The 129,454-nt window shown below is 41.9% G+C and overlaps 2 protein-coding genes across 5 annotated transcripts; one reads left to right on the top strand and one right to left on the bottom strand.

Moving 5' to 3' along the window:
- Window positions 1-7,953: 7,953 nt before the first annotated feature.
- Window positions 7,954-11,775, top strand: GDF7 (growth differentiation factor 7). The gene is made up of 2 exons (XM_051614762.1): window positions 7,954-8,284; window positions 10,853-11,775. Exons 1-2 carry the CDS (start codon window positions 7,954-7,956, stop codon window positions 11,773-11,775), a joined length of 1,254 nt encoding a protein of 417 aa, XP_051470722.1.
- A 12,363-nt stretch (window positions 11,776-24,138) lies between these two features.
- Window positions 24,139-127,543, bottom strand: LDAH (lipid droplet associated hydrolase). Of its 4 annotated transcripts, none has more exons than XM_051614492.1 (7): window positions 127,519-127,543; window positions 118,504-118,656; window positions 101,391-101,525; window positions 85,112-85,281; window positions 62,271-62,511; window positions 38,491-38,573; window positions 24,139-27,390 (listed from the first exon to the last, which is right to left on the bottom strand). In XM_051614492.1, exons 1-7 carry the CDS (start codon window positions 127,526-127,528, stop codon window positions 27,199-27,201), a joined length of 984 nt encoding a protein of 327 aa, XP_051470452.1. In that variant the 5' UTR covers window positions 127,529-127,543; the 3' UTR covers window positions 24,139-27,198. The 4 variants fall into 4 exon arrangements, with proteins under 4 accessions (XP_051470452.1, XP_051470453.1, XP_051470455.1 ...); XM_051614493.1 differs by lacking the exon at window positions 127,519-127,543 and adding an exon at window positions 119,307-119,459; XM_051614494.1 differs by lacking the exon at window positions 24,139-27,390 and adding an exon at window positions 32,127-32,421.
- Window positions 127,544-129,454: the final 1,911 nt, after the last annotated feature.

The raw sequence follows: 129,454 nt of genomic DNA, 5'->3' as shown, positions 1-129,454 counted from the left end.
ATTAGTGGTTGCAATCACAAAGGTGTCCTAAAGCAGTAACAGTTTGCTTATCCAGAGACATGCAGTGAGATTATATTTGCTTAAAAATAGATTTTGACCTGCTCAGTATCTTCCTCTGTGCTGATCTAGTAGACTGGCTTTGTGATCAATGGAGAAGAGGGTGTTTCTGGCACACATTTCTGGGAGCACTGGGATCTATTTCAGGTGCTCACTTCAAGATATGATTATTTGTGCCCTAAAAGTGACTGCTTTCTCCAGTGGCTACAGGGAGAATGTAGCAGCTAGCTTGGGTGTTCAGGTCTCAATTCAGCTGTTCAGCCATGGTTTAGTGACATTGAAGAGACCTTGGTGAATCCCACATGGCCTCCAACTGCTGCCCTAGAGGGTTGTGTTGGTCTTGTTCTATGTCTACATCTCCATGGACCTCTGTTACATCTCAATTTACAGTGTTTTATGTGTAGGCAATGGAATGAAACCTCAGTGGTTGAAGTTTATGACCTTAGAAGCAGGTGTCACCAAGTTAGTGCTCTCAAGTGCATGAAATATATTTGTACTTATTACAGTAATTGAAAATCAAGTCAGTGTGGTCTCTGGAGCTAAGAGGGTGGTACAGCTGATGTGTGTCTAGCAAATCTCACATTTACCTTGTGATCAAGTGAAATGAAATAGTTCAGAATGCTTCCTTAGCACTCTCTTCCAAAACAGTAACTACTAAAATGATACTGTATCAGTACTGGAGATTTTACAGACATGGATAATTGTCCTTCAGAAATACAGAGGAAGATACAGCTCTCGAAATAGGTGGGGTCACTTGTGGTACAATGGCACAGCACATGCTCTGGATGTTTTTCTCCTGAGTCAAGTTTTCAGCTTTCTGTAATGCAAGAAGAAACCTCCATCTGGTGAGAGAATCATCAGGTGGAGGGCAAGGGAAATAAAGTCTCCTTGAGAAACCACATTGTTCTAGCTGGTCCTACAGCCAGCTGTATCCATTCCTTCTTCAGATGACTGGAGCCTCTGCTGAAATCCATCACTCAGGTGTCCAAAGTGACATGTGCAAAGCCAGAATGATGAAGGCTACCCAAGCATTACAGCATTGGGTGAATTGGTCTGGGATGGGCCAAGCCCGAATTTTCCACCCCCCTCCCTTGTATACGGTACATACTTGTACAGGGCTGCTTGACGTATGTTTCACAGCCCAAAGGGAGAGAAACCAGAGTCAGCATCTTCCACACTGCTAGTGCCTCCCACATTTCATCTGAGCATCGGAAAACACCTTGCTGCTGTAAGTCTGTTCACCGGGAGATGGTGCTCCTGCCCTGGGAGTGATCCTCCTGCAAACCCCTGGCACTCCCCGGTATTCCGCTTTCTGCAGATGCTTTGTCCCTCTGCAGCCGGCCAGCCCACTGCTGAGCTGGGTCTGGATGGCCCTGTGGGTCGGTTTCTTCTCCTCTGAGCTTCTTATGCTACTCAACGGCTGAAGGAGAAAGAGGCTCAGGACATGCAATGTCTACAAAAATAGTTGGAAAAGACAAGATGGAAAAGGAAGGCAGAAATTGTGAGGTTAAGATGCAAAACTGGACAGGAAGCCAGAAGATACGGTGGTGGTAAAAAACAGTTCATGAGCTGCTCAGTTTGCCCTGTGGTCTATGCTGGTCCCTGTGGGACCTTACAGGTGAGAGACATCTCTCCTAACTGCCAGGTGCATGGCCTAAATCCCCCATGTCCCCCCCGCTTGGCACAAAGGTCAGAGAGACACAGTCCTTGAAAGAAGTGATCCAGAAGTGCTGCAAAATTGCAATCAAACAGGACTTTGGACCACATCCTTTTCTCCACTCAGATGTCCATCTTCTTCCTCATCTCCTCCTCCTTGAAGCCCAGCACAGGAGCAGGCACAGAGGAGTGAAGGGAGGAGATCTGGCTGGAGCAGAGGGGGTGGCAGGTCTGCTCTGGCCTTCTGCATTCCTCAGCTCACCCCCATGGCTGGTTGGTGTCCCCAGAGTGGCTGCCAAGGAAATAAATGCTGATGCCTCCAACTGGGTGCCTTGCATTGTTATCTGTGCTTAGGTAGGATGCATCCACCTGTTGATTCCTGCTCAAGGTGATGTTCCCAGAAGGGAGGGAAATCAGTTCTTGGGGAAAGAGCTTTTTTTTTTTGCTAGACCCTGTTGTTGCTGTGGAGAACTATTGGGCTGACCTTAAGGACTTCAGAGTTTAGCTCCATTGGGCTGGTCTACAACAAGGGGGGGAAAAACCAAAACAGGAAAAAGGGCATGGAATTTAGAGCATTGAAGTGAATGAGAGAGCAAAAGCAACTGTCTGTCAAGGAATAAACACTATCAAAAGATGCAGAGATATCCTAAAGGGGGAAAATAACCCCCACCTTCCTCCTGTGTTCATAGTGGTGAACATCTGCATCTAGAAAGTTAGGAGTGAGGTAGAACTGAGGTTATTGGTCAGGCTTTGCATTAGGGTAGAGAGCAAAGGGCTTGGTTTTGGTAAGGAGAAATTATCTGTCTTATGTGGCAGAGAAGTGAGAAAGACACAAGAGCCACAAGCAGAAGTGGCTGGGGAGGGATGGGGAGAGGGCAGAGGAGGGGAGGTACAGCTCTCCCTCCAGTGACTGTCAGTGGAAGGAAGGTGATGAGTTAGACTGAGAAAGAAGCCAAAAAGAAGCCAAGTGAATCCCACCCCTCCCAACCACATGCCAGTCCAGACTACCACCATAAGGACACTTGGGGTGGGTCATCCCCCCAATTTGGAATCTGTGGCTTGGGGCACTGGCAAATTACCTGCTGACTCTGCACTTTTCAAAAAGCAATTGGGCTTGTTTGTTTGTTTTTCAATTGACTGAGCACTCAACTGTGTTTTGACTTGCTATCTTCAGGTGGCTTATGCCAAGCCCTGTGGACCCGATGCTGCATAGGACAGTTTACCCTGGGGGGAATGGAAAGTCTAATCCAAGAAGCTTTTATGATTCCGTAAGGACTGAACTCTCAGCAAAGCACTTCTGGAAGTTTCCAATCCCCTAGTTAAGAGTATAGTGTTCAAATAGAAAGTGAAGTGAGACAAGCATAGTTTTAAACATCCAGATTGTGGTGATGTAAGGTCTCTGGGCCTGAAGGAGAGCAGCCCTGTGAGGTCTTTGAATCCATCTGATGTTTCATGCATGGACTTTGTACCTTGGTTTGTCTTATCTTCCTTGGCTTTCCTCTTGCAGACAATCAGGAAGAATTCAGCTTTGCTTGAGTCTAAGTAAGTTTTGGAAGGAGCTGCTGGAAGATTTGGGAAGAAAATTATGCTGTTGCTTGGTTACTTGCTGAGCTGGCCTTGCTGTCACTTGTAGCCATCTCACTAGAAGGCATTTGTTAAGTGAAGCCACAAGAGGCTTCTTGTATGGTCACTACATGAGAAGATGTTCTTCCAAATAATGACCAGCATCAATATTCTCACTGCTCTGAACTTGCCCAAGACTTGCAAATTGCTTAGCTAAGGGGAACAGCCACAAGCACCTCCAGTTTTGAAGCATGGAGTGGTTTTGTCACTGCAGTTTAGTTTTATTCCATCAGAAAGTGCTGATGACAGGAAAGGTGGGATGACACCAGGTACATGGTTATTGCTTGAGAATTTCCTTTCTGCCTCAGTTTCCTCCTTTGAGAAGTGGTCTTCCACAGCTGGTGGGGTTCTGGTTAAATCAAATACCTGTTTCTTTCCTTTGGTGAAGAGCATTTGTAGGGCAGTCCCTCGCTGGCAGGCCAGAGTCCCAGGGTAGGACCTTGCCTACAGTTCCCAAAGAGGATGCAGCTGCAGGAGAGTCCACCTCTCAGCTCCATGTGTGGAAGTTTATCAGTGCTCCATATGCAAAGGTCCCAAATCAGCACAATGTAGGAGGACAAGCAGGGCAGTGCTGGGGACCAAGAGAGGGAGGTGAGGGAAGGAGTCTACAACTGAGGGGACAAGCCCAAGTGTCAGCCAGGCAGGAACTGTTCCTTCCTGATTCTGAAGGAATCAGCACCCCAAAAATGTTTCCAGTAAAAAACCCCAAGAAACAGGCTTAGTGAGCTGACTGCCCCCTTCTTTCCAAAAACCCTCCCAGAAGGACCTATTGGTGAAGGAAAAGAGAGACTGTGGTGGGACACAGTGTGAGCTGTTAAGGTATGGGAGTCAGGACCCCTCCTGGGCACACAGGCATTGGCTTCATGTTATTCAGGACAGGTTCTTAGGGAAAAATTAGGGGCAAATGTGGTCCTTTATCTTCATCTGAGGTTTTGTCAGACTTCTGGTTCATTTAATAGTCAGTGAATACTGTGACTGATGAGACACGCTCAGAACTGTGTTTTTCAGTCCACGCTGGAGGTACCCAGAAGATTTTTAAGTGGAAGAGCAAAGAGAGATGGAGCAAGTGAGCAGGGTCAGACGCAGCATCACCATGGTACTTGGGGACCACCATGGGCAGGAGCACATTATTGTACCCACAGCAGTGGGGGGTTCCCTCAAGAGGAACAAGCCTGTTTGCTGGTGAAGCCGAATGGATGTAGGGTCTCCCTTGGTTCTGTGGGTGTTTTTTTCTGTATAAACTTGCTAATTGAGTTGTAAAATAAAACTGCAGCCTTTCCTCTCCAATTTCTGCTGCTGCAGCAGCGTGCTAATTTGGTTTTGGAAGGGGGCTGGTAGAAGGTGGCCCTTTGCCAGCGTGAAATTATGCTCCAGAGGTTTGTACTGGGAGAAAAGGGAGCCTGTCCTTGGAGCAGGGAAGGGTCTGGGGCAGGAGCTCCTGCGGGGCTGGGGCAGCTTGGGAAGGGCCTGCAGCTGGGCTGGGCTGGGCTGATGGAAATTCAAGAAAGCCCAGAAGGGTTTAGGTGAAGCTGCGATGGAGAACAGATGGGAAAGGCCGCGCTCGTCCACCTCGATAGACCCTGTGCTGTTGGGAGGATGGGCTGTGGGATTTCACATCACCCTTCCCAGCCCCCAGCACAGCCAGGCAGGTTTTGCTTCTTGGGTCTGTGTAGCCTCTGTGTGTGTGTGTCAGTTGGTGCAGGTGTGTGTGTCTGGTGTGTGCAGAAGTGTATGTGTGGGTATGTGTGTTTGTGCCTGTGTTTGGGTCTCCAGGCAGACGAGGAGGACAGGGAGCTGGCTCTCATCACCCAGCAGCACATGGCTCTGCCATGGGGATTGTGGATGGTGGGGTGCAAACTGCTGAGGAGGAACTTAATGCTCAGCTCTGCTGCCTTGCACCAAGCAGGGATTTGGCCCTGCTGCCCACACCGGGGGCTGAGAAGCGATCCCCGGGCAAAAAAGTTGGGGAGGAAAAAAAGAGGACATAGCCTGGCTGTTGTACCAATGTAATTTTAATTTTTAAAAGATATACAGAAAGAACGTAGTGACAGTTCCAGTCCCTGGGAATATGGTGAAGACTGGGGTTCTTCCCACGTGGCAGCTACACACACCCAACACATGGGAGGATGTACAGACCCAGGTGTCCCTGAGCACAGCCCCCAGTCACCAGTTGTATACCTTTCACTCCTCCCCTTGAAACTGGCTGCATGGAAGGATTCCAGGCAGGAGCTCTCCAGAAACCATTGCAGGAAGCCCAGAGGTTTATGGATAGGCTTGTCTGTCCATTTTCTAAAGCTCAGCCATCCTTCCCATCACAACATCCTTCCACCCTTCCGCTGACTGATCCTTTTGGTCCCTTCCCTGGGCAGCAGCAGGACGGGAGTGCTGCTGCAGCCTGTGGTGGGGGTGTCAGGAGCACAGACAGTGGGCCTGGGGCTGCTGGTGGGGGTGGGCTTGGGTGGTGCAGGACAGGACAGGACAAGCCTTTTCAGCCTTTCCATCTTCAGGGACAGCTGCCCTGAGCTCTCAGCCCCGATGGGCACCCAGCTCCCTTCTACAGGGAGTGAGGCATCAATGGAAGATCTATCTTCTCAGGTGCTTTTTTAAAAGTTACCTTTAGCATCTGGTCAGGCTGCATTTAATAAAGAAAAAACAGGTATGGAAGCTTCCCTCTGACGGTCCTTCCTCTGCCTCCTGCCCCAGCCAGGTGAGGGCTGCTGCTGGTCAAAGGGGGGGGGGGGTGCCAATGGGCACCGTGCGAGGCGCCGTGCAAGGGCTGTGCAAGCCGTGCAAAGGCTGTGCAAGCCGTGCAGAGGCTGTGCAAGCCGTGCAGAGGCTGTGCAAGCCCCGTGCGAACCGTATTAGCGCCGCCCAGGAGCTGCTGTGCGGGGCGTGCAAATGGCTTGGGGGCCAGGCCATCCCGCACCGGGTGGGACAGGGAATTCTCGGGACGTTGTCACGGGAGTTGCCTCCGTCGCCCGGCGCTATGTGTCCGTACCGAGCGAATCCGCCGGTTGGCATTCGAAACCCGCCGGCGGTGTTTGTGACACAGCACCTGTAAAATGACAGCAAGAAAGAGACCCGAGAGGCTGCAGTGACAGATGCTCGTGAGAAGCGATTGTTGGGGGGGGTGGGTGGGAAGGGGAGAGAGGGGAAAAAAATTAAATAATAAAAAGAGCCGTGTTTGTTTTGGCGAAGCACCTCCATTCCTACAAATAAATCATCGCAGCACTTGTTTTTGTATTTGCGGAGAAATCGCAACAGACATAACCAGGGACTTAAAGAGACTTGAAATAACATCCTAGTAAATACCCCACGTTGTTATTTTAATCGAGACCCGAGGAAACATCTGACTTTTACCAAGGAAACCCTCCGTGCACGGGAAAACATTAGCCCGCAGCCCGGCCGGGGCTTTGTTTTTGCTTCGGTGTCGATCTCCCGAGGCGGAATTACCGGGGCCGCGGGGCAGCGCGGAGCAGCGCGGAGCAGCGCGGGGGGCTCCCCCGGCAGTTCCCGGCCCCGCCGCCCGGGACCCAACCCCGCGGGCACAGCGGGGGGCTGCGACAGTGGGGCTGGGGTCCGCCCGCCCCCTCCTAAGCGTCTGTGAGGTGTCCCCCTTCCGATAACGGGGCGGGGGTTCCCGTCCCAAACGGAGAATCGCGGTTCTTCCCTCCAAAGCGGAGCCGGGGGCTGCCCCGTCTCCCGGATGGGATCGGGGTCCTCCTGCCCAAATACGGGGTGGACCCCTCCCCCCTGATGCGGGGTGGTGGTGGTGACCCCCCAATATAGGGTGAAGGTGTGGATGGGATCCGAAATACGCCCCACTGCAAACAGAAGCGAAGGTGTCCTCCCTTCCAGGTCGGGACCGAGGGTCGCCTTCCAAAATAAAGGGTGGATCCCGCCCACCCCCCGAAAAATAATAATAAAACAATGTAAGGACGAGGTGACCCCCGCAGCGCGGGGGCTGTGGATGCTCCAAATCAGGGGGGGGGCGAGTGCCCCTTGCAAACCGGGGGACAAGCAGGGGGCGAGTCCCGGGGGGGTGTCACCTGCGGGCGGAGGACGAGCGGGGGGCGGAGGAGGGGTCGGGGTTGGGGTGTGGGGGTGTGGGGGTTAGGGGGGTGTCTCACCTGCAAGGCGGAGGCCGGGGACAAACGGGAGGCGGAGGGGGCTGTCCCGGGGGTGTCTGTCTCACCTGCAGGCGGAGGAAGGGGTCAAGCGGGGGGCGGAGGGGGGTGTCTCGGGGGGAGGGGGTGTCACCTGCAGGTGGAGGCGGGGGGCGGGTCACAAACGGGGGGTCCCGGAGGGGGGAGTCTCACCTGCAGGCGGAGGCGGGGCAGGATGACAAACGGGGGGTGCCTGGGGGGGGTGTCTCACCTGCAGGCGGGGCGGGGCGCGGGGCCGGGGCGCGGGCGGTGCTTGCGGGAGGGGTGTGGGGGGGTGTGCCGGGCGGCCGGCAGGGGGCGCCCCGGCGGTGCGGGCGGCGGCGGCGGCGGGCGAAGACGATGTTCAAAAGCGGGCGGGGAGCGGCGGCGGCGGCAGCACCGCGCCGAGCACCGGGCCCCGCACCGCGCCCCGCACCGCCAGCGCCGCGCCCCGCAGCCCCGGCTCTCCGCCATGCGCCTCCGCGCCGCCGCCGCCGCCCTCTGCCTCTGCCTGCTGGGCGCCTGCCGCCTCCGCCGCGGGCTGGAGGCCGCTGCCGTGCGGGGCCCGTCGGCGGCCGCTCCCCAGCGACCCTCGGCAGCCGCGCCTTCCTCCGCCTCCTCCTCTTCCTCCTCCTCCGCCTCCCCCTTCTCCTCCCCGCCGCCGCGGAGGGACGGGGCTCTCCGCAACGGCACCGTGGTCCCGCACCACTACATGGTGGCCCTGTACCAGCGTCTGGCCGCCCGCCGCGCACCCGCCCGCCGCGCCGACACGGTGACGGGCTTCGCGGAGCGGGCGCGCAGCGGTGAGTGCGGGACGCGCATCCCTCCCCCCCCCCGCGCAGCGGCAGCTGGAGCGGGGCAGGGGGAGCCGGGATGGGGTGTCCCGCCGGGACCTCGCCGTCGGGTGGGAGGGATGGGAATGGGGTTTTGGGGCTTGAGGATTGGGGTTGGGAATTGGGTTTCGGGGTGGAAGTGGGGCTTCTGCGTGATTTCGGAGGTAGGGATGGGGCTTCTGTGTGGCTTACGGGTTTGCGCGCGGCTCTGAGCGCGTCGGGATGTGGTTGCACGCGGGAATGGAGCTTACAGGTTGGTGTGAGCACGGGGTTGTGCCCGGGATGGGGTGGTGCGGTGGGGAGCGCGGTGGTGGCGGGAGGTGGGATAACGCGCGGGGGTGCAGCTGGAGCTTGAAGGTGCAGGGGCTGAACGGGAACGGAGCCGCGCGTGAGTCTGAGCGTGGGAATGGGGGTGAGGACAGAGGTGGCGGTGGGGCTTGTGCGTGGGATTGCGGTGGGGATAGCAAAGGGATTGTGCCTGGAGCTGGGGAAAAGCGTTGGAGAGAAGTATGGGGCAGGGAGAGAGCACGGGGGCGAGGATGGCGATGAGGTTGCACAGGGAGTCCGGGCGGAGGATGGATCTCCGGGGCTGGGGGTGCTGTCGGGAATGGGTTGTGAGGTGCAAACCCATCCGGGACAGGGCGGGCAGGGGTGTGGGCAGCTCTGGGGACCCCCTGCCACCTGCCGCAGGGTTTGGAGGTAGCTTCTCTGGGCAGTATCCCCGGGACCGGGAGGGAGGAACCCCGCCAGAGCATTTGCAGCCCGAAAATCTCCGTGGGGCGCCGCGAAGAGCCGGGACGGGGAGGCGACGATCCCACCCCATCCCGTCCCGTCCCGTCCCGTCGCGGTGCCCCGCCGCTCCGGAGCCCGAGGAGCTCGGCATCACGGTCCTCTTCTCCCTCTTCCCACTCTTTCGCCCCCTTCATACCCGCGGATCTAATGATAAATCAGGAAATAAACACATAATGGCACTTAACGATATATATTTGAGGTGAATGTGCAGATACAGATATAGAGATATACGCATATATATATATATATATATATATATATATACACACACATCGCGCCCTGCCGGCAAAGTTCGCTCGGCTGGGATAAAAGGAGAGAAAAAAACAGGAAGAAAAAAAATAATAAAAGAACCCCTTTATCGAGTAAAATGAAAAGACAAACCGAAAAGCAGCCCCCGCCTGCCTCCCGTGCCTGTTGCCGGCTGCCCCGGGGTGGGACAGCGGCGGCTGCCGATGAAGAGTCCCCCGGAGCCCCCCCAAATCCGTCCCGAAACCCATCAGGGGCCGTGTCCTGCCGGCAGCCTGTGCAGGGAGATGTTTGCTGAAGCTGGAGGGTGCTGCGATGGGAGGCTGGGCAGTGCCCGGCTTGGGAGAGCCGAGGGAAAAGCTCTCCCAGGTCCTGGGAAGTTTCAGCGCAAAACGAAACCAGATGAACTCCGGTTCAAAGGGTTTTCTCCTTATCTGCTCCTTGCCGAAATGTTAGATCTGCTTTTCAGATAAGAAGAGTAACAGTAGTGATAGTAACGGTACAGGTAATGATGATGGTGTCAGTAATACCCAAGGACGGGGAGGAGATGCTTTCCCACCCAGCAGGCTGCATCCCGGCTGTGATGCCCGCGGGCAGGGGCTGCGTGCTGGGGGTGTCAGGCAGGGGGCTCTGCCGGCAGTGGGTCTGGGGGCTTGGGCGCAACAGCCACGCTTGCAGCGTGCCCGGCTCAGGTTTCTTGTTAGAGAGTGGAAAAAGAAAAAAACAACCTCCCCCACCAGCCCCCCCCCCCCAACTCCCGAGCTCGTTAATCTCTTTTTCCCCATCTCCGCTTCCCTTTTTTGGGTTTTTGTTTGTTTGATTCACATCGAGTATATTTAATGGGGGCCAGAAACTGTGCAAGGCTGTGTTTGGGGTTTGGATCCACCCAAAATAAGTGACAAATGCAGGCTGGGCTGGCTCTCAGCTTCTGGGAGTGTCTGTGTCAGACACCCCCAGGCACAGCATCTGCATCCCCGACGTCTGTTGCCTGTGCCTGCCTGCCAGGGAAAGTGAGGATTTTCGTAGCATTTTCATAGCGTTTTGTGTGGCATATCTGGGGCTTTCTGTGTGTGTGTGTGTGTGTGACACTTTGGATGGAAGAAATCAGTGACAACCTGCTGACCAGGGGTGGGACTGTGCCGTGCAGGTTCAGGTGGGGATTCTGTGCCAAAACAGGGTAGTGATGCAGCTGGGGGGTACTGAAACCTCTGGGAGGAGGCAGAGAAGCCACCTGGGGCTGTGGGCAGGAGAGCTGATGGGAAGCCACTTGGCTGAATGGATTCCTCCCCATTTTCTCTCGGTGTCCCCAGCCTGGGTGACACAGGCTGTGCCTCCCACTGGGATGCTCAGGGTGCTTTGCTGCCCAGCGACGATCTGCCCCGTTAGCCCCGTCTCCCTCATGGCACTTGGCTTCAGCTTCCTGTGATTTCATTTTTCTTCATTTTCCCTTCTTTTTTTTTGTGTGTGTTTTTTTGTTTTGTTTTGTTTTATCTCTTCCAGATGCCTCCCCGTCCGCCCCCGAGCAGCGATACCTCTTTGACATCTCCAGCCTGCCCGAGGCTGAGGAGGTGACGGGCGCGGAGCTGCGGGTCCTGCGCTCCCTCCCGGAAAACCGCAGCTTGGCCCTGTCCCCTGAAGGCACCTTCCACCACCTCCTCCTCTCCACCTGCCCCAGCCTGGATGGTGAGGAGCCCCAGCTGCTGGACTCCAGAGCCGCAGACCTTCTAGACTCGGGCTCTTCCAGATGGGAGGTGTTTGATGTCTGGGAAGCCCTGCGGGATCGGAAGGAGAGGTCTGTCTCGGGCAAGCTGCTGTGCTTCCTGCTGAGGATCGTCTCGGATCAGTCCGGGAGGCTGCTGCCCCCAAGGCAGCTGGGGTTCAGCAAACCCCGACCCCAGCCCCACGAGAGAGCCTTGCTCGTGGCCTTCTCCCGCACCCAGAGGAAGGAGAACCTCTTCAAGGAGATCCGGGATAAGATCAAGGCCCTGGGTAGCCCTCCCTTCCTGGAACCCCCCGATCCTGGCCAGGAGGGCTACACCAAGAGGAGGAAGAGAAGGACCACCACGGCTGCCCGGTCTGGGGGCAGAGGCCACGGGAAGAAGGCCAAGACCCGCTGCAGCAGGAAGCCCCTGCACGTGAACTTCAAGGAGCTGGGCTGGGACGACTGGATAATCGCCCCCCTGGATTACGAGGCGTATCACTGCGAGGGGGTGTGTGACTTCCCCCTCCGCTCCCACCTGGAGCCCACCAACCACGCCATCATCCAGACCCTGATGAACTCCATGGACCCGGAGTCCACCCCCCCCAGCTGCTGCGTGCCCTCCAAGCTCAGCCCCATCAGCATCCTCTACATAGACTCCGGGAACAATGTGGTTTACAAACAGTACGAGGACATGGTCGTGGAGACCTGTGGCTGCAGGTAGCAATTTCTGCAGCTCTCCCCACCTCCCCACCCTGCCCCATTTTATATATATAATTATAAATATATATATATATATATATATAAAATATATATATATACACACGTACACATTTGGGTGTGTGCCTTTCCAAAAGCCAAGCTCAGAGCAGGTGTCCCCTGCCTTCCTGGGCCCACCCTGGCCGTGAGCCCAGGAGGGTTGAGGGGGATGGCCTCCTCAGCAGCAGGGATGTAGATTCCCCCTCCCAGGCCCTCTCAAAGCAAGAGCACCTCGCACCACCCACGCTGGGTCTCCTGGGCCTCAGCTGGGGGAGATGCACTGTGGTGAGAGGCTGAGCTCCCTCCTCAGAGCTGCCACCATCTCTGTGCCTTGGCTGCTCCCTCCCCCCCGGGGAGGGGGTCACACAGCCCAGCAGAGCCCCCAGGGGATGCCTGCTCAGCCTCTAAGCTCTGCCTGATCCACTTGGTTCTCCCAAAGTTGAGCTGACGCCTTCTTTCCCAAAGGTTTTGGAAAATGTCTGGCCAAAATTGTCTCTGTGGGGAGGGACAGCCTTGAGGGGTGGATGGAGCAGGGGCTGTGGCAGAGGGGTCCAGCCAGCATCACCCTCTGGCTGTGGCAGTGGGGTGGAGGGGAGGTGGGAATGCTCTTTTCTTGAAGTTAAAGGGGTTTTTCTGGCTGCCTTCAAATCCCCTGGGTCTGCTGGAGGCCAAGAGATCTCCAGGGGGATGCAGGGGTGGAGAACCTGTGGCTGTGGGATGTTGAAATCATTTGGTCCGGGCCTGTTCGCAGTGGGAAAAGATGGTCAAGTCTGCTGTTGGGGACAGAAAAGATGGTCCCCATCAGCTGAGGCTAAAGCAAGAGTCAGATCTGAAGGAGAGCTCGTGCTCTTAACAGAGATGGGAGCAGTCCTGGAAGGTGTTAGCTGGGGATGCTGTGGCTCTGCATGCTCCAAAGCACTGGTCTTGTTGCTGGTGTCCTGCAGGAGGTACCAGCTAGTGGGGTCCCCTCCTTTTCCTGCACAAACCCCCACTTTCACACCAGGCACCCGGCATCGGGCCCGCGACTCAGCGTCTGGAGAGAAGCAAAGGTCCCGAGTTCCCGAGGGAAGACCCAATTTGCCTGGGCTCTTCTTTTTCCAAACAACCTCTAGGAAAGCCCGAAGCCCCACCCTGCCTTCCTTTGGCACATGATTTCCCCCTGAGCTCCAGCCCTCCCCAGGGCACTGGCCTCTCCCCGCTCCATGAAGGGAGCCGGATCTGCCAGGAATGGACATTTCCCAGGAGAAGGGGTGGACGCTGCCCTTGGAGACTGCTAGAAGAAACGAGGTGCTTTGGCCCATCCCAAAAGGGCTACAGGGTTTTAGTAACTCAGGAGCTGAGGATAAGTCATGCCTTTAAATTAGAGAAGCCTTGTACCTGCTCCAAGGCATATTTGGATGCTGGGGAGCGTCTTCGCTGCACCTTGGTGGCACTTAGGACTGAACTTTGGCTTCGTGGCTGGGTTGGCTTAGACCAGAGATGTATTTGCACAGATTTTGCTTCTGATAGTTTGTTTTTTACTGTCGGTCAAGGTGTTGTTGGCATGTAAACATCAGTGCTCGTTAGTGATGGCAGTTTGCTTCTGGGGAAGGTAAATTCCTGCTGGAAAACGTGGGGGGTTTTTTTCTATATCATGCCTGTCATCTTCCATCACTGGGGTGTTCTAGGGAGGGCTGAGGCAAGCCAGGGCAGAGAGGGGCTCACCTCAGAGGCTCTACTGACATCCAGATGGTTTCAGAGATCAGGGAAGCCTCAGTAAGGGTCCAACAGCCACCCTCAGGCCCCTCCAAGAAATACATCAGGATGTGGATGTATCACCCTGCGCGTCAGTAACTGTGGTACATCCGCTGGGCTGAACCCCACAGCCTCCCTCCATCCTTGCCCTGCTGAGGTCACCTCAGGCTGAGGCTGGTGGCAGCTCAGGGTGAACTTGGTACCCCTAGGTCTCGTGTGACCCCCTTGAGCTTCTCTGGCTTTACATCTGCATACCCAAGAGGAAAATCCAGCTCCCTGCCTCAGCATGGGTGGGAATATGTACCCAGGGGTATGTTCTGAGGTGGAGGTTCATGGGGGAGAGGAAGGATCAGGTCCATCATGGTGGGTTTTCTCACTGGCAGCACCTGGGGGGAGTAAGGTGCAAGTAGCAGGTGAGGAGAGGTGAGTGGGAGGGCTGATGGCTTTTCTCTGACCTTCAGCCTCACTGCAGGTGGTTGGGGAAGGAGGCTGGCATGAGCCTTGCTCTGGAAGCACCACATCATTTATGAAGTTACCAGGCTTTCAAAGTACCTAATTCTTCAATCACTGTTGGTTGCTTGGTAGTTTTCCTCACTGCTGAGACATTTCTTTTTAAATATTTTCATTTCTTTTACCCCCTGCCCTTCCTCCAAATACTTGCAGTGGAGATTTGTGGGCAGCTCAAATCCAGGCAAGGCAGACACAGTTCCTGGCAGCACCCCTGGCTGATGGCTCTTGTGAGCATCAGCTGAGCAGGTGGCCTGAGACCTGCTCCTGCAGGACCATGTCTGAGGGGGTGCCAACTCCACTCACCACTGGTTCTGGTGGCCCTGGTTCAGCCACAGCTGCCAGGAACAGACAGACAGATGTCACCTCAGGTCTGGAGGTGGCTGGTGGAGGGTGGCAGCTTGGGTCTCCTTATGCTTTACCCTGACCCTGCTGCTGGGGTGCTGTCTGCTGCTGGGGCTCTATCCTGAACCCCATGATGGCTTCACTGAATCTGGTGAGAAAAGCTGTGGCTCAGCTGGTGCAGTTTCATAGCCTGCATTGCTACCATGAACAAAGTGGGGGAGAATTTGGGAAGAGCATGGAAACTGCTGCTGGCAGTGATGCCATCTGTGGTTTTGCCCATGAAAGAGCCAGTCCTGGCTCTCCCAGCTGCAGATCCCTCTCCCTCAGCAGGCATGTTGGGTGGGAGAACAAACTTCAGCCCCCCACGGGGTGAGCTCAGCATTCACACCCATGGTGACACCACCCTGCCAAGCCACCCTTTGAGGAGAGCATCCCTTCCTTTCCTGGGCAAACAACTACTGAAGGACAACAGGAAGGTGAAGGGTGGCATTGGAACCTTTTTCTGCTCACCTAAGGGGCCGGGGGCGGGGGGGGCAGCCTCCTGCCTGGGGCTGCTCTGGGGGTGTGAGTATGAGCAGGGCAAGGCTGGAGGGGAGCAAGGCTGGGGGCTGTCAGTGGGTGACTGTGCCACTGCCTCCCCAGGCAAGTGTTTTGGGCACAGCACTTGACAGTCATGTTGCTCCCTGCTCCCAGAGGAGTATTTCCAGAGCAAAAGCCACCAGTCATCCCTTATGAGGGTGGGCTGGTGTCCCCACATGCTGGCTGCAAGGGCTGCCTCGCCATCCCCATGCAGATTCAGAGGTTGCACCTGAACATCAGGATTAGGCTGAGGATGCAGACACCAGAACCCCTGCAAACAGAGGTGCTGAGCCCCTGCAGGGCTGCAAAAGCCTTTCCTGGGCAGGGAGGCTCCCATGGCTGAGATCCCAGCCACACTGGGGAGCAACGTGGGGATGCGTCTGCAAAGGGCATGGAGGAGGAGATCAAGGTGCAGAACAGTGGTAGCCCAGCCCAGCCCCAGAGCTAGTCCAGAGCATCACTCCTAACACCACAGAAACACTCTGGGGAAATTTTATGATCAGTTGCCTCTTGCCTGAGCTGATTTTTGGGCACATGTAGGCATTCTGAATAGGCCACTAGAGGCTGAACGTGGACAGACGTGAGTTCAGTAGACAAAGAGTGTTTTTAATGGGTAATTACAGGTTCTCAATTGACAATATTTATACAACCTTTCCAGTTTAAAAAAACCCACAGTTTCCATGCAGAGTATATTCCCCTGGAGGATTTGTTTGACCTTCCACACCATTTTTATCTGCAGGATATAATTACAGTGAAGCTAGAAATATTAAGCATTTGAAAAGGACTATGTATCTACCCTGAACTGGCTCCCTCCTCACTGCATGGGAACAGGAGTGTGCAGGAGCAGGGGAGCTCCCAGAGCTTGGAAGCACTGGGGCTGCAATTCAGGGAAGGACACCCAGTGGGGACAGTCCTGGGGTGTGGGCCTTGCCTTGGGGCTCCTCCAGCTCTGTCAAACTCAAAGCTGTGCTTAAGCCACTGCCTTCACTGTGTCCTGCAGCCCCTGTGTGCTGGGCTCCCATGGCAGGGATGGTCAGAAGCAGAATGGTTTTATGCCCAGTTTGACTGTCTGATGACCAGAGTGCTTCTGGCCCAGAAATAATTCAGAAAACACAAAATTTAGCCTTTTAATTTATTCTCTTAATATAAGGGATTTGTCTTACATCCCCTCCCCCTTCCCCACCTCTTTATTTTTCCCTCTTATGTTTCAAATCCACTGACAGAAGGGAAATGAGCGTCCTCTGGCAGGGAGGAGGATGTTCATAAGGAACAGGGCTCACTTCAGGCTCACAGCAGCTTGGCCCTGGCATAGCTGGGTTGATCCCAGCAGCCTTGTTTCTGGGCAGCACTGGCAGGTAGAGCCCTGTCCTCTCTGGCTGGTTGCTGGTGCTTGGTGTACCTGTTAGGAGAAGGCTGGAAAGGCACCACTTCTAATTAAAAGGCAACCTTGAGCCTTCTGCTCAAGCCTGAGCGCCAGCCACCTGTGTGTCTGTTTGCCCCGCAGGGAGTTTAACTCATGTCTTGATTGCACAGCTCTTGCTACTGGAGAAAACTGGGTAGGTCTGCAGTGATTTGTCAGTCACACTCCTGTTGCAAAACAAGCAGATCTTTTTACTGTTGGCAGTTTAAGGTCCTCATCCCACCAACCCCGCAGAGTGCGTTCAGGGAGAGCCACCTGTGCTGGCCCCCAGGCACCAGCAGACACATGGAGCCTCTGTTGGCAGCACTGTCCCTTGGAGGGAAGAGATGAGAGGCTGTGGCTTCACTTAGGACACCTGGGGAATGGGGGTCCCATGGGGCTACAGCTGGGCAGAAGAAGCAGAGCACCTTGGGGTGCTGATGGGACACCTTGGGACTTCACAGGAGCTTTGCTGTGAGCATCAGCTTGATGTGCTTGTCTGCCATAGCAGCATCTACACTTCTTCACATCAATGAACACAACATATGTTGATGGGACAGGTGCATCATAAATACCAACTTACCCACCAGCTCATGCAGGTTTATGTTGGAGTAGACATGGTGGGAAATGTCACAATTCCCTGCCGAGCATGAGGCAATTCCTGAAATACCAGTGTCTTCTCTTTTGTCTGCTTTGGAGCAGCATAACCTTGTGTCAGGGAGAAAAAAACACCCAAACCTGTGTGGAGCAATGGCAATGAGAGTTTGAGTGTTGCTCAGGGGCTGCCACCTGAAGTGGGGCTGTGCTGCTGGTTTGAAAGGTGGTCGGGCTGAAGGGCTGACACCTGCACCTTGGTTGGGCAGTTCCACCAAATCACTTGCTGTCTCCCACCCCATCCTGGGTGAAACCAGAGTTGTGGTGTGAATTTGTCAGTCTTCATGTCATCCTCTGGGGAGGTGAGTGGGCAGGAAAACCTGTGTGTGCAAAACCAAGCTCTGGTCTGTGAGAGCAGCGTGGTTCTTCTTTTAATTCACCACGACCAGCAGATGGAGAGACCAGGCACATCCTGCTGGCATCAGAGCAGCTTCCCTGGCATCAGGGATCCCTTTACAGCCGTGGGGGTCTGAATGGGGGTGCTGGGTTTCAGGAGCAGAGAGCAGTGGTGTGCTCAGCACTGGGGCTGTCTTTGAATCAATAGCTGGTCAAAGAGCAAGATGTTCCACCAGGCTGGTCTTTGTGACTCTGAGTTTTGTGATAAGCTGGTTTATGCCTTCCATGGCAAAACCAGCAGCATTCAGGCTCTTCGTTCCTACTGAAGCATGTTGTGAGGTATATAGAGGTGCAAAGATGTTTCTGAAGGTCAGTTATGCCCTATCAGCACGTGTTTTGGACCTTTGAACAACCACCAAAATTTGGAACTCCTTCTAGAGTAACCCACTGACCAAGGACCCCACCCTGCATCTTGAAGGTTGTTTTGCAGCATTACACCTCACGACACGTGTAGCCCATGCAGCCACTTTTTTTCCTTTTACTGGCACTGATATTTGGGCAGCCCCCTGAATTTACCATGTTGGAGAGGAGCTTGATTTCCGTGGTGGTGGGAAGGAGCTCATGGGCAGGCTGGCCAAGAGTTTAACTTTTGGCTGAGCAGAGTAGGGCAGGATGCTTGGGCAGCAAACCATCTTCACGTGATTTGGTATTGAAGAACCTTGAACTGGAGCTTGATCCATTCCCAGAAATGGCTGAAAATGAAACCCAACCATTTTTCAGTGGTTTTTCAGCAGGTTTTGCTCTTCATTTTTCTGTCATCGCCACTTAGGAGTCCATGTGTACGTTTTGTGAGCTCATATTTCTGCTCTGAGACTTTATGGTCATACTTTGGATTTTCAGGGTTGGGGGAGGGGAGTGTGGAGACTTGCTGTGGTGTTGGGTGGGTGGGAGCAGAGCGAGGAAGGAAAGGCTGAGCCAGCAGCAGGAGGCCTGAGTGCAGACTGTGCCCTCAAGCAAGGGACAATGAGGGGACTGGTCTGGCTGGGTTGAAGCTGGTGGGAGGAGAGGACCTGTTTGTGATTGGTCACACGCTCAAGTGCTTTTCTGATGGAAGGTGGGAGTGTTTGGTTCTCCCTTTCCCTTCACTTTGTCAAGGTGTCAACCTATGCTGGTGCCACCTGGGTCTCAGCCAGCAGAATAATGAGAGTGAGCTTCCTGGGAGCTGTGGCTCTGGCTTTGGTCCTGGTCTTTGGGGAGATGGTGGCCTTCATTCCCTTCCTCCACCCTGCCTTGACAAAGAGAGAGGATGGGAGAAGGGGGGGAAAAATCAAGAGGCAAAGTTTAGGGCTCCCAAGGTGGTGATCCAGGTTGCTGTGAGCCACACAGACATTGCCAAGCAATGTGGGGGTCCCAGGAGCTCAGCCACCAGCAGCAGAGCCTGAAGTGACCCCCCACAGGCCAGGAAGAGGGATGGTTGCACATGGAGGGACCAGACTTTGGTCCTTGAAGAGAAGACCAAGTCAAGTGGTCATGTAGGCAGTGATCAGCTGGGGATGGGGCACTTCGTGGGGGCAGCTCATCCCTTTCTTGGCTGGGGAGGGGGGTGACCTGTGAGTGATTAACCCTTGGGTCTAAGGGTCAAGAAGGGCCTGAGTTTCTGAAGTGCTGAGCAGCCAGAGCTCCCACACGTTGCAGTGGAAGCCCCGTTTGTGCGGGGCCTTTGCACGTCAAGCCCTTAGAACCTGAGCAAAGGGGCAGGGCTTTAGCTCCAGCCTTGCCCACCTGCAGCCCCTGCCTCTCCCCTGCACTGTGGCTCTTTGCTGGAGAAGCTGGTGGAGGTGCTGCTGGTGAGGGCTGGAGAGGTGTCTGTGCAGGAGAGCCCTGCTCTGCTCTTGGTGCTCCCTGCTCCAGCTGCAGGAGGGGCAGCAACAGCCCTGCTCCCTCAGCCCCTTTGCTAAATCACTACGTGTCCCCATCACCACCTGCTCTTTTTTTTTTTTTTGAAGTCAGAGTCGACGTTTTCTGGAGCCCCTTTGACAAAAATGAGCCTCTCTGCTGGTCAGTCGTGGTTTTATTTATATGTTCCTTTCTTTGATTAGAAAGGAAAAGATCAAAAAATGGAAGAGGACTCAGGTTTCCAGTAGCCTCATCTCTAGCAGTGATCATATTTGAAGCAATACTCGTATCCCTGTGTGTGCCTCGAAACTATCCATGTATTTGTTCAGCTTTTTCAGGTCTGAGTGTGTGAAATATCTCTAAAGAAGACAGCTCTGGAAGTGATGGTGTAAATGCCTTGTTTGTATGTATTCTAAAGTTTAAATGGATTGTACATATGGGATTGTAAATGAACTGTAAACAGCAATCTATATTTTCTTGAATATATTATATAGCAGTATATATTTGTTAAATAAGTATTCTTGTATACTCTTCAATAACCTTTTTAATATTTTGTACAGATAAGTTTATTACATATTTTATTGATAAATAGATCTCTGCAAGAGTTCTTTTTTTCTTTTCTGTCCCAGAACCAGATGGCTCATTTCACAGCAACCTCCCTAAGTCACCTGTGATCCCTGGGCTACCTAGGATGTCAAAACCAAAAATGAAAAAGCTGTTATTTTTACCCTGCCTGCCCTGGCAACCTCAGGTGTTTTCCAAGAAAAAATAGGAGTGTCAGTGATGGTGTTATCAGTGTACAGCCCTTTTCTTCCCTTTTCTTTCCCTTTTCTGATACAGTTCACCTGCCTTGCCCAGAAGCTACCCAGCCCCAACTAAAGAGGTTTCTCTCCGCTGACTTGAACAGAAAGTTCTAGAGGCTCAGAAACATGGTTGAGGGGCTAAATATGAAAGCTGGGAGAACATCCCCTGTTCACATCATGCTTGTGATCTCACAGAGCTGGCCTGGAGAGTCTGACTTGAGCAGGGGACTCTGTCCTGCAGGTCCTCTCTGCAGAGGGACCCCAAAGTAACAACAGCGTTCGGAGGGGCGAGGGATGAACCCGCTTTGCTTAGGGCTCCTGAAAGGATCCCCTTTGGAAATGAGGAAGAAATCAGGATTTTTAATATTTGGTGTATGAAAAAATACCTGGAAACACAGAGCAGAGATTTGTTTTCCCCCAAATCAGGTCTGGCAGTTCCATTCCTGTTAGGTACCACTGGGATCTGTGCTCCATCGCCTACTAGTTGAGAGATGAGGTTATTATTGCCTCAGCAAAACTTTTGCCAAAGGTTGTTTTTAACTGAGTATTGGTTTTTATTCTTCCATTCCTTCCTCCTTCAAGATTTTGGGTTGTTTTTTTAATAGCTCAATAAAGCACCCTGGGAAATGAAATCCTCTTGTATTGCTAGAGGGTGAACTTTAAAAGTTAAGAGGCATCCAGAAAGCAAGGAATCTGTAAGATTAGCTTAATCCATCACTTGCATGTGATGCACACTCTGGGAGGGGCATTCAATGAGCTATAGCTTCTTTTCATCTGCTCTCAGTAGGACATTACAGTTGCAAAATCAGAATTTTCAGGGAGAGTGAGTTGCTTTAGCATGTGCTCCTGCAATGGACATCACCCAAGTGCCTTGGGGACAGTGAGTGAAGGTAATAGGGTCACAGCTGGCTCTGCTCTATCCTGACTGCATACCATGGATTAGTGGGCATGGTGGTGTTGGGTTGATGGCTGGACTTGATGATCTTAGAGGTCTTTTCCAACCTCAGTGATTCTATGAATCCTGTGTACATGCAGGGATAGAGCAGGGCACATCTGGAAGCACAGAAGTCTTCAAGGTGCCATGTTTGTATTTCAGTCACAGCAGAACAACCTCAGATTTTGAGACACAGGAGAAACCCATGGAGAACTGATGAGACATTTGCCTGAAGACCTTAAAAAATAATTCTTACAACACTGGTACTTTCTAGGCTGTCCCTTTGTCTTGAGCTCACCCACACCAACACGAGGCTCAGCTGGACAGAGGCATTGTGATTTCTTTTCCTGGTGGCCACACATGGCATGGCCATGCACATACCATACCAAGCACAAGCCACCTTTGGGGGAGTGTTCTACATCCTCACATGTGCATTTACAGTCACACTGGCTGAGGGGGTCTTTTGGCATGAGTTCTCCAGTTAGGCACGTGGAGGGAGACAGGCAGGCATTTGCCACCAGGCCCCTACCCACCTTCTGTGCAGTCTGGCAGGAAAGTATTCTCTTAACAAGTTATTTTCAAGAAAACATTGAAGGCTGAGAGCAAATGGTTACTCACAGGAATTCTGTCATGTCCTCACTGAAATCAGCACCAGTGGTGGGTTTGTGTTCAGCGGAGACAGGTTTTTAGCCTGTGGTACCAACACAGCACTTCAGACTCCTCGTGTGATTTACATCAGCTGGTGAATCCTCGTATCCACTCAGAAATCCAAGCATTGTCTTGGCCAGTTTTTATCTGAGAGAAGTCAGAGGCACAGCAAGGAGAGGCGAGATGCCCAAGGTGAAGACAAGGCAGAGCATCACTGTGACAGGACACGGTCTGACTTGGACACCTAGTGACTTAACCCCAAAGCAAATGCCCAGGTCCCTTATGCAGCAAAAAAATTGGTGCCTGCCAGGACCTCCAGAGGGAGATCTGGTACCCCTACATTTAGGTATCTAAGTTAGACCAGACAGGGAATTTTAAACATCTGTTTAGAGAGCACTGCTTCATGAACTGGGGGCAAGTTAGGTGGGACAGCTTGACTTCACCTAATCCATGTCCAGTGAAGTTTGTTCTAGTGTACATGTTACCTTCAGTAGGTTTTGGACCAGCATCTGCTCAAGACTTCCCTGAAGCCTCTCATCTACCATCCCATGTACTTTTCTGCAATGCAGACTGGTTCAGGAGGTGCCTGGGGAGATCCCTGGGACATGTGTTTGCTGTCAGGCTCAACTGCACTCCCAAAATATTTAATATGAGATGTTCATCTTATTTTCAGTAACTGATACTAGACAGGCATGTTTTCACTACTGCAAAATCTTCCACCCTCATTATCACAAAGTGCTAATTCCACAGGAATCCAGCTATGTTGGACTGTCCTATTTTGAAGCAAACCAGTAGGGATATCAGGATAAAAGGAAACTCCTGTGTTGCACATATTTTCATGCTGAAGTTCTTTGCTCACCCTGTATCACCTCTGCTGCTCCAGTCCCAGTCAACTGATTACTTGAGCCTCCCTAAGCCTGTGTTGTAAGGGACCCACTGACTTTATCTGAGGCTCAACTGAGGCTGTAATTTGAGCTAAACAGTCCAGTTCAATCTGGATGCTTAAAATCCTGGGCATTTTTTTCTCTTTTTTTTGTGGGTGAAAAAGTTCCTAATGAACAGCGATGAGCTGCTTTACTCCTTGTCTGGTGAGAGCAAATGATGTTCACACTTCAAAATATTTATACTCTGTAAATGGTGTCCCTGTTTCTACCAAGTTCAATTGGATCAGCTGGACCCTTATCAGATTTTAAGGGTGCCTCTTATGGAAGAGCTGAGTCCTGACACTGGGAAAGCCATTTTTTTCCCCCATCTCCGTACACAAGGATTTCTCTTAATAAACAAAGCACAGCCCATCTTAGAGCTTGGGGGCCTTAAGGTGAGTTTGTTGAAGATGTTCATAAACTGGGAGGGGGGGGGGGGCACCCCCTGTTGCCTTTTCCCTCGTGAATTGCTTCACCAAGGATAGCCAACAAACCCCCCTGGAGTGTCTGGCTGCCAAACACTGCAGTCAGACAGTCAGATGTTTTAAACAACCATCAGCATTCCCTGACCCCCTGCAAACTACGTTCCACACCACAACTGCTTTCCTGCAAGCACGTTGCTGCAGTAGGTGGCAAACCTGAGGCCATTCACTATCAGCTTAAGCACTTGAAAAAGCAGTTTTTAATTAAATCTCCCCATGCCTGAGCATGCGTGCTGGCCTGTTTCATAACTTCTGCATGATGCTACCGAGAGCAGCCATGGCTTCTGGCAGCTGGCTCATGCTGTCAGTGCTGATCTGCTGCTTGTACTCAAACCCCATCAGCTGTTCCAGAAAAATATACTGTTTCAATAGTTCCTGGTCACTCACAAACGCTCTCTGGATTCTGATTTTGTAAATGTGCCAGGCAAGAGAACGTCTGCCTGCAAGTGAAGAGCCTCAGAAACTTGCTGCAGTTGGGAGTCTGAGTATGACCTGTGACACAGAGTAGAACAAGTCTCTTGGGTCTAGTAAGTTTATCCAAACCCAGTAACAGTTTGAGCAACTTTATTAATGATAACATTGAACATCTTGTTTAAAGTCTCTGCTGGCAATTAGCTAGACCAAGGAAAGGGGTGGGGAGTGGATGCACACGTGAGCCCATTTGCTGTAAAATAAATACATAAATGACCTCAACTGCAGAGAAGAGATTATCTGTTGTGGCTCATGTATGCAATCTGTCTCCTGTGAGTCAAGAAACTGGTGTTTAGCTTGGAGTCCAGCTCCAAATTCTTCACCATAAACACTGGGCAAGCACTCGTCAAGCTTCCTGAAGGGACAAACCTCAGTAATCCACACACTCCATAGAAAGCAGCAAACACGGAGCTGGAGGGAGCAAGGGGAAACTGATTGATTCTTTTGGTGTGGCTGTGGATAAAAATGCTTGAGTCAGGTGCCTACCACCCACTTAGCAGATGTCTCCATTGCATGTGAAATTTGGGGTTTGGCAAGATTATTTGTAGATTTTGTATGCATGAAGTAATGAAGAAGGTGAACTAAGACTAAACACGTTATCAAAATAAAGAATCAAATTACATTTTACCATAAATGTCTTTATTTTTGTTATCAGAGCTGTGTACTTTTTCATAAAAGGTATCAATCTAGCAAAGCACTTGAACATGAGTCAAAGTCATTGAAGCTAGCAGGGTTACTTGCCTGGTGAGAACTAAGCACAATGTGAAGGACAGAGGTTAGGTGCTGCTGCATACAGGCAATCCTTTTGCCACAGGTTTCACAAGAATTCTAAAACAGTCGAAAACAGGCAAGACCACACTGTGTTTTCATGGTAACTTGGCACATTTGGACCATAAACACTTCTGACACTCTTTGCTTGGGGTCGTGGTGAACACCACGGGCTTCAGAGGAGCTGGATGCTCACTGTGTGAAGATCTGCTCCTCTTAGGAAATACAGCTTTGGAAACTCGCCCCGTGCTCTTTTGCAATGATGAGAGGAGCTGATTTTCAGACCTTAGCCTTACGGTAACAGCTTCTAGGAGGATGGGAGCACTTGAATCAGGATGGTTTTGATAGCCTTAGAGAAAATTCATTTAAGAAAATCGTAAGGCATTCTCCTGCAGTAGATCTGGTCATCACTGACCAGCTCTAATCTCAGCTTAGGTCTTAATGCAGCCAGTAGGATTTATTATAACGGGTTAACATCTGTATAAAAGGCATACACAAGTCAAGTACAAGTATTGCTAAATTAATTCCTCATACAAAGTATACGAATAATGCACTGTAAACAACTGCTTCTCACAGGTGCTTCAGTTTCCAGGCTTTAATAGTTGCTTGTCATCTTTGGTTAATGCAAGATTTTTCCTGTCCTCAGGAGATCCACTGCGACAGCTGAACTTTTACAAACTGTGTCCTTGCTCAATTACCTGATCCCATATACTTTGAAGAAACAGTATTTTGTTCAACCAGATCAATGTGTAAATCAAAACAACCAAGTGAACTGTATTTTTTGTTGCCAACATACATACATGCATATGTGTGTATAGATAAGTGTGTGTGTACATATATATATATATGTATATATATGTCCACATATGTGAACACACAGCCCCTCACTACCTCAGGGAGCACCTAGGCCAACAGATGCACTTCACATCTGCCACAAGGCCACCCAACAGGGATGCATCCCAACGTCTGGGGGTGTTAAAAACCACACAGACACACACAGCTGTGGGCTTCCAGAGTGAGCACAATAATTGTTTTGATCACGTAGAAAGAAGGAAAGTCCCACGACTCTCCAACAAACAGAATCAGTTGCATGGGCACAGACCCTTCACTTTGCATGCATCTGGCTCCCCCCTCGTGCTGCTGCAACTGTGGTCTCAACGTTCCTGCCTCAAGCACCAGCCTCTGTTGCAGGACGTGGCAGTGTCACCTGAAAATCCACTGGCTGGTCTCAAAAGCTAAACCAGGTTCTGATGCGAAGAAGGTCACTTAAATCCACTCTCCATCTGCAGGTTTGAAAACTAGTCCAAAAATACCCAGAAACTGAATTCTATTACAAATTGCTCTAAATCTTAGTGAAAGGTTCAAGGAGGATTTGGAGAGAAGTGGAAGGTGTGTGTGTAATTGTGTAAGACAAGTAAGGAATGAATCACTTTTTCTGTACCACAGTGAGTGTTCCTAGGACTACATTGAAACTGTCAATAAATCATGTAAGTTAGATACCAAAGGCATCAGCTAAATGAATCTGTTTGCAAGGGCAGGACCTCCCCTGGCTATATTCTGTAGTGTTTTGTTTATTTATAAATGTCTCTATGAACTCCACAGGGAGACTATTTCACAGGTTCATGGCTAGAAAGCTTTTCCTGATTACACTTGGCTCTGTTCCCCTTGCATTATTTTCATTTCTAGCTATTGTCTGTAACTCCTTCTGTTATCACAACTGGTGGGATGTTTGATTCCAGCTCTTCTGCTGTCTGAAAGGGAGAGGGATGAACAAACCTGAGGAGCAGTGCATTTCTCAGCAACGGTTCTCAACATGTGGTGCCATTCATGGGTGCAACCATGGCAGAGCAACAGCCATTTGCTCATGGTGGACTTTGTGGCTTGGCAGAAAATCCCGTCCTTCAGTCCTCAGAGGAAAAGAACTACAACTCAGGCATGCACCAGAACTGGTTTAATTCTTTAAAGTTGCTCGGCAAGCACTGTTCTTGTGGACTTCATGAGGAGAGCTAGCCCACCTCTAACTATTTACACATGGATTCTGTGATCCATTTTCACCTTTTAATACTGGCACTTTTGACCTTTCCCTTCTCTACAGTCAATCAAAAAATGAAACACTTGGCCTTGTGCCAGACAAGAGCTCCATAAGGATTCCCTTGCTGAGCAGCCACAGTTGCCTTATGGGCTTTCTAACATCCTGTGGAGTCCTGGCAGTGCCCTCACCCCCTTCTGAATCTTGGGAGAAACTGCACATCTCATCTACACACCTCCCCTGTACTCCTCCTGAACTCAGCCTGACCTCTGATCGACCACCAACCCTATCTTACCTGCAGAAGACAACGTTAGGGTTGTCCTGGGGCCTTGGGCTGTTCATGTTGTCATTCCTCAGGGTTACATGGATGGATGAGACGTGTAGAAGGCCAGGTCTTCACAGCACACCAGGATCCATTGCCAGGATCCATCCACAATGGGATTTTTATTCTAATGGAGAAGCCTGGTATTTCTCTCTAAAGCAAACCAGCTGGACTGCCCCAAACCCACCCCTGGCCATTCTCCAGCAGGTAAGTGAGGTGGCACTAACTCATTTACACTTGTGGCCAGTGAATCTAATGTCAGTGTTGTCTAGACTGCGACCAGACAATAACTATTCCACCCTTTGCCAAGTCCTGCAGAGTCCTGAAGGCAGAGGATGAAGGTCCACCACCACCATATCAATAAAACTATACTTTGGACCAGCCAGTCTCTCTTCAACATTCTCTAAAACATCTCAATAGAAAACAAACCATAATCTATATTAAACAGAAGAAAAAAATAAGGCAGACTCTGTAACAACAACAACAAAAAAATAAAAAAAAAATTTACGTGTTCACAAAGTAATGACATTTTTTTCTTCTTAATCACTGAACCTGTGTTTATAATTTGGTCAAATCATCCTGTAACCAGTCTGTGATCATGGCAGCCATCTCCTTGCTGGCATCCAGCACGAAGGCGTGGCGAAGCCCCTTCTCACAGAGCCGGATGTCCCCCTCTGGAAAATCCATCTTGATCTCATCGTAGTAGTGCTGAGGACACCAGCTGTCTCCAGTGCCATAGTAAAAAATCAGCTAGAAATCAAAAAAACAACATTTCAACTCATGAACTGGAACAGTTACTGATGAAGCCAGCAAGACACAAACAAAGAAGCTGTGCTGTGAGGAACAGCAAGTGGGTAGTTCCTGGTTGTTTTCAAGACTGCAGGTAGGATGAAGCCAATTATAAAGCTCTGTGACTCAGTTTCCTCATCTGTAAAACAAAACACAAGCTAATGCTGAAAACTGAGAGCTGCTGATGAAAGGCTGGCTATCTTAAGAGGTTTTTTAGTATGGATCAAAACATCTAGCTGTCCATAGACTCCACCTAGACAAGTTGCTGTGTTTTCCCAAGCTATTAGCTGTTTTCTATGTTAGCTCTGTAGCTATTTAATCAAATAGCAAAACTGGTTGCTATGCCCTAGCTGAAAGGGCCAACCATGATGGCTTTCTTCTGGATATAAACTAAGAGAAAGAAGGAGGTTACTCCACATTTGTGAGGAGCTCAGTCTTACTGGTGTCTGTCAGGTGTGATCTCAAACCACCCACCCAGTTGGGGCCTTAGGTGGAGGAGCACCTATTTGTCTCAATCCTAGTGTTAGATATAAAATAGAGGTGAGTCCCTCAGCCGCGTTAGAGTAACAGCAACTACAGCCATTCTCAGGAGCAAAACTTGTTTTTGCTTGGAGAATTTGATAATCTTAGAATCATAGAATGGTTTGGGCTGGAAAGGATCTTTGAAGGCCATCTAGTCCAACTCCCTTGCAATGAGCAGGGACATTTTCCACTAGATCAGGCTGCTCAAAGCCCCATCCAACCTGGCCTTGAATGTTTCCAGGGATGGGGCTTCTACCACCTCTCTGGGCAACCTGGGCCAGTGTCTCACCACCCTCAACATAAACCAATGCTTCCTTTTATCTAGTCCGAATCTACCCTTTCTCAGTTTAAAACCATTACCCCACATTCTATTGCAAAAGGCCCTACTAAAAAAATTGTCCCCGTCTCCCTTACAGGCCCCCTCTAAGTACTGAAAGGCTGCAATAAGGTCTCCCTGGAGCTTTCTCTTCTCCAGGCTGAACCAACCCCAACTCTCTATCTTATCTTTGTGAAGTGGCAGAGCACAAGCACGGCCCAAACTCCATGAGCAATTTTCTTTTGGGTTCTAATGTGGAACTAAAACTCTACCAAAGCACATTTTGTTTTGATGTTGCCCTAATAACCTCCTTCAATGAGAAACACGAAGCAGGTGCTACCTGGACTCCCTAAACACAAAAGTAATAAATTCCAGGCAAATATCATATCCAAGGAAGTGTCTTTTCTTTCAGTCAGAAACACCGAATGTCACTGTTTCCCAAGTCATCATTTCCCCTCGTTTTCACCTCAGCATTGCATGCTGCAGCTGTGGTCTTCAATTTCTGTGAAGTATCTGAAGGGAGAATGGTTCCCTGGGAGAGAGACAAAGCCTATGGTCTTAAAACTATACAGGAAAAAGATTAATGACAAGGACTCTTTGCACTAAAATGTCTGAACACAGGTACCAGAAAGATGCTGATTGCTCAACATCTCACACACACAGCTTGGCCCACTTCCACTACTCTCATTTGTTTCATATTTCATTTCTGTACTTCAGTGAATAATTGAGCAATGCTAACATAAATTAGGGGACGAGATGTTTGCCTTTCATCACAAAAATCCTCAATTCAATTATTTTTGTAGCCTTGTGGAATACAAATACATGTACCCACTGGGGCAGGGATGGGCTAAGAGCCCAGACTGTGTTTCACAAAATGTTACAGGACTTTGTCTAACTTGCTTTTCTCTTGTTGAAGCCTACCCAAATTCTGGACATTACTCACTATTGGCTGTATCCAAAATATAGTATCTCAGTTGCATGGACACCAACCCAAATTATACTTCCACATATAAATAAAATATAGAACACAAACCATCCCACGCTAAAGAACGTTACTGGTTTCCTTTGTCACTCACTAATTGCTGGAAACAAGGGATGTCACTTGTTTTAGCAGAAAATTTCTTTTGATCTTGCCCTTGATTCATAAATCACAGGATGTCACAGGAGCAACAATTCTTCAAAAAAAACCAATGTAAAATGGCCAGCTGCAGCCAAGCCCTCTGAAAGCCAAACATCTGACCAAATGAGGTTTAACCAACAGGCATGAAAATACAGATTATGAAACTGAGAAAATCAGAAATGGAGCCACTCCAGTTTAATGGAGTAGTCCTTGAAATTATTAGGCATTTCTATAGGCCAGTCCTACAGTCTCACCACGTGATCATTGAGAAAAGGATGACAAGTCACCTCCACTTAGAAAGGTGGATACAAATCTTGGCTTAGTCTGCACGAACTGCGAAACGGGCTGTTCTCCAGGTAGGGTTGGGAACTTGAGAACTCACAGATTTGGAAATGCCTAGACAAAGGATTTATGTGCATTCTTAGATTGCCTCTGGTACATTTGCATGACAGTTTAATCTTTCATTGCATGATCCAAAGGATCCTTGATTCATCCCATCCACTGACGGGATGACGTTCAGCTGATGAGCTGCTATTTGACAGTAATTTTCGTTTTAAATTCTGCGTGTGGTCTGAGGATTTATTTACTGCATATTCCATGGTTTACAGACAGAATTTATTTTCCCATATGCATTCCTCTGGCACGCAGCACTGCAGGACTTACGTGCTCAAGTTTATTAATTTAGTTTTGCAACACCTTACTGGCCATTTTCATCTCCATTTTGCAGAGGAGAAGCACAGAAATTAGTATCAAACTGCATATATGAATTTGAAAGTATATAGTGTAGTCTGAAACACCAAGAGCTGGTTAACAGCTGGGATAAACCATCTATGAAAAATATTAATGACTTCACCAACAGCCCAGTCTTGCCAGTTTAGGTGCCTTTACCACGAAGCTGTCCATTTTTACTTCATATAGCTCCTTTCAGCAGGCATTTTACTGCTGCTGCCACAAACGAGGCAGGAGTTCAGCATCCTGCTGTCTCCTTCACTGCACGTTGGTTATTAAATGAGAAGAAAGGAAAAGCAATGTTTTTATTCAAGATGGCCCCTTCATGCACACATTAAAGGTTTCTGATTTAAGATTGGTGCTCTCAAGCTTTGCAATGCTTGGCAGAGCTTATGTAGAGAGTCTGGTAGAGTCTGTGCTCTTTCCCTATGCCACACACAGCCACAAAATACAGATGTTAGGATGTTAACTTATTTTCCTAATATATTAAGACAGATTCATTTCAGACATATTGAAGCCAACATTTCCAGAGTCCAAATGCTCTCATCTTCATGTGAACACTAGGAGCTTTGCTATTGCAGCACATGGGCAGGCTTCATTAATGAACCACGGGCACACGGGATCTTCATGCATGGAAGGAAACACTGGAATGCTACAGGATTTGCATGGATCTGTTCAGGATATGCTTTCCTGTGGCCTGTGCATGGCTGTAAAGATGTCCTGAGTCAGCACAACCACTGCACCAGCTGTGGAAAACTGCTGTCAAGCTAAGCATTCAAAAATGGCGAGTCAGGCCCACCCTCCCCCAATGAGATTAGCTTAAAAATAAGCATCTTTTCAAAACAATAAATAGAAGATACTTCCTCTTTTTGTTCTGGGCTTCAACTTTTCATTATTTGCATTTTTTAACTGTTCTGCCACAAGGGTGAGAAGATGATTTTTTGATTCTTTTGGAATACTGAATGCTGAAACTTCCAGCTATTTATGACTCAGAAGGGAAATGGCATCTACCCCAGGACATGAGAAAGACTTTACATTACTCCTGATGCCATGCCCTGCTTCCTATGAGTGGCTAAATCATGTCCTCTCTCAGGATCTAAAGATGAGGGTAGAGTAAAGGGGGATGTGGGTTATCTTTGCTGGCCATTTCAATACCACATTTGAATTAGTTGTGCAATGTCTAAGTTTCAAACAGTTTTAAGGTAACAGCTGTTTTACCATTAAATTGCTCCAAAGCATTTTCAGCCTTTGCTTCTGTAAAATAAAACACAAATCAGAACAGGGCTCTGTCAGCCCAGCACCCTGTATGTGTACTCAGACACTGCACAATGATGGCAGCTGCTAAGTAAACATCAGAGGAATCTGAGATTTGTATCAACAGGATGTTTACATTTTAAAGAGTTTGTAAGAAAATAATAAAGATTTCCTGCAGTTGACTCCACTGGCACTTGTTTTGGTATCTTTGACAGTTCACAAAAGTGTAAATTGCAGAGAAAACTCTTCTATGCCCCTTCTGTAGCTGTCATAGGTCAACACTGGAAAACAAATCCAGAAAAGTTAAATATTAATTGAGTTTCCTCTATCTCTCTGGAATTTGGTCCATGTTCTAACAACTTCAGGATCTTATTACACGAGCAGGCACCACTCCAGCTGATGGCAAGGAGTGAAGGACTGATCTCTGTGGATATAAACGAGCAGCACACGTGCAATGGCAAGGGAGACTGAACCAGTGTCCTTGCTGAAATCCTTGCCTCTGATACATCAGCTTTTATCAGGATTACTCCCCCGTGCATTCACAGGTTGAGACAGCAGCTTCTCTCTGGATGACATCTCTCAACAGTAACCAGTGATTAGTTTCATTTGCTCTTGGATGGAAACCAGTTTAAAAGGCATTAGCCCCAGAATTAATTTTAGTTTCAGTCAAGGTTTATAGAAAATGACTTAGCTTCTCTGGAATTATGAAAGCGTCTCCACCTTATCCTGCCAAATAACAGTACAAATGACATGGGAACAGGCTGGTTTGGGACATGCTTTTTTTTATTTTTGGACTTGCTTCAGTTGTATTTTGGCTTAACTAATCAGTTTCTGTGAAGAATTCAAAGAGCTGGCATTGCCCTAGGAAGCTCCAAATGCTTTGGGATCTGGTTTTCTGAGACACCATCTCTCTCCTCTCGTGATCCTGCTGTGGTTGAGATCAGCCAGTTCGATGACAAGATCATTGGAACTTGCTTCTCAGCTTGTTTTACCAGAACTGGGACTTCTCAACTTTCCAAGGGCAGTGAGAAGCCAAACTTTTTCTGCTGGACTGTATTGAGAAGAGTTGTTGACAATCAGGGGTACACAATCCTATTTTTAAATACTAACCTGCAGGGCTTGTAGTGAAGGTGTGATGGGTAGTTCAAATATTTGTGGTGATTCCACTTAACGTAAGGAACATGGCCAGTCCTGTTAAACTAACATAAATACTAAACAAAGGCAGCTTCCCTGTCTGGAAAGGGAGTGGAGAAACATTTCACATTCATAGAAATTAAGATGCAAACCCTGAGGCACAACCAGTGGGGCTGCTTTGCAGATGTGTTACTGCTACAGTGTTCCACCAAACAGGCTGGGTGCAGGCTCCCTGTTTTCATGCCTTTCTTAGTGTTAACTGGAAATTTGGTAAATCAGGGAAGGGGAAAGGGCTTCTCTTTAACTTTGCTGCAGTTTGTTAGCAATGCTACCAGATGCTCTGCACCTAGACCCAAGAGACCAGGCGAGGCCACTTGTATTTCCACTTTGTCAGAGACAATGAAGGCTCAAGCTCCATGCAAAGCAGTTTTGCTTTTGTAAAGGATGCACAGGATTTATCAACAAACCAGGGTGATTAACTTATTTACACTCTGTTACTTTTAAAGGCTTTAAAGTGCTTCAAGGGTATATATTTAGATGTGTCAGGAAGATGAGTATTTCAGAAGCCAAGTCTGTGTGAATACCAAAATAAAACCAAACAGACCTGAAACCACTATTGAAGCAACACCATGACCAGGCCAGATTCTTCCAACCATATTTACAGCAAACACTATTTCTCTCTTTACTATCAGCCTGACACTGCCTACATTCAGTGGGACTTAGCTAAGGTGAACCAGATCTCTCTGCCCACAGCAGGATCAGCATCTGGCAGTAAATGTTCTCTGCCCTGCAATGAGCAATCTGGCAGAGGGAGGGAAGGTAAGTGAGTAAGGGGTAGTAAAGGTTTGACAGTAACTTCTTAAGTATTCTTCAGAGGCTGAGGAAATATTGCTGTCTTTGCTCACTGTGTGTAGCACACACCTTCTGCCCACCCCAAAAATCCTGGCAATTCATGTAATTGCTTCTTGATTAGAATAGCACACAGATTGAACAGCGTTAACAGGAGCTCAGTTACAGAACAAGTTAAATATCCCAGGTAAGTATGTTGCACATTGAACTTCAGTGCTCATGGGAGTCCTTTTCCACCAAGGAGAGAAACTGTGGGTCCTTGGATTAGGCACTCTGTGTGCTTCAAAGAAAGGTTGTTCTTGTGGTTAAATGACACAGGCACCACAATCCCCAAGCACATGTGCAACTTCCCTAACTTCAGCTCTGCACCTCCAGGGAGCACAGGCCAAAAAAGATGTGAGACCAGCCAAAAAAGAGGTGTTTTTGGCTTGAGAGAACACTTTGCACCTATTCAGAAGGAGTGTTTGGAAGGTTTTGCACAAACGTAGGCAAGCAAATCACTCAGGCTGTGGGCAGGCACAGTATTTGTAGGATTCTTTGTACCACTTATTTTCAGATCATGGTCCTCTCACTGGGAATAATCACTAACCCCCTGTGGATGTCTACAGAGACTCGAACAAAAACACTGGGCAACATCAAAACAGCTGTTTCAGGGGTCAAAATAGCTCTTGGTTGCTCAGTTTTAAAAAAATTTCCTCTAGCAAAAACACTTTTTTCAAAAGAAAAACCTAGCACTTTTTCTGGGAAAAGGAAATACTTAATTTTGGCAAGTTTCACTCCAAATCTCTGCATATCCCTGTTTAGTTGATGTACTCTTGAAGAACACGTTTTCTATGGTATTATTGGTGTGATAGAAACTTGTATTATCTTAAATTCTAAATACCCCACTGAAATAAACAGGAAGTGATAAACACTCCATGAATCTAATTTTTTTCAGAACTGAATTTTTTCCCCACCTAACCATCTAAATAGGGATGGTTATAAGCCACCCACAATGCAGACTTCCTCAGTCTGAGTAAAAATAGGTTCATGTGTCCATAAACTTCCAGTTCATACTTTTCTCCATTTGATTAAAAATTATACTTCTCAGACAACAGAAGGTTGGGCTTTTTTTTTCATCTTTGTATCTCTACTTCAGATGTTTCCTATCTTTCTCCTTACACAATCCATGTATCTGCTACACCAGACCACTGCCAAAATGAAAGTCCAGGATCACATAAACCTTTTTTTGGTTTAAAGATTCTAACCAAAAGAACTGTGATTTCCAGTTGCTGGAGGAGATGATTTATGGTCTTTAGAAATTAAGAACCACTACAAAAAGTTCACTGCCAAACTGATTCAAAACTTCTTGAAGTCTGTGGGAGCTCTTCTATTGATTTAGGTGGGCTTTGGAGCAGATCATACACTTAAAAATAGGACTACTCTGTATTACACATGGAGCAGTGAACAAAACATACCTAAATAAATATAAAATCGGAGGGTGATTTTTTTTTAAACAAACCCCTAGTTTTACCCTTTAATGCACTATCCTCTTGATCACAACAGGTTTATAAAGCTACTTGGGAGAAACAGAATCAGTAAGACCAAATCTCAAAATAAAGCAATGCATGTGGCATGATGCAGACTTCAAAAGTTAAGTGCTGTCAAGAGCCTCGATATGGAAGTACCACTGTCCATCCCAGAGGAGTGAATGCCCAACATAACCATCTTCCCTTTCCTTTTTCAACTTTTATTCTACCTGTAAAAGCTCAGTGATACTCAATGCTGATCCATCTTTTAAGAACACAGAATGACACCCACTTCCTTTTGTGCAAGAATGACAATAAACTTCCTCTAGTGCGGCAGTATCTTTGCCTCCAGTTTCTGTTAGGAAAGGGAGTTGGTGTTATCACAGTGAAAGAAGGTAGCTCAGCTGGCTTAGACACAATCAGCTAATGATAATCAACTGCCAAAGCTGAGCAAATCTTACACCTCCTACCTTATATGTCTGGATTTTGTGATTCATCACAACTCCCTCTGCCGCTGCAATAAGAAGCCTACATTCATGTACTGCTCAATCCAGATGGACAACTTCACAGCCAGTATTTTAAAGGCCTTATCATACATTACTTTGTTAGAAGACAAGTCTCCATCCACCTCACAGAGTTCCACTGCTGTTTAATGTGCACAACATCTGTCTTTAGAAGATTATAAGTGAAATACCTCACTTAATTATCCAAACAATATTCCAGCTCCCATTCTTTCAACATCGACCTGAGCAATTAGCATTGTCATACTAAGAATCTGGGGGCTGCAGATAAAATCTCCCTTTGTTCCTAACTAATTATAGTTAGACCTGGGCATGGAAACAGTGGAACAATTTAGTGTCTCTTCTTTCTTCTTCAGATCACAGAATGTAACTAAGATCCAGAAATAATTTTCTATTCCACAGCAGCTGGCTAAGTCAGGTGTTAAGACTGGCTTTTAGCATATGATCACAGTGACTACTAAAGAGTATAAATTTTTTGAAGTGACATCTTGCCAGTTCTATAGCAACTTGGACTATTTTTTGTGTTTTTATAAACTTCCAACCTTTATAAGCTAAGCCCATTTCTGTTGTCAATACCATTCAGATTTCACATAATGCCAAATTAAATTTTTTTCTTTAATTCTTGCATTCCCAGAAATTACTACAAGAGGAGAAAAGAGAAGCACTTAGGTTCATTTTTAGACTTGCTTTGTCTTCAGTTTGCCAACTGCTTATAAGTTTGCTTCAGCTTTTTGTTTTCTTGAGCATGTTTGCCACTTCAGATGTATGAGGACACAGAAGACTCAATAAAAGAAAGTTAACACGGGTTTAAAAAAGCTCTTGCTTGCCAAGGCCATGTTTAGATTGACAGAGTCAACAAAAGCACAGATGAAGCAGACTGGGACACCTGCAAACTCTTACTGTTGGCTATGGGCCTTCATTCAGTATATATAAAAAAAAGCATTTATTCTAACGTGAAGGATCTGAGTAGATCACCTGAAGTCACTGGAGCTGCAGCAGCTTGTCATCACTATTGTCCTCATCCAACAAAACTTTCATGCTCGTTTGCTTATGATCACAATTTCCAAAAGCACCTGAAGCCCTGCTCCTGCAAACTCCTCACTTTCGTGCCCTCACATGGTTCCCTGCAGCCTGACTCTCCATTTCAGGGCACGAAGAGGCCTCAGCAGCCTCACTGGGGACATTGACCCATGCTGCCTGCCCACGGGTCCAGTGTCTCCACCTCTGTCCTTCACCTGCAGCCTCTGCCTCTCAAATTACCTGGTAGGAGTCTGTGTCTCCAGCCCTATCTCTGGCCCTGTGTCCCAGGCTGACATCAGACCTACACAGCCTGTCACCTGGCTGGATCCCACCTTGCAGCTTGCCTTCTGTCACGACCTTGGCTGTGCCTCCTGGATGGACTTCGGATCCACGTTGTACTCGTGTCTCTCGGTCTTACTCTGGCCCTGTCTCCTTTTGCTCCTGGCTGTATTCCCTGGAGGGATGCTGGACCTGGTTCATTGCTTTGCCTTGTCTGGGACAGTCCACGGACTGATACCTTGCCCTGCTTGGGTGCTGTGGGACTGACCCCTGCCTGTGCTGGGGTCACCCTTGGATCCCAGCTCCCTCTCCCACAGGGAACAAGCAGATCCTGCAGCTCCCTGACACTCAGAGGCGTGATTCAGTCAGTTTTCCTTCAATTAATTTGGCTTTAGATCAACCCATTGAAAATTTTGTTTAAGACAATGAGACTCTTTGCAGTCTGCAAGATTAGCCCTTCAGTCTCTTCACTGAGATTCAACCCCCAACGTGCAGGAGAACTGCAAATGCTCTACAATAAAATTGTGAAAAACCAGACATGTCAGGTGCAGTGTTCCTTGTCCTTATGTGTTATTTGTCCTTTAAAAAAGCTAGAACTGAAACATCTGAACATACCTTTCCAAGTGCAGAGAAGGCAAACAGGGTAAGTAAAAAATAAATCCATTTTCAGGCAAAAAAAAAAAAGAAAGACTGATTTATGAAGTGAACTTTGTACCATATCTATTTATGAGGCATATAAAAATCTTACAGAGATCTAGGACCTCTGTCCTAGAAATTCCATTCTCCAAGGAAAATCTATGCCAGTGCAAAGTGCTGGAATCATACTTCCAGCAAAAAGACAGAAACAATACAAAAAACTGGAGGGAAGGAAGGGGACACAGTAGAATAATATTTTGTACTGATTATTTACTCACACAGAAGCCACACCAATAGTAATTTATTAAATGTGACTGCTTGCTGGCTCATAAGCCATCTGGAATTGTCCAATCATGGCCACACTGTTAAACTCTCTCAGCCTCCAAAACAGGGTGACCACATCAAAACTCGAATTAGGAAAAGTTCCTGGCCTGTGTCAACCCCTGAACTGTGCCTGGGAATTGACTGGGAGAATACTATCAGTCCAGACCAAAACTGTTCCAGGATCTCTCTCAACAATTAATCCGTACAGAAAGTTCAGTGCAGGAGAAAGGTCTCTAAAATGACTTCATTCACTTGTGCAGCAGTTGCTCCAGTCTCAGAGGAATGCATCTTTCTGTATCCTATGTTTCTCTCACACTACAGTCAAATAGCTGAAACTGGGGAGCTATAATAATTTTGCTGACTCCTCTCTCTTATGTTTTGATGGCATGGAAAAATCAAGCTTGCAGAATCCCATGATATTCATTGACAAGGCACAACACAGATGGTGCATGCTCTGCTTGACCTGTCCAGCAGTGAAGTCAGAGGACTTGGTCAATCAGCCTGCACTCATGTCCTGGCTGGCCATCTGCCTGTCTGATCAGAACCCAGGAACTACTGGCTTCATGGAAACCACATCTCAGGCTTAGCCAGAACACAGACTGTTTCTCTTCCACCAAGAAAAACCTGCCAGATGGGACAGCACATCTGGTAGTGGTGAGTGTGACACCTGCAAAGGTGTGGATCAATGACATTTGAATGATCAGTAACCCCTTTAATGGCTTCTCCAAAGTCAATGGAATGACACTAACACAAAAGCAGAATCAAGCCTGCTGAAATTCTGGTTGTGCACAAATATAACTGGATGTAATACTTCAATGCACATGAAAAATCTGGGCATTAAACAGTTACCTTCTTTAAATTTTGCTTTATGGTTGTACTGTCTCTCTCCACAACCTTAATCATTTCTTGGCTTGCCATGTACAAGATGTTGGCTGCAGAAAAAGAAACATGCAATCATGTAAGTACACAGAAAATCTTTTAGGAAAAACAATACAGGCCCAACCCTGCAGAAAGGTAAGGCAACTAGAGTAGTCACCATCTTGACAATCCCACTGAAAAGGATCCCACTGACAGAAAAGGCAGAATTTATTTCACATAACCAAACCATTAAAAAGGCATATAGACTAAATAAAGTAATCTAAATTAATCAATTCCACAATCAATGGAGAGAGAAAGACACCTCTGGAATGTAACTCTATCCATCTATCTTACAGACTTCTGAGTCAGCCCATGGTGATGACCCTCTCTCTACTGACCAGAGGAGGAACTTTGATGAGTAGCTTTCACTACATACTTCTAGAAAGACAGAGATAAGCATGATAAGCCACCCATTAAGTGTCTGCATGAGTGGGCTTTTAAATACAAAGCATGTGGTAAAAGGCATTACTAATCAACAGATGATTAAATTGACATTTCAATATACAAGTCATTCCAATACCCAACATCACAAATAATAAAAATAATTGAAAATATAAGCAGCATTGAAAACTGCAGTCCTGCACAATACTGATGGCACTTACCCAGACATGACTGGGCTGGACACCAAATGTCTCAGCCTTACCTTTCTGGAATGTGAAGTATTAAAAATGGCTCTGTGCAACTTATTGTCAAGTGGTCTATAAGATACTGTCTCAGAGACATAAATGATTGGGTCTAACATTTGGACACCTAATTAAAAGCAGTCTAATTTTATGAAGTGTTGAGTTCTGGCAGGTCCCACACATATTAGACAGCAGTGGAAACTAAGCACTTCCAAAAAGTGGGTTAGTTTGACACAGAAGGATCACACAGTGTCCACCTAGCCTGGCTTGTCTTATAACAGAACCTACAGAAGCTCAGGAGGAAAGCCCAGTGCACGGCCCAAAACCTCGCTTTGAACAAGCACAAACATCTTAGACTGGTTTTGCTACTAGAATAAACCTCATGTACTCAACTGCAGAACTGAGTGTTGCTACATGACCATCACTGCTGAACGAGGTCTGCACGTAGCGAGCTGTCCCCCAAAGGGTGTTCAGACTTACCCAGTTTTAACAGGGGTAACACCAGTGACATCTGACATCAGTGCTGCACTGAAGAAACATGCAGATACCACAGTCCAAAGAATGAGCACTTCTTTTACCCTTGCTTTCTGCCCACTCAGCTTGCTGTGCTAATAAGATGGCCAAGACTCTCCCGTCCTCACAATCTGAAGCCTTAAGCTTGTTGGATCAGAGACTTTCATAACCTGTACATGGGAATGAAGGGCAGTATTCTTCTCCTTTCTCATCAGTTTGCAAAACTAATGGAAGACCCTAAATGGCTAAATTTCCATAAAGCATTTCAATATTCAGGCCCTAGCATGACTGAAATTATTCTAAAATACTAAATCCTCCCCTGAAAAACAAGAAAAAATGGAAAGATTCTGAAATTTTTTAAAATATGAACCAATGAAGTTTTGTGCACATAGTTAATGAGAGTGTTGGGTCTGATACTGCTCTGAGACAGGAGTAATACTTTCTCACAATGTGTGATAGGGAAGGAAATGGCAATCACATAGGTCTTTGGTGGTGACCAAAACATGGAGTTGGCTGAATTCCAGCAGTGCTCTAAGGAAACAGTATGCCACTGGAGAGATGAGTGATGGCTTCAGAGATCAAATGTTAAAAGGCAAAGACAGTGCTCTCAAGTGACAAAATATAATCCTAGAAAGTAGTTTCTAACTCTTAGCCAGCCAAAGAAGACCCATCTCAGTTATATGCCTGCAGAGCTCTGTCTTTTTCAATTAAATGCTGAACACAGCTAGTAAAAGTTCCTCCTGTCCTAGACAAGATGAAAGGGCTGCAGACATGAATGACATCATATAGACAATCCAGCAAATTTGCTGGTCCCATCCTATTCTATTGGGCAAAGGGGCCTCTGTGCAGCTTTGTGTCTAGCAACCTGGCCATCTCATCCTGTGGAGCACCTGGCAAAAGTCTGTCCATTCAGAGCATTGTTAAGTTCATGCCCTGATGTTTGTCTTCTGTTCTCAGTTCAGCTCCTAACACTGACACATTAGACACCGTTGTTTGAGAAGGACACACATCTTAGAATGCACCTTCAAAAATCACCTAGGAAAACCTTAAATGAGAGGTATGAAAGACAATGAGGTTTTCCATAGGTATTTAACTAATTTCAGATAGATTTCTGCTTCTAATGTGAAAAATATGACTTTAATGCACAGAACTCCTACCTATAAATGAAGCTACTATCTGTCTGTCAAAAGCAGTGCTCTGTGTTAGAAGGAAAAGCAGAAACTGGAGAACAGCCCTTGCCACCTGAGGTTCTGGTCTGTCAGCTGGTGGATGTGGCTTGCTATAGATGTACAGGATTTCACAAAGCAATAAAAGCAAGAGCCTGCATTTGTCAGGGAATCTGTGGCAATAGCAATTGTACCCAGTCCATAATGGTTTTAAGCTGGAAGAGGAGAGATTTAGGTGAGATATTAGGAAGAAATTCTTTAGGGTGAGGGTGGTGAGACACTGGCCCAGGTTGCCCAGGGAAGCTGTGGCTGCCCCATCCCTGGCAGTGTTGAAGGGCAGGTTGGATGGGGCTTGGAGCAACCTGGTCCATGGGAGGTGTCCCTGCTCATGCAGGGGGGTTGGAACTAGATGATCTTGAAGGTCCCTTTCAACCCAAACCATTCTATGATACGACCTATGATATGACTTCATATGCCAGGCCTTCTGTTTTCCAGTCCAGAATAAGGTTCTTGTTAGTAGGACACAGTGGCCAGCCTATCTGCAGTCAGTGCTTTTGCACTTGTAGGATCAGCAGTGGATGGTAGGCAGGGATGAAAATCCTGGTGGCCACCAGGGCAGAACCTGACACATTCAATGTTGCTGGGATTCTGCAGGCAGCTCTCCACTGCCAGTCATACAGCAGAAGTGGGAACAGTAAGGACTTCCCTGCTCCCCTTCTCCCATCTTACTAGTTTCTCTGTCCTACCTCTTGTTCTTGGTGGGTTCTGCTCATATTTCTGAGTTGCTCATGTGGGGTTTTGTTGCAGTAAAAAAATGAAGTGGAATTCACACACTTAGTAAACTCAGCTAAGTCTCAACACCCTAAAAGCAAAACTGTAAGACAGCAAAGGCAAAAATGACAGTACTTCAAAAGGAACTGTCTCAGAAGGCTTGTGCACTGTGCAAGAAAGGGAACCAGGAAGGCAGGATTAAGCTAAACCGGATGAATGGCAAGGTTCAAGAATCTACTTCAACCAAACAGGAATCCTTCAAATTTTGGAAACATGATCCTAGGGGAGCCAATAAACAGGAACTTAAGCTTCAGCAGGCGTTAAGTAAGAGGAAATTGCAAAGAGCAAAAGTAGGTTTCCAAGAACAAACATGAAAAGATTTTAAAAATAAACAATAAAATATTCCTTAGGTATATCAGAAACAAGAGGCTGACAACAGAATTTGTAAAAGTTAACTGAGTAGCTAAAGAAGATAATTACATTGTTTGGAAGCTAAATAACTGTCCTTTTTTTGCATCCCAATTTCTTGTTCAATACACTCAGAAGGTGTCTGCTCTTTTCTGGACATTCTAACAATTTCTCTTTGAGCAGTGAGGTATTAAGAAGTAGCAACAGAGGAGAACAGACAATGTATCAGGGCTAGAAAGTACATTTAAGAGTTTCTAAGAACCTTAAATACAGCATTGCTGAGATACTACTAATTCTGCTACATAAGAGTCACCTTGTCCTGTGGCATGGAGAGTGGGAAAGACTGTCTAATCACTACTGATTGTACAAAGCATTTTACCCATCTGCAATTTCTTGAACATTTCAATAAACAAAACCAGATGACAAAAATTACTGGTCTTCTCAAAAGCTCTCTATTACATTTCACACAAATGAACTTGAGTTCAAACTAAACAGCTGTAAAATGAAAGGTTGTAAAGTGTTAAGAAATAACCTGGGAGCAAACAAAAAAGGATTAGGATTAGATTGGCTGGTTTTCTTCACAGCAAGGAATAAGGTCTAGATGCATCACAAAAGTTGTGATTATTACTAAAATGTCAAAATAATAATTGAACACACCAGGTGATTTGATAATTTCTGGGGTGGGTTAAATCACCTCTCAAGATGACTCTTTTCAGTGAAAAGGATTTTAGACTTTCACCTAAATTAAATGCCTAAACTGAGGTGGGTTGAATCCTTGTCTAAGATTCTAGTCTGGCTTTATACCAAAATCACAGCTAACTTATTTCCTAATGATCTGGTCAATGGATAAGTAGTTTATTGATACAGGATACAATGCTGGTCAGTTTGTTAGGACCAGGCAGTGAGAAATGTGAGAGAGACCTAAAGAAGAGAGGCAAAAAATGAAAGCACCAGGAAATGAAATGCAAATTGAAGAAATGGTAAGCAACACAGGTGGAAAAAAACTCCAAATGTTCTTTTCCCTTGCAAGCTTCTAAATTAATGCAAAGAACGGATTCAGAAACAAAAGACCCCTAAGCTGATTGTTGTTCACTGTGCCCATTTAAATTCCAATCAACTCATGTTATTTTTTATACCCTCTTCCTGGAGGTGTTCAAGGGCAGGTTGGATGAGGCTTGTGCAGCCTGGTCTGGTGGGAGGTGTCCCTGCTCATGGCAGGGAGGTTGGAACCTGATGATCTTTAAGGTCCCTTCCAACCTTCACCAGTCTGTGAATCTTTGATTCTATGTTTCATAAGTAGCAGGAGGATGATGATACAGAATTCTGTAGCATCACAAAAGAAATCACATAACATCACCAAACCTGAAGAACTGTGCCTGCTGACAGTCTCAACCTCTGAGGGACACTGCAAAACTGAGAATGGTGGTGAAAACAGTCAAAGAAGTACAATGAAAGATGTGCTGCTGCCATGATGTTCATGATACTTCAAGATACACTTTTTCCCTCTCTTTGAGCACAATACATTGAAAGGCAGAACAATAAAAGGAAGTACTTTTAAAATGTCATGTGCAATTAACTATGAACCTTAGTGCCACAGAAAACTGGTAAGCATATGGATTGTCTGCATTCACACCTAAGCATGCTGTCCTGAGCTCCTCTAACTGTATATCAATTAATACAATTAGTCTTTGGGTAAACATCTGCTTGGCCAGATAATTAGTACTTCCAACAATCTCTCCTTTCAGGTACTGTTCTCTAGGTCCACTATAATTCTTGCTCTGCTTCCTCTGGATTCATCCACTCAATCACCTCTCTCTTGGATTTTGGTGACATGACATTTCAGCTTCTGCTAGGGAGGGTCCCTCTCTTCACCCATAGAGATGTAGCTCTTTCAGCCCAGGTACCTCTTTGTGTGTACCAAAATCACACCTGTCACTCTATGACACATTAACCTACATCAGGTTGCAACCCACGATATCCCCAGAATTTTTTTCCTGCAGAACTGTCCCTTAACCAGTGATTTACTATCCTTGTACTTAATTTACATTGAGAACAACCTGGCCTTTTAAGGAATGGGAGCCTTCTCCTCTCCATGCTGCCCGACCACTTCTTCTAGCTTGTGAAGTTCATTTTGATCCTCTCCCTCTCCAGCATATTATTTTAGCATGGCACTATCTCCAAACTCAGTCAACACACACTGTCTTCTGGCAATCACATCCATAACACAACTACTGACAAGTATAGAAATGAAAGTAAGACTGTTACAGAAACTTGCTAGCTACATCTCTCCAGTTCCAAAAATTCTCCTGAATCCCATTTTCCAAACAGTCATGTATCTCCCTAGTAGCTGCTTCAGGTATGGCATATTTCCCATACTTTCTTATAAGAACATAACAGGAGACACTGTAAAAACCTTTACTAAGGTCAAAATATCCTGAACCTACTGCTTCCCTGTAATCCACATGACACTGTAAGGTGTTTAATGGCCACAGGAAGCTATGTTGAAGGAGACAGACACCACTGAAGTGCAGGAACAGCAACCTTCTCTCTTGCTGCTGTGCAGTGTCAAACTGGGTTTCTTCAGAAAAGCTATTTTTCTCAAAAGCTAATCACAAGTTCAGGGAGAAATCTTTCTGCTATTTCCTAATGCTATACTCTGCTAACCTTGGCACTGTTTGAATATTTATTTCTTTTTTTTTTTTTTTACCAAAATAAATAAATAAATAAGAATTAAAAAAAATACTCCATGAAAACTGAGCTGCTTCTTCAAAGCAAAGAACTCAGAAGAATTCACTAGCTTTTTGTGTGTAATTAGAAAGCCATCTCAAAAGGCTCTCAGAGACTGTTACTATGAGCATTTCAGCAGCTCTGAAAATCAGGCTTTTAACTGGGCACAAGCAGAAGCTGCAACAAACAAAATCAATGGCCTCTGAAATCCTCCTTCAGGCTACAGAGAGGAAGGTCATCTCGTGAGATCACCTTCTCAGTTCTTGCTACCTGGTGTTACAGTCTCTGGAATGACTTCCAACTTGTGCTAATGCTTCATTACCTGAAAATCTCTAAAGATTCCCAGACTCATTACCAAGATTCTTGGAAAAACGTTGATTGGTTTTGATTGTCACAATTTCAAGTACAACATAAAATGCAACCTAGAACTCAGGTGCTGAATTTCCTCAGCGATAAAGCTGACCCACCAAAATCTGGAGAATGAGTCACTGATCAAAATAAAGCTCATCCAGGAGTCTGCAGGACTCTGGCTCAAAATGCAAACATAGTGAATTCCCATAATGGACTTTCTGGAAGTTCTATCAGAGGTATAACCTTGGTGTCCATGCTGAAGTTATGGTGAACATGTAGCTCCAATCTGTTTGGCATTCAAAGCTGTATCTCACTACTTATTGAGAAATATCTGGGGTTTAGAAAAGACAATATAAGATTGAAAAGAGTATTTTAAAATATCATTACACATGCAAGACTAAATTTGGGATGAAAGGTCAGGAGGTCTGGAATTTTTCTGAACTATCACTGAAGTCCTCTGAGACTGCAAATTACAAAATCTGTGTGTCTGTTTCCTCATTTTAAAAACATGCTTTGGGCTACTATGACAATGAAGTGGTTTTTGTAGACTGTCTTAAAAATACTTGAAGTGAAAAGCATTGTGTAAACATCATTAATGTGAATTAGTTGTTCAGAAAAATACATTTAACCATAGTGAAATTTACAGAGCCAAATTGAGCATGTTTCTTTAGAACTGCCCACTTGTACCCTGAAAGTTGCATTTTACAGTGAATAAATGAAACAAATATTCAAAGCTATCCGATGCAGAATGCATCAAAAACAGAGCTGTGGGCTAGACTGTAAGTACCCCAAGTCAAGATGTGAGAAAACAGTATTTGTTGAACTTCAGATCATCCTCTAAACTGGCTTAGTGAAGCCAGCACAGAACGTCTGGAGGACACAATACAGCTTGTGCCCACACTTCTGTGTATGATCTGCTGCCTCTTGGCTTTTAATAGGAACATTTAAAGTGACAGTGTTAGATATTTGAAGGATCAGAACCATCCTGTAGGTTGAACCAGGCATGTCTTCTACTAATAACTGATACTTGGTTCAACTGAAATAAGTTGTCATAAAATGAAGGTGCATGCAGTGGCTGCGTGATCTCTCTGAGAAGTTGTGCAGTTCTACTGCAGGCAAGTCAGTTCTGCCTCCTTTCTGAAGGAGGAACGTAACCAGTGATAAATCCTGAGAACATTCAGCATCTGAAGAGCCCCACTGCAGCACAGCTATGAGAAGATGTATAAAGGAGATGAACACCAGACACATTGGTTCCTCTGGTAACTTGGATATTCTGAGAATGAGAAGGGAGTTCTCCTGGAAATGAATGTGACCACTTCAGAACTGAGCTCAGAGACCCACACAATGACTTGAGAGCACTTCACTTGGCACAGATGGCTTGTGGTATCAAGGCTGGAGTTTCTTGACTCAAGAAACCATCTCCACCTACTGATGATACAGATATTAGAGTCTTCTCCTGAAAAGACTTCATAAGAAAGGAACAAAGTTTAAGCTTTTCCCATCCTTTGCCTGCATGGCAGAAGCCCAGCACCTCTGTGCTCTCAATTCCTATCTCAGAAACAGGCTGCTAAAGAAAGGAACATACAGAAGCTCTTTAGCTTTTTCTGCCAATGTAATCTTGCTTATTCAATCTGTTTATCTGGTTTAACAGTCTAAAGCCAATTTCACAGAGGTTTTTTTTCTTATTTTTTTGTAGTCAAATCCCATTGCTTCCAATCTGTACTTAAGTATATGCTGGACTGAGACATTATGAGTTACTCTGGGTCAGTGGGATCATCCACAGCACAGAAAGTGAAGCATATAACACGAATCTTCACTGTATCATGACCTCTGTAAATATTCCCTCGTGTGTTTTTCACATAGCAACTAGAAAAGTGCTTCTCTAATAAATAAAAAAAAGAAAAAAAAGAAAGAAAAAGAAAGTGTGGTTGCAAACCTACAGAAACTGGCCAACATACCTGGTGACAGCTGTAGAACTCCCAAGCATTTTAATTACATTCTATTCCATCTCAAGTTGCTTACATCCCTTGGAAATCATAACCAGGTCATCACAGTTTAATAATGAAAAACATCCATTGTTGTTTATATTAATAAACAATAAGGCCTTAGAGCTTACAAGTGAAATAAAAGTTTTAACAGACAAATATCATGCTTTTAACACATACAACACCTTCTTAGAACATTCTAAATTTTTATATGCAGATCTTTTATATACACAGATTAGCCTGAAAATGGAAGCCTGTAATTTATTCCCAGGTCAGGCTTATGAAATTTACTGCCAACTTACTTTCTCCCTGTGATCCTGCCAGTGACCTCTTTCCTGCCCTGGTAGGATCATTCCCTCTCCATGGATTAGAGGTGATTAAGGATCAGTGTCAGTTTAGTCTCATACACTTGCTAAGCAGAGACAACAAACTGTGCCAAAATGTGTTTGATTTATTTATGGTGGTTTTGTGATAGAGGAACTCTGATTGGGCTCCAACCAAGGATCCAGAAAAGAAAAGAGTGCTTTATATCATTGGTAGCTCTTTAACCCGAAGTGTCACAGCAAGGACTTAATATCCTTCAGCTAAATTATTAGTTTTCTCAAACAATAATGACTGAAATCAATCAAGCTTTTCAGTGCTTAGGGCTATTTAATCACCAATTCAATCAGCCAGTTGGATGAATACCTGTATCTATTGAGCTGAACTTCAAACACACTGATGTATCCACAATGCAGTCAAGCAAATAACAAACAAAATAGAAGACTTCCTGATTTTGAAGAAACATATGCCCAGCAGTGTTATTATTACTTTCTAAAGATTTTAGAGCTATATTCTAAACCCATATGATGCCACTTGACTCTGTGGATACCAACAGATCTATGCTGGAACTTTGAGACCTGTGCTAACTTCAGGGAAGAAACATGCTTCTAAATTGGGACAGATAAGCTTTCTCTTTATACTTGATTCTTGAAGCAAAACAGAGATTTCTTGTACTTGGACTGAGATATGTATTTCTCCTCAAGTCTTTACATTTCTTGCTTGATTACTGAATATCCAAAGATCACTTGCTTACTTTTTTGCAAGAAAAATATTAGATTAGGGCCAGATTTATCATAAATTCAAACTAGAAACTGAGGGGTCACATTATGTTCTCTGTGGAAATTCAAGATGAGATGGAATTATGTCTGTATGGAATGAAATCTTTAAAAAATTACTTACACATGGTGCACATATCTGTAAAGCATAAAAGAGTGTTAAGTATTTCTGACTTAACCCTGATAAACTTTGAGAGATGTACCGGCCCCTGGTTAATTTAAAGATCAACTCTGTGTTGTGATGCCATGACTAGATCTTGTTCTGTGTGATTTTGCTCTGTATTCAGTACCTGAATTATGTAAAACCAATCTTGTATTCTTTGCTGGGCTAAGGAGATGAATTTACTGCAACATAAAGAACAGACAGAAAGAGATGCCATACTAACCAAACAACAGGGACAATAACAAAGAAAAAAAAACACCCAACAACACAACCTTCCCAACTTCATTGGCTAATGAATTTCAGGAAATAATCACAACAGTTTCTTTTCCAAGAAAAATGAGTGGTTGTGAAGATAGCCCCAATCTGAACACTTTAATGGATGCACACACACACTCTTTAATAGCTTGTTCATCAGACTGAAACAAACAGAAGACTACAAAGGGTTACCTGAGCTCACTTCATTTCCCTACTGCTGTTGGCTTCACATTATGTTGAGTCTATCAACAAGATTGTGGCTGCAGGTGTAAATACATTAAGTCCCACACATCAAAATATTGCTCTATTTTGTAAGTTAGTAGGAGCTATGCTCTGGAATGGGTACAGGAAGAAACACGAAGCCAAATTTTTACTTCATGATCCAGACAGCACAATTTCAACCTTGGAAGGACACACTAGATCATTTTCCAGAGTGGACAAAGTCAGAGGAAAAGGAGACTGCAGCCCCACCCTCATCATGCTTCCCAAATGCAACTCTGATGCCACGACCAACTGCCCCCCTGAGCAGATGAATACAGAGCATGGAGAGACTTCTTATGCTGTCTTACTAAGGCCACCATACATGAAGGTACTGTCTTTTTTCACCAAAAAGGAATAAAGGCAAGTTTTTGTCAACCCTCCTGGCCTCCCTCACCTGTCCACTACTTCTGGCTGCCTTGATTCTGTTCCCCAGCCACACAGACCTTATGCTTTAGATTATTTTTTTGAATTCATATGTATTCTATTAGCTTAATTTTTCAGGTTGAATGTCATTTAGTTAATTCATGTATTTTTCAGTCAAATAACACTTTCCAGCTGGTCCCCTTGTGTTTGAGGCATTTAATAAAAGACAGCTCACTATGATTAAAAACCACAAATCTGAAGTACAACCAGACCCAGAAGAGATCCCTTTAGTTCTTCAAAAATCTTCTGCAACTCATCTGCAATACAAAGGCATATCAAGAGGTAGAAACATCAAAACTTGTAAAAGGAAATCCATTTTACAGCACATATAACACAGCACGTAGGACACAGCCAATTACAGTAAGAACCATAGAGGGCCAAGAAATTAGCAGTGACAACAAAGGTGCTGGAGGTCCACAAATCTACAGAACTCTCTCAACAAACTACAACCAAAATTTAGAGCTACACACTACTACAATAGCCTCAGGTTTTTCATCCTCTACCTCTAAGAACACTGCTTTTATTAACTGGCAGGCTAAAACCATATCAGAAAATTAATGAAGAACTAAACAGTGTGATGATCATACCCCAGTGCTATCATGAGCCTTGCTCTCATCTAGCTTTCCTGCCTTTGGTAGGTCCTAATAAAACATTTCTGCATCATGCATTCAAGCTGCAGAATGCAGATTCATTCAGACATTCAATCAGACATTTGCTGAACTTTCAGATCTGCTTTGAACTAATGCATGACATTTTTTTTGGCTGTATTGTGGTTTCCTCAAACATTGTGTTCATCTGCTGTGCTTGGTTCTTAATAGAGTTAATTGTTCCTCATTAGTGTTCTGAGATTCTGGATGCTGCTCTTGCATCTTTATTTATTGTGTATGAAACTGTAGGGCTGGAAGGGATCTCTACAGGTCTTTTTGTCTTAAGGAGAATCAATGATACTGCATCATTTTCAGCAGATACTTATCCACCGGTCCTTAGCAAGCACAGATGTTGAAAGTTTCATTATCTACCTAGGAAGTCCAGTCTGGAATTCCATTCTTATCATTAATTAAAATCTAATTGGAATCAACTATGTTGCAATCTACTCCATTACACACTACCTTGTCTACCATGGACATGTGGATTACATTATTCTCTTTTACTTGAAATGAAAACTCTTACCATGTCCTTCAGTTGTCCCTTGTTTTGTCTAAATAACTCTAATTATTTATTTTTTTTTCCCCCTTGAAGTTCATTATTTCTTTATATCTGTTCTGGGATTCACCTGATTAAATATGGATCTCTGAAGTTTAATTTTTCTCCCTTTGCAGTCAGTGGAAAGAACAAAATTCACCTCATCCTACAGCAATCACCTAGATAGGTAGACAAGTGTTACCTGTACCTCTCCACTGACAAGGACAGGATTTTAAGGTGATTAGTGGAAGAAGAGAGTTCTCTGTTGTACACTTGTTAAGTATTTCTGTCCTAGCACATTCACTTTGTGAATATATTCAGCCAATCTGCCTCTCCTCTTCAAATTCTCTGTATCAAACCATATATTCTCTGTGAATTGCTTTCTCCAATTTATATGTGTGTGTATATATATATATATACACATATATATATACATACGTGTGTGTGATATATATATATATACATATAAAAGGCAATGCATTATGAGAACTGGCTGAACAGTCTATACGTTGCCAGATTCCCTCCTGTACAGACATGAAACTCACTACATGCTGGATTTTGGAAGGTTTGGAATTTTCTCAGAAAACAGTCTCTTGAATCCATCTGTCGTGGTTTGGTGGACATAATATTCAACAGGTTTCCCTGTCTTTAACACCTGGATATCAGAACAAGTCCATCCATCCTCCTCCTTTCTCTCTGCCTTTCTCTACCAAGCACATTATCTCCCTTCATATTGATATTCTAGTTCTGTAAATTATCTCACCTGTGTTGTCAAATTAACTAATAGTTTAGGTAATGTATAAAGGCTTGCAATGTCATTTTATTCTCCATGTTTTTGGAGTTTACATTACATTACCTGCACATCATCTAGCTCATCTGCCCTCTTTTTGCCAGTATTCCTTTGATCTCTTATGAATTTCTCTGTCTACCATAATTTTAGATCCTCCACGAGTACACCTTTGCTCATAATGACACAGCAGGTTTTTTAATCTTTCCCCTTAAAACTCATCCTCAAGCCTCCTTTACTAAATCTGTCAATGTTAACCACCTTTTCATGGCTAAGGAAACCAAAGGCCCCATGATTCTGGTCTGACCGACTGTGCTCCAACCTCTGCACACCTGTGCATAGGTCCAGTCTTCTTTTGAGGAAGTACACTGGTTTTAATAACCATGCTGTATGCCCTGTGAAACACAAGCAAACTCATTACACTGTCATTAACCTCTCACTCTCTATACTCTGTTTCCATACATCTTTCATTCCTACCTCGATGCTGCAGTTTCCCAGGACATTTCTGATGCTCTGCCTTGCAAAACTATCCTTTACTGTCAATTCTTTCGCAGAACACATCTGCTATTTTACCATTTGCCATTTAACTGCTATTATATATAGTACTTTAGGCTGTTGTTTGTGTTGGCAAAGGACAACAGCAGAGACTGGGGACACATTTTGTCAGGTACTGGCAGTGCTGCACAGAGAAAAGCCTGAAATGATGCTTTCTTCTGTCACAGAAGGGACTCCCCAAGAGAACCTCCACGAATTCTGAAGTCTCCTTCTCCCAGAAGACTTCACTGACACCTCCCTTATTACATCTGCCTGGCAGAAGGATCATTTCACAATAATCTGGTATTACAAAATGCTTTAGAAATATTTTAAAATACGCAAAACACCGGTGAGTTTAATTCCCATTCCTGGCCTCTGCGAAGGTAAATTGGACAACATACAAGTCCATTGATAACTTGATGGTAACTGTAGCAAAAAGAAAGAGACCTAACTGATTGCCTGATTGGACCTTTTTTGTAACTAAGATCTAGTCAGAGAGTGCTACAGGTCCCACTCAGGGGTTGGGGCTTTAGTGTGTCAGAGGCTATTCAAACTATCAGGAAAACCTTCCATTTCTCCACAGATTTTAAACTATTTCTAAACCCATGACTGTTAAACATGGAATTTATGCATGCAGAGATTTGCTTGTCCTCTGAGAGACTGCAAGCAGAGGGTAGAATAAATTAATGTTGCTTCAATGGGACAATTCTTGCCAACCATAGAGCTCATCTGCACCTTGACATGCTGTAACACGACTCTTTCAAAAGTTCTCTAAACTCTAAATTTAAACTCAAATTGCAAAGTGATGAATCAGGTCCAAGTTCAATTCCTCTGCTAAAATGAAATGCCCTTCAAAAAGTAGATGGCACTTTTGAAAATAAGTTTTCCTCAGGAAATGTACTACTACCTGGTCACATTTTTTTGCCTGGTATGTTGCCCATCTAATTGTAAGGCTCTTCAGAGGAGTGTAATTCTAGTTTCCTTTCCAGTTTGTCCTTTGCTTTTGAGAAAGCAATCTCTGTCATTCCTCAGAAAGAGTCAGAAAACAGTGCTCAGAACTAATAATACCAAACAGCTCTGTAATTTCCTATGGGGAAAACATATTTTCCCCTGGTAACTATTGCCAACAGAAATCTTGGAGATATCGTTTAACTTATTGTTTAAAACATTAAACAGAAGGAACTGCTTAGTATCAAAGATGACTAAGGCAGGAACATGTGCTTCCACACATGCACACACACATTAGATAAAATGTTGATGTTTAGAGGTTTTCAAGATGTAAACATTGACTTTGGGTTCTGCTTAAATTTACACTTGAATTCAGAATGAAAACCTACCAGTTAATATGTAACAATGATCAACACAAATAGGCAGGAGCACCAACTGTTACGATGACTTCTCCAACCTGCTTGGCCTTACAGATGCAGAAGAACAGAACTATACAAGAAAATCAGTCAGCTGTGCTTGAGAAAGCAGAATGGAGACTGAAGGTAAAAATAAGAAGTTATTCAACAGTTATACCGAGGTGCTTTACAAAAAATAGATGGCTTTGTTGAGGACTGCGGAAAACACTCATTTACTTCGTGTGACGAAGCATGTGCAGGTCAAGTGGGGCATGGGATGGAAACTGAAATGTCTATGGACTTAATCCTGCACAAAGTTACTTTGGAACAACTGCCATCATCTTCAAATGACAGAACTACCCCTTAGCTGGAGAAATTAATCTCCAGTCGAAGCTGTCACGTTCCCTGGCTGATGGGATTTCTGCTGCAGTCCGATTTTTGGTCATGTGAAGTGTCTGCTCTCTTACCCTGCAAGAGGGACACAGAAGGATCCGATGTAGGTTGTGCTCAGTCCCACAGGGAATGGCCCAGATGGACAGTGTCTACAGCAAATTAGCATCTTCACACTGTGGTTCCCGCCTGAGCTCTACTGGGGATGAATACGCTCTGAGACAAGGGTTTATGGATGTGAGCAGCTATATGGAGGTCAGCTTAAGTGCTCTTCTGGAGTGGGACCTGACTCTGACTCTTTCTTGAGGAACCCTGACGAAATTCAGCAACTGGAACACCTGTCCTTTGAATGAGGTGAACTTCCTCTCAGTTGGAGTGGTTTTGATTGGTATGAAAGGTGGACTTTACAGCACCCTCCATTAAACATAAACCACTGTGTGTAAAGCTCATTTTAAATACACTTGACCACTGCATTATGCACTTGAGCACTGCACCAGCCAGTAAGCAACCTCCTGAAGCACTGGGGTTGCTCAAGATAAGCCAGCATTTCCTCCACAGATAGATGAATAAGGCATGGCACACAGTGGGTGCTGGTGGACATCTTCATGGCAAGAAGCAGCAGCAAAGCAGACTGTATCACTGTTTTAGATGACTGTAGGAATTACATCCAGACCAGTGTCTCCTTTAGGTGCACAGAATGACAGGTTGGTTAGCAGCTTTGTCAATGTCATTTTCAGAAAAAAAAAAAAAAAATCTTATTCCATGACACAAATGCCTGTAGTTTAGCCATGGGTGTGGATTTAGTGTGTGTTTAAGTGGCCAATGGCATCCTGGTCTGCATCAGGAAGTGTGACCAGCAGGACCAGGGAGGTGATCCTGCCCCTCTACTCGGCCTTGGTGAGGCTGCACCTGGAGCACTGGGGGCAGCCTTGGGCACTGCAGGATAGGAAGGACATGGAGGTGCTGGAGAGGGTGCAGAGAAGGGCAACTAGGCTGAATTGGGGTCTGGAGAACAGGTCTTGTGAGGAGAGGCTGAGGGAGCTGGGGCTGTTCTGCCCGGAGAAGAGGAGGCTGAGGGGAGACCTCATTGCTCTGTACAGCTGCCTGAAAGGAGGTTGTAGGGAGGTGGATATTGGCCTCTTTTCCCTAGGACAAGAGGAAACGGGATCAAGTTGCACCAGGGGAGGTTCAGATTGGATATAAGAAAAAAATTTCTTCACAGAACGAGTGGTGAGGCCTTGGAACAGGCTGCCCAGGGAGGTGATGGAGGCACTGTCCCTGAAGGTGTTAAAAAATGGGTGGATGTGGTGCTTCAGGACATGGTTTAGTGGTCACGGGGGTGTTGGGCTGATGGTTGGACTTGATGATCTTGAAGGTCTTTTCCAACCTTGATGATTCTATGATTCTGTGATTTACTAGAACTGCATGATGGAGTTCAGTGAATCAAGCTAAATTCCCAAGCAGCAAACACAAGTGATGACAGAGCCAGGAGCTCTACTTCAGATATTCCTTGGGGGAGTTCAGACACACACCTCTTGAGACAAAAGGCATCCATCTACTGCTGAAGGGAATCCTTTCCCTGTATTCAAGGGGCTCTGTACTGGGCCTAGGGAAAATAAAGTGCCAGTGTGCAGATGAGTATCTAGCACTGGCTACCACAAGGCAACCATAGCTGCTACCACTTAACTGGCATACACCTATTTTCAACATCCTTTCTGCTTTGTTGATGTTACCCCTTCCTTTTTCATGCCATTCGCAACACATCATTACTAGCTGCAAATTTGTGGGAGTAAATTGTATCCCTGGGGATGAAACCCCACCAGGGGTGAGTAAACAATCTCCCCTTCCTCAACCAAATCCCAACTGTGCCTCACATTTCATGGAAATGACCAGCAGTTCCACTATCAAAACATTCACGCCTTATGAGTAATATTTACGATGGGAGTTTTTTATGTTGGGTTTTCCCCCTAAGAAGAAAAAGAGGAATAATTAACAGAAATAAACCCAATGAGAAATTTCCACATTATTACTATTATTTTCACAAGGCTTTCACAGGAAAGTAAAAGCTTTTGCAAGCAATAAAAGTCCTTTTAAACATCTTTCTTTCTTTCTTTTGGAAATGGAGTAAATTATGAAGCAGATTGACTTTAAAAATAAATAGAACTATAAATACACAAAAGTCATTGCCTTCCTCCAGTAATTTAATATGAGCATCTTACTCTGAAGTAAGGAAAAGTTTAGTTCACTCACAGAAAGAATAAAGCAGATGTGAGGTTTTTCCGTCAGCTTAAGTGCTGCCTTGGTAAGGTGAGTTGTCCGACTACATTAAACAAACATTTTAGTCAGGCATCACACAGGAAAATAAACAGTAGCAGAGGAAACATGAAAATATTAAGGACTGTTATTCTTTGGCCCCTTTTCCTGCGAAGCAGGTGATAAAATATTACTGTGTTTCCACAGGTAAGGAAACACGCTCTTAAACACTTTGCAGAAACACACATTACGATCATCACTTAAAATGTCAGCAGTGGACAGGACTCAGCTGTGACAGCACACAGGAGCCTGCTGAGAAACTCTGCAGAAGCAAAGGATTGAACATGCCTGGTCAGACTGCTGGGCTACCTAAAACAGCCTTCTGACCCTTGGCAATATTTGCCAGGAGCAAATTCTGATACAGACAAAAACCATCTTGTAAGAGATGTCTGTAGAGTGAACTGATTTCAGGAAAGTCAGATTTGCGTGAGAGGGAGGGAGATTATCTGCTGGATCATTTTGACTTCTTTCTGCCCCACTGGATATCAAAGAATGCACACAGGGAGAAGAGAGGAGACCTGCTAAGCTTCATCTTTTTTTGCCCACACGTGCTATGTGACACTACACTGTCCAGATTTACCATTATTTTAGTTTCTGTAGATGTAATTTAAGTACCATGTCAGTAAATTCTGTTCTCTGTGAAATTTATACATCATGTCTGAAAGTCTGTACATATTTAATTATAAAACTAGAAAAATATCCTTGAGATGATTTCTGCATTATAGCCAGAAGTTATTCAAAACTCACATCCATCAGAAGAAACACTGCAATCACTTTTTACTGCCAGGGCTTTGATTTCAGTCAGTTTGGAAAAGCAACTTGAAAGCTTTCGGATCTTTGGTCAAAGATCTGCATAGTTGCCCAGTGGCAGGGTGGGCAGGGAAAGCTTTTATTCTTCTGCTCACCATGAAAAATGTAGTTGTGAGATTGTGAGGTGCTACTTGAAATCCTTTGTGGTAGCAGTTTCTGTCTCTATTAAAAATGTGCTGCATTTTTACAGTCAGCCTGTCTAGCCAGTGTGGTTTGTGGAAGCCACTCATGACTAATATATGCATATATATATATGGTTAAACTAATGGTGTAGCTCAGGTTCAGTAGATAAACTGTTGCCCTGGGATTCAGGACTATGTACAGTTCTGCAGCTGATCAGCTGTGTGATGCTGGGCAATACCTCACTGCTTGTCTTGAATGTCAGGTCCTTTTTAAATGTGCTAGTACAGTGTTTGAAATAATAAAACCTAGATAAGAACATAATGAGCAACTTCTCCTTGGCCGTACTGTCTTAGTTCCATACAAGAAAATCAAAAGAGCTTTAGTTCTGTACAACAAAATCAAGAGCTCTGCTTTCCATCCTGAATTTAGAGGTGCTCATCATAGCTTCTGCTACTTTTAGAAGTTAAATTTTAATTTCAATGCAAGAAAACAACACCATTTTAATTTAAAAACAAAGAAACAAAAGTAAACAGAATTTTTCCTATGTGGTAAAATACTCTTTGGGGGGGGCAAAGCCCCCTTATTTCACCATTTGAGGTGAATTCATTCATCAATTCATTCATCACTTCAAATACTGTTTTTTAACTCTGAAAAAAAGATGGAGGAGCAATTGAGTGCCATAAATACAACACTACACACTTTTCTGACCCAAGTTACAGGGATATTTCTACAGCATCTTAGTCCCCAAGAAGAGCTCTGAAAAGAATTTCCCATCTTACTTGTCAGGAAATGGAGGTGGAGATGTAAAATTAATTTTCAAAGAAGGCAGGAAACGAACAACAGGACTCTCACTAGAAACCAGCAGCTGCAAATTTTAAAACAGCCAAAGAATGGGATATCTGAATGTCCTGGCAGCAAGGGTACAGGCTTCATGGACAATTCAGATCACACTGTCTCCTAATGTCTGAGACAAAATGGTCAGCCAGTAGGTAGAGTGGAAATTATCTCCTCTAATTTTAGGTATCTAGTAGAGGGTCCCTTTGAGGTCAGTAGAAAGAAAGAGTAATCTGTAAAGCATGAGTCACCTGACCTGCTTTGGATGCTAACTATTTGGACAGCACAATGATTATAGTGGTCAGATGAAGACCATCCACAAACCCATATTTGAAATCTCTCTGATTTAGAAGAGACAGTTGGAATAGAAGCAGATCTAAAGATGTGACAACTCCCAAGGCTGGAATAACGCAAATCCAGGATGACATTTTCCAGTTGGCTCCCTGGAGATAAAATTTTAAAATAAAGTTTATGTTCCATTTTCAGAGCAACTGCTTTTGATACAAATTTATCTCACAGATGCTATTTGACAGTTCTGCAAAGTTTGTCCTATGTGAAAGCCTTTTACTTTATGGCAGGCACTTCAGGGATGTAATGTGGCCATCCTGTACAGCCAACAGGGAGAAGCAGCTACTGCTGGGAGACAAGCCCCAATACCTCAGTTGGAACTCTCACTTCCTATACAGTCCTGTGGGTGTAAGTGTGGAGTGCCTGAAGCTGCCTTAGAATCATACAATCAGAATCACAGGATGGTTTGGGTTGAAGGGATCATCTAGTTCCCACCCCCTGCATGGGCAGGGACACCTCCCACCAGCCCAGGTTGCTCCAAGCCCCATCCAACCTGCCCTTCAACACTGCCAGGGAAGGGGGTTCCACAACTTCCCTGGGCAGCCTGTGCCAGTGTCTCACCACACTCTCAGTAAAGAATTTCTTCCTAATATCTAATCTAAATCTACCCTCCTTCAATTAAGACTTTTTTCTCTGTAAAATGAGGGAAAAGTTACACTTCACAGGAAACATGAAAGTCTCCACAGGTGGAACAAGATAAAATTTGAATCCAATTTAATCTTAGTTCCTTGCCTTCTTACACCACTTCCTGGATGCTTAAAGTAAATGAGAAATCTCCTGTCCCCAGGATGCACTCGTGTGACAGCCTAAACCCATCTGAAACCCTTGTTTCAGGTTTCGGAGCCCCCCCCTTCCCAACCTGCCTGCATCGCACAAAGCAAACCTCCCCCTGCCCCACGCTGCCGTGCTCCCCTGCTCCCTAAATAGGTTAAACAAACAGGGAGAGACTCCAGGGAAGTCACAGGTTCAAGATCACAAAGGACGTGCCGTGTTTGGGCCAATTGGAGGCTTTTCTTGCTATTGTGCTTATCTGGATCTTCCCTGTCATCCAGACTTTAACCTCTGACCCGCGCGCCCACCTCTCGCTGAAGGCTTCGCGGTGTTTACCCATTATGTCATGTCTGTGCTTTTGTGGAAACTTCACAGAAACAAACGGAGGAAGTTTGCCAGTCAAACGGCTGGGCCATAAATCCTGTCCCGTGTAGATAGAAGGGTTTACTGTCACTGGAAGTCTGCTACTGGCATCTGTCACCAAAGAAATGTTTACAAATTTCAACACGCTGGAGCGCCGAAGGATTCCAGCACTGCAGGACTGAACATGAGTTGTGGAATAGCCACCAGTGTGCTAGATAGGGGTGTCCTTGTTTTGCTAACCTGAATAAACAGAGTGACGATGTTTTCGATAACTCAAGGTCATTAATGGCCAGTTTTTCTGTCAATCCATCTCATAGGCTCATGAGTACAAGTACCCAAATGCTCATTTGCTCATTGTAAAGCTTCTTCTGTCCTAAGGTATCTTTGCTAGGAGTTTAATCCAGGAAGGCAAACTGCTTTTGGGCTCCTTTGCTCATTTCTAATAAGTCCTTTTTTATTTACACACTTCCCATCCTTCCTTACAATCAATTTTCTTTACAGTCCCTGCTGTCTCTCCTCTTTCTGCACTACTTTGGGACAAGACATGGTATGATGTTGCCTTTCTGCCCAGTGTCAGGGCAATTAATGCCTTCTGCTGTGTGAATGAACGATAAAAGTAAGGCAACAGAAAGATGAGTTTGGATAAGAAGCAGCAGCAAACAATTTAAAACAGTGGGACAGATAGGTAATGTAACTCTTTCTTTACTGACTCTTTCAACCAAGGGCCTGATTCTGCTGCCACTGAATGCAGCTTTTCACTCTCAATGTCAACAGGAGCAGGACTCAGTCCTAGAGTTCCACTTTAATTAAGTTTTCAAATCTCATTTCCTTTCAGAGGAGAGAAAACATTATTGTGACTAAGCTTTGGATGTGGTAACAAACCCCTGGCAGGTTGGTTGATTTTAACGGACGTATTAGTTTTAAGGAAACTTTTACCATCTTTTCTGCCTTTAATCACAGCTTTTATTACAATTACAGTAATGCAACAGATGTACATGCCAAAGGCAACATGTGTATTTTTAATGAGTTGAAATGCAACCTTCCTGGAGAGGAGAAAAAACTTCATTTGCTGAGTGTTTCTGAACCATATTATTAAGGGACAAGGGAACAATCAGAAGAACATTTACCACAAATTCAGAGTCTTCAGTAACTCACAGAGGAACGGTCCCATAAACCAGACTCGGTTGCTCTGCTAGGTTTAGCAAATTCTTGCTGAATGTAGGATCTTCTCTTGTCCACAAACAATACATGGGAAGGTGAACAGGCCACATCCAGAAAGCCCTAAGATTATTAGTCCACCCACGTGGTCTTGAGTCATTTGGGCTGTAAAACCCCCTCAGTTTCCAAAGATGAAACCAACGAGGCATTCTGCTCGAGAGAGATGTTATCACAAGCCCAAAGGAACTAGTTGCATCAACAAGGCCTATTTATGTGAGTTTTACAAGACATCGGCACACAGGGTTTTAATTCTGGTATAATTAATTCAGTCAATGATCTGAACATAGGCAGAGACCACATCTCACAAGAGCCTTCAGCCTGGTTTCTTGCCTCAATCTACCTTAACAGCTTGGACACCGATCAGACACTGGTGCACCCAGAAAATTACAACAGGCTGAGACACGTACACCAACAGGGGTCATTCACCTGGGAACTAAGGAGCTTGGAGAGTCAGACTCCAACAGCAGCACACAAATTCTGTTCTGTTAAAATTATCCCTGCCACTGCTGTGATCTGGGCCAAACAGCACTCACAAACAATGGCTGGCCACATTTTTTTTTGGAGGTTAATGCAGGCCAAGGACCATTTCCAATACAACCCTGGATGTGGATAACCTGTTTTGAGAGGTAAAAGTTTATCTGTGGGGACCAGAGAAGGATTCCTGGCTTGTGGAGATGTGACCCCACAGACCTTCACATACCTTTCTCAGAGATTAAATTATCAAAGGAAGAAGCCTGAAAGCCTAGTGTACATATGACTGCATACTTGCTTTCTCCTCAGTCATCATGAAACTGCCATCAATTAACAGGAATTGAAGCCACAGACCATATGAATCCTATCAGAATTTTATATCAACAACTGGCAGCCTGATGTTGTCAGGCACAGGGGACTGCAGTGGGGTGGCTCTCGTGATGCCAGGTTTGCAGATCACATGCAGGGCTGTTGAGGTTGGGCAGCAAGAATCCTCCCTGCTCATCCTGCTTCCAGCCTCTGCACTGTCCCACTGCCAGCCTCCCGTACAGACCAGTACATCCACTGACATCCATGACAGGTCCAGGACCTCGCTGCAACCAGAGTGGCTGTGGCCCATCTGTCTGGATGATTAGTAGGTAGAATTCAACTGATAGAAGGCAGAGCACAACTGGAAATGTAGGAATGTGTTTTTACTACTATTAATGCAGTCAAAACTTCCTTCTTGCTGTTATTACTGCGTTAGCACGTCTATTCTATTCCAAATTGTTTTCAACTGCTAGCTTACCAAAATACCTGGAGTATAGCACAGTCCATGTTCTGGTTTTTATTTTAAACTTAACATAATTGATCTGAAATTATTCCCTTTCTTAAGGTTGTTCCTCTTGCTAGAGTGTGCAAAATATGTGTACAATATGCACTGGAGGAACATTAATCTTCTGCCTTTCTCTGTGTACACAAAAAGTGCTGAAATTCTTCTGTGCATAAAGTAACCTTTATATGTCTTTGTAGGCTGAAGGCCCTTTTCTGATTTTACCAATATTTCAGTTCAGATGACAACATTTACAGAGCTAGTTAAGTCACAGCTTTCAAAAACAGATGCAAATAACCCTTTGTGAGGCTGATTACTGATTTATTTGCACCATCCAATATGAATGAGATGCAAAAAATAAGCAGACATAAGTAAACAGTGTTTTAATTACGTGAGATTCCGTTAATAGTAGAGGGCAGTTTTATTAAGAAATACATCTTCTTTGGGGAAATACTTTATTTGCCCTTTTCCCCTCAAGAATTTTTGTTCAAAATCAACTCATTTGAGATTTTCCTGTACCCATGGTCTTAATTTGAGAAAAGATCAGACCTGTTTGTGCTTTGCTAGGAAACATTCGCCCACAAAACCACATCAACATTTACCAAATGAGAACCACACAGAAGTTGGTGCAGCAAAAAGAAGAAGCAAAAAAAACCAAAGCCAGGCTCACCAATGCAGTCCACACTGAAGAGGTTGATGGAGGTTGTTATGGAAGATTCATCACAGGTCTTCATCCCTCGCAGAGCGAAGCGCACCAGGGAGGCTTTGACTCCCTCTGGTAGGAAGGACAGCAGGTAGACAGGCATGTACAGGATGTAACGAAGTTTGCACAGCAAAGGAGTCATCAGCTTCCCTTGAGGGGACTGAGCCATCCGTTCTATGGTTGGAAACAGCAGCACAGAGCGAAGAACCTGTCAGACCATGAGAAAAACCACTGTCAGCCAAGTCCTGCAGCACGGCCAGACATCCCAGCCTAGGAGGCTGGATTTTTAAATGAGTCTCCACTTGAAATGAAGCTGGGTTTCCAGGTGTGTTGTACCTCAGACCTGTAGGCAGGCTTTGTCATGTGCCCAGCTTAGGTTTTTTAAAAGATGAAGCAAGTAAGAACGTGGTTATGAAATGCTCAATTCCATCAGTTTTGAGACAAGTGTCCCAGAGTGGGAGCTGAGCCCCAAGAGGCAAGTGACCCCACCAAGGACAGCAGGCAGGAACCATCATTGCAGTCCAGGCAGGTTTTTTATGTCAGCAGAAACACACTGCTTTTTATTTCACCTGGTAAATTGTTTTCTCTAAGTACCCCAACCAACCTAATTACACTTTGTCAGTCACTGTGATAGCAACTTTACAGTTTGACAACACATGGGGTTTTCAGTTTGCAGTTCAACATAGGTAAACTTGGTCAGAATAAGAATCTAAGCACACAGTCCCTTCACTAAGACCTGTTACAGTGGTACATAATATTGCTTTTTATATGTTATAATGAAGTAGACATATTCTAAAGCTGGTAGTTATTTAGTGTCATGATAATAGAATACACTGTAGCCTTACAATAGAATGAAGTTAATCATAGAATCATAGAATCATAGAATCCTAGGGGTTGGAAGGGACCTCGAAAGACCATCTAGTCCAACCCCCCTGCCAGAGCAGGGTCACCTAGAGTACAATTTTTAAAACTAACCCAGACTAAGCAAGAGTGAATTACTAGACGTACTCTCAATTATATTTCAATGTTAAGAACACACAAATATTCTAAAAGGGTTATTACCACTTTTTCCTGAAAGTAAAAATGCATTACAGTTCATATATGAAAAACCCTCCAAGCCACTCAATCACCTCACAGAAGTGTCAAAAATAAAGAGAGATTCTGGATATGACATTTGCAGATAATAAGGTATAAATTGCTGTGCTTTGCTGGTGTCTCAACCTAGATAAAATAGATGTAGTAATATTTGTGTCTGCTTACTGCACATATTTTACATATTGCACAAATTAAATTACTAATTTTGTAAAAAGTATTTTAAAATAATTCTCTTCAGTGTCACATGAGGCTCAGCTAGGTGTGCCACTGCATCTGTGTGCAGCACCACTAGTCTCTGCAGCTCTGCAGGGGAAGGCAGGACATGCCACCATGAGATGCTCAGAGAATCTGGGCACTGTAACACAGCAAACAGAAGTAATTCAGGAAATATCAGTAACTTGCAATACTGTATTTTCCACGATATTTCAAAAGCAGACTTTGAAAGTGCTATTTATAACACAGAGCTATTTTAAGAAATCCTTCTACTTTCCAGCTGATACTACTTTGGTCTTAGACAAAGAAAAAGCCATTCTCAGGGAAATCAATCCTGGGCCTCTTTTTATTAAAGGCAATCAGCAGCTGAAGTACAGGAATGCAAGACTTGTACTAAATTATATGGTAGTTTTGTGATACTTCAGCTAGGAGCTGAACTCAAACTGTTGTGATCTAAAGCAGATTTGACCTGCGTTCCCAGGCACACATTAATCCTTTGACATTACAGTTTATAGATACAGGATTAGTTGCTTGGAGTGATGTACTAACCACTGGGGGAAGTTGCTAAACCTTGGAGGAATAAGGACAAACCACGAAAGCTGTTATAATGTCCCATGCATTCCTGCATTTTTTAATGGCACAGCAGTTTTAAAAGATGTTGTTTAAGATAGAGAATAATTTTATTTAATTTCTTTCTTTCTCTTTCTTTCTTTCTTTCTTTCTTTCTTTCTTTCTTTCTTTCTTTCTTTCTTTCTTTCTTTCTTTCTTTCTTTCTTTCTTTCTTTCTTTCTTTCTTTCTTTCTTTCTTTCTTTCCTCTTTTGCAGGCAATAGAGAAATCTAGAATTCATATTTTTCACACACTTATCAACTATTTATTATTTTGCTGCTAGTTTCCCAAGCCAGGATTTTGAAATGCGCATTTGACTGCTAAATTGTTTAAAGATGTAGTTCAACTTCTTTCCAATGTAACTGCAGATACAGCAGGTTAAACATATTTTACTACAGTGAACCACATTTTCATAAAAAAGTATGTCATATCTGTGTCTTGAGATAGGTGAAGGAGTAGAAAGATACAGGTAAAATGAAGGAAATAAATAAGATTCAAATGCTTAATTTATATTTTTTTACTTTTCAAATGCCAGGATCTTATCTATATGCAATTTACACTAGTTGAAATAAAGCAGATGGCACAGAATTATATGCAAGTTACCACTTTCAGAATTATTATAAGACCAGTCATTCTGAAGATGGAGGACATTGCCTCTCATAACTACCAGGTATTGTCCCATCTATAAATGCCACTGTATATACCATCAAGTAATGGGTAAAAGTTAAAGACCCCTTTATTTATGGAAACCATTTGCATACTTAACCATACAAGTTTCTTGTGATAACAATCAGCCAAAGTATAAAAATATTAAACATAACTAGAGAGAGAGGAATCCAGATTCACCTGGTTTAAATTACCCCCAATTCAAAGTCCAGTGATTTTTATCGGTTAAGCACATGGGATCAGAGAGAGCTGGGGAAGCAGAGACATTGTTCTCAGAGACTTAGTGGATCTGGGGATTTCTGCAAGTTGGCCAGTGAATCTAGGGAAGGCAAACACAGCCTGTGCCCACGGGTTGCTGAGAGCTGTGGGTCGAATCACTTGCCCTTGGTCTTCTTCAGTCAACCAGATAAAACCGGCGGATATATTCTTACACTGCACTGGAATTCTCACTGTTGATTACTGTGACAATAAACAGTATTTGTAAAACTGCCATTCAACCTATTTAACTGTTATTTATTGAACATGCTATTAAATTGCAAGATTTCAACACTCCAGCTGACGCAGACATCAGGGTTCAATGTGGAAGGCGCAGTTGCTCTCTGGGTTAGTCACCAGGCAGCTGCTTCTACTTTCAGCATTAATTTTTAACTCTGTAATAGGGCTCAAGACCTGAATGGTTCAAGGGAATACAGTATGTGCAGTGTCTGAGAAGTTGTACATCTCGTTAACAACAACAAGCTAACACTACCTGCAAGCCCTTCACATTATTCCATGTAGGTGCCAAGGCAGCTCCGAGTCCCTAGTTGAGTGGAATCACTGAAAAAAATGATCAGGGCATGGTCTGAGAATGTGTTCAGAGAACAGATCAGCCTAAAACCACAATGTGTTCTGCCCTTGATTCCCTCAGCACACCCCACAGTAAGAAGGTGTGAGGAGTTTTTGATTTTTACTTTTGTCACTGCTTATATAGTCTGGAGCCTTGGGCTGTCAGTCCATCAACTCCAGGTATGTATGACCTGCAGAGTAAATTTTACAAGACAGAAGGAAGAGAAGCTACTTACTTCATAGGAAAACTGAGCTCTCAAGGTATAGAATACTGCATGTCCATTCCCTGAAAGCAGGACACTGACCAAGAGCTTTGTTTAGGCAGATTTCTTAAATAATTATGATTTACTTCATGTGATCACTGCTTAATATAAATGTAAAGAATACAACAGTCTTCCTCCAAACCACCTACAGAAATGATATACACATTCCTGTACATCTGGGCTCTCTATCCAGCTTTTCATCTACCTAAAAGAAGATGAGAAGGTGACAACTGAGTACCTTCAAGTCTTCCCTGGATAATGGTTACGTCAAGATGTTTTAGGAACTACAAGAACAGCTGGAATTTATTATTATTATTTTTTTTTTAATTAAAATGAGAACAGAGTACAAAAGACAAATTAACAACAAATTGTTGCTTATCACTGCACATTTTAATAGTACCAACCACCTCAGCAAAGGATTTCACCAAAATGTTTAAATGGAGAGGGCTGACACCGTGCACTTGCTCTTAATCTAGAGTGACGTTTTGCTCAGAGGAACAAAAAAGGAGAGGAAAGCAGGCAGGAGGTGAAAAGGCAGACACTGACCAACAGAAATGAACAGGAGCCTTTTCAAAAGATTTGTTTCAGCAGAGACCCCAGGTAGGTGAATTCTTTCATTCCAGCCAGACTTTATCAGCCCCGTACCCTGGCTCTCAAGGGATAGACTGTCCCTGGCCATAACACCTCTAAGGCATGGTCAGGTCTCTCTAATGAAGTTGTAAAACTACAAGACTCTGACCCACTGAAGAAAATATCCCTTCCACAATCCCAGAAAGTGAAACTTCCTCAGAAATAACCTGCTAGTTCACTCTGCTTTAATGGCAGAAGCAGCAGTTGCTGAAGGCTCACACTGACTTTTGAGCAGGGAAGGTTTGGGGAAGTATCTGCTCCTATTTAATAATCTGTTCTTCATCACCGGGGGAGTAGGAATGGTAAATGTAATGACCACCACCAAAGAGAACATCAGGCTCAGATCCTGTGCTGTTACGGAACATGGAGCCTGTGGGGAAGTGGCAGAGATGAACCCAGCAGCAGAAGCAAGGAAGCAACCAGCTCAGGTTGTAAAACCGACCAACGCTCAGCGCAGCAGCTCCCAAGCACAGCCCTGCGGGCCCTGCAGCCACACACCCCACTCCAGCACCAGCACCAGATCACTGGGCTGGAGAGAAAACCACCAAGGAAGCAAGGAAGTTTTATGGAGAATTCCTCCAAAACCCAAAAAGCAACAGCTCTTTCTTTGTCACAAATAACAATTCTTCTGATAGATTTTAGTTCATCCCATATATCAGTTTATTATTCCTCTGTTGTGTTGGCAGAGAAAAAGCTATTATCTGTCAGGTGAAACCTAGTAAACTTTTCAAGATATCATAATGATGCAGTTAATGGTAATCTATAGTCTACCCTTGACATGGAGTGCCACATTAATCACCATTTCTTTTACTCAGTATGCAGAAACCTGCAGGAAAAACAATGAGGGTCAGGGAAGTATTCCCTCCTTTATTACCACACCTGTGCTGAGCAGATTTCCAAGAAAACACACAGGACAAACCAGACAGCATTGGCCTGGGCTTTCTGCTCACCAGGGTGGGACTTTCTGGACTTGCCAGATCACTTTGCTCATTCATGAATTATGTATCTAGTATAGTATAATATAATACATATTATATAGTTATATTTTAAAATCTTGAACAATTTCTTCTGCATTTGGTTTATCATTAAGCTGCCTGTCACAGCTCAGTATCAACAAACCTGCATGATTTCATGACAGTAAAAAAACCTAAAGAACGAACAAAAAATTATTTCACTCCTGGTATGAAGCAAGAACTTCCTGTGTGTGCTTTCTTTTGTCTTATGGATCTGCTGCGATCTCAAATGAATGTTTGGGTGTATTAAATAGGCAACAGAACAGGTATCTCAAACATGGTTAATAGAGAATCTCACCACTGAAGATTTCCAAGTGCTTTATAAGAATGAAGTCCCAATAAGAGAAGACCAAGCATGACTTTCATGGACAAATAAGCTGAGTTAGATGACTTCACCTGAAATATACATTGTGAAAGGAGGAAGATTTAAAGCAACTGTATGGTAAAAGTTGCAATCCTCTGCTCTAACTAAAGTTTACTTTTTTTTGGGTAACTAAACTGTTTCTGTAGAACAATGAAGTAAACAAAAAGAAAAAAAAGGGAATAACCAACATTATGTAGAAAAGTTTGTATTTTTTTACCACAAATGTGGTCATGGTGGCCTAGTTTGTTAGTGGCTTCAAGAGAGTCTCTGTTATCATCTTCTAATGCCCCCTCTCAACATACTGCTGCGAGACAGGGGCATGTGCACTTCATTTCATGCTTTTACCTTAAATTTTCCACATTTCCTATTTATTAGAGCCCAAATTTTCACTTCAGCATTGGATTAATGGAATTCTTTTCTATTCTTTCACTCCAGACTTTACATTGTGCTACAAAACAATCTGTGACAGGAAGTGAGAGAAAGGAGGACTTTACATTTTTTGTGAAATTTATTTGTATACGAGGAGCATAATCTGCTTCCTGCAGAGCTTCATGTGTTTTCCAAAGAAATGCACAGTAGTGTCTGCAACTCTGTGAAGGTGTTGTTGCAATACCAACACAGTTAAATTTTCTCTGATGGGCTAAAGGAATTCTTGCTCCCTAGGAAAAACAAACTTTTTGAGTGCCACTGGCAGCGCCATGGCAGTATCTAGCAGCTGAACCTGACAAGGGTTATTTGAGTTTTCATAGCTTGAGAACAGATGTGATCAAGACTCTTGATCACAGGAACTTCTGGTAGAGTTTTCACAGGCATACTGAGGAGCCAGCTAAGGACTGAGCTCTTCAAGGGAACTGCCACGTGCAGGGCTGTGCAGGCACAGGGAGGAGGTGCACATGTTCAGAGGGAGAATTTCTCTCACAGTATCTGAAGAAATTACAGTTCAGTGGAGAACCACACTTAATGCCACCTTTAAAGCACACAATGACCCAGCCAGCCTTTTCATGTAGGTAAGAGCATGCTAGCATAAATGCAACAAGATAGAGCAATGTGTTCAAAGATGAACATAATTCCAGAGTCAGGATTTTATTTGTTTTCTTTTGCTTTTAGATTGATATGGACCCAAACAGGGGTGACGTAGAAACAGAACATTAGTAAATATCAAATGTTCATTTAAGAACTAAGCAAAGAAGTGTGCAAGCAGTCAATAAGATCCATTTACCAAGTAAACTTTGGATTGGATTTTGCCTGACAGCTTCTATGTGGTTGCCTCTAAGGTGCTGGGTCTAGGTACTGCCTTGGGCACAAGCCAAGGCCAACACATGTACACACACTGCCCAGGTACATGCTTCTGATTCTTTGCTGAATAAATATAGCAATGCCTAGAGATCCCCATCCAGCACACTGGTGACATCAATATTAATGCTGGTTTACACTAAAAGAGAAATTCATTAACACAGAAAAGTAGGTTCATCTGCAGAGCTGAGCTATGGCCAGAACACGAGTATGACAAACAGTTTACCTCATGGTATCAGTACAGAAATAACCTCCACTTAACATATCAGAAGCACTGATTATTGACTACCCTATGTGATTTCTTCCCCTTTATGCCTTCTGTAAATAGAAAGAGGTGGAACTAGTAGGAAAAAAATTATCACCTAAGATACCCTGGAGTTATTCAAGAGAAGTGTACATGTGGCACTTCAGGGCATGCTCTGGTGGGCATGGTGGGTTTTTTTGTGGGTTGTGTGGTGGTGTGGGTTTTGTGGGGTATGTGGTTGTGGTTTTGTCGGCTTTGTTTCTTTGTTTGTTGGGTTTTTGGGGGTTTTTTGTTGGTTTGTTTGTTTTCCTTCTCCTGGTGGATGGTTGGACTCTGTGATCTTAGAGGTCTTTTCCAACCATGACAATTCTATGGTTCTGTGATGGTGGCTTCCACTTTGCATCACAGTCTCAATACTGGTCAACTAAACTGGACTAGGACTTACGGCTCCAGAAACAAAACCTTTTTCAGTATTTTCTCTGGCATGATTTTGGTCAAAGCAAGCTAGAATGTTCCCTGTTATAAAATAGTTATAAAATAGTGCAGAGCAGGAAGGGCTCTTCATACATGTGTGTGAAGAAATCATGTTTGGGGCTAGGGGGAAAGGAGGAAGCTCCACTCTTTGAACATAAGCTCTATTTTGCCACCTACTGCCTAAAGCCACAGGACAGGCTCTGGTTTGTTTTACAAAGAAAAATAATTTAAACACTAGTTTTAGCATATGTACCTCATTCAGGTACTGGAAAGCTGCTATAAGGTCACTTTGGAGCCTTCTCTTCTCCAGGCTGAACACCCCAACTCTCTCAGCCTGTCTCCAGAGCAGAGCTGCTCCAGCCCTTGGAGCATCTTTGTCGCCCTTCTCTGGACTCACTCAAGGAGCTCTATATCCTCTTACATCTTATTGCAAAGTCTTTACCTCTACTCCAAAAAATCAGAATGAAACATGAAGTTTAGAACACTAGTATTTCTCTCTAATTTAAAGAATGAAACTTATAACACTCCAGAACAAGGCTGATCATTAAATCAAGTCCATGACCATTCTGCATTTCCTTCCCATCAAGCCCTAAGAAATCCTCCAGCACCCAACGATATATTTTCTTATGCTTTGGAAATAGATCCAAACCCCCCAAACCAATGATCCAGAATGAGAAGATGGCAGACATAACAGACATAACTCATAATACTAAAAAAATCTCAGGAAAGGATTTTTGTCTTTTTTTTTAAGCCAACAGAAAATGCTACCAAAAGAAAATACAGAGATTAATGCCAATGGAGAGTTCCCTTGTGATTTCAAACCTTAGATGAATTGTATTGTCAGCATTTAAACAAGACACACCAGTTGCCATCTACAAGGCTTTCAGTATTACGGGGAACACTGTATATACTGGTTACCTCTGGTCAATCTTTACTGCTTCCAAGGAAGGTACCCAAGGCCACAGGAAGCTATACCCCAAGTCAGGGCAAAAAAAAATATTCTTGGACAACTATGGGAAAATCCAAAAGGGGAGTTTAGGTACTAAAATATAATACATACTTTATGCTAATGATAAAATTTAATACATACATAAATATATAAAAATTACACTTAAAATACATAAATATATGAACTTATCTAATTATACAGGGTGCAAAAACTACAGCAACCATAACAAACATACTCTCTTACTTTTTACTATATTTTCCATCAACTACTCACATTCATTAAAACCAATATTGTTCTCTTGCTCCTTCTTAGTTGGATGATTACTTCAGATTTAATATTTTCTTGTCTAGAAATCTGTTTCTAATATCTGCATTTATTTATATCCACCTGATTCTTTGTAAGTATTGCATTCTAATAGAACAACTCTTTTTTTTCTCTGTATTTACTCCTTGTAATGTCTATAGAAGGCCCTCACTATACACATTTGCTGTTTAGTGAGGTTAAATGAGCCAAGATATGCTGAGATCCTCCATCACTTTAGGTTCCTTATTAGCTTTCTAGCCCTTCCCTCTATGTATTTCAGTCTGAATTCCTCTTTCTTTAACACAGCTGATTAGACATTACCTTGTACAATAGTACTGCTTTTCAGTCCTATAAACCACATTGTGCTGAACTAAAATGCCTGTGAGTTCTGTCCATGGTGATACATGCCATTCATCTTCTCAAGAGCACTGATGGAGACCCCTAGCCCTTTACTGTACACTTTGTTACCCCACACATGAACTGAGAAGCAGGCATTTCTTAGACCTTATCTGTGCAAATATGGCACAAGAGATGTATAAGAAACAGCAAGTATGGAAAAAGTGAAGATAACATTTTTAAGTCCCTCTCCCACATGCCCAGACTTTCAACTCTTACAATATGTGTACAACAGACAAGGCTGCCTCCTTAAAGCACTCTGCTGCCATGGTTGTCTTCTCAACCTTCTAGCTCTTATACCTCTGCCAGATTGTCACTCAAAGGTCAAACTGGAGCACAGTCAGCAAGAGCTGTGGCAGGGGAGAAGTGGTAGCCAAACTCCAATCCATGTCTTCTCTAGAGATCTGCAAAGTGAAGCAACTAGAAATTCATAACTGACTTTTAAAAACACGATGTTGCCTGAATATTGTGTTGCATCACACCCTGAGCTCAGGTTGGCTGTGTGACAAGGGCTGTCTCCTGTTTGAGTGCTGCTTCCGTTTGTCTGATGTCAGGGATGTCTCTGCCTCTTGGCATCTGATGTATTCTTCTTTCATACTTAGGTTCATGTTTTCATTGTTAAAATTGCTTATAGCATAGTCTAATAGAACGGGACATTCAATTAACCCCCTATCCTGGATTTAAGCAAAGCATGTGAGAGTCACCACTCTTGTTTCTCTGTGGCCACAGGTGCAATCCACGCAGACCCCTTCTCACCTCTATAAAATGTCACAACTGTCACGGACCTTAAGGGAGTTGGTCAGCTTAGATTTGTCTCTATCACATTGAACTACAAAAGAGAGAACTTTGGAGGCTACAACAGGCTGGATTCAAGGTAACACAAATTCAGACAACCATATATCCAATGTCTTTAGCTATTTTGATTTGCACAAACACATAAAGTATCACCTGTTTCAGTTCTTCAGGATACTTCACATACATGCTTCACAGAATCACAGAATAGTCATGGTTGGAAAGGTCCCTCTGTGATCACCAAATCCAACCATCATCATGTACCTGTTCCACAGCATTTTAAAAAAATGCATTTTCTCCTGGTCTGTCCGTCCATCACTCACACTAACTTGAAGTTTCTTACACTGAATATATCCAATATTATAATACAAGTTACACCTCCTTCAATATCTGAATTTGACTCACTATATTCAACAATATATAAACCACACATTTTTCAAATGAATGAAAACTTGTGTTTCCTTTTTCTTCTGTGTTTTTTTTTTGTTGTTTTTTTTTTTATTTTGGTTGTTGTTCTGTTTGGTTTGTTTTTTTGTTTGTTTGGTTTTTTATTATTATTATTTTGTTTGGTTGGTTGGTTGGTTTTGGGGGTTTTTTTTTCAGATTCTACCTGATCATATAAAGAGCAGGCAATATTCTCATCAGTTCAAAACCCTCTACAGTGAACACAAGCTTTTCCCATGACCTGGCACCCTCTTTATTTAACATACCTTATCCAATTTTATTTGAAGTACGTCTTTAATGCCCCAAGCCTTTAGTCCTTCCTGGCAGTTCTACTTGGATGGAAACATAATTTAAGGACCTGCATTTTTTATAAAAATGTGCATGTATTTCAAAGTGCAGCCTCCAGAGCAAGGATGTGGGTACAATGATTAGACCCTTAGGCATGAAGGCCTGAGTGTCATTTGTGTCAAGGTGAAGTGGGACTAAATTTATGTCTACTTTAAGGCCACTTTCCACTGAGATTCTGAGCCTTATAGATGAAGAGTACTTTTAAAATGTGAATCATAATCAGAGTTATGCAGTGTTAAACTTCGTGTAATGTTACTAGGAGCTCACTAAAGCTCATTCTGCAGAGTCTAATTAACAACTCAGGATGTATCTTTCAGTAGCAAGGAAGTGAGAAGTGTGTAAATCTTGGGAGTATCTAACTTCAGCTTCTAAGAGTAAGAAATTCCATTGCCAACAGTGTGGCCACTGACAAGCAGAGAAAAGATAAAAAAGATAGACCCCTAAGGAGACTGCAGCATGCCTGATATCCCATTTAATGCTTCTGGGAATGCTTCTGGTCCTCTGTAATTCCACCTACTGAATGGCTGGGTGTCTGATCTTGCTCCTGTTGAAACTAGTGGCCTTAATTCTGCTCCATGAATGAATTCTGATCAAAAGCTTGATTTTTCAGTTATTAAATATGACAGCCTGCAGTCTATGAAGATCTCACCAAAGACACAACATGCTCAGCCCTTGGGGCCCACATTCTCTTACCTATTCTTGGACAGACAGATGAAGACCACGGCTGCCCTAAAACACTAACCGTGGTAGTTACAGAACACCTTTTGAATTGAGAAGTGAATTGAGACCTTTGACAGTTCCCTTTGAACTCAATATGCTTTCAATCATACCTTTCAAAAGGTTGTTAGTACCTTCCATAATACCTGACTTCCAATGCTGGAACTTGTATAACAGCAATGGGAGAGGGACTATCCACACCTCACCTTACAAGTGGGTCACGGCACAGGAAAAAATTATCTGTTGTTTCACATTACTTGAAAGATTTTCCAGTAAGGAGCACTCCTAGAATTTTTCCAGATGAAGCCCAGAATTCTGCTAAACATACAAAAGACTAGAACTCAGAAGTGTTCTTAAGAGACACTGCAAACTGCTTCTCAACAGGTCAGTTACATACTGAACTATTTGAGAATTATTAAAAATATTAAAAATATTAAACACACAGACTGTTCATTACATTTACAAGTCTCAAAGGGCTGAAATGCAAATTACTCTGAACTACAAATATTTGGGTAACTGAAGACCTGCCCAAAATGTTTGAAAAAACAAAAGAAAAAGCCTTTTTATGGGTTAAGGTAATAACGAGAAAACTGTTCTCCCAAAAATCTGTATCTTATTGTTGGACTGAAAATAGTTTAATAGAGAAAATATTCATTGACAGAGCAGTATTTTACATAGAGAATTAAGCCCCATCAAAGTGGGTAATATCATTCCATCTACAAGGGAAGTGCCAAAGGAGACAGCCAAAATTTGCAACGGTGTGATAATACCAGCAGGGATGGATTTGTTGCTATTATGATTAAAGCATATAAACAGAAGAAGATTAGGAGGGGTGAGAGTGAAAAGAGAGGAAGAACAGTTTATTGGTTGGAAGAAGGGCAGGGAGAAGCTTATGTTGGAATGCAGTGTCACAGTTACACACCATAAAGCTTTCAGTTGCTCCCATTACATGAATCTCAGAACGCAGCTGCCACTTTCCAGGAGAAATTCTTTCCGTTTTCTTTTGGAAGTGCAGGGTGGGATTTTTTTTTTTTCTTCAGTGTAGCACTCCCATGAGATCACTGTACTGCATCTGCAGGTACCCCTGCAGCACAGGGACTGGTAATTGGGATCCTGGTGGACATGAGCTGGGACTTACCACTTAGGATGAGCCAAGAATAAGCCCTTCAAGCGGAGAGATGGCTCAACAAAAAACTAAGAATTAGGTTTTCTGTTAGTTTGAAGCAACTGCTTTCACAGTCACCACTGTGCAGCTGGACCTACCAATAAATCTCAATGACAATCCATTCAGTTTAAGGAAAAGTGGCTGCATAAGGTGAATGAGAAACCAGCCCTACAATTATAATGTAATTTTGCCGATGAAAAGGCAAGGCCACGATTTTCCATCAGCGCCTCGAGATCCTTGGAATTCTGTTTTTAAGTGTCCCATTCAGGACATTTCTAACTGAAGTTAGCCCTCAAAAGGGCATCCAGTCAAACCAGGCCCATAGGTACAAGGGCCAGTAGCATGAGTAGACAGATAAGGAAAGCTCAGTTGACACTTAATGTTGGAAGAGGCTCACTCCATTACCATTTTAACAATTTTAAGTGGCTTGTTTAATGCCATACTCTGGAGAAGGAAGAGCAGAACAATTCCTGAATTGTGGATCCAGTAAAGAGCAGAAGTATGAGTGAGCCAGGAAGTATACACTAAGAAGAAAGTAATATTTTTATTTTTTGTGAAAAGAAGAAAAGAAATAAGGAATATTTGAGGTTTCAAATAGAATGTATATTCTGAAGTCTTGTCAGGGTATCAGAAGAGAAAAAGACAGAGGAGAGAGTGAAGAATTCTCTGTCACCTAATTTTTTCATCCTTGCATTGACTTTCCCAGAACTCTTAAGAATTTTAAATAATAAAGGAAAAACACAAAACTCCTTCCCTTGCAATCCTATAGACTGCTCCGAGCTTTAATTATTATGACAAATGGATTACAGGCAGGAATCTCCTAAAAAAGCAAAATTATCATATATACTTTATTATGCAAATAAAACTGGTCATGGGGTAGGAAGGGTTTTAGTGCAACTCAAAACAAGAATTTGGACAACACTTTTCAATTGCCAGTGCCAGATAAAAAAAATCTGAACTCTACCAGCTGCCATTCAGTGTCACAATTCAAATTATATTTCTTGAGATCTGGGTTTTATACTTTTAATTTCAGTAAAATACACTTACAGCAGTTATACTGCTGCTTCGAAGTAAGAAGAGCAGATACTTAATGTTTTCAAGAACAATTACAACTCAGCTTATTCTACCCCTTATTCACAATTATGCTTCGTTTTGGAATTTGAAATGGAATGATCTTACAATTTTCCAGTGTCTAGAAATGTTGTGACAAACTGCTTCACAGCAAATTTTCATTAACATTAATTGAACTTTCTTACAGGATTTGCAAGGTAACAAGTTTACTAAATACATTTGTTCTTCCTGGACTTCCACTTAAATGGATACTTAACACTGAATTCTACATAAAAGGGCAAGCTCCAATGATTTTTTTCCCAACATGTCACAACAGAAATAAAACAAATATTTACACATTGAAATTAATGGAAAAGGAAGTGGACTTCTATGACACTTAATTTTGAAGATACCCTCTTCACAGAGAGTGATTCTGAAGAAGAAATCTAGGGCTTGATTTAGTTCTCCCACCCTCAGGTATCCGAAAAAAACTCTTGGCATTGGCAAAAAGTCATCTAAAATAATCAGTAATCAAAATATTACTAAAAAAGACAGGGAAAATAAAATTACCCAGTATTTATTTGTTAAATTTATCTATTAAAAATGCCCTAAATGAAGTGAATATGCAACTAAGCTCAGAGATCCTGTGTTTTGTGTAAGGTTTGTCTTTTTCTGATTCCTTACACTCCTGCAGTGGACTCTTCACACAGGACACACCAGGACACACCACCCTCAGCACAGAAGCCAATGCAGAGGAACATATTTTTCCACTGTAGTGGAAAGCAAGCATCTGTAGACCTCATCGTAAACCCTGAGGAACAAAAGATTAACAATATGGCAGAGTAGGAAATGTTTTTAATTACATTAAAATTCTAAGTCGATTCTAAGTAACCTCTTCTAGCAAGAAGACCCAAATCAAGTCCTACACTGCTGGAGCAAATATTACATGCAAGGAGAGGCAAGAGCTGATGAAGCAGTTTAAATTTTTGTTAAGGGCTCACAATTGCCAGCAAAACTGTAATTTAATATACAGCTTTTAGAAACAGCTCTGGTTACTGGAGTTACAGCCACGCTCAAAGCTTAACTACATATCTGCAAAGTCTACGTTCAAAAACTCCCCAATGTCCCTTCACATGCTCCTTCCATGAACAAGTGGCTCTAACTTGTTTCCCCTTTTATCTACCCCATTGTAAATGAGCATGAGAAAGACTGATTTCTAGCTCTGTTGTCTCCTGTAAAAACACATTAATTGGAGTAGAAAACCAAAATGAGTTCAAGGAATGTGCAATATACCTTGATACTGCATTTTGACCATTTTTTCCAACTCTCCAAAGAGACAAGTCTCTGACTTTCAAGTGCTATGCATATACATCTGCAGCCAGAATTCCAGAAAGATCTCACCAGCCAGCCTAAAAGGTTCTCTGGGAAATCTGGCTTTCCACAGGGTGTTGAGCTCTTTTGAAAATGTACGCTATAAATCCTAATTGTTTTTGAAATTCACTTCTTTATATGTTTATTATTCCTTCGTTTTTATAGAATCGTTTCATTTAGTTATTATGATATGAATCCAAATTTTTGGAGATTCAAAATAACAAGATTTTATGAACAGAACTGTAAAAATCCACAGTACTTAACAAATCCTGTTATTCTGCCATTTACCATTCTAGCCATCTTTTTATTTTTAGTCCTTCATTTCCTCTTCATTCTCATGTTTTACTTTGGATTCTTGATGAATGATCACAGATTCTGCTTTTCAGTTTATTTTTCTTCCTTTTCTGTTTGTACATTTGGCTACTTTAATGTCTTTCACTTCCTAGAAAAAACAATTTTTATAGGTTTATTTGAATTCTGACTACATACATCTGAAAAGAAATCAGATGTTTCATTAGTAGTGAAATAAACACAATGTTATTAAATAAATTCAAGTGTCTTGAAATCAAAATTACTGCTCTTACGTTTCCCTACTTGGAATCATCATAGACTAAAAAGTTGTTTTTCATATTGTTTCTATATTCAACTGAGAGTTAAACCACATAGGTTAAAGAAGATGACAGAAGCTGATGTTTTATTAAAAATAATGAACACAATAAGATTTTCCTAAGAAAGTCTTCAGACTTTTTTCCCTTTTTCCTCAGGCCTTCTTACTAAAGGCCAGTGATCTAAACTAGCTAATCTTAAGGCAATGTTGTTATTGACTCTGAATCCTCACTCTTAAAAATGTGATCAGTGTTAAGAAAAAGAAACTCACATTCACATGTTGGTAATTATGTTCTGCTGGGTATTACTGCTGCTGATTGTGTCAAGTCTGACTTTGAACTGCACCAGTCATCAGTTTTCATCACATTCACACTTGTACTCTCTAGTATCTGTCTACTGGTTACCAGTTTGATCCTCTCCTGATTCAGAAGGGTACAAAACCTTATGTCATCTAATAATCCCATAAAGTTCTAGGATCAAGCAGGTGAGATCTACCTGCTTCACCCACTTCAAACACCACACAGGGTGTGCTGTGTCTACACACGGCAGCACTTCCCAGAAACGCATTATTTGTTTCCATTATACGTGTAAGGCAGCACTAAAATGAATCATATATATATTTCAAAAGGCTTCTCAGGAAGGCAAGACAGCTTTAACACCTACTGTATGCTACTGTTCCAGTATCTCTGTTTCTCTTTTTAGGAGAGACATTTAGGGATCGAATTATAAGACAAACTGACAGTGATAGATACAAAATGAGTGGATTTAAAAATGAATTTTGTTTTACTTAATGTATATATCTTTTTTTCTATTCTTAAGGCTGTCATATTGCAATCTTGAAGCTGTTTGTTTTCTTTTTTCCATTGAGTTTTGATATTGACAGATATTTTTGTCAGATACTGAACTCAGCCAGGCAAATCCACAACTCAGCTGCTACTGCTGTCTCACTTCAGAGGCAAAACCGATTGTTAACTAGCAGGCAATTAGACTCTGTTGACCACAATGTATTTGGCCAACATAAGAGTGAGAAGACGGACCCACGTGTAACAGACTACACAATGTATTATTAAAAGCTAATTTCTTTGCTTAAGAGAAGAAAGCAGAGAAGAGAAAACCAAACAGACACAAAGCAATAATGCTCAGGTAGCCTCACAGCATGACTGAAACCCATTCTCAAGTTGATGGCCATATTTCAGCTTGTAGACTTAGTTATTTGCCAGTAATTCATTGCTCATGCCACCTCAGCACGATGCCAAAGCTGGTGCCCAGTAAGGGCTACACAAAAAATCCTGCCTGCCTGTTGATTGGGGCATTTTATTACAGTTTGTATTTTTTAAAGGTTTTTTTTTTTTAATTATGTTTTGTTGCTTTGGGTTTTTTTTGGCAGGGAAAGGTAGAAATAGAAAACAACATGACTGTTAGGATTAGAGAGTTCTGTCATCAAGCCAGTGGACATAATGGTTGCTAGTGGTCTCTTGGGTGAGCTGACACTCTCAACCCTGTTCCATAGTTACCAGTCTTTCACTGATGGCTTTCTGAAGTTCTGCTGAGCTTTTAAATTCAGGCTGGTGGCCTTTTCTGAGTGTCTCAGTTAAAAGTCAGTATCTCTGTAACAAACCTTTGTTTTCCATTAACTCACTCACTATTTGCTCTTTGCTTTGCAGCCTCACACGCCAAGAAGAGAAGGTTTCCATATGAAGGTTGTTTTCCTTTCTTCCTTTTTAAAAAAAACACAACAAAACCTCTCCAAAATCTTTGTATAAAATTCCTTGATGCTTCAAAGACACAATATCTTGTTTATTTGGTCAGGTTTAATTCATCATCTACATTTCTCCTCACCTTTTCCAATTAAGAGAGCTGCACAAGCTTTGCATATGCACCAAGTTGGTATTGCCTCACTGGCTGCTCCACTGGATTTACTGATAGTGCCTGAGGCATCACTGAGAGAACACACTTGTCAGCATTTTGTCAGCTGCTAAAGGTGGATTATGCAGATCCTGCACATGTATACCATCAAATAAAGCAAATTTCAGTCTAATTGCTGGCTCAGACCACCTGTGCTTCCTTGTATATGCTTCCAAAGATGTGCTTGCTATCTATCTGTCTGTCTATCTATCTATCTATCTATCTATCTATCTATCTATCTATCTATCTATCTATCTACATACCTACCTCCCTACCTCCCTATAACTGATAGAGAGAACTGACAAAAGTACATGATAGAAATAGTCCAATTCAGTGACCAACTTGAAACATCCATAAAGTTAAATTAAAACACACATCTTATTGAAGGCAGCTGAACTTAAACACACTATTAAATCTATGCAAAACTGTGGTAGTCTTTATTTTTTTTTTTGTTCCCTCAACACCCAGAGGGGGATGAAGGTGTATGTGTGTATCAGCCCAATGCTGATTTTTTGTTTTTGTTTTTAATATGTAGCTCATTTATCCAGACATAGACGTTCTGAAGGAGAGAAATACATCAGACTTGGTTTAGTTTTATATCATGGCCTAAAAATGTGCAGCTCTCTTCACAAGACACACATTTATTTGAGATGTGGACTAACTCCCTTGTGAGGTTTGCTAAGTATAGCCATCTATTTTTTTCCTGCATATTAATTTTGCAAATGTTGTCACTGGGTTTGTGCTATTCCAAGTCTTTTACCCATTTGAATTTTTACGGAATTTTTTTGCACTATATCATTGAAGCCTGCAAGTAACATGAAATTTGTATAACAATAATGTTTCTCCATTCTGTTTCTCTAGATCATGATCCCTACTGCTAGACTTAACCATATAGCCATATTCCACCCACCACTCCATCCATTAAGGAAGCAAGAGCCAACAGTTCTTAGCAAGGATAAATCCAAACAAGGCTGCACAAACCAAGGACATTCAGTCCTGCTTCTGCTGTGCTGTTGGTCACACTGCACACTGGTACACAGGTCTACAAGGTAGAATCCTCCACAGGAGAGAAGACATTATCTCTCTTTAGAAATCTGGCTATTTTTCAATTCTCAGTCTCACTGCACTATTCAAAAGATATGAAATCAGGTTATTTTTGGAAGAGAGCATGCAAGGGGGTAAAAAATTTATTTGTTCACTAAGCATATTTGAACTTTATAATCATCAGTGATACCATCAGAATTTCTCCATGATTTCCCCAGCTATATAAACTGTCTTTGTTTAAAGTACTGTGACATCTCATTTAGGTAATCAACATTTGAATTAAGTTAAATACATTTTCAAAAAGGGAAAAAAAAGATACATTCCTGTTTAGCTCAGATGTGTTTATATTTTCTTTTTCTTTCTACTTCCAAAAAGCACTAGAACTTCAAAGGATGTTAGAACTTGCTAAATTTGTGTCCTTTCAAAAGATATTTTCTGTAATGATGATACCACCAGTCTAGGTTCTAATATCAGCAAAACAGGAACTGAATAAATGTCACTGCCTTCATACAGTCTTTCCCTCACCCATTCATGCTGCTGAAAAGATTCCCTTATCTTGCAGGTCAGACACGCTTAGACAGCTTCTGTACTGATAAAAAAATCTCCTTTTAATTCCATAGCCTTATAGTCCCTCCAGATTTCCAGTAATGCTGTACTGAATAATTTTGTTTTCTTGTAGAAAACCCATATTTAAAAACATGGTGATTTTTTTTCTCTCCTAACCTTATGAAAGTGCTTCCCAAACTCATAACAAAGCTTTCAACACAACTGAAACTAAATTATTGATGTAAAGGGTCACTGCATTGAATTTTGTATCACAATAAATCATTTAGCAGAGGAATTCTGACATGCTTCTCTCTCTTATGGCCTAATTCTACTTTCACTAAAGTTAGAGGGAAATTTCCAAGTACTTCAACAGAAAGGAACTAAGTACTAACCAGAGACAAAAGAACCAACTTGACTCGAGGCAGAAAGGCAGCAGTGAGAGAATCTAATATTTGTCCAAGTGAAATTTTAAACCATTTCAAAACAAGTTACAAACTCCTTTCTCCTTCCCCATACGTAACAATTTGCATCACATAAAAAGATGTGAAAAACAACTCATTTAGCAGGTGGGATTTTTTTGCTATGATGGCCAATTATGCATTTGCCAACAGTGGCAAAATTAAATTATCTCCTTGTCCAGTTCAGCTCTTGGCAGAAGGGAAAAAATATGTCAAACTTTTGATTAAATGAATGATTAAATGGACTATTTTAGGAAAGACTCAGCAGTGATACCTCCAAGGAAATTCTCCAAGTAAGGATTTGTATTTTAGAAGAGAATGCCTGGAGGTTGGAGCATCTTTATGAGTTAGGCTCAAGTTCCAACAACAAAGTATTTTGTCACTCAGCTTAATTTTTCATTCTGGGGCTGAATGAAGAGTGAGGAAGATGATGGTTAAGACCAAGTACCAAGTAAGCTGTACATTATTGCCTTTTTCCACACAGTGAGGCTGACTAATATTTTTCCTTCCCAGTGTCAAAATCCTTTAGCAGGTTGACAAAGTCTGGATGCTCCTCTTGCCACAAAGTGGCATGTCTTTTTAAGATTTGATGCCCACCATAAGAACAGACATGTTCAAAGTCACACGTGTGCCAGCAAACAGAATGGCCAGGAACTATTCCCTGGGCCTGCCATGGAACAGGGTGGCATGGGCTGCTCTGTGTCCACATGGCTGACTTTCCACCTGCCTAAAACAAGAATGTAGGGATCCAAATTAATTACAGGGAATGGCCCTGAGCTTCTGCCAAGCTCAGAACCTTGCCAGGCTCTTGTCTCAGAGTTGCTCTGGGCCAAAAAGTGTCTTTAGAGACTGGTCCAAAATATCACTACACAGCTGGCCCAGTACCCAAATCCATGTAGTAGCCCCACTTAGTTTCAAGTATGGATGTAACCTGTAGCCCATCTCTACTGAACAGACTGAGCTAAAGCCATCAGCCTAAGGCTAAGTTTGTATTAAGGGGTCTCCTGAAGAAATGGTTAATAGAAACCTCCCTGAGAGTCAACAGGAAAAAAAGGGTGATGGGGTCCAAAACTGAATTTATCCTGGTGTAAACCAGCAATTCCTTTTTCATTTCTCTTGTAATGAAATAAGAAAGCATATTTCACAGATGTTGAAGAAAAAAAGTCCACAGCAGCCTATTAATCTGGAGAGCACAAGGGCCCAAGAAATTATTAGCATTCAAAACTGAAAGCTGAAGAGCAAGAAGGAAAGAGGAGATAGTACTTTGTCCTTTTCATGTATGCTAGCTGAAATTCAGCAGTTTCCCTCATCATTGTACAAGAGAGGTATAATCTAGTCTATATCTGGTTAGATTATGAAAGAGGTTTAAATTGCTAAACATACACTCCAAATTTAAATGTCTAATGAATTATCTAAACAATAAGTACAACACATTAACCTCTAGCTCAGAATAATAAACTCTAAGTAATCAAAGGTCCTTAAAGCAAAGAATTTAAGACCAAACCCCAAACTTATGTAATAAAAGAGTATCACACAAGAACTACACAAAAATAAAATCAAATGATCTAGCTACTAAAATACACATATGTTCTCAAAATCTTGTGGGAATCAAATATTCCAGTAAAAATAAAGAAAGAGATGGAAACACAAGTTTCTTATTATCACACTTCATACGTTATAAAACCTAACAGTTAACTTATTTTTGGCAAAGGGACAAAGGTTGCACAACACTCTGGCTTACACAAATATTTTCTATTGTTAAATGCATCTTCAATGTAGCTTGTCAAACATTAACTTCATGCATGCAGTGCACCATGCAGCCTACAACTGTCCCAAAGATCCCCATGTTTCCAAACTGCTGCCAGTATCCAGTGAGCCAGGTGTGAAAAAATTACTCAACAATTCATAGTTTAATTGAAACCAGATAAAATAATTTCTGTAATAAAGACTGTGCAGCTGTTGACCAGAGAAAAGTTGACATTTTTGGACAAATTGCTGCACATGGTATCTTCTAGAACACTCCCTCTTGAAAACATAGGACAGTAATAAAAGTTCTCTCTCTCAAAAAAAATGCCCTTGTTTATAATCACAAAGTGCAATGTTCTCGTGGAAATACATCAGGCTAACCTCATGTTTCATGGTTTTTGTTGCTGTTTTCTTTAATGGAAAAAGAGTGACATGTACACTGGAAATGGTTATGAAGAAGTGGAAGAACATACTCACGCATATATTAAACACAGACTTTATGCTAGCACTACACTTCCTTCCACTGAAGATTTTCTAATGACAAGGAAGGGGCAATGACTTAGCATGAGTGAATGCTTAAGAATAGAAATTCAATATTCTAAATTCCTCATCTGCTAGTAGAGCACTAACAGTTTGCCACTTCCAGAGTTGCAAGGACATGGTCCTGCCTCAGCCCTCTTATTGCTTCACTGTGACAAAGAAAAATACAAAGATACACAAGAACATTTAGTAACTCCTCCCACTCTCATCAAGTTACACAAACCAAGACTGAGTTGCAAAAGCAATGATATATGCATATGTATCACATTTTAAAAACATCCTTCATAGTACTACTCAGCACAATTAATATCATGATTCTTTTACATACATTTCCCCATGTGTGGCCAGCAATCTGCTTGCCTTGAGAAAAATAGCTGCTATTGAAATCATAACCAGTCTTAATTTTTTATTTACTAACATAATGTAACTGCAATATCTTTATAAATTATTTAAAGATGAGAAGACAACAAGAAAGTCCTAAATATATTTATCATCATTAGCAGTTATTTATATTGCAAGGGCATTTAAGGATCCAAATTCAGAGTCAGAACTTCATTTTACATCAAACTACTTTAATATCCGTTAGTAGGAGTAGTCACTAATGTTTTCATTTACTTTGAAATTAAAGTTTGTGTACAGCAGAATAGAGCTTCCATAGGAAAGACATGGCATTACCCATAAATGAAGCATGTGCACTGCTTTGCTAGTAATAACACTCCCATTCTAGAAGGTGAATGTACCTGAAGTTCTGATGCTCGTTTCATCATCTCCAGTGTGATGTAGCAACCAATAGAATGAGCAATCAGTACCAGCTTTATATCTTTTGATACATTGTTTTTGAGGAAGTTCAGCTTATGCTCTACTTGTCCATTAAGTCCAAAAACATCCTCTAGCTCCTTAATATCTGTGTCTGCAACATAAGAGAAAAAAAGTCCTTTGTTTAAATTATAGAAATTTCAATTTTTTTTTTATTTTTTTTTTTTTTCCCCCCACTGCTTTGGAAAACTCTGATTTAAATACATTAAGAAGCCAACACTAAAACCAAACCCAAAACCCAAACCCACCAAATTAAAAAAAAAAAAATTTAAGCTACCAACACTGGTAAATATAGACTGACATGAATCACATGTACAGGATATGAAGGCTCATGTGTAGCTGGGGAACCAGAGAAGGATGTGGATACACATGGGAGCTTCATGGCACAGCATCCAGCATTGGGAATCCCTTCATGCAGAACAAGATGAAACCCAAGGCACTGAATCAGCTTTAATCAATCCAACTTTACATTGAGATATCAAGACCTGCAATAGCAGTACTGCCCAGGAATGAGTCCCTTCACCCAAGACAAACTGTCATACATGTTATCATGCAGTAAGAACCTTCAGTTATTCAAAACCTCCTATCTTAAAATAAAGACACACAAAAAAAGTCCCATGGAATGAGGAAAAACATGAAATGCATGTGTCAACACAGACTACTAGCACTTACATAAACAATCCCCATTTATGCAGGTTCTTATCATTGTCAATCAGTCACAAAGAGGAAGATCAAGTGAAAGCTTTATGGTTCGAGGTTATTGTGCAATTTCATTCCTGTTTTGTTAGGAACCTCCTAAAGGAGCCTGGGCAATAATTTATAATGATGACTTTGCTATTCAATTCCTGGCCAGTCAACAAGGCAAGAATGACCTGGTGCCTGTAAGAATTTACAGCATTTTGGGAATCTTTAACTCTTGCTCATGAGGTGGGTGACATGGCTCTCAAGTTCCCCAATCTAAGCTCTTTCGTCTGTTAGAAAAACACTCTACCCACTAAACTAAAAGCTATGTTAAAGTTACACCGCTCCAGTTCAAGCTGGACTACTTGACTGAAAAGACTGTAAGAAGAAATACTGAGAAAAGGAATGACAGAAAAGAGGCAGAAAGCATGAAGGAACAAATGCCTATTGCTTATCTAAAAGAAATGTCCAGGTACTAGTATCACTTGCTCTCTTAAATCCATGCTGTTATCTCAGGTCTCAATTTCATACTCAAGTTTGATCCTCTGACCTTTGACACTCCTTATATGATGACTTGAAATGGAGCTTTAGACTGGAATAAGCTAAATCTCCTGGCAGCAGGCTTCAGACACACAATGGGGACTGGCTCACCACTGAGCCCTGGTCCTAGACAGCATTTGGGCTCCTGGCACAAGCCACCCATCTCTAATAATTCAGGAGCAGCTACCAGAGGCAGTGAACTCACAGCCCTAACCAGCCCACCAAGTACTTGGTGTTTAACTCCCCATTTGGTTTCTTCTGGTGTTCTCTGCATTAGTTCCCTGCATGAAAAATAGATGTGGAAGAGAGTATCCATCAGGCAGAGACACTGCAAAGACACATTAAAAAGACTGAAATGCATTTAAAAACTACTGTATGAGAAAGTTAAGATAGTATCATAGATCTATTTCAGATGTAGTTGGTTTTGTGTCTGTTTGGAGCAAGTGATACCTATGGAGTCAACGGCCTGTGACTGTTAAGACAGTTTAACTAACAGACTGACTGGTCTTTTAATCCACAGATAGTAATTTTTATGGCAGTTGGTCAGTAACCTCAAATGCTAAAAATTACTAATGCTACTGTAGTGAAGTTACCAGGTGGCTGACAGTGACAGTATGAATTGGTAGCCTAAGTGGGCTGTACCATATTCCCTTTTTGATCATCTGTATGAAACATAACCTTTTGAAACAAAATCATTGCTCAAGAATGTGCTCTGATGGCTTTTTTTTCTGAGCTTCAAGTATTATCACAGAGGTCAGAACACAGAAGTTCTTCAGTTAAATTAGTATTTCGACTAATACTGCTAATGATCCCATCCCAGCATAATTTATAGCACTTTAAATGAAAAAGGGGTTTACTGAAAAACACTCAAGTAATGCAAAATTAGATGAGAAGTACTATTTTTATTTTTATGCTTTCTACAAGTAATGGAAAACAAAGAGCTTGTTCTGTTTTCTGAAACCCTAAATAAAAGCCCAAGGCCAAAACACTGTTTTTAAACCTAGTTTCTATTTTTAGCAAAAGCTGTCTTTCCTACTTTTTATTTATTTACACAGCAGCTTAACCTCATGTAGGAGTGGGCTGTCTACATGGCAAGTCTAATTAAGGGCACATCTAACACATATAAAACACAGAATACTAGAAATATGATGGACCACTGGATACAGCAACAATGAGTATATGTATGTTAACCTGTGTTGGGTGCAGCAGGTAAATTTTCTCTTGTAAACATTTGCTATCATTTCCATACTGTTCTACTCAGGCACTGCCACATCCAGTGATTTATCAGCAGGTCTTCTAAAGTTTGACATTCCATTCATAGCTTTAGTTCTTTAAAATAAGTGTTTTTAAAAGAATTTCAGCTTATTTCTAGCTTAGAGCAAGGGAAAAGGAGGTAATCTAGGCGTAGAAATCTAGAGAACTTTCATGGTTCACAAGACCCCAGAAACCATGCAACAAACACATTTTTATTTGTATTGTTCAATCTCATGAGGTTAATGGCTGCTTTTCACTACATTAATTCAGTATCTGCTAAAAGAGATGCTGAATATTGCTACAATGCAATTAATAAACATCAGCAAAGACAGTCTAGCCCAGCCCTGACATTTTCCAAGTTAAGGCAGACAACAGTTAGCTGTTTCAGTTATTTAAGGCATTAGATATCTAACTTATTGCTAGTTACTTACTAAATAGCAGTGTAGAGATTCAGGGCAACATGTATAACTGCTCCTGATTTCAGTGAGACGTGCCTATTCAGAACCAGTTTTGCTGCCAGAGGAAGAACCATCAGGAAGGATATGGATGGGAATCAAGAGTTGAGTGAAAATAAGGGCTTCTTCTTCCTTGTCTTTGCCTAGACTTGAGTTTAGGACTTGATCATACCCAACTCAAGCCTGTGCACCAGGGTTGCCATAGGACAGCAGAGCTTGCAGAAGTAATATTTAATTGGATGAGTTAGTTATGATTGATGATGGTCACAGAGACGAGTTCTACTGCACTGGACCAAAGCACCCCCAGTGCAGCCCTGCTCAGCACCACTCAGACCAAGGATGCTCAGATTCACGTATCTACTCGCCAGCTACACATATGATCTCTCTGAGACTGAAATGAGTCCTGACAGCCAATGCTGAGCCCAGAAAATTGTTTCAGCTGCTTAATACAACTTTTACTTTTCTTCAGAAAGACTTGTTTGTTGCCAAACCAAACCACACTGGCACCAGTCCTAGAGAAGCCAGACTGAAGGGTAAGCATGCAGCGTGGGGTCTGCTGATCCACATGCAAAAACCCTCCTCACCACCAATCAACCCTGCATGCTTGCCAGGTGAAACTCCAACATCACGTAACCCTATATTGAAATACACATCCTATTTTACTTCTGGACAAACATAAAATTGCCCATGCCTCGTGTCAGTTCATGTTTCCCCAACACAAATGCTACACTTCTAATAGTCCAAAATATGTGAGAGCTGGGCTGCGTCACAGGTTTGGGAGATTTATTTATTTATTTTACAGAAGAAAATTGCCCAGGGATTATCCAAAATCAACACGGATTTCTTGGGTGGAGAAGCTGAAATGTGTTCTTTATATAAGCAAATAGACTTGCACAAACACCCTGGCAGTTAGCTCTCCAATGGCTCTACATCAGAGACAGGACCAGAGTTACTTCACCTCAGGTGTGGAACAAATGGCACGGCTGAAGGAGAGCTCATTTAGGCAGTTTTCAGATAGTAGAAATTATATGACTTGTACCTTACGCTGCAAACACCTCATCTGGGCCAAGGCATGTGATTTTAAGACTTTATTTAGCTGAAGTGTATTAAAAGAAATACTGTATTTCTTTATTTTCCTTGGCAAGGCATTAATCTTCCGATGTGCCTTCGGAAAAACAAATGCGCAGTCACTTTAATGAATCTCTTTTTCTGACCTCCACTAAACCCACAGTCAGAAAACAATGATAGATTAAAATAAAGTGTTTGCTCTAAGATTAGTCGACAAGTTAATCTTGCTAGGAAGAAGGACTTTGGTTTTCAGGGAAATAACAGAGAATTGTGTTTGCTTGTTTTTCTGCTGTGTATGCAACGGAAATTCTTAGGCAGAAAAAAACCCAAACATATCAGTTATATGAGCAGACTTTAGACTGGAGAGTCATAAAATTAATCCTTTCATTAAAAAGCCTCCAAAAATTATAGACTCCTTTACACTGGATGATTTGAAAAGATACTGGAGGCCAGATTTTCCAAAACTACCCTCAAATGTGTGCATGTAATTTCCACACGCCTTTTTATTTCCCTAATTTCACAAGGGAATGCTTGAGTGTCCAAACTCTTAGCTGCCCTGGTCACAACAGATGACTGAACATTTGAGCTCCATACACATGGACACCTATCCACTTGTCATGAAGTGACTTTAAAGTCTGCTCCAGGATCTCATCCAGAAGGCCTCCAAATTCCTCATGAACAAGTAAGGAGCTGTGTGAAAAGATTACTTGTAATTATACACCATGAAGGACAGGGAGGTAAAAACTACTGCTCTACCTGCACTATATCTTCTTCTTCCCTGGGTCGTTTACTCCAGGGGGTAGTACCAGCTTATCTAAGGACAAACTCTAATGAACCAGTTTCAGTTCTATGGTGGTCGAAATATTCAGAAATGGACAAGTAAGCATCTGGAGACTGAACCTCAGGACTGGAAAAAGAGTCACCTCTTCTTCTTCTTTCAGTTACATGACATATCCCAATACTGCTTAATATTAATAGTGAGAAGAAATAAAAAGTGTAAACACATGGAAATGCAGTAACATCACAAGAAAGTATCAAGAGGGAGAAAAGCAAAGAGGTAGAATAAACTGAACGGTCACTGATTATATCAAAGCACATGAAAAAGGAAGGCACAAAGCATCAAGTATGGCCAACCAAATAGTTTAGGAGAGCTAGCTCAGAGTTAGTAGGTCCACTGTACCTCCATCAAATGCCATAAGTGCAACCAACATACAGGGCCAAATATTTTAGATTTTATGCCCCACCTCCTTTTTCTACTACAAACACAACCAAACACTGGTGGGAGGGGCAGCAGCTAGGTAAGTACTGCTTAGATGGAGCAACTGGTGGGAAGTTTTATTTTGCCTTCAGGTAGTGACAGGCAGAGAGCAAACCCACAACTGAATTCCTTAGAAGGATCACCTGTTAAACTGGTGTGAGTAGTCAGAAGTCTAATTCTGGAAATTAAATAACTAATTTGATTGGCTTTGTTCTTACACCAAAACACAGTAATTCCTTATAACTGAATGATGCCATCTGAAAAGGTTTAAATACAACTGTAAGCTTAAGAACAGAGATTTCAGGTTTGTGGGTCTAGTATGGGCAAATGTGTTAGAAAATACATGCCCTAAAGATATACTGCTTACAGCCAGAATACCTCACCCAATCTTTCATTGGATTATTGAACCCTGAATAATTTGTATCAGCAAGCAATAAAATGCCAAAGAAATGGGATGGAAACCATGAAAGAATGTTCAATAAATACTGAAGAGCTCCTCCTGACACCAGGAACCAGGTCTTAAAGCACTGTGTTTTAGATTAACCCTTAGACCTTAGTCTGGCCCTAGTACCCTCAGGAACTGCTCATGCAACTTTTGGATAAACACACCACTCATTAGTACTTACTGGAGTAATTACTTTTTGTAAACGTATCCTCCACAAATAAACTACCATTTACTCAAGATACTGAAGTGGCCATATGCATTATTTTCTTTATTAAAAAAATAACAAGACCTTAATTTACAAATACTGATTTCCTTTGCTATCTACATACCCACTGTTGGGACACTTGTTTTAACACCTAATCTGTTTTTCTAAGGAAGCTGTATTGTAATTAAATTAGTCCAGGCATAGTCTGACAGAATGCACTAATCAATGTGACAAATACTGAAGACCAATTTTTCATTAAAAACCTACACAGCACACTGAACTTACTCAATGAAGATGTTTGAAAGAGACTTGATTTTACATTTCCAGTGTTGCTTCCCTCTGTCAGGTTAGAGCACTCACTATCAAGGTGTGTTGAGATAACAGGACAAACCTGGAGTTAGAATTTTGTTGGTTGTCTCTCATTTTGGCAAGGCAAATATCGTTAAGGAATGTGATATGATGCAGTTCTACACCACTCTGTGCCTTCAGGATCACTCTAACATGTATAATGCAAATCTAACATGGGTGTTTTACATAACAGAGATGGGAATTTACAGACAGTAAGCTGAATAATTACAGAAAATGCAACTTACCAGAATCTTCAATATTATATTATTTTTAAAAAAGTAAAACAAAATTTAAAAAATGAGAACCACTGCTGTGTAAGAGCAGATCTAAATTTTCATTGTAAGGTTGTCTCAGGGAGCAAAAGCAAGGAGGTCTCAGGCTCTGGATAGCTGATTGTTCATGTTGTATTTCTTGTGTTCTGAATATGCTGAAGCCAACTGAGAAGTTCTGTGAATTCCCTTCTTCACTTGCCCACACAAACTAAACCGGAAGGGACTTCCTTGCTGAGGCTATGATCTAAAGTGTATTTTGATAGAGAAACAAGTCAAAAACAGGAAAGAAAACAAAATAACTGCGTTCTGCACATCACCAAGACTGGGTGAATATAGCCTAAGAGGTAAGGAAAGGACAGTGGCAGTTGTGTGAGTGTTGAAGGGAACAAAAACGGATGAATATCACTTCACAGGAACTGATTCAGTTGGTGTATGATAACTGAGGAGCTGCATGGCAGCAGGCAAGTCTAACAGTCACACCTATTGAAAACAGCACTTCAAAACTTTGGAAAGTTTAAACAGATACAAAGAGAGAAAGAAGGACTGAGAGGAAATAAGGGAGAGCCAAAGGTTGAATCAAAGTAGGACAGCTGGCCAAGGAAGACAACTGATGTTGTTCCACAGAGAGGGAATTAAAATATTTTTTTCTAAATGTAGGAGAAAATGACAAGGAGCACAATCCCAATGGTGAGGGAGGGAAAAGGGAAAAAGCAAGCAGCTAAGAGTACATCTGGAGGGGCAGCTATACAGTAACACAAGTAATGATATAGAATTTGTACTTCACAGATCCACGGGTGACATTTTCTTAAGTGTTTAATGGTTCTACTGAATCCAAGGTGAAAATTTTAATTTGCTAGGCCAGGCCCGATTTCTCTTGAAAATCCATCCCAAAACTTTATTTAGAACTGTGATATAGACCAAGACTGAAATTCCTCATTACCAAGATAGCAGTTTCGTCTTTTACCTTCCTGAAGAAAATGCTGAAGTTTTCATTCCTGGCTGAACTGCCTAGCAGAGCAAGTATGGCAACACAGCAAAGGTACTGTGATGGCTTTATTTTTCTTGGAGTTTTGCATTATAGCTGAAATAGAGACTAAAGTGCCACTACTACAAAGCTGATCTGGCATTATAGATGAATGAGGGATTTTTTTGGGTCTTCATTTTAAGCAGGTGAGATGTGCTACATAGAAAGCTAATCAATTCACCATGACCCAGCAGCAGTGCCCGGGTCACAATTGGGCAAAGGTTGATTTTCTCATTCCTTTACATTAGCCAACATCAAAGCCATAGCTCATTACAAACTCTTTGAAACTGCCTGGGGCTTTACAGCGCAATTTATATTAAGAGATAGCCACTAAATTTGACCTGCAGTCTACACAGAAACAGATCAAAATATGATAATGTAGAGTTTAATATATTCTAAAGTGTATTTGGAAGTACCAAAATTGGTCTCTTAATGATAGATTGCAGGATAAAACTTCTTCCTCCAAATCACGTAAAAACTAGGACAGAGGTCAGTGGAGTCTCTGATAGCAAAGATTCAGTGGTAATATGTTCAGAACCAGTTTTGTTCTGAAAAAAATGATGCTACAATGGCAATCCCAGACAATTTTAGTAGTCTGCTGTAACATCTAACCCAACAGGGATTTGTTTGGCAATTAAGGAGTCTCCTGACCACACCAGTCATTTGATAGTTGTAGCAAATTAGATTATTTTAATAAACGTATTAATGCCCAAACAATAAAATTCAACATTTAGAAAGATAAAAATAAGTCTACGTTAAAGGAAAAGAATAATCCTATACAGTATCAACAGGAGGAAAAAAGAAAATCTTCATCCAGCAAGCAGCATTGAGATTTAATTCAACCTGAGTCCCCAGTACTATCATTTTGTCTTTTATCATTTCTTCCCTGCTGGAATCTTGATGAGAGATTTAAGTAGATATACTAGAGGTAAGAGTAATTCATTAATGAAGGTGATTATCTAAGAATGAGGTCATCTGCAGTTACTTCTTCCTACAAAGTCCTCCTGACAAGTTTCAAGCATTTCCCTGAAACGTCTACATTGCTCCTTAAAGAAACTGATTATTTTGAGAATCTGAAATGCTGTTGTGCCTTGCTGATGGTTCCCCAGCCTTACAACTCTAGATTATTGTCATTTAAAAATAAAACTACCATTCAACACTGGATTAATCCCATCAAGATCTGCACCATTTGTTGTGAGCCTTATGGGTAACAAAATTAAATCTGAGATCTACATAAAAATATATCAATTCTTACTAATAAGCATTGATCAGCTTTCTTCCTACACCTAACCTATGTAGTGAATAGACTTTTTGACTTAACTATCAAAGCCACAAATTCTGACCTGCTGCACCTTCAGACAGAAGAGATTACTCTCTGCTAGGGGGATAGTACATTTTCATTCTGTTAGCAAATGCAAATATTACTTTCAAACTGACTTGGATTAAAAGATTTGTAAGCATTCTCCCTGGGGAGAATAATCTGAATAATTTAAGTGTTTTGTTTATAAAATCATTTCACTTTTTTCCTTTCTGTACAATAGTATGGTAAACATTTAAAGGAGTTACTCTGAAACATCACAGCACTGCTCATCTCGGTGAACTGTGACGTGCCTTCTCAAGTCAAGACACCAAAAGATATGTTACCTTTTCATAGGGTTCACATTCTTGTACACTTTTTTCTCCCCGCTAACAGCCATCTGCATCTAATTACAAGTGATGGTATCAGCTGGAGAACATACCTATGTCATGGGGTGAAAGGTGGAAAATGATCCATAAACAATCTCAAAACCTACATCCAAAGTTTCCTGGAATGCAGTAAAGACATTATACTCTCCAATGGATGAATGTCAGTTTCTTTAAAAACTTCTTGGTTTTGGATAAAAAAGAAGACTGTATCAGGTTGTTAGTTTAAAACACATCTTCAAAAATAGGATTATGTTAACTTTATTTGAAGTTAGGGATGAAAAATTCTGGTTCTTTTAACAGGGGAATTAGTTGAATAAAGTACTAGAGTGGATTAGAAAGCTGTTCATGGATATTTTTTAATAATATACCACAGATATAATTTTGACAGACTCAGTGGAAAACTCTGAAAGAAACAGAGAAAGGAGGGAACCTGCTTTTAAGATAGATACAACAAAAGTAAGGAAAAAGTCCTCTTCTCAGTAACACCAGCAATAGTTGGTCTCTACTCCATCAAAGTCAAGGTAATACAGAGCTATGCATTAAGTGGTACCAGAATCAGCTAACAGTGTTTAAGTGATCATTACAAATTAATACATGGCTGTTAAGGTATGATGCTATGAGCAGTTCAAATTGTTATCGTTTTGGTTGGCCAGAAAAGAAAACAAGAGAGCAACTCAGAAATACTTCACATATGGCAAAATTGTATTTTCTTAGTTTTGATTTTGAATGGAACAAGATTGTTAAACACATGCTTAAAATTAAGCAGAACTGATAAAGTCAACGCCAAATGCCAAGATTTCACTCAAAGGATCTATTTGCATAATTATGGGTATGATTATGGGACCTCTATGAATACTTCACTGAATGTGGCTCAAAGGAAAGGAGTAAATGAGTCCTGCAGCATCCCTAGGGCTGCTTACTTTTCACACATTTAGATTTAAAACATTCCAGTGGGTTTATAACATGAAATGATCATTTGTTTCCTTAAAATAGACACCTAGCACTAAAACCATGCAGTAAAATGCAGATCTTACCAGGCAAAGAAAAACCCCTCAACATTTAATAACTCATAATAGCATATTTACATACACACAGACACTTCCTTCCTTAAGTTGCCTTTTCCAAAGACAAGGAAGGAATAAGCTTTCCGGGCAGCAGCAACTGCTGTATCAGGAGGGCAGCAGGACTGCACTGCACTGAGCTGACAGCTCCTGGCCCATCCTGTGAAAACAACCAGTTCCTCTGTACACAGCCTGATGTGGGATCCCTTGATGCTGACAACTACCTTGTGAAGGGCTCCAGGTGATTAATCAATGTTGGGGCCAGCTTTGTAAACAGGAAGCTTCTCCCCTCTATACATTAAAAATTATACTTAGCTATGAAACAGTTATGAAATTAGCTTAATCCTACCTGGATGGCATGCTTACAATTGGGTTCTTTTTAATGTATGTACAGTGTGATACCACTGCACTGGGAGACACCTTTTGCCATACAATTCTGCATTAAAATTAAGCAGTGATGTGTTCTGTGACACAAACATGACTACAGAGTTCTCTGGGTCTACAATATTTGAACATAACTGACTAAACCTGTAAAGAAATTATACTAAAGATAATCCATCTTTACATTACTCTCAGATATTTTAATTTATATGCCTGGGAAGCAGAAAATATTATTAAAATGTAAATGAAAGTGAATTACATGTATGGAATGTGAATTACACATATGTATACATAGTGTCAGATGCCAGCTCAGCTGCCTTTTTTCTGCTTTTCTCCCTTTACTTGTATAATACAAGATAAAAGTGCCTTTTAAACATGGCTATCACTGTGCACCTGCACATGAGCAGACACCTACCACTACTACTGCAGTTTGTATCTAAATAAATTGTGCTGAAGTCCAAACAAGGTCCAAAGACCTTCGCACTACAGAGCCTAATTCTGAGGTGATTTTGTACTGACTGAGCAGACTGCAAATAGCTCTGATCCACCTGTTTCAGCAGTGCAGGTATTCTCCAGCATCAGCAATCATTCAAAACATCCATACTGCTTAAAACAAAATTACCAAGAGGATACTGACTCCCCGTGCCCTTGTGTAACTTCCCTCCTTTGGGGTTATAAACAACAAGGACAAAGGCTGTTGCCGAGTCTCTATTTTTAGGAATCCAGTTCTTGGAACACCCAACTCTGACGATCTCCTCCTCTCCTGTTTGCAGCAGTGCAGACCACAACCCCACCCCCTGCCACCACCGCATGCTCACGGTGGCACAACATCTCTGAGGCCACCACAGCAAAAGCTGACAGACAAAAAAAAGTGTTATTGGAAAAGTATTCTTAGCTTTGCCATTAATTCTGCTTAGCAAGTGGAAAACCATGAGAGAGCCAACCCCATCTGATCAGCCAGCTCTTCTTGGAAAACAAGCAAGTGTCCTGGGAACCACCAGTGGCCCACAGACCACAGGTTGGGAATCACTGTTCTAAATAACTCATAAGACTCCTATTATAGCACACCATGCTCCTTGTCTTGCCCAGGCTACTAATTTTAGGTTTTTTCCTGCATGCACAGCATGTAACAGCGGTAGAAGCTTCTAGCTCACACTTCTGTCATTTAGTGGTCAACTCTCTATCAGTCAATGAGATGATTAACCCGCTGAAGCATAAAATTTGGTTTTACTCAAATTATTCCATTAATTTTTTTGGGTAGATTTATACCACTTTAGCTAGAACAATAATCTCACTCACAGTAGCTAAAGCTCTGGCTGCTAAAGTAAACTCCACTCAGATGAACGGTAACAACAGCAAAGTAGCAACAGATGAAATAAAAACAAGCTGTGCATGGCTTCCAAATTTTCCTGTAACTCTAGAACATTTTAAATTTTTTAATACAAACCTTCAAAACTTCACAGTCATGGTACATTAACATTTTAAGATCACATAATCAATGTCTTCATAGGTAATTTATTATCCCTCCACCACTTCTGTCCTTTTCCCCTTATTGCTTCTCAAGGACATAATTCAGTTTCAAAAAGGTCTGAAGGCCCCACTCTCCTTGTATAAAGAAAAAGCAATGGAAACACTCTTTTGATGGACTATAAATCAATATTTACCTACCTCTTTTTATCAAGAAAAATGAAATGGAGGATAGTTTAATAGATTTTAAGGCCACAGTCCATGGGACATAAAAGATCAAATTAGAATTTTATTTGTAACTTGGCTATCAAGCCTGTCACTCCAACTTCCCTGTCATTCAAAACTACCTAGTACTGATTGAGAAAAAGACCCAGAAAATCCAGTAATCTGTTCCGAAGGTTAAAGACAACTTGCTAAAACATTAAAAAGTATTTGCATTATGAATGTGCAGAGCTCAATACTCATCTGTAGAGTTTAGAAAGTTCTAGAGATTTATCTTTAATGCAGTTTATCATGTGACCAAATATTGTACCATTAAGGTATGGCTGATATCTGGCCACTTATTAGGTGTATGACATTTTAATGCATCAATTCTGTCTCTCCGATCAATCAAGATACAAATCACACTATTCCGTATTTCTGTAGCACTTGGCATACATGGAATATTACCAAATCAATTACCAAATATTACCAAAAATCAATAAATCATGTAATTCTTATTTCATTTTTCTTTACTTCTCAAGCTTACTTCACTACAAAGAAAAGTATCTTGGTGGTCCAGAGGAAGAACACAACCAAACCAGAGCTCTTCTATTCTTACATCTGTCCGAGATGTCATACTTCTTACTTCTCATCACAGCAAAGGCCCACAGACTGAGACCATTCTAAGACTTGGCTATGTATGAACATCCTGCTGTCTACACAACCTTTATTGGCAAAAGCCAACCAGGCTGCTAAAAAAGGGAGGTGAGGGATGTGTTAGAGGGACAGAGTGTCAAGGGTGTCCTAAACCATTTCCATTTTCCACAGCTTTTAAAGATATTTTGGGTGAGAATGAGTCTTTTAGTCCTTACTTTACAGAGGGATAACCACAGCCATTGAGTTAGCAATGCATATAAAATATGCAAAGAGTAATTTCAGGATTTGTTCACTGAAGTGTGTTAGTTTTAACTAGCACTTTGTTTCCTATCAAATAAGTTGAAAGGCTGTTGAAAAGCTTTCAACTGGCTACTATTCATTGCCATCAGAGGACCTACTCCTAATCATGGGTCTCCAGACCTCTTGCAGTACTCAAAAGCATTTCTACTCAACTGGATTTCATGATATTTATAGCTTCAATCTCCACAGTTCACAATGTATTACAAACTCAGAAGTTCTACTGGCATTTTGACAGAATAATTTATGTGTGAGTTCTACCCTTAATTTATTTATTTAAAAAAAAAAATTCTAAGTCAAAACACCATCCACTTAATCCTTAGGAAAACACTAACTTACAGATAGAAGTATGCAGGCAGTAGCCTGTTTTGACAGCAAGGGCACTGAGCTATAGTGAACCTCTTCCACATTCATACTGGGAAAAATAACTTGCACATTAAGTAAACCCTCACAACATCTAGTAAGTTACTTGGTTAGATGTAGGACAATATGTTACCAAGTAAGAAACCTCAAAAGAAGTGTAACGCAAATTCTTCAGTGGAGTGACATATTAAAAGAAGTTCCAGAATTTAAAAGAGCAAATCTATACCTGCCTATTGTTTTTACTTTCAATTATGATCTATTTATATATATATTTTTCCTTTCTTACAAACAGGCCTTTATAAGGTAGAAATTACATACAAATACCTGCATCTTAAAAAGATTTAAAATGCTATCATAATATATTTGGCATGGTGACCTATCAGAAACTAAGCAGAGGTTTTGGGTTTATATTTGGTATTATGAAAGAACCTGTCTGTAGGCAGCATCTGTTCAAGAACCATGAACACATGAATTATTAGGAAACCTACAAATCAAAGTCCCAGTATCAGGCACTGAAAAGAAAAAAGCAACACTTGTAAGATTATATGAACATTTTTAAAGCATATATAGACGATGCCAGTTTTAAAAAGCATAACTGAGAGCTAAGAAACTCCTCTCCTTTTTGCAATTTTGCTTACATCTAAAGATTGATGTGGGCATTTACAGTCACAAGTGTTCACAGAATCGTATCACAGAACCCTCCACCAGGTTTGAAACAATTGCTTTTTTTAAAACTAAGGAGAAGAACAAAGAACTTGAAACCGAGGGATCACTTTTTTATTGAATTCACTGAGTAAAAATAAGTTTCAAACCTTTTTGCACAGTGGATTGACTGCTAGGAGCAGAATTACAGCAATGCAATGCTCAATGGATGGTGTGTGTCTCTGTGCAGCATAGCTTGCAAGAGATCTTTGAATAGAAGGATATCACAGAGAAGTAAAAATGAAGGGTGTAGCTTTGTTCAGTGCACAAATCACTATGTGACATGTCTCCAGAAAATTAGGATCTGTGATTGATAGCTGCTGTTGGAAAACTTGCTTTAGTCTTTCTGAGTTTCAAAATCTACCTGATCTAAATATAACTAGGCATATTATTCCTATACAGTTTCTGTCATTTAAAACCCTTTATTACTTTACAGGCAGCATAATTTAAATGTTAAGTGTGCTATTATACTTGCACACTCTAAATCAGTGGTCTCCAAAGTGGGGTGCACACAGTGGGATGCAGGAAGAAAATACCAGCAATTCAGTAACATATGGATGCAATTTGTATTAATTAAAAAAAAAACCAAACCACGTATATTTGGGTGCATGTTGAAAAAAATTGTACTGATAGAAATTATTTATTGATAGGAGTGCTTGATCAAAAAAGCTTGCAGACCACTGTTCTAAATGAACCAGTATGAATTGATCTTTCATATTAGCTTCACCCCCTTATTTTTATTTGCTGGATTCTGATCAGAAAAATCTCAGGTGTCAGAGATTGAAATGTTGTCTTTGTCAATTTATGCCCTCATCCTTCTTATCAAGACATATTGAGGATGCAGGACCTGCAAGAGGCTATTTCAAATGAAGAATTATGAAATGCCCATCAGAAGCACCTACCTGTATGCTATGGTTAACATTGTACCAGAAATTCTAAACCTTGGGATTTCTTCTCTATTGGGAGCAAGCGTTAGTGTTCGGTAGTTTGACACTGGAACATGATGTCTGGAATGAATTTCACCAAAGAAATACAAGTTTCATGTTTCAGTTTCAAACTTGAGATTAAATAAAAAAGCTTTAAAAGCTGGGGTGCGAAGGTCAGTGAGGGAAAGTTATGCTAAACATCTAAAACAACTTCTTCAAAACTTTCTCGTTGCTTCACATTGCTGAACCTTTTGGTCCTAAGGAATCCTACTGCTTCACTGCAACATCACTGCAGCTGGACCAAGTCCAGAGCTCTTTTGACACTTTCAGGACAAGATTCACTATTGGCTCCCCTCAACTTACAATTCTGCACACCAGCAATACTCCCTTAGAGCTGACTACCATGTCTTGCTGGCAATTTGCATGTCAAAAGACTTTTAACAGCTAAACAAGCAACCTCTACCCTGCAAACACCCCATACCCCAGGCTCAGAAAGATTTGCTTGCTCCCTGAAAATCTGCTGATTTGGTACAACTATTTTTAAATTCAGAGATACTTAAGTCTCTTCTCAAGTACTCCATCTCTGAATTGGACATTTCATTTTTAAAATGCACTGTTCTAATCTACTCTCCTCAACACAAACACATTCTAAACCTTCTCTGTAACTTCTCTTATATCAGCGAACTCTCTTATTCTCTTAACAGCACTTATTTGACTGGCCAATCTACTTCCCCTAAAAAATACTCTTTTCCTGAGTAACTTCTCATACAACTCTTCTGTGGAAATATAATTGAGACATTTAAAAACCATGTGATATTGTTTCTAATAGGCACAAGTTCTAGTAGTGAAATCAGGGAAGGGGGAGGGAAGGAGGCTTACAAATATTTGTATGCACAAGTCACAGAATTGTACCTTCTATCATTTCCATTCCACTAGGAGGCTTACAATGTCCGGCATGGCTCACAACCCAAACAGGATATTGCTGATTTAGCCCACAATATAAGGCCTGTATAAAGGTCCTGTAATAACCTGCCAGTCCAGGGTTACCTGCCAAGAAACAAAACATACAAGCACAGTCAATATTCACCTTCCGACAGCAAGCAATCTGCTTCAAAGCAAACTAAACAGCATTATACAACAATTTGTTAATTTATTTTCTCTAGTATGTGTCCAATTTTTATTTTCCCAACTTCAGGGGTTACCCTATTGAAGTGGTTTAATTCCATTGATTAAGTGGTACCCATGAGAAGCATTTTACAGAATATGACTTTGAAACTGCAGAACCTAAAATGGAATCCCAACACAAGAGAATATCTCCTTTTTCATCAGAGGTCAGCCAGCTTACTTATCTATCGCATCAAGTTACAAGGTATGTGAAAACTGGCCAAAGAAACCCCCAGATCTTATAAAAACATCACAAAGACTACAGTGTATATCACTTGAGATGTCTGCTCTGCAGAGTAACTCAGTGCTACCACTTCAAAACAGGCATGTGGAATCCTGATAATACTAAAGTCTGTACTGATCCTAAAAGAGAGGATGATTTTATTTTAAACTCATTGGACTAAATTATTTTTTTTCTGCTTGCAACTTCATATTCTCTCTGTCCTATTCCACTCCTCTCGAGAAGCTCCTTCCTTTTCAACTCCTTGTGCTCTCGTACCACACATGAATCTATCCTCCCTCCTGCATCTCATCAGCTTTAGAGAGAACTTCTCCAAAGGGGCTGGTTTCTGAAAAACTCTGGCTTGCCTGGCAAGTGCAGACCTCCTTGCTTTAAATTCCTTGTTTACAAGCCAGAATACTGATAGTCAGGTACCACTGCTGACCTGCAAACTGAAACACTGTCCTGAAGATAAAAATAAGTATCTGTTAGGGATGTCAGGATTTCCAAACAAAACTCTTCTCTTTATTCCTCCTTTATTTCTTTTATTTTGTGTATCAGTCGTGACAGTGTCAAGAGACTTAACCTGGAGAGTAAATTCATAAGAAGACAAAGCAGATTTTGCTTCCTGATTCCCACAGGATACATAAAAATGCTATATAGACATAAAAAATTCTCTTCATTTATTAATTTCCCAGGGTAGCTCCACTGCTTTCTTATTATCATTTAAACACCAGGAAAGCCCACCATCATGGTTAGGATTGCACAATGACATGTCCTTCATTCACATAGTAGGCAATTCTTAGTTTGGATATCAACAGCAAAAAGTGGCAGGAACAGTATAGTGTAAAAAGGTCTTCACGTTTTAAGACAAAGACATCCCAAAATAACACAGATACATTATTAGTAAAAGGGTATGAGAGGGAAAAAAACCCACCTCATTAAAATTGTGTAAACTCCTTTATATCAGTCTGATTGTAATAACAGGCTGAGATGTCAGATGTAGTGACAGAGAAGAAGAATCAGAGCTGTAATCAGATCAGTACTTGAAGAAATAGTGCATGGAAATAAAAACAAGGTTCTTCCCACTTCTTCCCTTTCTATAGTGGGCATTTTGTCTTTTACTTCAACCCTTTTGCTCTTCAGGTAACACACAGTGAGCTCATTTGTCTCCCAAGAGACATCTCCTCAGTCCTGGGCTCCCAGAATACAGCCAGCTCACCACAGAGCAGCACTGCACCAGGCACCCAAAGCCACCTCAGCACAGACACCTTCTTAACAGCTGATGCTTATGTGATTCTATGCAAAAAGTGTCTCTGATGGTTTTTAAACCTAATAGAACTATTTATATTAAACCAACATCACTTTTACTGGAGCACACATTTTTGGAAAAAAAGAAAAAAAACAACCAAAACCTAAAACAAACGACCAAAACTAATTACATGTTTCTAAGCATCTCTTTGTAAGATTGAGAATTTTACAGAGTTGTTCTATATATAAATTCCAGAATGCATGATGAAATCTTTGCAAACTGATTTCCAGAAAAACAATTTAAAATTCACAGGGGTCACACATCCATACACATGCACGACATTTTCATATATGAAAAATATATAATGTAGAGGGCCCCAGAGACAATAAAATAACATCTACACTTCCTCTGTCAAGCTCCTTGGATTGATGTTACCTAGAGGAAACTTGTCTTTCAGCAAGGTTTAAGATGAAAGCAGCAGTAACTCAAAATAAATGGTGTCTTTTGTAGTACAAATGATCATGATATTGGCAGTCCACTTACTCCTGGAATAAAATGCAATTAGGCATTTTGAGATTAAGGAATCACAAAATTAATCTCAAAAGCAGCCTTTTTTCTTTACATTTTTCTCTCCTTTAATAATGTAAAAAAGGAGAAATGGCAACAACCATCTTAGAGATTTTGGTGCTGTTTCCCATCACCAGGCAAGTGAACCCAACAAGTAAATATTCTCAGCTTTCAATCACCTGCTGAAGAGCAGTGAAGCAAGAACTGCTTATGAACAGCGAAACTTCACAACAAATATCACACAAAGCCCAAGGCACTCTAGTGCTTTCTGGAGGGAGGGGGGACTTTTATCCTTTAATAAACATGATGTGTATTTCAGGCAGGTAAAAGAGATTTTCCATAAATGCAAAAGAACCCCCCTTTCTCCACTCTCCATAAGCATCCGCTCGTGGCAAAAGACACTGTGAGGTGTGAGCTGTTAGAACTGATACAGGTACTTTAAAGTGCCTTGAAGGGGTATGAATGAGAACTGTTGGCACAAATGGAATGGTAAATCAAGAAATTTTAACAGCAAAGATTTCTACAGACACACAACCATGTGTAAAGCAGCTATAAATTTGTTCTTTACTGAACTTTCAAGTTCAGCGGAGTTATCCCAGATTTGCAGTGACTTAGGTAAATGCAGTTTAATGGTCTCTGCTCTTCAAAGCCTACATCTACAATATTTACAAGTGGAGAATGCTGATTTCCTAATATAGCTTAAACTTGCATCTCTGCAACTTCAGTCATTTTGCATGTTTTTACTCTAGCTGCTATCTGTCTAAATGCTTTAAGGGGAGCTAACAAAACCCTGAATAGGTAAAAGATGTTTTTCACAGTACCAGCTAATGGAAATAACTGAGATTTAATATGCACAACAGTCTGTGATGAAAAATATTTCGGAATCACCTGCTGCAGTTAAAATATAGTTAAATTACATTGTTTTATTTTACAGAAAAAGAACTACCAGGTTCATCACAAAGGTACTCAGGCAATTCAGTGCTCATTTCTGCATATTAAGGATTACCCAGTACATCAACAGACCAAACTGCCTATGTTCTTTCACTCAGCAACTAAGTGCAAAATAAAAAGGAAACCATAATGAAATGCAGTGTTAACCTCCAAGATTTTAAGATTACTCCAGTTATTCAAATATCACATCAGTCTGCAGATACCTCAGGGCACCTGAATCATTCATGCATGCCAGAAAATCTCAAGTTGCAGTCATCTGAACCAAGAGCACATCTTAAGCAGTTACTCTCAACTGTGCTGAATTTTCAACAGTGCTCATCTTGTTTCAGAAGCCCTTTAATCAACAGCTGTAAATGGTGACCGGCACAGAAACAAGACACAAAACTACAACACACTTCACATTAGTTTCATTTGCAAAAGATTTCTAAGCATTTCATGGGAAAAGCATGTTCAAGGAACAATTTGCACAGTGCAACAGAATACAGTGGGGCCACTTGATTTGGTGCACTCCTAAGATTCAGTAACTAAGGGACTCCTGTCACCTTTCCCGCTCCTCTCCGCAACACGTGGCATTTCATCCCACTGTGCTGCATTAAGCCCAAAGGCTATTTTTAATGGGAAGACGGGAATCCACGTCTTTCCTTTCCGACCTGTTCCACCCACAGCTAAAGCAAAACAGTAGAGAATGACTGAAGGTGCAGAGGTGTGACTTGGAGCTACATGAGGAGATAAACAGCCTCCCACATATATATACTGCAGATACAGTTTCTCAAGAATAAAAAATAATACTCTTTAATCACCCACATAGTTAAAAAACCCATGAAGCTTACTTATAAACATGCATCTGCCTGCCTTTCACTTTCAAACACTTTCTTGTTGATGCTTTTTCCATCAAATTCTAATTTTTACTCCCAGCCACTTCCTGCTTATGAAGGCAGCCAGCAGTGGAGAGAGAATAATTTGTACAAACCAGCTATCTGCCCCAGGACACCACTGATAAAGAATAACTTTAATCCTTATTAAACATGATTTCCTACACAAAGGTTTCATAAAGTCAAACTTGGCCTGTCTTGAAAAGAAAACACATATTTGAGTTGTTATGTTTCCATAAAAGAATTTACCCAGATTCAGGAAGTTTAAAGTCAGATACAATATGCCATCAATGCAATTCAATCAAACTGCTGAATTCTGAATGCAAAACAAACATATCATGCTCATTTTAGAAGTCACAGATCATTGCTACTTCCCACAAGTAATGACAGCATTTTGAATTCTTCTGCAACAGAAAATATTAATGTAAAATAGAAACTAGAATTAAGAGAGAACTAGCACTAGACAACTCAGTGTAAAAACAATTCCCAGACTTACTGAAGAATGTAAAATCTAAACCACAATGCAAAATGTTTCACTTTAGAAACAAAGATATACACCGAAATGTACAGGAAAAGTCTACTATCCAGAAAGGGTTAGGAAGAAAATATACACAGCTCACTCAAACGAAACTGAGACTGAAACATAAAATTAAAGTAATTCCTAGCAGTTCTGGAAGGGGTTTCTAAATTGGAGAGGATTTATTTAAGCAGTCTATAGTAAGTGCCAAGAGTGGTCAGGAGTGAGAGAGAAGAAATGTAGTGTAGTTAAATCATCCCAAACAGCAATGAGGTTTCTTGCACCTTGTTCTGAAACAAGTTTTTGGGTTCTTGCACTGTCCTGTGAGACATTCTCCCTCCAGTCATGTCTCCAGGAGTCTGGCCATCTGTGGGAGCAGTAGCTGGCACTCAACTGTGGTGCTTCATGCACTTCTCTAGCAGTTGCTTTCTGTCTGCGCTGGGACCTCAGCAGGACCGTAAAGAATAAAAGCAGCTACACGAACAGAAGAAGGGAAATGCACAGCCAACAGTGGGCTTACAGAGAACTTTGAGGAACTGGAAAATATGCCAGCAATTACTTTGAGTTTAATTTTAGAAAAAGCCCCCAGTTTCAGAATTAAGTATGTATGCCGCTGTATTTACATAATAAACTCTTGCAACAAAACCAAATGCACAGGTTTTTTTGGTTTGTTGTTTTGGTTTTGGTTCCTTTTTTTTGTTTGTTGTGTTGTTTTTTTTTTTAATGAGCAGCCATAAATGAAATCTGAAATCCAGGGGCACACAGCAGGACCACACAAAAATCATTTTTGTGGCAATGATTCACAGAGCTGCCAAAGCTCCCAGCCCCAGCTTGAAGGGCCTAAACGACAAGTTCCTCACTTAAGGAAAATTAATCTGCCTTTGGCATCTGACCAGTCACCATGGAAGAAGATGCAACTCCCCTATGTTAATGAATGGAAAGCAGCCCACGCAGATGTCAGAAGGATTGAAATGGAGCGTGTAAAAAACACAATGATGTTCTCACACTTGGGAGAAAACTGCAGAAACTGACACCGCGGCAGATGATCAGGCCTTAAAAGGAAACACCCAGGTTTCTCTAACATGCAGGGTCAAGGGATTTCAAATAAAACACGTCATATAACATGAACGATTATCACAGAGTCACGTCAATTAAGCTTTCACCTGTTTGCATATCTAGAGGACTGACATTCTTCAAGCTGTCTTCCATTGATAGTCTGTACACCAGGAGAGCAGCATCAGCCCAAGAGAAAACAATTACAAGGATGTTATGCAGAAACACATGTGAAACCTCTGTTTGATCCTCTCTAACTCTGGAGTCATGAATTTGGCTGGAAAGCACCTTAATATAGTTGCTTGCGTTGTGAAAATAGGGATTCTCATAAGGACCCAGCCGGGGCCCGTAACACAGCTTATTAGAGAGGTTTTTCAAGAACATTTCATGTTTTCCCCTATATATGTATACACACACAGAGTTTTTAGACTGATACAGCTATAAAACTTACACACATTCTTTATATGCATTTTGCAGAGCAAATAAGCTGTTCTCTAACACCTTTTATGACAAACGTGGGTTAATTTAGCTCTACAGAGATCCCATGGACAGCCTGACAAACAGCCTGAACTAATCTAACACAGCTGATTTTGCCCAAGTGACAGTTGTGCCTGAAGCCTGAGAATAAAAATTGCCACCTAGAAATTGTGACAGGACAGCACATGCCTCTCTTTTCATACAAATGATTAACAGTCTCTCTCCAGACACATTAGGATACAAAAGTTTGAAATCCTGATTTTGTCCACTGTAAAACCACTGGACTTTGTGATTAAGTGATATTGCAAGAGTAAGGAAGTCCGCAGATGTATTTCAATAGTTACCTCTAACACCTCAACCAGGTAAGGCAGGTATATACATACCAAAAAAAAGGTTTTATTTTATATGATTTATTTTTTTAATATGCCTGTAAGCTAATGGCTCTTGTAAGGGAGTTAAGATTGAGACATGAAACTGAAAAAATTGAGTTAATAATGGAATAACTAATTCTTCACTACACTGTTCTAAAGGTAGAAACCAGGTAGAAAGGTAGGAACCAGGATTTTCTGGTGCTTACACATACATTACTCTTGTTCCACTTTCTCCACAGCAAATGAAAATTAACACATGTAATTGGGTCTCCTGGTACACACTTACACATACAGAGTCTCTTAAGCATCTGCTTATGCAGAGGAAGACAGATTTAACTACTTTTAACAGCCCAGATGTGGTTGGTTTCTCTGATCCAATCTGTCCTATAACCAATGCTGGCAGAGAAACTGCAGTGAGCTCTGTGCTGTGTCTGGAGCTCCCACTGGGAATTTTTCAGTCAGCTTCAGTGAGTGAAGCAGAATTGGACCAGAAGAAAACAAACCTTCTTCTCAAAGAATGGAGAACAAAGGAAGCGTGCAGAAGAGGAACGTGAGACTTGGTGTCAAACGGGTTCACAAGAAAGCCTATGAAACACAGCTGAATAACTGCCCTGATGAGACAACATCAGCAGGAAAAAGACAAGAAAAATAAGCAACTCAAAACCAAGATAACCACAAATTATTTGTTTTGTGCAGATAAACAGCTCTGCAGATTTGATCACTTTTGAATAATATACAAGGAAGCAAACAATAAATCCAAAAGGCACCAGAAATTACATTTGCAAATCTGTATCAGATTTCTCTATGCTGTTGCATTGGTCAGTTATGAAAAAAAAAAGCATGGGTTTGGGGGCTTTTGGGGTTATCAGATTTTTGGGTTTGTTTTTGTTTTGGTTTTGTTATCAGTCTTCAGAAACAGAAGACAAAAGAACAAACTGTTCTGGATATGGATAAGCCAAGATGTAGCAAACCACAACTTTAGGAAAAAATTATTTGCATTGATATCACTGTATTTCTAATTGAGAAAAAAGGCTTTATAGTTAGGGTATTAGACCTGGTCTTGAGTAGACAGACATCAGGACAGTAGGTCAGACATCAGGAAGAAATTCTTCACCATGAGGGTAGGAAGGCACTGGAACAGGTTGCCCAGGGAGGTCGTGGCTGCCCCATCCCTGGAGGTGTTGAAGGCCAGGTTGGATGGGGCTTGTGCAGCCTGGTGTGGTGGGAGGTGTCCCTGCTCATAGCAGGGAGGTTGGATCCTGATGGTCTTTAAGGTCCCTTCCAACCTTCACCACTTTATGATTCTCCATGCTCCATGAAAACTTCAACCCAAACGCTCCATTCAGGTAAACACTTTCCTCGTTCATAAACTCAAGTCACTTCATAAGCACAAATGTTTAGCCATTTAAGGTCTCTTGTGAAGACCTTCTGCCTCTTAAGAGAAGGCTGTCATAACAGATAGAAAAGATTTAACAGGTGGAAGGCAGTATGTAGGTATGCACTACTAAGTATTTATTTATTCTTATGGGATCTTTTAAATCCATCAAGAATAATGATGGATTGTCTTCAAAAACTAAAACCAGGACAATGATCAAAATCATCCATCATGCCTGTAACAGGAAAAGAAGAGCAAGAACTATGACTTACTGAATTTTTGGCTCTGTTGCTTTCCATAGATATTGAACACAACAGGTCAAATTCATTTCTTGTACAGTTTTAGTGATCCATAGGAGTTACTATGAGGTCTGAAATGAAGCCATGTGTTAACTAGAATCTGAAAGGAGGTATTTATGTTTTTATTATTTTCAGAGATAACTAGGTCAAAATATTTTATATCAAAAAGAATTCACATCAGCTCAGGGACTTCTGGCAGCAGCTGCTAGAAAGGAAGAACTTTATATACTAGTGCTGTTGCTTTAACGATTTTTATTCCATCATCTGTACACAATGTACATGGAAACATAGGATTTCATAGAATCAAATTGTTTTAGTTGGAAAGCACCTTTAAGATCATCAAGTCCAAACATTATCCCAGCACTGCCAAGGCCACCACTAAACCATATCCCTCAGCAGCACATCTACACATCTTTTAAATACCTCCAGGGATGGTGACTCCACCACTTCCCTGGGCAGCCTGTCCCAGTGCCTGACAACCCTTTCACAGAATCACAGCATGGTGGGGGTTGGAAGGGACCTCTGGAGATCATCCAGTCCAGCCCCCTGCTAGAGCAGGATCCCCTTGAGCAGATTACAGAGGAACACATCAAGATGGGTTTGGAATGTCTCCAAGGACGGAGGCTCCACAACTGCCCTGGGCAGCCTGTTCAGTGGTCTGTTACCCTCAGAGCAAAGAAGGATTTTCTCATATTCAGGTTAAATCTCTTGTGCTTCAGTCTGCGATGACTGCCCCTTGTTCTGTCACAGGACACCACCTTCCTTCACAGGTAGGTCCATCAGTAAGTAATTTCTTCTTCCCTTCCACCTCAGAATCATCTAAAGATAAAAAGATCCTTTAAAAATGGTCAAATAAAGCAAAATAACTTAGACCACAACTTCTTCATTATTCTGGCCAACTCAAGCCTCTGCATGCTGCAGGAGATGGATCATTTCCTCTCCTGATTACACTGCACACAGCCAGGCAGGAAGGATCCGTGCTGGAAACGGCGCCTCATTAGCAGGGAGAGGACACCAAGAGAAGACCATGGATTGAGAAATTTCAGTTAAGTCACTTCAGTAAGTCACATCTGCCACCCAGATTTAGTGGAGGGAAAGAAGTGTCAAGCACAGTTGGATGTTCAACCATCCTGTCATTACTCTGCCTCCTCAAACTAAACAAGCTCAAATGTGCCAAGCCCTCATCAAAGGTACTTCTGGAGCACTGGGAAATTCAACACAAGTGGCATTTTTCAAGCCTAGATCTGACATACAGACTTCTCTTTGCATGAGGAAGTTTTTATTTTTAATGAAAGGTTTTGTTTGTTGTTTTTGTTTTTCTTTTCTAAACACAATGGAAGTTGGTGTGCTGACCCAATAAGCAAAGCACAACTGTCAGCATATTTTAAAATAACTGTCATCAAAAAGTAGTCCATAAGCAGAAAAAATAATAGACAACAGTGTCCTAAGGATAGAATTTTATAATATATAATATGGAATAAAACACACTTATAACCTTTCCTTCAGAGTGTGCTCTACCAGCATACATGTCTTCTAGTCAAACTGGTTTTTGGGTATTATTTTGAGTCCTCTGTCTCTCAGAAAAAAATGACTGATGTATTCAAAGCTTTAGAGAGGTTAAAAGTAGAAATCAAATAGGTACAAAGAAGCTGGTGTTGCCCCTCAAGGATAATATTCTGAGGAAGTAAAAGTATTTAGCCCAGTGAAATAAAGGAGAGAGCCCTCAAAGATCTGGGTTGAGTCAGCACATCCCATTGACATCAATCACTTGAATGAGACAGTTGTCATTATTCCCATTTTATAAATCAGTCCAAACAATCTACACATGAAAATTAAAGCATTACTGACCACTAAGAACTCCACCAGTTAAACAGCACGTTATATGCACTGGCATCTGAGAAGACACATGGTCAGCTGAAAAAAAGGCTGATCTCATAATTAAGCCATGAATATTCATGCTAGAGGTAAAGAAGTGGCTAGAAAAGTTAGAAGCAGCAGTTTTAGAAGTATCAGAAAAATAGGTTGGGTTTGGGTTTTTTATGTGCTTTTGCTCCTGTTCAACTGAAAATATAAAAAACTTGGTCATGAATATGTAGTCCATGCAAGCATGGGAATCTAAAGTGTTTTGCTCCATTTACATCTCCCTGAAATTGAAAGCTGTGCTCTTACTTCCTTACCTGCTGATAAGACCATGTGTCAGCACAGGGAAAGGGGAAAACATCTTACTCTGTGTAAACCCTTGTACCTGGATTGCTGCACTACACAAACTTCAAAGTCTACAGTGTAGTCTGTTCTCATGGATGGCTTTTGCATCATACATACTGGCTGAAGAGTAAGAAAGCTCCTTTCCCACTGTCCAATTTTTTATTTTGGAAAAAAACAACCTGAATTAGAAGCAAGGTAAAATACAAATTCTCCATGTCAAAATCTGAGAACTTCATGTGGAGTTGCAGAACAAACAAAAGCAGAAACCACATCGGAGAAGCATTCCCAGCCAATCACCACCTGGTGGGACTGGTGTGATACCAATTCCTTCCAGAGAAGTCTCAAGACTAATAATGTGAATCCACATATATATGCTGTATATTGTAGCTTGACACTGCAACTAAAGAGAAAGTTCTGCAGCTAGTCCAGCTGAAGGAACTCCCACCTTCTGTCCTGTCATTCCCACCCTCCCACCATGGCTTCTCAGCCCCTGAATGACACTGGTATAACTCTGTGGGGCCATGCTGTGAACCCAAACGGGGAGCTGTTCCAGCTCTAAAAAGACCCCATAAATAAATGTACGTATTTATTTAATACACAGCATGGTCTCTCAAACTATTGTTCTAGCATAACCAAGGGGCGGAGTGGCACAGTGTGGTGGGAACAGGAACACCTTATGCCAGTATTGTTGACAAACATTTTGGATTGTGAAATAACGGCCCTAGGAAGTCTTCTAAGTGCTCTAAGCACTAAGCTCTTAGGCTTCCAGTGCCTGGTGGGTCTTAATATACCCTCTACAAAACTTCTATTTAGACTAAGCAATGCCTGCTTTCTACCTTACTTGATGACTCTAAAAGCTACCTGAAGGCAAAAGCAAGATCAACATCCCAGTACAATTAGATTATGTTATCTATCCTGGTGGAAGAATTTCACACAATCAGTAAGAGTGGAGCTGCCCATGGACTTGGTCAATGATTTTTGCTGATTATAACTGAATGCCAGCATAGAAACTCAGGTGATAGATTATATCAATTTCGCACATGTGAATGAAGGTGTGTTTGGTGGTTTGGCACATAATTTGTGAGGATGACTGGGCACCTGTTGAAGAGCAACCCACTAGAAAGGCTGGGAACAGAAATCCCAGTAAACCAGTCCTTATATTCTCTATATGCTCTAACTGGACTTCCTTTATTTCAATTTTCTTAATGCAAGTAAAAGGCATTTTTATGATCCTCAACAACCAACATAACCAATCAATCACCATCACATGAATGGTCTTATAAAACTACTCACTTTTTTGTGATACACATAGACTAGACAAGCAGTGCTTTCCGATGCACTGAGGTGCTAGTCTGGAGCCTGGTAGTACATGGTGGGGGTGACTCCATGGTGGAGCTTATCACTACAGTCAAGCTTTCAAAAAAAGCCACTATTTTTTCCTAATCTTTAAAACAGCTCCCTCTTCTGGCATACTCTTTCCATTCTATGTTTAAGAACCTTACTTCACTCCTCAACAATTTTTAACTCTAGTTTGTTTCCAAGACTCTGCAGACCCAATTTCAGTGTTAAGGCACTTACTGTGCAGTATGGCTGTGAAGACAAGCAGGGGGTACCTTGAATTAAAGCTCTTGAAAGATTGGCTAATTCCAATCAAGTATTTATCTAAGATTATCCATGTACTTATCTTTACTAACTTTTGAGGACACTCCAGAAATCAACCCAGATCAGAATCCACATCCGGACAAGGAACATGGATAGCCGGTCATATTTGCAGGATCACTGAGGTCCAAAGGGATCACCTGAGATCTCCTAGCTCACCCCTGCTCACAGAGTCAGCCTGACATTTAAAAAACCCAACCCAACCCAAAAAAAACATCAAATCCACAGGACAGCTCTCATCATCAGGCTGCAAAGGTAAAAGATGAAGTAAAGCTGGACAGACTTTTTTTTTTTTTTTCCTACTGCTGATGCTCTGGCACTATTCAGTTAAAAACAAAACACAACCCAAATAAAAAACCAAACCAGCCATAAAACTTTCACTAACATGCATTCAATGGAACAGTTTCCAAACTAGATTCATGTAACTGTTGCAAATGCTGAGCACTATTGTGCCCCAGGGAAGGAGACATTGGCTGCTGATGTAAAAAATAGTCTGAGAGGATGGAAGGACCTTCCTTGAATAACTCAGTGGTCTCTACTCCAAAATCAGGCTTTGCTTCACATAAGCATTCTGACTGATCTTCTTTTTATTGGTTTGATCACACATTAAGCACCAAGATTCACACACAAGATTTTTGGATTACATGCTGGCCAGGGCAGCCAGAAGCTACAGAATGCAACCCAATTTGTCAATACGAGTCCTTACAAGATCCAAAGCAGTTCTTGCAGGTGAGTGGTTTTAGCATACAGATTATGTACCAACAAGCACATTAAATCACATACATTTTGTGTAAATATAAACACATTCTAAAATCAAGTGGAAGAGAATTGGAGTAAATAAGGAACTGGATTCTTTTATTATTAAGCAAACCCCTGGCTCTTGGTGGTGACAGAAGACCTCTGAAGAACTATTAATTCCAGTGACTGCTGAGCAGAGTGTATGTTTATCAACTGAAAAAATGCTGGTTCAGTATGAGCCAAAAAACCAAAATGCAAAGTAACTAAGCTTCAGGGATATACAATCAGTTTTACAGCAAAATATTATTTTTTAAATTTATATATACATAAACTTAATATAACTTATCTTATGCAAATGGTGAGGGTGATTATCATGAAATATCAAAACAGCAGGTGAAGATAAAGCCAAATAATGTAATGCAAGCTTTTCAGAGTCCCTACGTTACAGTAAAAAATATAACTTCAAAGACTTTAAAGCTAACAGCAAGTCTCACTTCAAGGGAGAACACATTAAAGACTTCTCATAAGCCAGGCAAAGTGTTTGCACTGTTTCCACTGCTGAAAAATAGTTAAGTAATCTTAAAGTGACAACAGTCTTGCTCCCACGTGAAGATCAGAACCCAAGCCCTTACTTTCCATTGTGCAAAAAATGATATGCAACTCTTGACTCAGAGGATTAGTTCAGATGAAATGTTTATACTTTAAAAAACAAGCATCTGACTAAGTCCTCATACACCTCAAACATCAACAAGTCATTGCACGAGTTGGTAAAACAGTAAGATGATCCAATAAACCAGCAGCAATCCAACTGCAAGCAGGCAAATGAAGAAACTTGGCAAGCACCAGGAGTACTCTGCATGCATCCCAAAGAAGCAAATTCTGAAATTATTTATGTATATTAAGGAAAAAACTCATGTAAGCATACTTTACCACAAAAAAATGTTATTTACAGTATACATTATCTACTGAGAACTAGGCTTGCCAAGCACTAGACTGCAAATAACAAAATTGCCTAGCTTGCAGCAATGGTAAGAAAAATGATGGTTGGAATTGAAGGTCTTGCAATACACTGCTGCAATGAAATGCAAGAAAAGCTTGATAAACAGCAAAACTTTGTGAGTTAAACAGACCTGTGGTTTTAAAGCTTCTACTGTGTTTACTTAGAAAGTTACATGTTTCACAAATACACAGACACAAATAGACAGATACTCTTAAAACAGTAAAAATTATTCCGTTACACTTTGTGGATCTTGGTTTTCAATAAACCCAAGCAATGTTAAATATTGCTGTAGTAGATTTTATACTTCACTGCTAATTTTACACTAAACAAACACTGCAAAAGGGAAAACAGACCTTTACGACACACGAGAAAAAAAAGCAATTCCCGTCCTTTCTGTAACGCCTACACTTCCAGAAAACCAAGGACCTGGTCCTTAAACTGTACATTTAATTTTACTCTCATGACTAAATCTTGATTTTAATAGAAAAGAATTAATATTCATGAAAGTAAACAAGTACAGGCATGTATTCTGGACTAAGGAAAAACCGGGCTTTTTACAGAGTAATTACTTCAGTAAATAAATTTCACTCTATACAGAGGTTTTGCTTGTTGTAGTTAAATGAGATTGAACTCCACTGCATGTTCTGTACTCCAGTTGCTTCAAGAACACTGAACTATCAGTTCTCAGAAGGCAGAATCCTGCCTTGCTCAAAGTCAATGGGGATTTGTCAGTGATTTCAGAGTAAAATAATGTTTTGGAGTCAGGTCTTCCCTCTCTCCCATTTATTTTTTTTTAAGTCAGATTAGAGATAAATCCTTCCCATTATGAAGAAATTTGAGTAAAACCCAAAAAGAATATATGTATACAGGATTTATTCTCCTCTTGCCACTATTTGACTCCAGCAGAAGCTGAGAATGTTATAATTTTTCTCTTCTCTGCCCATCTCCAATCCCGTTTTGTTCCATTACTCATAAACAAAATCATATTAATGAACTTCATTAAGACCAAAAAGTACATACCAGAGCAGTTTAGTAAGCAGAACAATGTAGCACACACAGTAGGACTAGCCATGTTCATTCCGATCACTGCACACTTGGCTGTGCATACACTCCTTCCTTTTTGAGTGAGAGTTGCCCTTGTCTAGATATTTCTTTCTTTGACCTCCATCAAGCCATCCTTCTGTCCCTCTTATTTTCATTCCATTAAGAATCTCAACTAGGAATACGTGGCTTTCAAGTGTGAAAATCACTGGACTCCGGAAAGGCCCCACATTTCATAGCCAGGAAGCTACAAAAGCATGTGGGAAATGCTATCTTATCCTAACTGTTCAGGTAGATGAACATGTTGCCAGGTGACCCAAACGTCCAGATCTCTCCCAGGGCTTTACTTTTTGTGTTGGCAGATAGAATTTCCCTCGAAGGCTAAAAACAAGACATATACCAGTAGGAAGGAAACACATCATGATTTATGAGAAGCAAAACTGCATTGTTATACCAGATCCTAGTCGGCTCCCTGTCAGCCTCCACAAGGAACTTGGGTAACTTATTCACTACTGAATTTGGGTATCTAAAATGAAGATAGTGTTCCTGTAGTTGTCTTTTCTAATTGTTTTCTCAGTGAGAGAACTTGCAGCTTGTTACCAACAAAATTCTGAAATAAGAGCAAAACCATCGCTCAGCTGCTTGCACAAGATTACAGACCATGGCAGAAGCACTCTGAATATTTCACTGATGTCAGTTTCTGGATACCTGTCCAGTTAATACAAGATGCTATTAAGAGGCATCCACAGAACAGTTCTACAGGAAATAAGCTCCACATAGTCCTGCCACTGCACTTTCTTCTATGAAAAGTTTCCTGTGATTAATATAAAGCCTGTAAAGTTTGTGTGCCTTCGTATGTTTTGAGTAGAAGAACTTAAATGCCTTGTAGAGCTACCTTGACTTGAATGCTAATGCATTCTGTGCTCTTCCCCTATAAATCTTTCTATGAATGTAAGTTAGCTTTACACATTTACTCTAGTTACAGGCTCTACCACAAACACAAACACAAGCGTATCACAATTTCAGGACAGATGAAAGCTCCAGAACTTGGGTGAAAAAGGAACACTTAGCTGTTGGTTTAAGCGTTCCAGAAACGTCTTAATTGGGAGAAAGCAGCAATTAAAAAGCATCAAATCAGGCTTGTACTGCCACAAAACTGTTGAAAAATTTGGCTCAATGAACAATCTTTTACTAAAAAGTTACACTATATGGTATCTGGCTTTAAAAGTTGTTCCCATGGAACAATATGTAATCATAGCAGGCTTATTTCTTCTTTTCAGGTCAGAAAAGCATTTAAAATTCACTGTCACTGAGTCAAAAGTTACACTATTCAACTCCAGGAGGCAAAAAACATTCTGACCAAAGAAACTAACATAAAATATTCCATGGGGCTTCCAAAACCTTGCAAAAAATCTAAAAAATGGAACCTGTGCTCTCTTTCATCACCACTAAGTAAGGACCAAGCCACACACTGGCCATAAACAGCAACAGAGTATCCTCTAACAGAAACAGTAAGCCAAAAATCTGGATAATCAGAATTACTAATTTTGGGAAAGTAACAACAGTATCCAATACATTCAAAAAAACTAAGGCAGTGAAACAGTCACAACATCAGTGCTTGAGCAGGCTGAAGCTCTGCTATGTAATGGCAGAACTCCTGCAGTTCACCAGCAGACTGCAATTAATTAATTTAGGGCTTCTACATTTATTTCAATACATGGTAAATGAAACTTTGAAACTTTCATTTTGAGATGACCAGATTTTGATATAACTCGGAACTATGCGATGTTCACTGAGTTCAAGAGGCTTATAATAAAAATTAATGTGCCAATCAAAGTTGAAAACCATTTACTTAAAAAAAATCCAACTTAAAAAAATTACTGTATCCAGAATTTTCCTTCAAATCTTGTAACTTTCATCTTTCAATTGGCACACAGCTGATACTGCAGTACCCCTTCACTGTGCAAGAAATAAATGGAAAGAGCAAAAAACCAATGCAATGCTCTCAGCAAACCACTGCCACCGAGTGCATGAGTGAGACATCCTAACTTCTCAGTTTTACCTTACAGCAGCCTTATGAATACAGATATCAGAAGTAAACAAATGTAACAAAGAGAGGTCACCACTGCAGTACTACTGATTTTTTGGCCATATTCAACGGGTCAAGTTCTACCACTTACCTAGTGAGATCTCTGAAACTGAAAATACACTTTTCCAACCATTGCATTGCTAGACTTAAACAAACAACAAAAAAAGACACTTACCAGGAATAATCATGAATAAGAGCCTGGGTAGATTTTTATTTTCATCTTTTGAGAGGTCTCTCCAGGGCCCACACTTTAAAACATGGGTAGCAGCTCCACAACAATAGATAAATTCTTCATGTAACGGGACTGGCTCTTCTGACCTCATGTTTACTGTTAGACAGAATAAGACATTGTTAGATCATCAAATATTTACATGGTTAGCTCTTTGCTACTATACCTTCCCACAGATTAATTGCAAACACTGCTATCCCCAAACACCTGTTATCTCCAGTTAACAGAGACCCCAAGTCAACATTTAATGTTTGAATATATCATAGAAGTTGATACATGTTGCTACTATGTGAGGGAAAGCATCTTCCAGTGTTTGTCACATAAATATATTGTCATTAATTGGACAATAAGTATCTTAAAGGCAGATAATTTTAGATTTCTTATTCACACTGTCCACCGAAACAATTCAATTGAAACTTATTTGAAGGCAGACAAAAGAAAATACATCAAAGAAAGAGAACTGCTGCATTAATGCCTTTGTAATTCTGCACGCTTCAACTACAGGAGCACAGCACTACTTTAATAACAACCACCAAAAAAAAAAAAAACACCCCAAAAAAAACCAGAATAAAAGACTCAGAAAGAAAATACCAGAGGCCAAAAGGAACATGTTAACTAACAGATTACCTTCCTCATTTTAAATGCAGCATAACTTAATTCTCTAAACATTTTCAAAGGATTAAAGGAGAAGTCTTTGTCAGTTAAAGGTAATCAAGATTTGATCACTTCAGGGAAATATTTATGCTCACCTTTATAACTTTTCTTAAATTATTCTCTTATTTGAATGTAATAAAGGATAATAAACCAGTACACGTTGCCAAATAAATGAGGCACATTCATCACCTCATGTATTTTTCCTAAATGAAGTCATTATGTCCCAATATTGCCACTACTTCGGAACTGGCTGATTGACCCAACTCCCCGATCTTTCCTTCAGCAAAACAAGTCATTTCATCAAGTAACTACTTACTAATTAAAATGTTATCAAGGTGAACTTTGACATACACAGGCATCTGCCAAAATAATCATTTACCATTTGCAACTACAGGTGCAGTTACTAAGCCAAGAGTTAGAAGCCTGCCTTTGCTGGAGAATGATCACACACATGCATGACCTAGAACAGAGATCAGTGTTGGGTAAATGCAGAAAGCTATTTGTGTCAATTCAAGGGCTATTTAAGCTCTACAAAATATTTCCAGTCTTTTGAGAACCACATTCCAGGCTTCTCAAGCAGCCAATCTGGCTTAAACAGAGTTGAAAAACTTGGTTAAACTATTACAGGAATGACTGTGCATTCTTTATCCAATACATGACCATCTATAATGGAAAAGGCTGCGCAACTTAACTGTTTCCACCTGAAAAGGGGAAAAAAGAGATTAATGATAGTGTCTCTGTCTAGTACACCCTGAAAGTTGACTGAAATATGTTATGGAAAGAAAAAAGCATAATGAGATAGTAGGTAGAAAACCCTAAGACCACAGGCCAACGACTCCCTAAAGCAACTCTGAAGTCACATGCAGCCACTGCAGAAAAACTTTTTAGTAAACCTCATCTTGAAACCGACAGACAGAAGGGCAACCACCTTTAACGTTGTTGAAGATTATCTTCCCTGAGTTCAAAAACCATTATTTCATGTATAACATATAGCAGCAATCCATTAGCTCATGAAGTTACAATAATTCAAACAAAAAGAGAATATGACCAAATAACATCACAATAAAACTTAATATTACTGCATACCATCATGATCTTGACCATTTCAAAAGCATCCAGTAAAAGATAATATTAGGCCTTTCAAGTGTTTTTGCTTAGTGAAAAAGGACCATGTATTTCAAATACAAGGATCCGAATTCTACTTCAAAGTTTCAGGCACATAAACTAAAGCCAAAGACCTACAAAGTTTGAAGGATCATGAGGTGGGGGCACTACTTTCACAAACAGTCACTGGGAAATTCTCAGTTCAAGACTATTTGAAAGGAACAGATCTGAATGAAGCTTTGCCATGAAGCTGAAACAGGCAACACAGAAGAGACAAGTAATGGTTTACTTTAAACTAACAAGAAGTACTCTGAAAAAAAATATCTAGTACAATGCAAAGAGAAAATGCCTCTGGAGGGCAGGGAGAAGTGTTTTTTAATACTTTCAATTACAGAAAAATTCTCTGGATGAAGATTTTTATCCCACCTCCCTACTCCACCACCAAAAGAAGTTAATTTAATGCCAAAGAAGGTATCTTTATTGCTTCACTATTCACTGTGTTAACTCTAACTTACAGTAACTGCAACTTACGTAAGGAAGTGATTAGTGTCCAGCCATAATAAGGTGTATTTTGCAATGAATTATTCCTGCTTTCAATTCTTCATCATTCAAAGCTGAAAGAAGTCAAAAGCAGCTTTGACAGAGAAATTCAGTTACATCAACAACCAAAGGAAACTTTTAGCTTGTCATCCCTTTTCTGAGATGTTTGCTATCAAAAAGCAAAAGTTACCTTACCCAAGAAAATAGCTTTTATATAAAGTTTCCAATCAGGAACCAATAAAACCAGTTGTAAAGTTTTGTTTCAGATTAACTTCTGAGAGAATTTAATTTATTTATTGTTGGGTTTTTAATTTGTAACTTTATGGCCTTTAGTAGTAGAAACAGGCTGAAGAGAAAAGCAGATAAAAGGCAGTGGATATACTCCTGAGATACTACTCAGATCTGTTTTAAGATGAAATCAATAATACCTCTGGACCTTCTTAGAATCATAGAATCAGTAAAGTTGGAAAAGACCTTCAAGATCATCAAGTCCAACCATCTGCCCTACACCCCCTAACCACTAAACCATCTCCTGAAGCACCACATTCACCTGTACTTTGAACATCTCCAGGGATGGTGCTTCCACCACCTCCCTGGGCAGCCTGCTCCAAGGCCTCACCACTCTTCCTGTGAAGAAATTTTTCCTAATATCCAACCAGAACCTCCCCTGGTGCAACTTGACCCTCTTCATATATGAAGCTTTGAATAAAAGTATTTCCATTGTAAGCAACTATCTTCAGCATGAACTGCCTGTGTTTCCCTTAGCTGTCTTTCAGCTGGTGGAGAGTATAGGTTGTGCCACAGCTCTAAGAAAGCCAAGGAGAAGGCAGAACCACAAAATTGACCAGTGGGAGTTTCATATGAGTCACCACAGAGGAAAGGAATAAGAGTGAGAGAAACAGCTGCAACTATGTAGGAAATCAGGCCTTATTACATCTCATGCAATATTTTCTTCATACTCTCTAACCCTGCCCATAAACTCTCTAAACATACGTGGAAAAATATTACAAGGAAGGCAGATTCTGTCGGCAGTACTTAATCCAGTAAGAAAACTTCTGCTAGAATACACAAGCTTTGACTTCCAGGCTAGGGCTTCAGCACTAGATTAACAAACCCTTCCTGTAGGTGTCTACCCGAAAGCAAACTCCTGTTACATGATACAAAGATCTGGGCAGCAGTAGATGGACTGATCAGTGAACAACTGTGGGACCAGCCACAAGCTTTCTACCTCAGGATGAGAAAATCATCCACTAGTTAGTGAAACCTATAACAAGAACTTAAGAATACACTTGCACTTGCAAGCCAACACACATATTTGTGTGTCTTACTGTTGATCTGGACTCCACCTACTGTCACTGTTGCAGATAAGAATATTTGCAAACAGTTATCCACAAGGAGCAGATTACTTCTGCCAGATGATTAAGTCTTCATTTTTGGTTCAACTGACTCCAAAGTAAAATGCTGATAGTAAAACTAAGCTCCCTTTGCAGACTTTGTGCTGAATTATTGATGCAACTGTCCTGATAGCATATTAACTGCTCCATCTTACACTGTCACTTGAACTTGACATTTTATTTGGAATATAACCGGGGAATAACATTTGTGATTGGCATCCAAAATAGAGTTTAATCAAAGAATTGTCACAAACTCAGTCTAGCACCACATAATGTAACCAGATGAAGTCAATTTAGATTTGGCCTACAAACTATGCAATCGCAAGACAGGACAAACGGGTTGGTGTAGCTGATCTGGAGAATGATGCAGACAGGAGAGATGTAATCACCAGGGCAAAAATAAGTTGCATAAAGGAGTGGTGCAACCAAAGTAAAGGAGGAAGGACCACTGAAGCAGATTTGACATATGAGATTCCACAAAGCCCTAAGAAATACATCCCTGGCTGCCCGTGGCCAGGGTTACTGAGAGGCCGTTCTGTAACCATTTCAATATATCACAATGACTCTGGAAAGTGTCCGTAACTGCAAAAAGGCACCATTGTGCACATGTTGAAGATGGAATGCACACGGACCTATACCCCGTCAGCCTCAACTGAGTTCTCAGAAAGCTATCAAAAATGCCCCCAAAGTTGTACTCAGGCACACTAAAGCAACTGGGAGCACATCCTGCATGGAATTGGTGAGGGCACATCATGCTCAAATAACTTCATTGACTTCTGTGACAAGATGAAAGCCTCAGTGAATGAGGAGAGACACTAGAAGCTGTTTAGCTTAACTTGAGAAAGGCCTCCTACACTGTCTCCAATAGTATTCTTAGAGCTAAGCTGGTGACATTTGGACTAAGCAGTCTATAAGTTGCTCTTGGGGAAAAAAGAAGGGGGGAAAAAAAAGGAAAATAAAAGGAACCTAAACCAGATCAGCCCCCCAAAAAAAACCCCACAGGAAACTGAACTAGATGTATTCCATGGATTAGCTGTACCAACTTAAATAAAAAAGAAACTCTAACTAAATCGGTGAACTTAAGTGATTGAATGCAATGTCACACTGCAACAGAGTAACTGGAAAAATAGAAGTGAGGTACCTTCAGCTGCCTGCTGTGCTACGGTTCTAACAGTTCCTGCAACATTATCCCCAGAATAGAATCATCCAGACCTGACATAAGCTCCTTGATTTGCAGACTGGAGTGAATACACTGACAGCTAAGAGCTAGAAACAGAAGGAACACACGGACTGACCTGGTAGAAAATCTGGAAAGATGAACAAGGGGAGGAAGGGGGAAACACCGGATGCTTAGACGTCATCAAGGATTTCTTTGGACAAACTACAAACAGTGGATGTCAGATTTTCTACAGAAAAACACCAAAGTTAGGCCAAACACTCTACAAGCTGCTGTGACACTAGTCACAAATCTTGACCAATTCAGAATAAAAAAAGCAGCAGTAGCCACCGGCAGCACACAAAAATGAAACATTTCTCCACTGTGTTTTACAGTACTATTCTCTGACAAAGTCATATGATGGTAATGACCTGCTAGTCCTTCTCACATTAGTTCTGAATTAGTAAATAATAAAGCTGTTAGGTGTTATTTGTAAAAATGCACAAAGATAAATAATTAACACTCTGGACACAACAAAAGAAGCAATGTAATTACATGAAATAACTCAGTAAAACCCAAACTTCCATAATATGGCAGTTCAGAGCAACAGGTTGTCTTTGGCTAAAACAAGTGAAGTAACTAGGCAGCCTTATTTTTTAGGGATCACTCAGTGTCCTGGCAAACTGATGCCTTAATTTTGCTTTGTTTCTGTGTCATTCCCCCCATGTCCCCCCTCAAGCAGTAAAGCAGCTAGAAAGAATCTCCTTGATTACTGTGCAAATGTATCTGCAAAATGAGTGAAAATGGGGTACAACTTGCTCATGTTTAGAGCTGTAATTATAAAAAGGTCAAGAGCAGAATGAAAACTGCTGACCTACAGCACTCAACATAGTCACCAAAGGGTGCTGATACTTCATTGCAGTTCTGGTAGCAAGACACAAAGTTTTATGTCTGCTCTCTTTCTCCCTTGGCAAACACAGACTTGTGTTTTTGTTTGTGCTGATGCTCCTTTCACGAAGTCTCTAAGTCCATGTTCCTTGTCACCAGGTAGACCAGGTAGGTCCTCCATTTGCCACTGCAACTCTAACACATCTGAAGCCATACAAAGCATAAGCAAAATCCTGAGAAGTTACCCTGGTGTGGCTGAGGGCCCCTGAAGGCTTCAAACAATAGCAGCAACTATTAAGGTATCCAAAAGAAAAATGACGTGACACTTTAAAAGTGGAATATAAATATATTGAACACAGCCTACAGAAGAAGTCCTACATATCATGTGCTGTCAAACTATTTAACCCCAGAAGAGTGTGAGTTTGGCTTGGCATACAGTAACTTCATCAGCATAGTGAAAGTGGGGAATCCCACAGATTACAAAAGGTAGCAGCTGTACTCCTAGCAACTCCCCCCTTTCCCAGTTAATAAGCAAGCCTGATTATAAAGTAAATAATGTTGATGATCTAATAAGAAATGAGTAAGAAAATTGTTGCTTAAAGAAACAAGTGCACTCAAGGAAGTAATATTGCTTTAATCTGCATTACAACAAATAGGATGCTACAATTTGGTGTAATACGGAATATTTTCCCAAACAGAAAAAGAGATTTGGGGAAACTTTTTAGTCCCGAAGGAAGAAAAAGTTGTTTATTTGCACATAACATTAAGTCCTACTGGACAAATGAAGTAACTTTCACATAGACCTTTCCCTCCAAATAACGCATTTAAGTGTTGGACCCAGAAGAAAATCTTGGGGAGTTTAAAACTGAAATCCCATGGAGGAATAAATGGAAGTTGGTGTGCAAGAATAACAGGTGGATATAAGAATTATACTTTAAATATATGTTCTGACAATAGATTACAATGTTATCAAAACTTCAGTCAAGTAAAGATAAAATTTCTATGGGAGAGAATATCAAAAGCTGCTACTGAAGTACAATTACTTCATAGTAAAGAAGGTTTCCAGGGAGAAAAACTATGCCAGGTCTCTTCTGACCAGCATATTTCAAAGAAACAGCAGACTCAGGTCAAGAGAATCTTGTAAATTATTTTCCCAGCTGCCCAGAAGAAAAGTGGGCAAAAAGCAAAAAATCTACATTAGAAAATCAAAGGGAAATAAACCAGGTTGGAATGGGTAGCATGAAAGCATTGTCATTGATACAGTCAACTCTGAAAAGTATGCAGTTTGTTTAATCATTTTACTTCAATGTGGACTCTGCCAAACATCTGCAAAACTGAAAGGTAACACCATGATTGCAGACTGGGTTCAAATCTTGCTGAAGTTAGAGTTGGGAGTGATGGACTTCATGAACAAAAAACCATCATGCTTATGTTTGGATACAGAGAAAATCATAGAATCATCATAGAATGGTTTGAGATGGAAGGTCCCTGCATGGGCAGGGACACCTCCCACTAGACCAGGTTGCTCCAAGCCCCATCCAACCTGCCCTTAAACACTTTCAGGGATGGGGCTTCCACACCTTCCCTGGCCAACTTGTTCCAGTGTCTCACAACTCTCACACTAAAGAATCTCCTCCTAACCTAACCCTCCCCTCTTCCAGTTTGGATCCATTACCTGTTGTCCTTTCACTATGAGTCCTTGAAAGAAGTCCCTCCCCAGCTTTCCTGTAGCCCCTTCAGGCACTGGAAGGCTGCTATGAGGTCTCCCTGGAGCCTTCTCCAGGCTGAACACCCCAACTCTCTTAGCCTCTCCTTGTAGGAGAGCTGCTCCAGCCCTCTGATCATCTTTGTGGCCCTCCTCTGGACTTGCTCCAACAGCTCCATGTCCTTCTCATGTTGGGGGCTCCAGAACTGGACACAGTACTCTACGTGGGGTCTCATGAGAGCCAAGTGAAGGGGGAGAATCACCTTCTTTGACCTGCTGGTCACGTTTCTTTTGATGCAGCCCAGGACAGGGCTGTCTTTCTAGGCTGCAAGCACACATTGCCGGCTCATGTTGAACTTCTGGTCCACCATCACCCCCAAGTCCTTTTCTGGACTGTTTTTAAACACCTTCAAACTTCAGCACGTACCACCACCCAAAACAGAGCATGTTCAAAATCGAACAGGTATGCGTGTGAATTACGTGGGAGAGGAGTTGAAATGGCCTTGCACAGAGTATTGCTTCAAAAGGGGAGAAAGAGCAGAACACAATGCAAAAAAAAAGTGAAAGAACATATTAGCAAGGACACATGCACGAGAAGAAGTTGAAAATGGTATTGAGAGAGAGAACATATGCAAATAGGTTTGCTTGTGGTCTAAGTGTTTGGGAAAAATGCTTGCTCAGTAAACAAAGATGATGTTTCTTTGCCCATTGATTCCTGCTATCTACAGGGAAAACAAGAACTTTGCACCTTTTCAAAAGAAAAAAAAGGCAAAAACTATTTGGCTCTGCAATCATATGTTCTATACTATTATATTCATTCCTACACTACAAAAAATACAAGCCCCATATTTCTCTTGGGCAGCCAATAAAGCCACACACAATCTGGAAAACATTCAACAAGACAAAAAAATGCAAGACTTTAAAGTATTGGTAACCTATATATTTAAAACACAGCATCCAAAAGTTAAACCTTTGAAGAAACTTGAACCATTCAGTCATGTCAGGCAAAACCAGTAAAAAGCAATTACTGTTTCATCTGATGTCAAATAACTCCTTTTCCACCATGTAGCACAATAGGATTCACTACTCACTGGAGAGCACTATTCTTTCTTTCTTCTTGTAACAAAAGACAAAGCTCAAAGAGAATCATGAATACTAGCCAGAAACAGATATCAAAGCAAAAAAAACCCAAACAAACAAACCTGTACACTAATCAAATTAGCATCATGCTGTCCTTGACTTGGCTTCTCCCATCCTTTGCTGTGCTGTTCAGCACATATCCGGATCTCCATGGAATTCTGTATGTTACTCCTCTGTTTCCATGTTGGTTGTTCTCCCTTAGCCTAACATGCTCTGAATTCAAGCCACCTTTATTCTTTTCTTCCCTTTTGATTATTTCAACTTGCATGTGTTCTTATACTGATTTAAATCTCAGCTTCAACTCCACTCACTAGCTACTGATGGTTGTCTTACTTTGTAACAAGGATATAAAATAATCAGTTAAAATACTGCCTACTTACAGTGGACCATCTTACTAGCCAGAACAGCATTCTCCAGTAATCTCTCAACCTGTGTTTGCTGCTTACCACCTCCTCCTTATGTCTGCTGCAGCAGCTGTACGTTCTGATACTCATCTCCTAACCTAAAGAGGCAGGGAAGGCACTGTGAGCAGAGACATGGAAATATACAGGCTGCGTGGAGCTCTGTGCAAAGGACAAGGGAAATCAAACAGGAGCACCACTGAGCAGGAGACATAAACAAGAGACTACCAAGAATCATAACAAATAGCATTAGATCCCTTTCTGAGTCACTACAGTAATATAATTGTGTACACGATTAATATGAGGCCTGGAGTCCAAGTCCTTCCCAGTAAGAAATGGTCAAGTTCATTGTTCTGCTGATCAGGTGGCTGGGACAGGGAGTTTAACAGCCAGGCTGGAGAAAGTGGTGCAGTAGCCAAAAAGTTTCTCTCAGCAGCAGTGCTACAGGAAGGCCTGCATTCACACACAGCCCAGCATAGCTGGACACTGTTCTGGCACATCAGGGTTACCCAACATGTGATAACAAGGCCCTCACCATGCAATGGACAGCTGCATGAGGTGTTGTGCAATCCTAGACAGGTAAGCACACAGTTCCCTCATTCATTTCACCCGTCAACTAGTATATACTCAGGCTATTATTTCAGTGTGAAAACTTCAATTTGTTTCAAGCTTAAGACTTTCTTAAGCTCAGACCTTTCATATTACACATTTGTCCCCTATTACGAATATTTTTTTATCAGAATTACTTACTTCCTCCCAATGTAACCTGTTTTAACAAACCTTACGGTACATCTAAATGTGATAATTCAAAGTGTAAGCCGGAATCAAATGTAGTAAAACATTTCACTGAAAATTCACAGTATTAGCCAGTGGTTTGTCAACAGGAGAAAAAAATAGTTATGCGGCTATTAAGAACATTCCAATTTAAATAAGCCAAAACCCAACTTTTCTTCATCTCCTGCATGCATGCTGTCTGTACAAATGCATGCACAACACCACTAAAATGTAAAAACTGAAATTCTGCTCCTAATACTTGCTAAGTATAACCTAGACATAACCCAAAATAGGAATGGCCCCTTTTTTTTTCCAGACAAGATACGTACACGCTGAAGGCTGGGAGGCTGGACTAGATGACTTTTGAAGGTCCCTTCCAACCAAAACCATTCTATTGATGATAAATCACAACAATGGAAAAAACATCATTTAAAAGAACACAAAGCTATCAATAAAGAAAAATGAAAACCGAACAGGAAGATCAGCACTGATAGGAAGCTTTAGATTAAATCTTGTCAAATTTACTGGTAAGTTCTTTGCCTTGACAGTTATATTGGAAATGTTGTTCTACGATTACCTGTAAACATCTATTGTAACCATCTATGTGAATCACATGAAGCAGATAAATAATCCATCAGTGTCCCTTGTAATTAAAAGAAAACTGGAAATACCAAACAGGAGTAGCAGAAAGTGTGTTCAAAACTGATGGAGCTGCTTCCCTGAGGTAGTGGGTATTTGACCCACACAGTTCCTTGAGGCTGGACGTTGCAAACACTGAAGCTCCCCAGAGGTGCAAGGTAAGGATGAGCTGATGGAGAAGAAACAGTACATCTGTTCCAGAGAGTTCCTGGGCTGCACTTCGTTGCAGCCTGAACAGATACTTACAGAGTGGGAACAGGTAAAGAACAATTTTACATGCTTGCACCTTTCACAAGTATCTGCTTAGGGTACTGTCAAAAGATTCTTGAGAGATCACTGATTTGAACTGCTTTTACATGATCCTTGTAGTAATTCCATTATGGAAAATATTAAACATTAGTGCTGTTGCTTACTCCATTCTGCAAACGTGCAACCACTTCCATCACCGACATCATAAGAAAGCGCCACAAGAAAATCAGGAATCACAATAATCCTAATTAAT

This window comes from Apus apus, chromosome 3, assembly GCF_020740795.1.
Source record: "Apus apus isolate bApuApu2 chromosome 3, bApuApu2.pri.cur, whole genome shotgun sequence".
NCBI classification, from domain to species: Eukaryota; Metazoa; Chordata; class Aves; order Apodiformes; family Apodidae; genus Apus; species Apus apus.
The sequence above is the reverse complement of the archived record's forward strand: the minus strand, read 5'-3'. Positions and strand labels throughout refer to the sequence as shown.

Bases quoted from the DNA above. Each gene is read 5' to 3' on its own strand.
- GDF7 (XM_051614762.1), top strand. From the start codon at position 7,954: ATGCGCCTCCGCGCCGCCGCCGCCGCCCTCTGCCTCTGCCTGCTGGGC. The intron at 8,285-10,852 runs GTGAGTGCGGGA...TATCTCTTCCAG, and splicing joins CGCGGAGCGGGCGCGCAGCG to ATGCCTCCCCGTCCGCCCCC.
- LDAH (XM_051614492.1), bottom strand. The intron at 101,526-118,503 runs GTAAGTGTCTTT...GTTTCTTGGCAG, and splicing joins CTTATTCATGATTATTCCTG to GTAACCCTGGACTGGCAGGT. The intron at 85,282-101,390 runs GTACAATTCTGT...CTTATGTTGCAG, and splicing joins TGGAATGGAAATGATAGAAG to ACACAGATATTAAGGAGCTA.